Raw genomic sequence first — 144,179 nt, 5'->3', positions numbered from 1 at the left:
GCAATCTGGATTCACCACACCCAGGCAGCTGTATGACTTCAGGCAAGTTCCTTCATTTCTCTCTGCCTCTGGTTCCTATCTGGCTTCTTCTGGAAAGAAGCCCTTTCTTGCTGTACGACTGAGGTCACAAGCATTGCTCTGTCAGATTGTCTGCTACTGTGCTGAGTCCTGAAGAAGACCTGCGAATGCTGGAGCAGAGTAGAGTGCAGATGAGTTCCTGCTCCTAACGAGTGCGTGTCAGAAGGGGTTGTTCTGCCAGGAACTGGGCTTGGGCCTCACCTATGCACTGTGATTGATGGGCAGAGTATTCTCAGATGAGGACATGGAAGCCTGGAGATTCACAGGTTCACACACAGTGAAACCCAGGCTCTTACCAGTGACTCTCATCACTGCATGCCAGAGTAGGACTGGCACAGCCTGGGACCCCTAAGGTTCCTTGAAATGACTCATCCATTCCCACGGCTGGCCATAAAGGGTTGCTTTCCTTCAGGCTCTGCTTTTACTTTGGAGCTCTTAAGCTGTAGTCTCTGTAAATGGGATCTGGGTCAGCCTACACCAAACTGGGGCTCTGTTAGATGGGATAGCTGCGTGAAGAGCAAGTGTACCTGAGCTGCAGAGAATGGAGTTGCCTGGGTGGATGCCAGGTGCCCTGTATTTCCACACATCTAGGTGCAGAGAGCTGAGAGGGTGGAGAGGGCAGGAAGGGAGGGAGGGACTGGCCGTTCCAGGGCTCATGTTCTCTGAGATGTCTGTCTCCTGAGCTCCCAACATCCAACCGTGAGCCCAAAAGTGATAGCGTGGAGATGAAGGGGCCCGATTGAAGTAAATCCGAGGAGGTCAGTGTCACATTGGGCCCAATGTCGGTTAAAGAGGAAACTTGTAACAAATCCTTGGACTGAGATTAGGGAATTTGAGGATTCCCAAGAGGTAGGCGTGGAGAACGTGTGCTCTTCCCTCTTTCCCATGCTGTTGGCTTAGGTTAAAAGTTCTGAGGTGGACACGGGCCTCCCGCAGAGACCTTGAGGAGACATTCTTGCTGGATGGGTCTCATGCCATCACGCCCTGTTCCTTTCTGTACAGCTTGTGCACAAAGGTGCAAATCTACCCATCACTCACTACGTAGTATCGTAGATTCTGGGCAAGCTTGTTCGCTCCTTGTTTAATCTTTGTCATCCTCATTGTTTACTGCTGGTGAGTTTCCCCATTGGGGTGGCCCTGGCATCTGAGTTGCAGTTTCTTGACCCAGTTGCTCCATCCCACTGATGTGGGCCAATCTGATTTGCATATGCTGATGAGGAAGGTTCAGGTTGACTTGGTCATCATAATTAATATGGGCAAGTGCATCCTTCAGTAAACCTGACCTAACTCCTTCCTTCAAAGAAAGATAAGTGTTGGGCAAAAAATAAGTGTTGGGCTGAGGGGGGCATGGCTCAGGAGGTAGAGCACCTGCTTAACTAGCAGGAGCCCTTGAGTTCAAATTCCAGTACAAGCAGTGTATATGCATTTGTTTATCCATATGTTTATTCCATGAAGCCCTGAAAGGAAACGTATAAAAGGGTTCCTGTGCCCTCAGAACTTATAAACAGTGCAGGGAGCACTATGAATGCTTATAATCCTAGAGGCTTAGTTAGGATTATGGGAGAAAGAAGTATTAGAAGGTTGTATTTTCTAGAGTCTTCCTGCAAAGAGATCCATGGTTCGTTGGGATAGGTCATTGCAAGCCTTTTTGTGTCCTCCTGTTTAATATATATATGTGTGTGTGCACACACAGACAGACAGGCACACACACACACACACACACACACGTTTATTTTAGTGGATCCTGAGCTTGGGTTCTGTCCTTGAGCTCTTTAGCTCAAAGCTAGTATTCTACCACTCTGAGCCACAGCACCACTTCTAGTGACATGGTGGTTAATTGGAGATAAAGAATCTCATGGACTTTCCTGCCCAGGCTAGCTTTGAACCATGATCCTCAGATCTCAGTCTCGTGAGTAGCTGGGATGACAGGTGTGGACCACAGACTGGGCCTGTACTCCTGAGCCTACTGCCTCAGCCTTCAAGGGCTGCGATTTTAGATGTGCGCCACCATGCTTGGCTTAAAACTTGTTTATTTTGTCTTGCTTGTTCATTTTTCAGTCTTTGGAGCGTAAGGGGGGTACAGAAATGAAGGGACAAAGGGTGAACGAATGCGGAAGTGGTACTCACTAAATACTATGTTGAAAACGCAATCCATTCAACTTGTGGGTGAGGACAGGAGAGTGAGAGGGGTTGATATTGTCCCCAAAGAAAAGAACTCATTACCTGACTTAGGTGACTAACACCAATCTAGACACTCCCCACATAGCAAAAAAGGCAAGAAGAGCAGCTCAGGGTCACAAAGACAAACTTGAGCTTTGGGGACAGTGTGAAGATCTTCAACCTCTGAAACAGATGTTCTTAGCTCTCAAGAGCAGTATCTGGTTGTCTGAGCTGGGGGTGGGGAGTGTCCTGGGAGAGACAGTAAAAAGAGACTGTCCCCCCAACTATCTGGCCCCAGAGGTCAGTGTCAAGGTCAAGATCAGCTTGCGCCAAGTAAATATCATATCTCAAGTGTAAATCATCTACCAGCCAAACGACTTCACATTCCCCTCTCCCCAATTCCATGAGCAGAATCAGTATGGCTGGAAGGTGAGTCATGCTATTGTCACGGCCCAGGATTCTAGACAAGGCCCAGGCCACACTGACAGCTCTGTTTTCAGAACTGGCTCTCATTTGCCAGAAGTCTGCTTCTTCTCTTGAACTTCTTTTGCAGCCATGATCCTTCTTTTTTTCCTGCATAGAGATGGAGTGCAGCATCTGCTGAATGCAGATGTTACAATGGGCTATGGTAGTGGGGTGAGTGGAGGACAATGGAAAATGGGAGTCAGAACGATTTGCATCAGAGCTTACCTGTGAAGTCTGGGCTAAACTAGGGGCTTGACTCAACAGAGCAGGAGTTGCTGAAGTCCAGGCTTGGGGAGGGAGATAGCACAGGAGACCGTGGTGAGAGACTCCTAGGAAGCAGCAGAAAGTCCTGGTGGGATTTGCAGGCTGTCAGTTGCCATGATTGAAAGAATCTCAAACGTTGAACCTGTGCATTCGAGGAATATCTGGAGAGATCATTTAGGTCAGAGAGCAAGAAGTGGCAGCTGCTGTGATGGTTAAAGCTGAAAATTCCAGCAGGAGAAAGTCAGTCCTAATTTCTCCATTTACCCTTTTCGGATCTTGTTTACATTGCTCGGAGTATATGGGGACAGGGGCCAAAATGTCTTCTCTTTGCTATCTAGAGTTTTTTCCTGGGTTTCTTAGAATCTTTTAATGGCATGCAAATACCCTTTGGTCTGGATTGTACTTATTTTCAATTAGTTTTTGTTGTTTTTGTGGTTGGAACTCAGGTCCTTTTCCTTGCCAGGTAGATGCTTTACTGTTTGAGCTTTGCTTCCATCCCATAAGTATTCACTGGGCATTGTCTCTGAGCTCCAGGGCCTGAGGCACAGCAGTAAATAAGGCAAAGTCCCATTCTTGGTAGTCCTTGTAGGCAGGAAATAGACTAATGCAGGAAGAGGAAAAAAGACTGACCCAGATTCTGGGAAGTCCTCTCCAAACTGATCAGAACAATATTTCTGATCTTCTGAGAGTTAATATTCCTGGCTTCCCAATTCTTAGAAGAGAAATGAGGGGCAGGAAGCCAGGATGAATATATATAAGATATGGTGGCTGCTTGCCAACTGTTTTTAGATCTTCCAGAAATGTTATCTCATTACATCTTCTCCAGCATAGTGCATTATTATTTTTTTTGAAAAAGTCATTATTGGCATTGGATGGTTGGTTGTCACTTTTAATTTACATATGCTGGTTTTAACGCTTGAATTTTAGCTAGCCCAGTTCTGAGACTTTCTGTTCTTTGAATTGCTTTGTCTGAGCCTGTCAAAGGACAGGGACTGACTGCACAGAGTGAACTTCAAGTGTGTCAAGAGCCAGGCTCACTGAGAGAGGCATTGTAGAAGAGACCAGGAAGTCTAGAAGCTTACAGAAGACAATGTTCTGATAAAGGGTCATTAACCCAGGCAGTGTGGCACAATAATTGCTATTAATGGAAAGCAGGCTTCACGCCAGGCACTTCCGAAGGCCTTAATCGCATCATTAATCTCATAAACATTTTTCAAATGGAAAGTGACACTCTTTACTCAAGCATAGAAGGATCTAGCCTGCATGTGCACCTACTGGGTGACACTGCAGGGCTTTAAACCAGGCCCAACACACCAGTAGTCTCACCAAAGGTGACAGGTGATAATGTAAAGAAGTAGGATGAGCAAGCACAGATGACGTGTACAGGAAGTGACACACCACCGAGCCAGACCACATGCAAATCAGCAGTGACTTGTGTGTGATCTGAATAGGTTGGGGGGGGGTCTTAAGGACCTAACCTTACCATGAAATAATATGGATGATGGATAGATATGCATCCCTTGTCTGATTAATCAGCCGAGGTAAGACAGACAGAAGTAAGACAAACCCAGACAGACAGTGCTGCAATCTAGATTGGAGAGTAGAATGATCTCTATTTAGCAACAAACTTTGGGGCCCCCAGAGAGGACTCTAGGGGCAAAATACACTGCTCCAATGCCACACTCATCAGGATAAAGTCCAATCCTCTTTCCTCTACTCCCAGAGTAGAAGCTTTGAAACTGTCACTGCTCCTTTAAGTTCTGTCTTCCCATTCACAGACCATGGCTCCTTGGCCAGAGCTGGAAAATGCCCAGCCCAACCCCAATAAATACAACGAAGAGGGTTCAGGTGAGCAGCCAGCCTGCACAACCAAGGACAAGGACATCATCAAAAGTGAGTATGATGACACCCCCCCAACAGGGACCCGAGTCTGTCAGCTCTGAGGCCTGAGACCTAATTAGGTCTGGTTACTCATCTGCCTTGCTGCTTCCTTCTGACAGATGGTGCTGGGACTCCAGTACCCAAGATTGAACTTTTGCCTTCCTACTCCACGGCGACCCTGGTGGAGGAGACCCCTGAGGTGGACCCCTGGGATCTGCCTGAGCTTCAAGACACTGGGATCAAGTGGTCAGGTAAGCTGGAGGCCAGTGGGGCCACATCTCCCATCTCCTGTGTGCCACTCTTTCATTGCTGATTCCCTGCCAACCAGACCCTGGCTAAGGGTACCACTGTGGCCCTTTGCCCATTGTCTTGAGGACTGTTGAAACAAGTGACGGTGGTAGTGGTGGTTGGGGGGAGATCCGTGGCAAGGAAGAGGCAAGGATCACTTTGAAGGTGAACAGAGAAAAACAACAGCCAAGGATGCACGGGGCCCCAAAGTGAGGTTCCACTATGTCTGTGATTACTATAGCAATCTCCTTCTAGAAAGTGCAGTGTAGCCATTAGCTCTGACCCTGCTCTTAGAGGTGTAAGTGCTCTAAACTCACCCCTCAGTGACAGGGTAAACTGCCTTAAGCTGCAGCAGTGGTCACCACCACCACCCATCCAGGCTGTTTAGACCCACAAAGATACATGGCGCTGGCCAGTGGGGAAGGAGGGAGGGAGTCATGAGCTTATTGCAACTCTCATTAGAGTCCTGCACCCACTAAGCCCTTTGCCTGACTTTTTTTCTTTTCTTTTTTTTTGCAGAGAGGGACACCAGAGGGAAGATTCTCTGTGTCTTCACAGGAATTGGGAAACTCATTCTGCTCCTGGGCTTTCTGTACTTGTTTGTGTGCTCTCTGGATGTCCTAAGCAGTGCTTTCCAGTTGGTTGGAGGTAAGGACTCAGGGCTCTGGTTCTGGGGCCAAGGGGTTGTGGATGTTGTCAGCAGATTTTGTTCAGATGGTTACAACTTACAAGCTCTCTGAAGCCATGGTTTTTGAATATTTGTATAGGATTGAAGGATTAGAGTCCATCCCCAGATCATCTTGTAAGTCTGTATCCTCCATTTGTGTTGAAGAGAATGCAGGCCTATAAATACGGCTGCATCGGGCTCAGGTATCTAAGGCAGGCCATGAGCCAGGGCTGGAATCCATTCGAAGCTACCAGCCTTTGTTCATAAGACCAGGCAGGAAGCCAGTTTAGCCTCTACTATCTGAGGAGTCTCTCCTGTCTCAGCTTCTCTGCCTAGAGATTAGGAGGAAAGAAAGAATATTGTCATAGGCCAAAACAAAAATGAAAGATCAAAGCCAACCTGGAGCTAGGAGATACAGAAGAATAAGATTCGCTCAGGAGCCACAATCCATCTTTTGCTGCATTGGGAAAATTCCACAGGCAGAAAGCTTAGGACATCAGGTACCTTGTTGGGCCCTAAAATTGAGGGCAGGTCAGGGAAGGGCTTGTGGATTAGACCACAGGTAAGAAGAGAGCTGAAGGGTAAAGAGACAAAAGGAGCCAGGACCCCTCCCCGCTGCTTGTGCAGGGAAGATAAAAGCAGAACCCCACAGGGCTCAGCAGGGCTCATCGCTGGGTTCTTACCCTATCACCAGCTGACTTTGGAGTGTGATCTAGACCCGACACCCACCGCATCCTCTGTCTCACCACGTGCCTGATTTGTCTTTCAGGAAAGGTGGCTGGGCAGTTCTTCAGCAACAACTCCATCATGTCCAACCCGGTGGCAGGACTGGTAATTGGGGTGCTGGTGACAGTCATGGTGCAGAGCTCCAGCACCTCCTCGTCGATCATCGTCAGCATGGTGGCCTCCTCTTGTGAGTCTGGGTACCTGGGAATCAATCGCTAGGACCCCTGTCTGCCCTAATAGCCTGGAGCCTTCTTCAGACCTATTAGGCCAGAGCTCCGTTGTCTGCTCACCTTGTGCAACAGGGAAACGTCCATTTTGGTCCCATGTGGATGGCTGGGGCTGAAAATCATCCTGATGTTTTGTGACCCTGCTGAATTCTGTAGATCAATGGATCTGCCCAGCCCAGCAGCCACCAACCACGGAGTGGCTGCTTTCTGTAATTGACTAAAGCTAGTTCGTTCATTGCCCTAGCTGCCTCTCAAGGGCTCATGGGCCACGTGAACACCACCAATACTGATCGCTTCCATCGATTTAGTACGCATACCTGGAACTTGAATCAGTACTTTCAATGAAGCATGTCTAATCACACCACACACTGGTGCTGGGGTAACTGGACTGGGGGTAATGTTCAAACTCCCAGCTGCTTGGTAAGTGGGTGGTTAGGTTGAAAAAGCTTGTGAGGGGGGACCAGTTTAAACCGATCGCTTTTCAATACATACCACCATTTGAGCTAAAAGTAACTGTTTCTTAGACAAGACATTCTTTCTTGAGCCACAACTCCACTGCTTGCTTTTTGCTGGAAATTGGAAGATAAGACTGCTATGGACTTTTCTGCTTTGCTGGCTTGTACAACGACCCTCAGATCTGAGCCTCCTGAGTAGCTAGGGTACAGGCATGAGCCAAGCACACGACTCCTGTGTGTCAGAACTGCAGCCTTGCACAGATTTTGTTGGCCATGTCCTGCCAGGAATCGGTCTCATAAATGTGCACGTGTTTGATGTCTAGCATGTTACCATGAGCCTTGATGCTACATACATTTGACCTACATCCCCAAACACTGGTCTCCCGTGAGCTGGCCTTACATCCCTTACAGGGAGCAGGGAGGAATCCAAGGCACTGGGGTCAGTCTGTAGGAGGAGCTTTGGGAGACTTGTCCGGGCACCCCAAAACTAAGAGGTCATATTTAGCTTTCTGTATTGAGTCAATTTAACCTCCAAGAGGCTCAGAGCAGTTGCTTCTGAGGACCCTGATGTGAGTCCAGTCCGAGAGAGGCTACCTTCTTAAACTTACCACCTGCTCTTTCTTCTCTCCTCCTACCTACCCCCCCCCCCCCCAGTGCTGACCGTACGAGCTGCTATCCCCATTATCATGGGAGCCAACATTGGGACATCTATCACCAACACCATCGTGGCGCTCATGCAGGCAGGAGACCGGAGTGAGTTCAGAAGGTAGGATGTTCGGAACCAACTTCTCCTCGGCAACTGAGACCTGGGGAGCGTGGAGCAAGGCCCGGTAGCTCTCTTCATTTAGGGCTCCTAAGCGGGTCAGCTCATTGCCAGAGCTTCTGGGGGAGGTGCAAGGAGTCCAGCAGGGAGGGAACCATATTCTTCTAAGCTGACAGCTCTGATTCCTGGTGTGCAGAGGCAGGATAATAACAGTATCCATCACCATTGTGTTATCTTAAGGATTTAACAGTCAGGCAGGTGGGTATTTAGCAAGATGCCTGGCACCCGGTCTAGCCTCACTTAAGGCAAGTTCTAGCTAGATTCTACCCGCTGGGTGGTATGAGTTACTGTCTCACTGAATCATAATTAATTATAACTTCCTAAAATGTTTATTTTTGGCCAGATCAACAGTGCCACTTTTTCTTTGTTTTTCACTTGCCTGCCAATGAAAGAATAGAGTTTTGTGAGCATAGAAGATCTCAAACTAGAGCAGGTGGAATAGGTGAGGTGAATCCTTTCTGCTAAAACAAAGAAGAAAAGGGAAAAAAGTTAAGGTGGAAATGAAGTGTAACTCCTGGGTTTTCTTCTAATCCCTGGGGAGAGTTTCTCCATGCATCCCCCAGTGTGTGGATGTGATGTGTTCACAGTGTGGTTGCGGGAAGACAGACGTCAGCTGTCTGCTCATGAAGTTGTAGTTAGCAGCCAGCATGGAGCCATTCATTTGGTCCCAATGGCCACAACAATACCCATTAAACAGGGCGTTTTCCTAGTTTCAATTCTCATGAAGCCAAGCAGGCTTTCCTACACCCCAATTTACTCACCTTGAAACTCAAGGCGACAAGGTGACATCAGGGAGGGGGCACAGCTGGGGTTCCAGTGAGGTGTTTGCATTCCACATTTGGGGTTCTGGTCACTACTGGATGGATTACCTTTTTGCCTCACAAAAGCGCAGGGGACATCACGTAGGACATTTAGATCCCTGAGTGAAGGACTGCTGCTGGCACCAGGTGGATCTGTTTCCAATATCATTCTCTTAGTGCTTTGGGTTATTTCCTTCTGTTTCTAGAATAATGACTGCATCGAATGTTTACATGTTGTTTAGAAAACGGCTATACAAATAATTCTACTATGGCAACTGCACGAGGGTGCCTTAAAATCCCCCTCTTCAGGAAGAATAATAATATTTTAAAGAAACAACAGATAGTAGTGAACATTTGTACTCTCAATGTATTTCTTTTCTTAGTGAAGTTAAGTATTTCCCCACTTTTTTATTAGTTGCTTCAATCTCTCCCAAGTCCACAAACCATCTGGTTTTAGGGGTATGTTGATGTTCCTGCATATTGCAGGAAGAATCTAGAGCCGAGTTTTTTCACCTGGAGTTTTCTCACTAGGAATTGGGAAGCTTTAAATATTCTCAGATATGGTACTAAAACAGCAACTTTTTTTTCCAATTTTTTTTGGGGGGGTGCTGGGTCAAACCCTGTATTTTATGATTGCTAGGCAAATGTGCTGCTTACCAGTGAGAAAATCTGCAGGGATTTTTATCTATCTGCACCAGTTGTAGACTGCACCTCCCCCCTCGGGACTACACACCTGTGAACACACAAAACCTGCTGCTTATCTGGGTGCTGGCTGATCTGGCTGTTGGGGTTTCCCTCTCCCAGGGCTTTTGCGGGGGCCACTGTCCATGACTTCTTCAACTGGCTGTCCGTGTTGGTGCTTCTGCCCCTGGAGGCGATCACCCACTACCTGGAGATACTGACCAACCTTGTGGTGGAAACCTTCAACTTCAAGAATGGCGAGGACGCCCCAGCCCTTCTGAAAGTCATTACAGATCCCTTCACAAAGCTTATTATCCAGGTACCACTGTCCTCCTGCCCTGTCCCACCCCACTGAGCCTAAAGAGGGATGAGTGCTGGGGGTGGGGGTAGCAACCTCTGACAAAGGCCAAGGGAGGCAGAAGTTAGGGACACTTGATAGTATTCTCTGCCTTGGCTTCAATATGTGGCTTTTTTTTTAGCTTGTGGTGAGGCGTGGTGAGTCCATTCTCCAGGAGAACTTGAGACCACTTTTCTGGCCTCACTAGTTGTCTTATCTGATACCAAGCAAAGGGGAGTGATTACTGCCCTTTCCATGAGAGCCATCTTCCAGCCAGATCAAAATGAAAGCCATTAAAGATGGTGCCCTGGGGAGAAAGAGACAGAAGGAGACCTAAGCTTCCAGTGTTACCCTCTGGTTTTCTGTCATTCTGCCTGTGAGGTCCATACCAGGGCCCTTGTCATAAAACCTTTCATTTCCTGAGCATCTCTGCTAATGTCTGGGGTCTGCACTAAAGGGAGGGAGGGAAGAATGGGCATAAGTATGAGGTCCTTGTCTGTCATGGCTGCCTCCTTCCACTTCTGCCCTAAACCAGTTCTCAGGCCCTACTGACTGTTTCTACCCATTTTCTTCCCCAGCTGGATAAAAATGTTATCCACCAAATTGCAATGAATGATCCTACAGCCCAGAACAAGAGTCTGATCAAGATTTGGTGCAAAACTCTCACCAGTCTGGTAAGCTTCAGAAATGGTATTGAACGGGTAAATCTTGGTAGCTAAGTTCTTACAGAAATAGGGCAGATGGCTTGAGCAGTGGTGCCAGCAGCCATCTTTGCCTTATCCTGGGCCCCAGAAACAACTGGCTTGTCATTCTGTTCCTGATGTGTGGACAAGGTTTATTTCTCCTTGTCTATCTTTCTGCTGTGCTTTTTTTGGAAGGGTATGTCCCACTGTGCTAGATGCTGGAAACAGGAAGAATCTCTTACTTTCCAGACTCTTGCACAGTATTCTTTCCTCTCCTTGCATGCACTAGGGTTGTGAGGGTGCACACGTGTTCATGTTTCTTTTCATTGTGTGCCCAAAACTAGAGACTGAAATACAAGGGAAAAAAACCCAGCTAGTTGTCCAAGAGCTTTCCTGCAGTCTCCAGATGTGAAAGCAACACAAGGAGACAGCTCCTGCTGCAATACTCCTCATGTGCTCAGCATTTACCTTCTCCCTTACTGCTGCCCTTTCTCTACCAAAAGTGGATGCCATAGCCGTTTCTCATGTTTATCGTTTAGATTGAGCAGAATGTCACTGTCCCCTCACCGGTCAACTGCACTTCCTCTTCCCTCTGTTGGACGGATGGCACCCAAACCTGGACCCTCAAAAATGTGACCCACAAGGAGAACATTGCCAAATGTGAGTGGCACTCAGACAGTTGGTCTCCAGGATTAGAGGGAGGCTGCTATGACGGGCATTGCTTATGTGTGCAGGGTGGTAAGAGGCACTGAGTGAGCTCTGAACCCACTCCAAGCATGAAAGAATCTGTTCTCAAAGAAGGGGTTGCTAAGGATTAAGGAGGTGACTGATACAGTGCCCCAAAGAAAGGGCAACCCTTTGTCAGTGTCTCTGGGGTCATGAAAGTTGAGGAGGGCTGGGAATGTGGCTTAGTCAGAGTACTTGCCTAGCATGCCTGAAGTCCTGGGTTTGATTCCTTAGCATCACATAGAAAAGGCTGGAGGTGGTGCTGTAGCCCCAGTGGCAGAGTGCTAACCTGGAAAAAAAGAAGTGCAGGGACAGAACTCAGGTCCAAGCCCTGAGTTTAAGCCCCAGGACTGGCAAAAAAAAAAAAAAAAAAAAAAAAGGTTGAAGTGGGCCCATAAGACACACATTCACCATGGGTCCTTTACATAGCAGGCCCCGTGCAAGGCACTGACAAGGCAAGGAGTCTGTGACGTCCTCCACTGCAAAGGAATCTGGGAAGGGTCATGTTCTGAGCTGCCATAGGTCTAGATGCTCAGAAGATTCTACTTTAGGCCGGGAAGCCTCTTGTGCTGGGGCAGCTCTCTGCCTCCTAGTTAGACTTGCTCTGTGTGTGCAGGCCAGCACCTCTTTGTGAACTTCGACCTCCCCGATCTCGCCGTGGGCGCGATTCTGCTTGCCGTCTCTCTGCTGGTCCTCTGCGGGTGCCTCATCCTGATCGTCAAACTCCTGGGCTCTGTGCTCAAAGGGCAGGTGGCTTCGGTCATCAAGAAGACCCTCAACACTGGTAAGTGCACTTTCTGCCCGCCCTGCCCACTGCGGAGGGGCTCCTTTGGGTCCCCTTCAGAATGGCATCTGAAGGGTTAGGAAGAGCCATCAGCTGCCCTGGTGGATAGCAAGGCCCTGAGAAAAGTCAGATCAACTCCAGAGCCAGGACATGGGTTTTGTCCCTGGCAGGTTTTCTAGATGACTGGGCTTCTTGTGTCGGGAGTTGTTCAGATTCACTGTTTTGTGTAATGTGCCATGTCTTCTTCCTTCTCCTCCTCTACCGTGTAGATTTCCCCTTTCCCTTCGCCTGGGTGACCGGCTACCTGGCCATCCTCGTGGGAGCCGGCATGACCTTTATCGTGCAGAGCAGCTCCGTGTTCACGTCCGCCCTGACTCCCCTGATCGGTGAGCTCCCCCTCTTCTCTATCTCCCTCATGCGCATGTCACCTTTGCTATGTCCTACACTCTGGCACAGAGGTGCATGCTCACGTGCCTGTGTGTTTTCTCCCCAGGCATTGGGGTGATAACCATCGAGCGGGCGTATCCACTCACTCTGGGCTCCAACATCGGCACCACCACCACTGCCATCCTGGCTGCCTTAGCCAGCCCAGGAAACACACTGAAGAGCTCACTCCAGGTCAGGACCTGCTCCACAGGGCTGGGCTCAGTGGGGAGAGACCTTGTGGGGTACCCAGATGCCACCTCCTTCCTCCTCAGCTCTCTCTTGGGGAATCTCTATCCGTTGAGGCACAGAGCCATATTTAGCTTCTTTGTATTGGGCTTGAACTCTGGGCCCGGGGGTTGTCCCTGAGCTCTTCAGCTCAAGGCTACCGCCTTACCCCCTGAAGACACAGCACCACTTCTGATTTTCTGGTGGTTAATTGGAGACAAGAGTCTCACAGGCTCTAGTGCCCGGGGCTGGCTTTGAACTGTGATCCTCAGATTTCAGCCTTCTGAGTAGCTAGAATTATAGGTGTGAGCCACCATGCCCAGCTCACATCTAGCATTTTGATGACTAATTGGAGACAAGAATATCAGACTTTCTTGTCTAGGGGCTGGCTTTAACCACCATCAAATTCTAGTCTCCTGAGTGGTTAGGATTACCGGTACAAGCCACTGGTCAGGCATTTTTATGAAGAAAAGGAACAAAGCCACAAGGTTCATTTTAATGATGAATTTGATGCAATCTATTATTACTTGGGCATGCAATTAATACGGAAGTTGGTAATCAATGTTGTAGTCAGCAATCTTGTAACTAGAAGCTAATGTAGTTGACAAAGGTGGCTCAAACCTGGTCATTGGTGACACCCATGGAAAAGTAGACAAGGACCAGAGGACCTGGGTTGAGTCCTACCTCACTCTTCTGACCCTGGGGATGTGGGCCTAGATTTCTCATGTGTCCCATAAGAGTGGCCACCATGCCATCTCTCCTAAAGCACTTACTACAGTGGCTCTGACAGTGCAAATGTGATACGTGAGGCTGCGCCTGTGTTTAGTAATAGTCGGAAGCCGTTGCTTCTCCCTGTGATGCCCAACTCAGCCTCCTGAGTTGCTAGGATTACAGGTGTGATCCACAGGAGCCTGGAAAGAAGTGAGCAAACTAAACCATGGTCAATCGTGGTAAAACCAACCTCCTGTGTTTCAGATCGCCCTGTGCCACTTTTTCTTCAACATCTCCGGCATCTTGCTGTGGTACCCAATCCCGTTCACCCGCCTGCCCATCCGCCTGGCTAAGGGCCTGGGTAACATCTCTGCCAAGTACCGCTGGTTCGCCGTCTTCTACCTGATCTTCTTCTTCTTCCTCACCCCACTGGCGGTGTTCGGTCTGTCTCTGGCTGGCTGGCCGGTGCTGGTGGGTGTGGGGGTGCCCATCATCCTGCTGATACTTCTGGTGGTCTGCCTGCGGATGCTGCAATCCCGCTGTCCCCGCATCCTGCCACTCCGCCTCCGGGACTGGAACTTCCTGCCCACGTGGATGCACTCGCTGAAGCCCTGGGACCGCTACATCTCCTTGGCCACCACCTGCTTCCAGAGGCGCTGCTGCTGCTGCTGCCGCGTGTGCTGCCGAGTGTGCTGCATGGTGTGCGGCTGTAACAAGTGCTGCCGCTGCAGCAAGTGCTGCGAGGACCTGGAGGAGGGGACGGAGGACCAGGCCGTCCCTGTCAAGGCGCCCGAAGCCTTTGACAACTTAGCCTTGAGCATAGAAACCCTGGATGGGGAAAAGGCCCCAGTGGAGACCCTGGACATGAAAGCCATTACCATAAGCACTTCCTTCTAGGCTGGCCGGGAGGTGGGAGGGCCCGAGCCCCACCCGAGGAAGCTGGGGTGACATCTGCCTTCATTGTCCTTCCCTGGACCCCGGATGATAGGTCAGCCCCATCCCAACTTCTTTCCTTCCCAGAAGGCTTAGTGAGAATTCTTGCACAAACCGGGCAACCAGGTCCACTCCCCAGGACACACCAGATCTGTTGTTAAACTTCCAGCATCTTCCTTAGAAAGGCAAGGCCCAAGCCAAGGGATTGAGGAAGGTTCTCCACGGGCCTCCGTAAGGGTCCATGTATATATGTGTATAAAGCTCTCCTTTATTGTGATAAAGCCCAGATATCTCCCCCCCCCCCCGTCTCTGCTGGTCCTGGGCCTTGAACTCAGGTCCTGGTCACTGTGCTGGGGCTTTCTCAAGACTAGAGCTCTACCACTTGAGCCTCAGCACCAGTCCTGTTTTTTTGCTATGTATGTGGTACCGAGACTGGGTCTTCGTGCATGCTAGGCAAGCACTCTACCACTAGGCAAACTCCTGGCCCCCAGGCATCTCTTTATTCCAGTGGCCTTACCCCATGAGCAGCTGAGCAGGGAAAGTGATGGCTGCTGGGAGACTGGACGAGGTGTGGGGCATCTGTTGCTCCCCCAGTCCCATGCAGGGATTTCTCATCCTGCAGATGTGGCTGGCTTACTGCATCTCTGGGTTTCTAAGATGGGAGCCACACCCGGGCTGTGCTTGGAGCCCAATACCTGGGGAGGTAATGGGGAGATACTTCTCAAGGCATTCTCCCACAAAGCTCCCAACTCCCCAGGAACAGGAGGCCAGAGCTTGGCTGAATGCCCACTGAGCCATGATTGTGAGTCACGGGGAGCTGTCGTGAAGGACGGCACTCCTCACCCCAGGTACTTTCTAGAACCCACTGGTTTTTGTGCATTTTTTGTTTGGGGGTTTTGTTGTTGTTCCAGTCCTGGAGGCTGAAGTCAGGATCTGGGTGCTATCTCTGAGCTTTTGTGCTCTACAAGCTCTACTTCAATTTCTCTGGTGATTCATTGGAGATAAAAGTCATGGACTTTCCTGCCCAGGCTGGCTTTGAACCTAGATCCTCAGATCTCAGCTTCTTGAGTAGGTGGATGACAGGTGTGAGCCACTGGTATCTGGCTTCAGAATCCTATCCACCTTTCTCACCCTCAGCCATCACTGTTCTCACCAAGCCTGCGCACCTCAGCCTTACCCAGGGAAGGGGGGACAGTACAGCGAGGCCCCAAAGATCTCATGTGTACCCCATTCAACATCTCCACCATTTGAATAGGTTGGGGTGCTCAACTGAGCCTTCTGACTCCACCCCCATGTAGATACCAATTCCCAAACAGGTCCGTTTCTGCCCCATATTTATGGTCATGCATCTGTACAGCAGTTTTCATAAATTATATAGTAAATAGTGTGATTTGTTTCCTGGTGTCTCATTTGGAAATGAAGCAGAGCTCCCGTGTGACAGCACATCTCTGTATATTTTGTAATGCTGCCTTTTACACATGATTCCTTAGCCATGTCGCCTCCCTCTCCTCTGTAAATATGTTAAGTTAAAGCCTGGGCAGTGGCGGTGGCTTTCATTACACTCTGAATTTTAAAATGAGATTCTTGTGTCTGTTTTGTATTTTTTTTTTTACTGGTTGTGGGAAGGGAGAAATAAAAGACCATCAAACCCAAGACAAGTGAATTGTTTTTCTTTAGAGGGAAGTGGGTGCCTTCTTGAATCTACTCACAACTTGCCACCAAGGACTACTGAGGGGCCTTTTTAAAAACTCAAAGGGAGAAGTGCCTGTTTAGGTTCTAAAAGTATTTATGACCTGCTTTAGTGGTCATATATTGTGTGATGCTAATTTTGAATGCAAATATAAGAGCTTTCTGGTCACATGTGAATCGTGGAGATTATGTAGCTCATGTTTTGAGGGCTCCAGTTCCTCCACTGAAATTTGTGGCAGGCATACTTGCTACAATTTTCAAAACAAAGAAGAGTCACTGTATCTTGAGGATCACAGTTCAGAGCTAGCTTGGGCATTTCAAATGAAGAGCCTCTGCCTCTGCTAGCCTCATTTCACAATCTAAAGATGCACCCATGTAAATTTAGAAATCTCAACTAGCTGTAGATCAAATCAGACCCCAAATGGCTCCAAATACTAGTCTTTGGGTTTCTTTTGTCTTTGTAGGGTGATTTCTTGAATTCTTGCCAAGCAATACAATCTGACACGAACAACTTAGACTCAGTTGTACTCAAAACTACGTTTTCTGTTTGTTCGTTTGTGTCTTTGACAATCCTGGAGCTTGAACTCAGGGCCTGGCACTGTCCTTGAGCTTTCACAAAGCTGGCACTGTACCACCTAAGCCACAGCACCACTTCTGGCTTTTTCTGTGTATGTGGTATCAAGGAATCAAACCCAGGGCTTTGTGCATGCTAGGCAAGCACTCTACCATTAGGCCCTCAGAACGAGTTCTTATAACCGTAACTGTGTAACAGGGAATACCTTATGCTCTTATTGATAAAATAAGTAGTGTCCATGATAATAAATTAGAAATGATTGTGTGACATTTGAAGGGTCTTTAATGCAAATCATTCCACCAGAGATATCCCCTCCTCCACTGGCTGATTTCAATTGGTTCACATTTGTCTCCTTGGATTCTTTGCTCTGAGGAGTCTTGACCCATTATTCTCCTTGAAGTCATGGTGGTTACTTTCCCACAGTGAGTTGCCTATCTGCGAAGGAATCAACACTTTCCAGTGTTACTGGAACTTGGTGGCCATTAGGATTAAAAGTTAACAATCTTAGCCAGGTGCCGGTGGCTCACGCCTGTAATCCTAGCTACTTGGGAGGCTGACATCTGTGGATCGTAGTTCAAAGCCAGCCTGGGCTCTAAATTCTGTGAGACTCTATCATCTCAATTAACCACCAGAAAACTGAAAGTGGCACCATGACTCATGTGGTAGAGCACTAGCCTTGAGCTGAACAGCTCAGGGACAGTGCCCAGGCCCAGAGTTCAAGCCTCATGACTGACCCCCCCCCCAAAAAAAGTCAACAATCTTATTCCTCGGGTAACTATATCACTAGTGGTTCTGGATACGAGTGTACTGTCTTGCAGATGATAATCTCCCCCAAGAACTGTTGATAATGCCTCCTGACTTCATTCCAGCGGTGCCTGCAGAATTAGTGCTGTATCATTTGAATCCTCAGTTTTGCTGAGAGGATGGCCAGAACTTATGACACCATGAAAATGGAGACAAAGCTGGGGGGTGGTTCTCAGGTCTGTGACATCAATGGGGTATATACACAACTTGAACAATTTTGTTTATATATTTAGTTAGTTGCTAGGGACTGAACCCAGGGCATGCCACCCCCCCCCCTTTTTTTGGTGGGTCATAAGGCTTGAATTCAGCCTGAGCACTGTCCCTGAGAAGCTCAAGGCTACCGCCCTACCCTTGAGCCAAGCTCTAGTTCCCATTTTCTGGAGGTTAATTGGAGATACGAGTTTCAGTTCATTTTGTGCCCGGGCTGGCTTTGAACTTCTATCCTCAGATCTCAGTCTCCTGAGTAGCTAGGATTACAGGCAAGAGCCACAGTGCCCAGCCCCAACCCTTATAGATGTCTACACTGAAGAAAATCAGTGTAGCCAACCACCTTATTTTATTTTATTTAGTCAGACTTGGGGCATGAACTCAGGGCCTGAGCACTCTCCCTGGGCTTTTTCCTCAAGGCTAGCACTCTACCACTCAAGCCACATCACCACTTCCAACTTTTTTCTGTGTATGTGGTACTGAGGAATTGAACCTGGGTGTTCAGGCATGCTAGGCAAGCACTGTACCACTAGGCCAAACTCCTGGCTCTAGCCAACCAACTTATGTCACTAGGGCTTTCTTGAGGAGGCAGACTAAATTAGGCAATTGTATAACAGTAGCCAAGCAAACATTTCTTTTGCTTTGTATCCATAGAGGTTCTACAAAGTCCTCTTGGGCTCCTTCTGTGGAGCCCCTGAATCACTTCCAGGTTGGGAGTGGCTTAATTCATGAAATGCTATCTCCTCAAATAAACTTTTACTGTGCCTCAGTTTACCTTTCTGCCAGTCCAGTGTTGGAGATGACTCACATGGGAGTTCAAATTCCTCTGTGAGTCAAGTGGAAACCTGGTGATAATTTAGGACTATAAAGATGCCAGGGAGATGAACATTTTCTGACTGGTTAAAGTCCTCAAACCCAGGTAACTTGGGTTGCCAGAGCTTGAGGCCCATGCATCACGCCCCATCCCTACATTATTTTTTTTTTTACCAGTCCTGGGCTTGAGCTCAAGGCCTGAGCACTGTCTTTGGGCTTTCTCAAGGCTAAATCTCTACCACTTGAGCCTCAGCACCACTTCTGGCTGTTTTCTGTGTGTGGTACCGAGGAATCGAACCCCGGTCTTCATGCATGCTAGGTAAGCACTCAGCCATGAGGCCAAACTCCCGGCCCCCATCCTTACATTTTTAAAAGTCAGTCAGGTGCCCCTAGAAATATTTCCCCTGCTCTCAAGGGAATGAGTGCAGGACTGAGCTCTGGAATGCAATCAGCACAGCGCTGGGATCTAGAAAAGAATTGGTCAGCCACTTTTGTTGACTCTATAAAAGTGATATGGATACTAGAGACTGAGGAAGGACAAGGGGGTGCTGAAAGCAACCCCACGGGGGACCACAACATAGCAGTGGATCTGAGTTGTCATCAAGCAAGTAGAAGGCACTGGGCATGGGAGGAGAATGCAAAGGCTGGGAAGAGAGGACAACAAGACCTTAGGACACTCAATGAATTGCCTTCAGGGCAAGACTGGGGAGGAGTATGCAAGAGTGAAGCTGAGATTGAGATCAGGATGAGCCCAGTGGTTTGTTTCCGGTTGGTCCTGGGGCTTGAACTCGGGGCCTGGGCATTGTTCCCGAGCTGTTTAGTTCCAGACTACTACCCTACCTCTGAAGACACAGTGCCACTTCCAGTTTTCTGGTGGTTAATTGGAGATAAGAGTCTCATGGACTTTAGTTCCCCGGGCTGGCTTTGAACCAAGACCCTCAGATCTCAGCCTCCTGAGTAGCATCAGCCACTGTGCCTGGCTCAGGTTTATTTTTCAAGTCGATGGGTTAATATAGAGAGACAAGATGACATCAAGCTGGCCCTGATGAATGCACTGTGAAAAGGACAAAAGTCAGTGGAATCAGGAACACTTATCAGTCAGTAGGTTTTTCAGTCAGCAGGGTTTGTATGGGGTATGGGGAGGGGGGATTTTTATTTGCCCAACTTGGCCTCCTTCCTTATTTCAGAGAGAAAACATGCAGGACTTGGGAGATTCAGAAACAAGATGTCCGTTTATATTCTGAAGCTGCCTTGGACTATCTGTTAAATTTGGGTCAGTTTATTTAACCTCTTTGAGCCTCAGTTTCCCCAGCTGTCAGAACTGTGTCCCTTGCGGGAGGTAGAAGTCGAGTGGCGTAGTGTTTGCAAGCTGTCTGGAAGACAGTCTGCACCTGGGCTCGTCACTCACGGATCAGTTTACTCACAGGTTGGTTTAATGTATCTTTTTCTTTCAAATAAAGGATTGTTGATTTTTACATTCTTTACAAGAATGGAGGAAGTGATTAAGTAGAATTATTGAGGAAGTTTTATAGTTACTTTGTTGGGCAAAAATTAATCATTGGTGTAGTCCTGATTTACGTATTTCACATGGACTAACTCAGGTCACGTACGCTTCCATCAGCTCTGGGAAGCAAACTTAGCATAACATCTCGATTTTCCAGATGAGGAAAACCAAGGTCACTTAGAGAGCAGGCTCACCCCCTAACCCTGAAGGAATGCTGGTTGGTTAAACAGAAGCTGTGTCCCTGTCCTGGTTTGCAAAATAATAATTTACTGAAATGAAATTCCTATAACTCAAATTAATTTTAAGTGAAAACAAGCACAGCACTTAGTATACACAAGACCCTTGAGATCTGAGGGACAGGGTTCCAGGGGGCCAGCCATCAAGGAAGAACTGCACAGGATACAGAGTTCAGGGCTGTACCGTGCAGGCTAGGGAAATGCAAGCAAAACCCACCTTCCCTCCATTAGAATTGTGTGGTAAAGAAAGCCAGGCACCTGCGGTTCATGCCTGTAATCCAGCTTACTCAGAAAGCTGAGTTCTGAGGACCTACGTTCAAAGCCAGCCTAGGCATTAAAGTCCATGAGACTCTTTCTTACCTCCAATAAACAACCAAAAGGCCAGAAGTGGAGCTGTGGCTCAAGTGGTAGAGCTGTAAACGTGAGCAAAGAAGCTCAGGAACAGCACCATGCCTGAGGCCTCCTCCTTCGTGATCTTTATGGCCTGGCTTTGGGCCTGGTGCCCTTATGACAGCAGCGCAGGGTGGACAGCACCCACTCCTTTCAGGTCCTGATGCCCCCTATACAAGATGTGGGTGCTGCTCTGTCGGAGTCATAGAACAGTCACGTATGGAAGCCACGTATGACCCCCCACCCCCACCCCCACCCCCACCCAGCGTGAATTTCTCCAACATGTCTGCACAGCAGATATCTTCCCAAGGATGTGTTTATCTTCTGGAGCTGAGACACAAAGTATCCCAATCCAGACTTGGCAACTGCAAGTGGCTGGATGCGAAGATTCACATATTGTATAGCAAGGTGATACTTACTACATCAGGGCAGGCAGGCAGGCCCCAGCTTTTTGTACTCTTTATGTGTGCCTAGGTCTTCACAGTCCCCTTTCCCAGGATCTGCCACCACCCTGAGAGGGGTCCCATGTATTTGGTCTATTCTGGAACTTGTATGAAGCCAGTTGTAGCCAGATGCTGGGGACTCACTCCTGCAATTCTGAAGCTGCCCAGGCAGGAGAGTTTGTGGGTCTTGTCTGCAGTTAACCATAAAAAAGCTGGAAGTGGAGCTGTGGCACAAGAGGCAGAGTGCCAGCCTTGAACTGCAATTACAAGATGATGTTCAGGGACAGAACCCAGGCCCTGAGTTCAAGCCCCAGGAGGGTACAAGAAAGAAAGAGAGACAGAGAGAGGATGAGATAGGAGAGAGAAGAAAGGGAAAAAAAAAAAGAAGAGGAGAGGCAGAGACGAGGAGAGGAAAAGAGAAGAGAGAAAGAAGAGGAAAGAGAAGAGGAGAAAAAAGAGAGAAGAAAGAAGAAGAGAAGAGAGAAGAAAAGAGAGAGCAGAGAGGAGAGGAGAGAGGTTCAGGAACAAGGGAAGATTTAGGACAGGTTGCTCAGCACACTAAAGGAAGGCAGAGAAGAAATGGTCTAGAAGTCTGCAGCCTTGTGGGAATGAAGGAAATTTGCTCTCTTTGTGACTTTTATCAACCAGCAGTTGAGTGGCCCGTTTTTGTTGTTGTTGTCGGTCTTTGGACTTGAACTCTGGGCCTGGGCTTTGTCCCTGAGCTCTTCAGCTCAAGGCTACTGCTCTACCCCTTGAGCCACAGCACCACTTCTGGTTTTCTAGTGGTTAGTTGGAGATAAAGAGTCTCACGGACTTTGGTGCAGGGGCTGTCTTAGAACCATGATCCTCAGATCTCAGCCTCCTGAGTAGCTAGGATTACAGGCATGAGGCATCGCGCGCCGCATGAGTGACCCTTCTGAAGTGATTTGATTTGTTAACTGAAATGGGAATCATCAGCACTGCAAACCACCATGGTAACAGGTTGGAGAGCCTCATGTGAGACACAACAGACACAGAGCTAATCTGTGTATAGGAGGGTGTCACCCCTCTACAGATATAGCATCAGTTGAGCAATTTACTTCCTCTAATTTGCTTTCCTAATACTCCCAAATGTAAAAACATTGACTAAGCTGGTAATTATAGAATAGTAAGCTGCAGTTTCCAAAGCCTTCACCTTCTTCCACAGTGAATGCTTGCTTACCTCAAAATCAGACCCCACCAATTCAAGAGAGCCAGTGACCTTGAAACAATACATAATACATTGAAACAATAAATAATACACTGAGGAACTCCATGTATACAATGTGTAAATCATGCCAGGTCAACTCTAAGTGTTGCAGAACCTTTGTTCCCTTGTTTCATTGTTTTCTTTCTTTTATGTGGTGTTGGTACTGGGGCTTGAACTCAGGGCCTGGGTACTATCCCTTACATTTTTTTTAAAGGAATGTAAAACTATTTGCTACTACTGTTCATCATTATTTACAATAAAGTAAACAATATACAGTAGGGTAACATTCTGATTACACAAAGTTGTTTTTCTGGCTTTTGTGGAATCAGTAACCCAACACTGGAAAAAAATTGAGCCTACATGTTAGGGTAAAGAAAAAGCATGCGGGTCAACCATTATAAAATTTTGTCCACTCATTTAGGCCAGCAGGTCCTAAAGAGTCGAAATCTCTAACCAGTTGATTTTACATTTCCATAAGCAGAGTCTTGGATAGCTCATGATCTATGAGCTTTTAGTATACAATTTCTAATATTCTGTAAAGGAATGCTCATTACAGAAACTTTTAATGAAAGGAAATCAAAATGTATTTTAGTTGTCTCAGCTGGATGAGAGAAGTTGTTGATAGAGATACTTTACCTTTCAAGACATTTTGCAAACATATTGCATTTGCTATCTATGGCAGAGGCAGGGGGACCTAAAGTTGAGGCTAGCCTGGCTACCTAGTAAGTTCAAGACCAGTCTGAGCTGTCTAGTGACCCTGTCTTAAACAACAACAAAATAAAACGAGGGCCAGGGATGTAACACAGTGATACATCATTTGCCTACATACACAAGGCTCTGGGTCTGATGCCTAGCATCTCTAAATAAGCAAAATCTCCGAAACAAAAAACTACCCATGTAAGTATTTTGTTTACACACACAAACATACAAAAAAATTCAGGATGGTCCTTCAACATAGCAGTTAAAGACAAGTTGTTCTGATTAAGTAATGGCCAAAAAAAGTTGCCTTATAAACAAAAAAACAATCTCTTCCTGAATACAGAGGAAATATACTATGGTATTAAATATTCTTTTCTGATAAAGGAAGCAACTACAGAAAACCTTAATTATATTTGTTCAAAGTAACCATTGCTATTGAGGGGAAAAAAACTCAACAACTCCCAATACAACTTTCAAAACCAACATATCAAACTTGATTTTCATTAGAATGTAGTTGTTTCACACCATTAATTCAAAAGCCACGACTCAGATTTTATATATAGATATATCTATATCTATATCTATCTATCTCTATATATATAACAATGCAAACAATTATTGAGCTTCATCTTCTGGACAAGAATGCCAAGTTAGTCTCTCTTCATAAAAAGCAATTACAATCTGAGGACAGTTCATATTTGCCCTTTTGCCAGCACCAAGTCAGCTTCCTCTGACTCTTTCCGTTTCATGAGAAACATCAATTCTCCACTGCTGTCTGTGGCACCAATTATTCGTTCAGGATCTAGACCTCTAGCAAAGCCCCTTGATTTGTCAGCAGTATCTCTTTTTTTCTTTGATTTACTGTCATCAGATTCACTGTCTGATAAAGATTTTCTTTTTGTACCATCCTTTTCTTTACCAGCTTTTTGGAAATTAAGAAATGGTTCAACTAATTCTAAACAATCTAAATTTTCTTCAGGTTCCAGGTATCATGAGCATCTGTAAATCCCTTCCACTTCAGGGGATATTCCACCTTCCCGTTCACCACATGTCGGTCCAGTACTTTTTCCAAAACAAATTCTTCAGGCTCTGCTCCTTCAACTTTTTTACTCTTTCCATTCTGTTTCTTTCCCAGTTTTTGCAATGTGGTTTTGTTAGGGGCAATTTTAATTGTAGACTATGGGGATTGTGTGTGTGATTTGCATCTTATGCTCTTACCAAAATATCAGCATACAATACAATATAGTTAACACTTGGACTTCCATATTTAATTGATTTACAGAGGCAAATTCTTTCTCTTTCCTGGCTGAGAGTTTGCTTCAAATGGTAGTGTACTTACTCTTCTAGCATGCACAAGGAAGTCTTGGGTTCAGTTCCTGGAGCTAACTACAAGATGATGATGATGATGATGATGATGATGATGATGATGATGATGATGATGATATAGAAAATGAACACATATTTAAAAATACCATAAAAGACATTGAAAAGAAATGTACTGAAGGAAATGTTTTTGACATGCCTAACTGGAAAAAGATGCATATTTAGGATTTCAAATCAATAAGAAAAGAAGTCCATGTGAGAATGGACAGAAAATTTAATAAAAGCATTCACAAAAGAATGGGCATGAGTGACCATGGGACATAAGAGAAGTCATGAGATCATAAATGAAAATGAGCTGCCATTAGGTTGGAAAATATTTAGAATTTTGTATGTCTGTATGTGTCTGCCACTACTCAGGTTTGAACTCTGGACCTCAAGCTCTGTTTTCTTACTCACGGGTGGTGCTCTACCACCTGAGTCATGCCTGAGTCCAGACTTTTGTTAGATACTTAGAGGAAGAGTCTTGAAGATGTTTCTTCCCTGGCTGGTTTCAAACATTAAGTCTCCAAGTTTCAGCTTTCTGAGTGGCTAGGATTAGAGACGTGAGTCCTCAGTGGCTAGTTTAGAACATGTGTGCAAAAAGACATGTACAGAAAATACTCATTGACTGATTGATAGTCACAAGAAAACTCAATCAATAATGGTACTTAAATTGTCCTAATGCAGAAACAATAAATTCAAGGAATTATAGAGTGGGGGGGCAAAAGGATTGGGGAGGGGGAAGAAGGATTACAAGGATATTTTCTGCTTGCAATTGTTTTTTCTTTGTCATCGTGGGGCTTGAACTCTGTCTGGGGGCTGTCCCTGAGCTCCTCAGCTCAAGGCTACCACTTTGCTCTTGAACCACAGTGCCACTTCCAGTTTTCTAGTGGTTAATTGGAGATGAGTCTCTGGGACTTTAGTGCCAGGCTGTCTTTGAACTGCAGTCCTCTGATCTTAGCCTCCTGAGTAGCTAGGATTACAGGTGTGAGCCACTGCATCCAGCTTCATTTTTAAAAACAATCATTGAAAGAAAAAAAAAAGGCAAAGGTTACATTTTGCTGGTGGGTAGTCTAATATTGTTCTCTATGTTTCTTGATGTTTAGAATCGTTCATTAAAGTTTAAGGGATCAGATTCAGCATGGAAAACTAAAGAGCTGGATGGTTATTCCAGGATTTACTCCCCTGTGTAAGGCTTGTGACCTCTAGCAAATCACATAATCTCTTTAAGCTTCATTTTCCAAAGAGGCAAAAGGAGGATAATTATAAAGTAGTTACTAGAGTAAGAAAGATAAAGATTAAACAATGCCATGAATGCACAATCCTTGTGTGTAGGAAGTGATCTATCTGTAAGTGTGAACCAGTGTTATCATCATCTTGTCTCCACTACGCTAGGGGAAGGATATTTTTGAATCATTGTACTCTCAGCTCTTGGCTCTGTGTGGAAGAGAATTCAGGCTCAAGTCTGGATGAGAAGCAACAGAAAATAAGGATATAAGCTTAGGTGCTCCCTCCCTCCCTCCTTCCTTCCCTCTTTCCCTCCTTCCCTCCTTCCCTCCCTCCCTCCCTCCCTCTGTCCCTCCCTTCCTTTTTCTTTGTTTCCTTCTTTTTCTTCCTCTTTTTCTCTCTTCTTCTCTTTCTGGTATCTCTCCTATTTTCCTTCTCTCTCCCTTATTTCCCCCCCCTCCCAATACTACTCTAAAAAGCTGAGTTCCTTTTATTCTTTTTTCTTTTTGCTTGAACTCAGGGCCTGAGCACTGCTCTTGAGCTTTCTCAAGGTTAAAACTCTACCTCTTGAGCCATAGCACCATTTCCAGCTTTTTCTATATATGTGCTACCAAGGAATTGAACCCAAGTCTCGTGAATGCTAGGCCAAACTCCCGGCCCCAGAAGCTGAGTTCTGACATAAAGCTGCTAATGAAGTCTTCAAGGACACAGTGCTGATTATTTTGTGAGATATCTGGGAGAAGATACTGGAAAATAATGAAAAGCTGTCTAATTCTTTGAGTGCTGAGGAGCCCCAGAGAAAGCCCAGCTCTTTGGGGGCTTGTTTTTCTGTAATCTGTCAGGATAGCCATAGTGGCACTTATTGCAGACTTCTTGGTGGAAAGGTAGGAGGAAAACTACACCTAACTGGTGTATTCCACAGTTCTAGGCTGGGTAGCTTAGTGGTAAAGTGTGTTCTTTGCATCTCAAAACAAAATATTGTTGACATGATGATGAGTGCGTTTTCTCTGCTGCATTGTTCAGTGCTGGGGTGACCAGCCATGCCCTTCCCTTAATAACTCACCAATTCCACTGGAGAGACAAAGCAAACTCTAAAGAACTAAGGTCTACATAATGACAGGGTATGTGATTAAGTGCTTCATTGAGTGATAAAGACAATGAGCCAGGGGAATTCTCAGAGGGGGCTTCAAGGGAAACAGCTTAAAGCTTTCCTGTTAGACAAATGAGAATACCCCTCCCATTTTTATGGGAAACATATACTTGCTTTGTTTCTTGGCTTCCACTTACTCATCTGATTTGCTTTGGCCAAGGAAACAATAGGCTGAGGTCTAAGGATCACAGTTCGAAGCCAGTCAGGGCAGGAAAGTCCATAAGACTCTGATTCTAATTAACTACCAGAAAGTAGTGCTGTGGCTCAAGTGGTAGAGTGTTATCCTTGACCCAGAGGTACATAGGGACAAGGCCCAGGCCCAGAGTTCAAGTCTCAGGACTGACAGAAATGTTAAAAAAGGCTTCAAAGTCTACTTGCTCTTTTATGCTTTTGAGTCTTTCTGTCTTGAGATTTCTGAGGAGGAAAAACAAGTTATTCTTGGGGGCTTGAGAACTTAATTAACAAAAGAGATGGAAGTGGCTCTGTGGCTCAAGTGGTAGACCACTCTCCTTGAGCTGAAGAGCTCAGGGACAACACCAAGGCCCAGAGTTCAAGCCCCACAACCCACAAAAACAAAAACAGAGAGAGAGAAGTGGGGGAGCAAGAGAAAAGGCATAGTATTGTTTGTGTGTGTGTGTGTGTGTGTGTGTGTGTGTGTGTGTTAAGAGAGAGAGAGAGAGAGAGAGAGAGAGAGAGAGAGAGAGAGAGAGAGAGAGAGAGTGTGTGTGTGTGTGTGTGTGTGACATGCCCAGAATAGGTAAGCACTCTACCACTAGTCTTATTCCCATCTTATCTCTACCATCTTAACAATGGAAAAAGGAGCTTAGACTTCAAGAAAGGGTAAGCAAACCATAGGAAACCAGTGGAAGGAGAGACTTTATTTGGTGATGTTGGTCTTATACAGCTAGGCGCTGGCTCTAAGTCGAGTGGTAAGATTTTCTTTCCTTTTCCTGGTATAGGAAAGAGGAATACTTTCTCAAGGGAATTTTATGCCCTGATTTAGGCAGGAAGATGGAAGGCAGAGAATTTGACTACATCCACAGATCCCCAATAATCCGTATACCAAAGTAGCACATTTTCTCATGCATACCCTGATCTCACGTAAGATGGATGTGGTCCAGTTGTCTTCTGATCCCCAGAAGAATAAAAGACACACAGAGCATACCTGGATATCCTCCTTACCACCCAACATCCTGGAAGCTACATGACATCTGATGAGTCTTCACTAAATCAGCCCAACTACGTAACCAACCCACCCATTCCTGGATGAGAAAGTAAATGCGCCCAGCTATGAGAACATTTTGTGTTTGTCTATCACTTAGTATTATTATAACAAGTTTATTCATCTGCAAAATGGGGAAATGGGATTGTAGTGGGATTGCAAAGATTAGTGAAATATAAACCAAAGGCTTCAGATTTCAACACTCTGAGAATACTAGTGTGGTCACATGATATGGCTACCTGGTTTGGAATGACTCCTCTACTCTTGGGTAAGTCCCCTCCTAGGAGATGGTCTGTAGATAGCTGCTCTGCTCAGTGTTATGGTGCCTCCCCTCCCCCCCAGCAGCTGGAGCTCCACTCTGCCAGGGCACCACTCCATATTTAGGTTCAGGTTGATCCTCTGTGCAAGAACAGTGGAGACTCCCCAGCAAAAAGCACAGGACTTGCATTCATGATGCAAGACAGTCCAACTCATTTATTGACTTAATAGCTATCTATCATGTACTTAATACATGCCAAGTGGTGCATAGAGGCATGGCAAGCCACATGTAGGAATGCCAGTAATTGCATTTGATCAGGGAAATGAAAAGAGAAAATATTCTTCCTCTTTACTTGTCCTCAGCAGTGAACTGCAGGGTCTGGTGAAGACCCCAGAGAGTCAGAATTTAGTAACTCTTCAAGTTTGTTTGTTTGAAATGCTTCTACAATGACAAGTTTAGAAAAAGATCCTCTATCTGCAGCAACAGGAACTCAAGCCTGTTCTACCCGGAGCCCTCAGGGCCTCTGACTGGCCTGGATGACAGCACAGCACCTTAGCGCTTCTCACCTTCAGCTCTTCCCAGCTTTCAGTGTATCACATGCCTCTGCTTCCCTTTGGTTCTGCTCAGGTCGCTCTGAGGAAATCTCCACTGCCCTCTCATTGTTCTTGCCAGTGTCACTGTGGCCACCTTTTCAACTGCTGGCACTTCTTCTACCCTCTCTTTGAGGTACCAATGATAAAGATCAAAAGTAGGCAAGAAAAGACCACCCAGGAGAAGCCTTTCCTTGTGTCTATTGTTGCAACACTAAGGGACAGCACAGGAAGATGTCTCCTGTACACTTCCCAGAGTGAGCCAAATGGTCTGTTCACATAGCTAGAAATGGGGTGTGGCGAGAGTATCTGTACCAATCAGAGTCATCCATGCAAAAGAAGGGCTGTGTTTTCACCAATCATGGCACAGTCCCTCGTGTAACACTTTGGGGTCTACTTCTTGGCTTTCTGGACTTGTCCTAGCTGACCAGATCTCTGGATCTACCCCATGGTTCTGATGTCTTTTCAAACTAAGTCTTCACTTCTGGGTTGGAGAGAGAGAACGGGGGAAGAGGGGTGTCTTGGGTGTATCCTGGCTGGCTGACGCTGGACGTGATGAGACTAAGAGATCTCTGCACAGGGCGCCAGGCAGCTTGGGTTTCATGGCCCTTGTTTCTGTACGCTGTGCTGCCAAGGTTAGAGAGGTAGGATGACCACTGGTGTCTGTCGAGCCCCTAAGCAACACAGTACTCTCCCCATTTCTCTCAGTGGTTCGAGGAAGCTGTTTGCAGCTCTGCTTGACCCAAAGAGAAAGCAACTAACCTTTGAGAGGCCACCACTCAGGCTTTCTTTCCAATCTCTTGAAGATAAGTCCAGGCCTGAGAAGAGCCTGCCTTTCTTGAGCTCATGCATGGCGGACTTCCTGGGTCATTTTAACCTGTCTTGGGGCCTGACTCTCTCTCCTTGTCTGCAGGAGCCCTCAGCTCCTGGTCTCCTTCTCCATTCCTGGTAGCATTGTGTGTGCTGCCTCATTGCCACGCCCTGGCTAAGGCAGCTGTTCCTACTCTCTAAGTTCCCTCCCCCTGTTGTTTCTCCTAATTATGCTGCAGGCAGAGAGAAGTGGGGTTCCACCTGTTTCCCCAAGTCACTACTGCCAGGACTGTCCAGAACACTCCGGAAAAAACTTGAGATCTGATTAGCTTTTTATACCATCTTGATCCTTCCTAAATAGACATCAAGTCTCATTTTATCATCCATGAGGTTTTAGAAACTATTCTGAGTAAACTCACACAAGAACATAAAAAACAGAATGACTTACTGCCTTCCTTGAGGGATATTTGAGCTATAACACACTGCACATATTTACCTGGATATTGTAGTACATGCTTGTAACCTCAGCTGACGAATAAGTAGAAGCAGGAAAGTTATGGAACTTGAGGCCAGCCTAGCAAAATTAGCAAAATAAAATTACTATGATTATTTTTTTAATTTTAAAAAATTTTATTGGGGCTGGGAGTTTGGCCTACTTGTAGAGTGCTTGCCCTGCATGCATGAAGGCCCAGGTTCAATTCCTCGGTACCACATACACAGAAAAAAGCTGGAAGTGGTGCTGTGGCTCAAGTGGTAGAGCTCTAGCCTACCACTCGCTGGGCCTGAGTTCAAGCCCCTCAAATGGCAAAAAAAAAATTATTAACATTGATTTTTTTACATCATATTTCAAATGTCAAACAAGTATTCAAGAGGGGAATGTACTATTACTATTGTGCTGGGGCTCAAGCTCAAGGCTTTAGGAATGCTACACAAGCATTCTGTAGCTGGGCCACGCCCTCAGTCCTCTGGATTTGGATCTCTCTTTGAGACAGATTCCAGTAGCTTAAGACGACCTAGACTCCTTTCTTTCTCTCCTGAGAAATGGGATTATAGATTACTACCTAAGCTTGCTAAGGTTTGGATCTTAAATGTCCCTCAAAGGGGAAAAATCTTTGTGGCAGAAGGAGGAAGGAGGAGGAGGAGGAGGAGGAGGAGGAGGAGGAGGAGGAGGAGGACGAGGAGGAGGAGGAGACAAATTCTGGTGTTGGAGTAGCCCAATATGTTGTGGCAGCCTCATCAAGACGATGTATTTGGGTTTCTTGGAGCTGACATAGGAGCCCAGTGTGAAGGTCCAGGAGTAGCGTCACGAGATGGGCAAAGTGAGAAGCTGGATTGCAACGATACAGAGTTGTGGAGCAAGGATATCCTCTGTGCTTACCCAGTGGGAGGCCAGGGACTTGGCTTTCCTGTGTCTATCCTTCTCAGATTCCAGGAAGAGTGGCGTAGATGGGAACTTTATTCCCAAGGGAATATTTGGCAGTGTCTGTCACAGCTGGGCAGATGGGCAGGGCTGACAAGAGAGATAGCTAGTGGCATATTATGGAGGCCAGGTGTGCTGCTTAGCATCCTACTTTCACAACAATCCCCTAAAACAAGAAGCCATCAGCTCCAATGTCCACAGATTTGTGACTGAGAAGCTCTGCCCACAGTGAGCCCATGGCTGTGTGCTGCACTTTCAAAGGCATGAACCAGGAGCCCATGTGTCTTCCAAGAAGGGATGTCACTGTGAGTTCTCAGTAGTCCAAGTTCTCGTTGGCTGGGGTGAGTGTTCATACTTCCAAGAGTTCTGGATAGTGCTAAGTATCTACTCTCTAGCCCCAGTTCCATTCCTCCTCCTCCTACAATGACCTGGACACATCCAGGACACAGTCCTGGGGACTTCACACACGTGATCTCATGCAAGCCTCACGAGAGGCACAGGAAATAGGTTTTCTTCCCCCCCGCCCCCAATTTTGTAGCACACCACCACAAAGTTGCTGAGCTAGTTTAAGTCACACACATGGAATCTGAACCCATGACTGCTGGATATGTAGAATCTGCTCTTTTGCCAACAGGCAGGAGCAACCTTTCCTGAAACAAGAACAGTAGAGACAGGAGGAAGAGGGCCAACCGTGGATTTATTCTAGATTTAAAGGCAAGCCCCAAAACAATGTGTGCTGCAGTGCAAACATCACATGCCGACCTGAGCTCAGGGTTCCTGGAGAGGGGCTGCCCACCACCTCCATCACTCAAGTTAATGGTTACCAGAAACAGCTCCTTGTCCCCCCGCCCCCAGGGAAATGTGGGGAACTTAGCACTTTGTATCTTGCCCACAGAAACTGATAAAGAAAAGAAAACCAATTTCCAGTAGTCAAGTGTATAAAAATAATTTTATTTACTACTGTAAATAAAGTAGTGCAAAGAGTAGTTTGGACCCACAATATTGCATTACTGATTTATTTACTACCTTAGCAGCATACCATAGTCAGACATTCTGCCCTTGCTTGGCCGCAGACACGAGCTTGCGCACACACATATATGCGCTGACACACACGCACGCATGCGCACACATGTCCTTGTACAGGCTCAGGCAGGCATCAAGGGGCTGGAATGGGTCTATGAGCTAAAGGCTTGTTTTCCGCATGTTGCATTACCACCAGTCTATCCTCATAGGCAATTGATGGAGAAGGACTATACTTAAATACTAAGACTTAGGGGTTGAAATGGAAACATAAAACAATGCCATCTGATGATTTGAAAGCACTGGAACCCTAGACAAATTCAAGGGGAAAAAATGTAAACCAATGTACAAAACCATTGCCTTCCTTGTATTTCTAGCCACGCGTGGTTTATTCCTAGGTGCCTTCTAGTTACTGTGTTTTGGAAGTGAAGGAGCAATCTGTCAAGTGGGCTTTGAGAGACAGGCCGTGGCAAATACTGGTACAGAAACATTATCTGCCTTACAGAGAAGACAGGATTTTCTGTTCTCTGATAAAAGGGAATATACAAAGGATGAAGACACCTCTCTGTGCGTAAGCATCCTGCTGTAACACAGAACAAACGGTGACTGCCGAGCAATCACCAAGAACAAAAGTGTATGCTGATCTGGTTACACACACCTTTCTCTGATCAAGACGTTCTTTGGATTTGTTTGATAACTTCTGGTATAACCACTGTTTGTTCTGAGCACATCTTTGTAATCTGATTAAAAATGAAAGAAAAGAAAAAGACACCAAGCGCAAAAAATCTGTATCCAGCTGACAAAACTTTCATGTTATTGGTCAGTATAATGCCCCAGTCCCCAGCCTTTCTGTACCAACCAACATAAAGGTTTTCTCAGCAGGGGAGATCTGGATTACACAGTTCACCCATGTGGCTCTGGGATGTTTGTGACTGAGGGCTGGTCCTGGTTAGAGACATTTGCAGCTGGAGACACCGCTGGACTTGCTGTGGGCACGGTGGGGTCTGGCGAGGCCCAGGCTGGCGCTGGAGGAGATCCACTGGCTGCAGAGACAGGTACAAACAGAGATTGAATATTTAAATGAGGATGTAGAAGACAACCAGCTCCCCCTGACTCCAGAGAGATGGGAAACCGGGGCCCCTGCCACTCAGGGAACAAGACAGGCAATCTTGGACTCATTATCTAGATTCTCTGGACTTTGTTACCTTCTTCTATAAAATGGTAGGTTGGAATAGACCTCAGCTAACCTGAATCGGAAATTAATGCATGTCTGCCAGCGCTTCTAAACCTGATCTGGGTTGTGGCCATATTTTTTTTCTATGATGATAATGCAAATTAAGCCATAAATCACTCCACTGGGCCATGAGCCAAATTGTCTTGAAATTATTTTATTTAAATAACTGTATTTAAAAGTTCCAAAACAGCCTAGCACAAGTGGCTCACACCTATAATGCTAGTTATTCAGGAGACTGAGATCTGTGGATTGTGGTTTGAAGTCAGCCCAGGCAGAAAAGCCCATGAGATTCTTATCTCCAGAAAGATTTGGAAGTGGCATTGTGGCTCAAGTGGCAGAATGCTAGCCTTGAACAAAAAGAAGTTTAGGGACAACACCCAGGCCCTGAGTTCTAGCCCTAGGACTGGCACCACACACACACACACACACACACACACACACACACACACACACACACACACACACACACACACACAGAGTTTGGAAACATAATTGCTAATTTAATTATTTATTCATCTATCTGTAGAAAGGAGATTGGACCCATCTCCCTCCTTTAGGGGTAAAGTGGCTTTTGAGGTTATCTGTCAGTGTCTAGAGACATGGTTGGTTGCCATAACCCCAAAGAAGGAAGGGGTAGTCCAGTGGGCAAAGCCCAGGGATTCCTCTAGGCCTCCGGGCATGCACAGGTTGGCCCCAAGACAAAGACCAATAGTTGTAAATGTCAGTTCCTGGAGCTGATAAATCCTCCTGTATGTACTGAGATACAAAAATGTCCCAGTTAAGATTGGGTTCTGGAGCCTGTCTGCTCTAGCCTGTCACAGCTGTATGATCTTGGACAAGTTAGTCACCCTCCTACCTTTAAGAAAAACAAAGAAATCAAAGCATCTCTACCTCACTGAGCTGTTGTAAGGGTTGAACAAGTTAATATTTACAGAGTGCTTCCAACAATCAATATCTGACATGAATGAGTACACCAAGCAAATGTTAGCTATGACCTAGGTTACTGGGGAAATGTGTTAAGATTTGTTCATTCCAGGCACGTGGCTTTACAGGACTGATAACAGGACTGGTGAATTTGATTGTGTGATGTCTATAGTTCTCTTTGGGGCCACAAGAGCCTAAGAAAACAGCATAAACTTCAAAGCCAGAAAGACCAGGAAACAAACAGTTCTGATGTTTATCAGCTAGGTAAGCTTGATCCAGTTCTTAAACTTCTCTGAGCCTTCGGATCTTTATCGGTAAATTAGGGGAAGCAATTTACAGAGCTGGATGGTTAACTCAGCAAGCAAATTCTGTGCAAATAGTTGTCTCTTTGCCTTCAGCAGAAATCTTGATTATCCTAGCTATGTCTTAGTGTTCTGTTCTTAGTTAGTAGGTCCATTTTTTCCTCTTAGACACACAGTCTTATTATGTATCTCAGGATGGCCTCCCTTAGCCTGCGGAATGCTGGGGTTACAGGGTTATGCCAATATGCCTGGCAAGTGGGGCCATTTTGAAAGGTTCTCAAACCTTCCTCAAGGTTCCCCAATTTTTCTAGATTTTTTTTTTTTGTGTGGGTCATGGGGCTTGAACTCTGCGCCTGGGTGTTGTCCCTGAGCTCTTCAGCTCAAGACTACCACCCTACCCCTGAGCCAAGCCCCACTTCCCATTTTCTAGAGGTTAACTGGAGATAAGAGTCTCCGGTCCTTTTGTGCCCAGCTGGCTTTGAACCTTGATCCTCTGATCTCAGCCTTGTAGCTAGGATTATAGCTGTGAGCCACCCTGCCCCGCTTAACTCTTTCTGGATTCTAAGAAGATCAGCCACAAGTTGACAATGACTTGTGGATAAAAATCCTTCAGAATTCCAACATGGCTGTAAAGAGCCAATGGTCATCACAAAGGAAGCCCTCGTGTAGGCCTCACAAGCTCCTGGCTCTTCTGGGCCTCAGACAGAACTTCCATCAAGCCCCAACTAGCACCTACAGAAGAGGCACCCATGGCTTATGCCTGTATGCCTAGCTTCTCAGGAGGCTGAGATCTGAGGATTATGATTCAAAGCCAGCCTGGGTCAAAAAGTCCATGAGACTCTTATCTTTAATAAAATTCTCAGGAAAAGCCAGAAGTAGTACTGTGAGCAAGTGGAAGAGCACTAGTCTTGAGCATGAAGAGAATCAGGGATAGCGCCCAGAAACTGAGTTCAAGCCCCATGACCGGGGTGGGGAGGGGGGAAGAAAAGAAAAAAGAAAAATGAATAGAGCAGTTAGAGCAGTGGGGTAGTGGAGGAAGAACACAGGACATTACAGAATACTGTGACATTGCTAGGAGAATGAAAGCTGTCACTGGCTGTTAACTTAGTATCTGGAGAGTCTGTAATGAGCTGGGCACTGGTGGCTCATGCCTGTAATCCTAGCTACTCAGGAGGCTGAGATTTGAAGATCCTAATTACAAACAAGCCTGGGCAGGAAAGTCTTTGAAAAAAAATTTTTTTTTTGCCAGTCCCGGGGCCTGAACTCAGGGCCTGAGCACTGTCCTAGGGCTTTCTCAATGCTAGAGTTCTACCACTTGTGCCATAGCACCATTTCCAGCTTTTTTTATGTACGTGATACTGAGGAATCAAACCTGGGTCTTCATGCGTGCTAGGCAAGCACTCTACCACTAGGCCAAACTCCCAACGCCCAAAAACTTTTTTTTTGTGGATCATGGGGCTTGAACTTGCCCTGGATGCTATCCCTGAGCTCTTCAGCTCAAGACAACCACTCTACCCCTGGGCTTGAGCATTGCCCTGAGCTCTTCAGCTCAGGCTACCTCCCTTCCAGAGCCAAGCTTCACTTCCCAGTTTTTCTAGAGGTTAATTGGAGATAAGAGTCTCAGGTCCTATTGTGCCCAAATGGAGATAAGAGTCTCAGGTCCTTTTGTGCCCAGGCTGGCTTTGAACCTTGATTCTCAGATCTCAGCCTCCTGAGTAGCTAGGATTACAGGCGTGAGCCACCTAGTCGGCAGAAACTCTTTTCTACTAGTAACCACTCAAAAGCAAGAAGTAGTGTGGCCCAGAGTTCAAGCCTCAGTATCCACAACAAAAACAAACAAAAATAAGCAGACAAACAAATAAACAAAAAGGTAATATGGTACAAAGACCATTTGACAGGAGACCTAGTCTCATAAATTGCAATTACCTTTCACTAACTCACTTTGGATAGATACAGAATGACTGATGCTTCAGTTCTAAAGTGTCTGAATCGCACAGGACTCTGTTTCCTCACCTGTGAATGGAGGAACTTCAGTGCTGTCCAGATCCACTTTGTCCCTAAGCTTTATCTTTCTGCTGATCTCTGTGGATGTTAATGCCACACTAGTGCCTGGAATTTTTCAAGCTGAGGGGGAAAAATGTTTCAATCACCATGGTAACAAGATAAATCAGCAATCACTTTTCTGATTAAAACAAAAAGTGCCAGTGTGTAAATGTAAGAGGAATGCCTAATTAGCACTGCTACCATTTCAACCTTCTGATAAGAATACAATAAAAACCTGCTAGAAGATTCTGTGGGGACTTTATTATCCAGTGAGAGCTGGATTGCAGGCTTTGCAATCACCACACAACCTCCCCACCGTCTGTCCTAATTTTAAAGTGGTCCCTTTGTCTCTGCTCACCTGGAACCCACGCTAATTTTATTATTGGACTGGAAGCAAGGTAACCAGGAAAACCAGCATGCTGTTAAAAATAAATTACAAAGTAGAGTCCAGAGCCAAACAGAAGGGATTTCTGGATTCCTTGCCATTCTCTGTACATCAGTGAATATAACCAGGTGCTGGCTCAAATTCTAGCCCACGGGCTAAAGGTAGTCCCTGTTTTGTATGATTCATGAGCTAAGACTGGCTTTTACACCTTTAATGGGTAAACACAAACTAAACTAAACTAAACTAAAATAAGCTGCCACCCGGGGCTCAAACCTGTATTCCTAGCTACTTAGGAGGTTGAGATCTAAGGATTCAGGTTCAAAGCCATCCCCAGGCAGAAAAGTCCATGAGAGTCTTATCGCCAATTAACCAGCAAAAAGTCAGAAATAGAATAGTGATTCAAGTAGTAGAGTGCTAGCTTAAGCAAAACCAAACCAAACCAAAAAAACAACAACAAAACAAACAAACTTAGGAACGGCAAGGAGGCCCTGAGTTCAGATTCTAGGACTGGCACAAAATAAAAAAGTTGAATCAGGGCTGTAGAATGGCAGCCTTGAGCAAAAAGAGGTAAGGGAGGGCACTCTGGCCCTACTATCAGCACACACTAAAAAGAAAAGTTAAGACTTCATGATATATTAAATAGTCTTGAAATGTAAATATGTCTGACATGCAGTGGGTATCTGAGTTCCAAGGGTAGAGGTGATTTGTGACAGAAATAGCCAGAAACCTCAAATAATTGCTTATCAATGTCTTTGCAGAAAAGTTTGCCAACCCCTGTTGGACACAATTGTTTCTATCTTCTGGTCAGCTGGAAAGAACTTGGGGAGTGCACGGGGTTAATGGTGGAATGGCAGAGGGCTTGCAAGAATGAGGTGCAAGGGGGACACCCTGGAAATCTCATACAAGGAATGGGACTTCAGAGTGGCAGCACTTCCAGCTGGCATAGGACTCCTGTCAACTCTTTAAGGTGCCCAATGAGCCAGGGTGGCACTGGACCACCTTGGATTGCGGGATCTCTGACTCAAAGGCCCCACTTTGCTTCCAGAGTTCCACTCTGACATTTTGCTGGGTTCGGAGCACAGACCTCATTAACTGTAAAGGTGCAGTGACAGAAAAAGAGCAGGAAAGGCTTAATTAATCTTGCACGGGTCATCTTCTTCTTTCCAAGAGCATATAGGGCTGACCATTCATCCAGAAAGGTTAAGATGGTTTCATTGACTTAAATGGTGGACTTGGTGATTTTGATGGCCTAAGATGGGCTCACCTAGTGTTATCTAGAGCGGAAGCGCGGAAGCTCTGTGGGCCTTGCTTGCCCTAGGGTGGTGCTTTCTACATAGACATAAAGTTAACACCAGGCTGAGTTTTCCTTACCCAAACTACTAGAGATCAGAAGTAGTTCAGATTCCAGATGTTGCTGAATTGGGATCATTTGCATACACATAATGAGAGATCTTGAAGATGAGGACTCAAATCTACAGGCAAAATTCACCGTTCTCCCATATGGGCCCCTTACACAGACAGCATGGAAGGCAATTTTATACAATGACGATATGAAGTTCATTTGCCATCTGACTGTAACATGAGACCAGGTATGGAATTTCCCACTGATGGAGTCGTGTTGGTGCTCAAAATCCTCTCAGAGTTTGGAGCACTTAAGATTTTGCACTTTCAAATGAGCAATGTTCAATCCATGGGAAGGTAGGATTCGTTCTTTGGAGTGGTGTTTCTGTCTAAATCACCTTCTCCCTTCCTTTACCTTCTTCTGGCAGCCACTCAGGCTCCAGGCTGTTTTTGGCTGCCGTTTCCTGGGGAGGTGGTGGGCAGAGTGGACCAAACTCTAAGTGTATTTTATTCTGGGATTTTTTGTTTTGTTTTGTTTTGTTTCTCAAAAGCCTGCTCCATTAAGGTAATTATGCTTGGCATCCTCTATGGGGTGGGAGAGTGCTTTTGAGTTGCAGTGAGGCAGGGAAAGAGCTTTCTGGAATCTGGAAAGGGGCTGAGCCTGTTTGCAAGTTGTCCTTACAGCTTTCTGAGACAGGAAAACTTGATGAGGAGATGAAGGCAAATGGTGTTTATCTTCTGCAAAGATGAGAAAGCTGCCGGGTAATCCTGAAGTTACATGCCCAGGGGACCCGGAGGGACAGTCTAGGCTGAGGAAGATGTGTGCTTGCTGTCATAATAGTGACAATGAAGTGACTCCAGTACTACAAGAGACCCAGGGACCTTTCTGCTACCCTGGGAACCATTAGCTTCATGAAATCTGAAACTGCCTGTGGACTACAAGCTCACAGTGAAAAATAAGGCCCATAAACCACGGTAGTGCCCTATCTTGGTACTTTTGATGAATTAGTCACCAAAGTTTAGATTCTCTAAAGAAGAACCTTACATTGTAGAGTCTCACAGCATAGGAAAAAGCATGAGATAGGCTCTGGTAATTGTCAGAGCTAAATGAAGCAATTTAAGGGCAGGCGCCCCTGGTGGCAGCATCCTCTAATTGCGGATAAAATGCTTCATAAAACCTAATTCCTTGAGAATAACAAAAGGTGAAGATCTCAGGCCTGTGCATGGTGTCATTTCATGAGAAGTCGATATGCTACTATGTCTGCTGTTAAGAAGAGGAAACTGAGGAACAGGTAGGATCCCCTGATTTTTAAAGTCACACAGTTCATTGCAGAGCCTACCACTGATTTCTAAGCGAGTTAGGCAAAGGCTACGGCAAGCGTGGTGCTGGTGGAACCTAGCAACTATAATCCAAGCTACTCAAGAAGCTGAGATCTGAGGAGCACTGTTCAAAGATAGCCAGAAAAGCCCTTGAGAGTCTTACCTATAAGAAACAACTACAAAGATGGAAGTGGAACTGTTGCTCAAGTGGTGAAGCTCCAGCCATAAGCAAAAAAGCTAAAGGACAGCCCCAGGCCCAGAGTTCAAGAGCAATTCCAGCATGCACACGCACACACATACACGCACATAATTTTCTAGATATAACATTCTCTGAATTGGTTCAGGTGGGGTATGCTAGGCAAAGTCTGAATGGAGGAGGAGAATGTGCTACAGAATGAACCCAGGAACCATAGAAAGGGAAGGATAGCTCAACAGACAAGAAGGACAGGAAGATGAGAATGCAGACAGACTGATAATAAAGCTGAGAAGACAGATAAAAAGCCGACTTCTGAAAAAAGCTCTTCCAGCGCCCATGAATTTTCATGGCTACCAGCTGGTATAAAATCATCAAGACCCATTTTCAGCTCCTCTAATGGAACTGCATTTGTAATAATCATAGCAATATTTCTATAGAGTGAGAAAAATGACAAAGATAATTTGAAATGGAAAACACTGACAAGATGCAAAATAAATGTGCCCTACCTGGCAACAAATTTAAGGATGGGGCAAAATTTGCATGAGGGAGGTTTATTAACTGACAGGAAAAGATCCCCAGGCTGGAAGGGCTTTGAAGGAGCTAAATCTTGGGAAAGGACTCTCAGTCACCTTCAAGCAATAATTCCTTCCTCAGGAAAAGGTGGGGCAGATGCATTCCTTTCCTTTTGTCTACTACACAAATACTGGCCTCAGGAATACTCAGATATCACCCTGCTCCAGATTTATCTTTTTGTAAGTCTCTGTTCCTCTTAGCCAGTTAATATGGCCTTTCATCACAATCCAAGATGGTGGGAGAGACATTTGTAGATAGGGTTGACATTTTTAGTATGAGTTCTCTTGAATGCCAGGCTTAAACCTTGTCAGAGGGAAGACAAGCAGTAATGGCTAAGATTTATTTAGAGCGTATTATATGCCAGAGAAATGTATAGCTACCATTTAACCCTAGTTATCATTTAAATAAGCACCTTGAAAAAATTTGGCCCAAGATTGGGACTTGAACTCGGTCCCTCATACTTTTGCTCACTGGCTAGTAATCTACCATTTGAGCCATACCTCCAATCCTTAGATAAGTATCTTCGATGCGGTTTTTTTCATCTTATATCCTTTGGAAAGAGCTAGTCTTAGAACTTCATTTGATCCATGAGAAACTGGGAGATCAAGCAGGATGAGTAATGTATCCTACGTCACCCAGCTAATCAGAAGTCAAGTCTGAGCTCAGCTTGAATAGAAGTGATGGAGGTAGCGTGTCCTTAACTATATCTTACTATAACTCAGAAGTACAGTAGTGATTAGTGAAAACACAAAAGGGAGAGACTGCGCCTTGGACCCTCCCGCTCCGTCCCTGTGGCCAGGCATGTTCATTCAGTCTGAGTGATGGCCCATCCTTTCTTTTTTCTTTCCTTTTTCTTTCTTTCTTTCTTTTTTTGTGGGTCATGGGGCTTGAACTCTGGGCATGGGTGTTGTCCTGGAGGTCTTCAGCTCAAGGCTACTGCCCTATCCCTTGAGCTGCAGCCCCACTTCCCCTTTTCTAGTGATTCCAGGCTGGCTTTGAACTGCGATCCTCAGATTGCGACCTCCTGAGTAGTGAGGATTACAGGTATGAGCCCCTATGGAGGCCCACCCTTTCTTACCTTTGATGCTTGATTGAAATAAATGAAAGCTTTCTGCAGGATCTGGCTTTAGAAGTGGACTCTCAAGCACAGAGGGAGTATTTGATGTATGATATCTTTTCAATGGGAGAAACTATTCTAGATGAATTTCTTTTTACCAGTCCTGGGGCTAGAACTCAGGGTCTGAGTACTTCCTCTTAGATTTCACTCAAGACTAGTGCTCTACCACTTGAGCCACACTTTACTTCTTAGATTAATTTCTTAAGCTCTTTTAGATACACACACACACACACACACACACACACACACACACACACACACACACACACACACACACATTACTCTGACAAAGTTGTTTAGTAGCTTCCTGACAGGGATTATATAATGTCTCATCCCAAATGTGACTACCCTAAAGAAAGGAAATAGCAGAGTCAAGGGTGTGGAGAGAGCCAGGGAAGCCCCTACCTTTCTACCTTCCCAGCCCGCCTTGGCGTTTGGTAAGGCTTTACCTGAGGCAGACTGGAAATGGTGCACAGTCCAGGCGATCAACACTGATAACAGGAAGCTTCCCAAAAAGTAGATCTGCAAACATCCAGGGCACGAGTCAGATGATTGACAGGCCAGGGACCAGGAGGGCAGGGCTGGGGGAGACACCTACCATGGCAGAGTGCAGGATGGCACTCCAGATAAGCCTCAAATGCAGGTAAAGCCAGGCCAGGGTGCAGGGGCTGAGGGACTCCTCATTGCTGTGACTCCAGCACCTACGGATGAGGCCCCGATGTGTCAGTCAGCTGTCATGACACCATTCACACCCAGCCTTTCAGGCTCTCCCACCCGCACTTAGGATGTACACACATACACGCAGACATGCATACACATCCTTCACTAGGATATAATAGGACACGCACAACTAGAGACACAGAGAATAAAGCCAGGTCTAAGCAGTCTGGGCTTGATCTGAAATTCTGAGATCCTAGCAGGAAATTTCCCTCCAAAAGGTCATGGAGATCCTTTTTTATTAAGGAGGACTCTGAGCCCAGAACTTGTCAGAATGCTATATCTGAGTGTCTGTCCAAAGTCCAGGTATAGGCCTGCTTGCTATCTTTCAGCCAATCAGGTGTGTGAATTTTCCCACTCTGCATGGAAACTCTTGGTCAGCACTTGAACTTCAGATTAAGCACATTCTTTATCTTAACCCTCAGATGCTACAAAAGGGAAATGAGGGGCTGGGAGTTTGGCCTAGTGGTTAAAGTGCTTGCCTAGCATGCATGAAGACCCGGGTTCGATTCCTTGGTACCACATACATAGAAAAAAGCCGGAAGTGGTGCTGAGGCTCAAGTGGTAGAGCTCTAGCCTTGAGAAAGTCCAAGGACAGTGCTCAGGCCCTGAGCTCAAGCCCAGGACTGGCAAAAAAAAAAAATAATAACAAAAGGGAAATGAATGTTTGTGGGTGTGGCTGAGTGCTTTCCAATAAAAGCAAATCCTGAGTTCTTTTTATTTTCCCCCAACATGTGATATCGAAAAATAAGGAAGATCTAACCTGAATCATGGAGCAAGTCTGGGGTCTGCTAGAGTTCCTGGTATCAGAGGCTCAACACTGACCTTTCGTACAGCTCTCGGAGAATGGAGACATTATTCGAATGGATGGTTGGGTCAATTTCCAAGAAATCCAAAATGTGGTGTGGGATTATAGCACCTTCCTCAATGAGCAGGGCCAGGTTAAAAAATCCCTGAAAACAAGTCACAAACCAAACTCATCAAATCTTCCAAATACATAAAATAACCCAGACACGTATACACATCCTTCCCTAGAATATAAACTTTTACAACTCCCTAAAAATATTTTTTGCAGTCCCTAGAGCCAGATGGCTTTGTCATTTCATTGATGAATTGTTTCCCTAAATATATGCATCTGAGAAATTTATTTGCAGGAGAACTAGGAGGTTTACAAAGGACGCTATGTCCCATCTGCTCAACAGCCAGTCAGCTGGGAGATCAGTCCTTTTCCATCTAAGTTATGGAAACAAAACTCCCTGGAAAACATGCCAGTGGACCAGCCATTGAACAAGGCTCTTGGTCACTCATCATCAACCTGTCAGAAATCGGACAAGATGTTTTGGGGGCTGGGGTGCCACTCATGGCAGATGATCTTATGTCAGGTATCTCCTTTGCAGACATAAAAATGTATGGGCTGGGCACTGGTGGGTATTTAGAAGGCTGAGATCTGAGGATCACAATTAGAAGCCAGCCTGGGCAAGAAAGTCCTTGAGACTCTTTATCTCCACTTCACCAATAAAAAGCCAGAAGTGGAGCTATGGCTCAAGTGATAGAGCACTAGTCTTGAGGATAAAAGCTCAAGGATAACACCCAGTCCCTGAGTTCAAGCCCTAGGACCCACATCAAAAAGTTAAAAAAAATACAATCTATTTGTTTAATGGAATCTGGGGCAGCCAGCCAATGAGTAATAAGGACACTGAGTAAAGGTGATATGAAGACAGGAGGCACTGCAGACACATCATCCCTATTTTTCTTTTAACATTACCTTTTTGGTCTATGAAATATTTCTTTCTAAAAAAATTAAACTAGAACCCAAATTATCCAGACCTTTTTGAAGTAACAGTGCAGATACCATCTGAGGGAACCAGTACAGCAAATCCCCTTTGCAGTGACTCCTGTTACATTCCAGGGGATGATGATGATGATGATGATGATGATGATGATAATAATAATAATAATAATAATAGAATAGATGGTGTTTATTGAATATGCATGGAATGGGGCCCAGACCCTGGCACCAAACACTTCATTTAACTTTTACACCCGATGAGGTAGGCATTGCTATTACTCCAGTGAACAGATGACAAAATAGAGACTTAGAGACTCACTATGTACAAGTAGCTATAAGAGAAGGAAGAAATGCAGGAAGGGATGGAGGGAGGGAATAAAGAAAGAAAGTTAATACTCCCATAAAAAGAAAGGCAGAAAAAGAGAAATCGAAAGGAGGAAGAGGAAGAGGAGGAAGAGGAGGAGGAGGAGGAGGAGGGAAGAAAGGAGGAGGAAGGAAGAAAGGAGGAGGAGAAAGAGACCCAGGAAATACAGAGAAACAAAGTTCCAATTTCTGCTCTGTGATTAATATAGAAGGCACAATGCCAGAACTTGCACAAACAGGCCATGTCTATTCCAGCTTTTTTGTGTCAATGACCCCGAGATCCTCACAGGAGAATTCCAATTAGCAATTGGACAGGGAATGAGGAAAACAGGAAAATTATCATTACAATATCAGGCTAATAAATTATTGCTGGGATAAAATACACTAAAAGCTCAGGGACAAATTTCTGAGGCCAAGCAGGATATTTGCATATCTCCTTAAGATATGTATATTTCCTTAACATATTTACAAATTAGCAAGGTAAAAACATAAACTTTGCAGAGGAGATATGTAACAGAAATCTCTTAACCAGGTGCTGAAAGGAGACCTTGCTGGTCTCATACACCCCTAATATAACCCAGCCCTAACACATTATCCCTGTAGTATTCTTGCCCCAAATCCATAATTTCAACAGAAGGCAGACCAAAATCAAGAGATCTTCTATAAAACACTCAACCAAGTATCAAGGCCATTACTATAAAGAGAGACTAAAGAACTGCCACAGGCCAAAGAAGATTAATGAAAGATGGCGACAGGTACTGGTGGCTCACACATAAAATCCTAGCTACTCAGGAACCTGAGGTTTGAGGATAATAGTTGAAAGCTAATCCCAGGCAGAAAAGTTCATGAGACATTTTTTTTTTTTTTGCGGGGGAGGAGTTGAGGCTTGAGCCTGGGCATAGGCGCTATCCCTGAGCGCTTTAGCTCAAGGCTAATGCTCTACCACTTGAGCTACAGGGTCATTTCTGGTTTTCTGGTGGTTGACTGGAGTCACATGGACTTTTGTGTCTGGGCTGGTGGTAAACCGCAATCCTCAGATCTGAGCCACCAGTGCCCAGCTTCCAGGAGCCTTTTATCTCCAATTACCAGAAAAAAGCCAGAAGTGGAACTGTGGCTCATGTGACAGAATGCCAACTTTGAGCAAAAAAGCCAACCAAGAATGCTCCCCGCCCCCAACTAGATGTCATGGGATCCTGCATTGATTATAGGATAGAATATTTGAAAAACAAAATAAAACAAAACCAAACAACAAAAGCCATATGAAATCCCAAATCTGAAATATAAATATTACTCTCTCCTTGTGAATGGCTTCATGGACATGGCTTTATTTATATTAAAGGAAGGAAGTAGCAGGGTGCTGGTGGCTCTTGCCTGTAATCCTAGCTATTCAGAAAGCTGAGAACTGAGGATTGCAGTTCAAACCCAAGTTTAATCCCCAAGACTGACAAAATTAAATAAATAAAATGTTTCAAAAACCCCCCAAAAACCAAGAAAGTTCAAACAAACCAAGGGTGTTACTGAGAAAATGCATGGGCTAACGAAACATAAACCACCCCCACTGTGGCCACGCCCTTAGAGCCTCTATTTCTACCAAGTGTTTTAGTTCCATGGACCTACTCTCAGGCTTGGAGACATACCCACACAACCACACACGTACTAGGCTCTGGCTTCTTTGTGGCCTCTGGGTTAAGCAATTCATAACAGCCTCTCAGATTAGAAAGGAGGGGGTAGAGATGCCTCAGAGATTGTAGAGTGAGAAGGCCATAGAGTAGGGACTCACCAAGACCACCATGCTGGTTGGCATTCTCCAGGGGCTACTGCACTGGGCATGTGAGATGTCAATAAGCTTGCTTTGCAGCCCAAGTACTCAGACAGAAGCTCCGCCCTCGCCTTCAGAGCTGGAGCTGTGACTGCTTACCTGGGAGTCTCCATCCAGGGCTGCTTGGGCATACATCTGCACAGACAGCTCCAGGTCTTGAGTCTGGTTTGGGTGGCCATAGTAGTAGAGGTCTCCCATTTTCAAATATGCTGCAGAACACAAGACAACACACCCATTGGTCTAGTTCTAGTCTAGACCTAATGGAGTGTACTTGCTACATACTATGAATTCAGAACATCTGTATGTTTCCCTGCTGTCTTGCATTTGCCCTGATCATCCCTTATTTGTAGATATAACTTGTCTCCCAAATGGCTCATAGTCCATGTTAGCTTTAGTTCACATCAAAAATATTGCTACCTGTGCTGGCTATCTTGGTTCTTCTTTAGTGTGTGCGTGCGTGCGTGCGTGCGTGCGTGCGTGTGTGTGTGTGTGTGTGTGTGTGTGTGTGGTGTATATCAGGACATGAACTCAGGAGGACATTGGGCTCTATCTTGCCTTTTTTTTTTGCTCAAGGCTAGTCTTCTATCACTTAACTCACACCTCTACTTCTGGCTTTTTATTGGTTAATTGGACAAAAGAGTGTGTCAGATTTCTCTTCCTGGGCTTGCTTCAAACCACCAACCCTTACACCTCAGTGTCTTGAGCAGCTAGGATTACAGGCATGAGCCACTGGTGCCTGGCTCTTTGGTTTTGCCATGCATTTCCTTATTTTAAAAATATTTATTTTATCTTATTCTTATTATAAAGTTGATATATACAGGGGTTATAGTTACATAAGCTTCTTTTAACTAAGGGAAAACATTTGGCTAAGAGGGTAGTATCAATATTTAACTGGAAAAACAAAATCCATCATGGGTAGAAGTGGTTGCTAGGCTTTGGGGACGAGCTGTAAAGCTAAGCCTGGTGGAAGCTAGGTTTGAGGGTGGCTGTGGCACAACCAGAGCCTCCTGGTCCTATGGGAGCAGCGTTGGCTAGAGGGGGTGGGTGGAACCACAGCAGGGCAGCCAGTGGCAGAAACTGGGCACAATTGCAGACAGACAGGGAGAAATGCCTCCTGCTATTCTGCTGCCACCCAGGGCCTCCCATGGGCTGAAATTCATCAAAAGCCCTTGGGCAACATCTAGGTACTAGTTCCTAAAGGCCAGTGTCCATCACAGGAAAGAGAGCAGAGGGACCAGGGAGCCTCTCTGAAGGCGTAGAAGCAAAATGGCCAGCCCAGGAAGCTGCACCCTCATAGCATTCTCTTTAGACTTGTCTCAATTTGGAACTGGTCATGGATTCTCAGTACACCTTAAGACTGGGGGGTGGTGAGTGGGGAGGAGGCAGCGGCAAGGAAGAGGGCCTGGGCCAGGAAGCCAAGAACAGTTTAGCATTAACCTTACTAGCAGAGGTCTTTCACTTCTTTTCCTAATTGCTTAGCAATATCACTCGCTGCACAAAGCTGTCAGCTGTTCCCCATTACAGAAGATGAAAAGTTTCCAAGGCTTCTGTTTAGCACCTGTTTTTCTATACATACCAAATGAAGGCACATCGATCTGAAACACAGAGAAGTTATAGTATCTCCAAACACAGTTCACACCCAAGTATCTTCCAGCCAGGTCCTATGAGGTAAATGAGGAAGAAAATGGTAATTCATCAATATGTTGGACACCTAACTAATTCTGTCCACTCTCCCCCTCCTCCCCCCAACTCAATTCATGATCTTTGATCCCAGAGATTCTTCTTGGAAAAGAATTCATGTACTTACCGGCCTCTCCTCACAGATGTGGGCTAAATTTGTCTGTGATATTTCAATTCCTGTTTCTGCTGCTAACACATAGTACAGCAAAGCTTCGTGCCTAAAAATAGATGATTAATAATAAATTTCATAAATGCATTCTTCCTAATATTTGCAGAGCTTTATATTCCAGCATAAGACTTCAGAAAATAGGCAGTTTTTTTTTTATAAAACCACAAAGTCATGAGTTTGTTCTCTCTTTTAAATAAATACTGTTAAAAATACTGACTGCACTGATTTATGTTCTATCTTTAAGGCTGAAGTTGCAGATTAAACTGGGAGCTAGTCAATGCAACAGCAACCTCTACTGGCCAAATAGTAGGCCTGGCGCAGGCTCGGGATATGTTTCTCAATCCTGAGCTCTTGAATTCTTCCTTCTTGGCTTAGAGGAGATAAGAGGTATTAAGCAAAAGCTCGGAGCTTTACAGTCCTGTTTTGTGAAAAAGCTTTTTTGGGCTTAGGATTCTGAACAAGCTTAATTAAAGCAGAGCTTTTGTCGTGCATTACAAGTTTGGCAAAGGACAGGCACTTGATAGCAGTGGCCAAAGCACATGATTGAATGAATGTTGGATGTGGTGGGTAATTACAGGACAATGAGGGGCTACTTTTCAACCCATTCAAAGACCAACCTAGGATTTTCATGTGCAGTAATGACAGGAGCTAGGGGAAGTGAACAACCTCTCCACCCAAGCCCTAGGTTGGAAATTCTTGCAACAGCGTTGATTTGGCAAGTCTTAGGAATTCACACAAGCAGAACAATCAGAGATAGGTGCACAAGTTCTGTTGCCAAGGAGTCCAGAGTGGAGCTGTCCATGCTAACAATAATAACAAAACGAACTAGAAAGAACTTGAATAGCTGAAAATCAGTGACTGGTTTAATGAACCCAGGATGAGCCCACTTTTACTGTGGCCATTAAAAACACACATAAGAACCTGGATGCTGCTGGCTCATTCCCATAATCCTAGCTACCCAGTAGACAGATCTGAGGATGGTGGTTTGAAGCCAGACCAGAAAGGAAAGTTCATGAGATGCTTACCTCCAATTAACAACCCTCCAGTCTCCTGAGTAGCTAGGATTAGAGGCATGAGCCATGGGCGCCTAGTAGTACATTTTCTTTTTGCAACAACAACAAAAAAAATAGGTCGGGCACTGGAGGTTCATGCCTATATTCCTATCTATTCAGGAGGCTGAGATCTGAAGATTGCGGTTCGAATCCAGCCCAGGCAGAAAAGTCCAAACAAACAATAACAGCAGCAGCAACAACAAAATCCAGAGCTGGATATCAGAATTGTGAGAATAGTCTCAACCCCAGACAAAAGAAAGGCCAGGAAGGCCCATTCTTTTATAACAAGGTCTTGTTGGGAAGGCTGTGTCATATTGTTTGAAGATACATGGTGAGTACCAATGCCTGTGTTTCTAGCAGGGATGCATGAAGGAAGGAGAAGGTCAAGATCACATATTAGACCAATGCCCTCTGCTGCCATGACTGGCCGTGACTCACATTATTAAAGTGTAATGCTGGGAGTCTCAGTTGGACAGCAGAAACCCATTGCACTGGCTGTTGGAACTGAGGGGTGGGGGATGGGCAGGGGGTAAGAGCACTCACTATTAAAAACTTTATGAAGACAATATCTCACCTCTCTGAAGTTACCTGGGCAACAGGGGAGGGCAGAAAGGAACAAGCTTTATAGGAAACCTTCTTGCGCCCTCCGATTACATAAACCAAGAGAACATTTTTTAGGGTGTGTAAGCATTTCCATCAAGGAAGAATCAAAATCTGTCAAAATTTGATGTCTGAAAACACTGATGTCAACAGAAGTACTGAGCAGAAATCCGCCTGTCTTCCATCTGGCAAAATCAATCACGACACCGTGTCTGTGTGCGTCAATGCTGCCATCATCCAATTCACACGGGATATTGAAGCGTGAGCTCTGTGAGGGGCGTGTTGGGGGAAGGGTTGTGGGTCGATATCCCTCACCAGCCCTTCCAGCTTATTAAAATTTGACATAGATGCCACCCCCACCCCAAGCAGCCTTCCTGCATTCACTTAACCTTGCTTCAACAGAAGCCCTGCAACAGAAGCACGACAGTAATCCTCAATATTCAGGAAGCTGAGATCTGATGATCAAGGTTTAAGGCCAGCTCAGGAAGGAAAGTCCATGAGACTCTTATCTCCAATTAACCAGCAAACAGCCAGAAGTGAAGCTGTGACTCAAGTGGTAGAGCACCAGCCTTCAGCAAAAAAGCTAAGACAGCAGGTCTTGAGTTCAAGCTCAAGTACTGGCTTACATACACATACACATACACATACACATACACATACACAAAAAGTCATCGTAATTATTGTTGACAGCGATTTCTACACTTGTATTTCTGATCAAGCACTTGCTTAGTATTTGCTAGTGGCTGGAAATCCAAAGACTAACTTCAAAACTCTCCTGTCCTGTGGGGCACAGTGGCTGTAATCCTAGCTACTCAGGAGGCTGAGATCTGAGGATCAAGGTTCAAAGTCAGCCCTGGCACAAAAAGACCTGAGACTCTTATCTCCAATTAACCTCTAGAAAATGGGAAGTGGGGTTTGGCTCAAGGGTAGGGTGGTAGCCTCGAGCTGAAGAGCTCAGGGACAAGACCCAGGCCCAGTGCAAGTCCAATGACCCACAAAAAAAAAAAAACCCAAACAAAACAAAACAAAAACCTCTCCTGTCCTATCATGATTTCATTCAAGGTGGGGAAACCACTCAGGCCTCGTTTCACTTCCAATACCCAGAACTGAGCCTCTTGTACCCCAGCAGTCATGTGACTGAGATTAAGAGTGGGTATAGACAAGAAAGACATGCACAGAAAAAGAAGTTGAGGGCTCATCTAAGTCAGACATGACTTAGAAATTTTAGAATAAAACATTTTATTTATTTATTTATGATTACTATTAAAAGATTTTTTTCAGTCATGGGGCTTGAACTTAGGCTTGGGTACTGTCCTTGAGCTTTTTACCACTTTGAAACACAGCACCACTTCCAGTTTTCTGGTGGTTAATTGGAAATAAGAGTCTTACAGCCCTTCCTGCTCAGGCTGGCTTTGAACTATGATCCTCAGATTTCTACCTCCTGAATAGCTAGGACTATAGACATAAGCCACCAGCTCCTGGCTAAAATAATACATTTTAATAATCCATTCTTCGGATACTTGCTATGAATTATGTGTTTGAGACCTTCTGAGCAGTGCTGCAAACAACTATATTATTTCTTCTGTGTTCTTTTCTGCCAATGCCTGCTGTGACTCAGATAGGAAGGATGGAGGAAAAAAGATCCCGGGGTCTCTGTGGAGATCACTGCTGTACTGAAAAAGGCGAATCTCTTTCAGCAGGAACTTATATCTCATTGTCTTGCCTCAAGCTTCCCCTGTACTGGCTAACCTCCAGGGTTAACTTTTTGGGGTTTGTTTAAGACAGAGGACAATAAAATATGCATCTCCCAGATAAAACATACATGGGTAAGGCAGAGAGAAATGAAACATGACAGCTGGACTTTCCTCGCTAACTCCTTCTGGTGTCCATGGACTGCCCGGGGCCTGACAGCTTTGATTCTCCCCATTATGCCAAGACAGCAAAAACCCTTCTTTTCAATCACATTCTTTTTCAAAACGATCCCACATAAATCTTGGAACAATACAGCTAAGCCCAAGCGCAGCAAACTGACATGTGTAATTTGGAAATAGCACCCAGAGTAAATTCACTCACACGAAAATGAAAAAGAAGGAGGAACCAGGGACACTGATGGATGCTTTTGTCCTGTCAGAGCAAAACAGATGACATGAAGAAGTCACATGGCAGGTGGGAGAGCCAGTACTCGTCTATTTCCTATTTACCTCTGGGCAGGGCTCGAAAGGTGACCGTGAGGAAGCCAAGAAACAACTTGCCTTGACTCCATTCTGACAAAGGTGGTCTCATTAGGGTAGGTGCTACATTTTTCTTCCGGTGGAGACTAATAAGAGTTCTCCAAGCCAAACAGACTCTTCTCCTAGTCGTACTGAGCAAGGGGCTCGGGACTACTGGAATCTCAGATTCTTAGGAGGCTGAGATCTGAGGATGGAGGTTTGAAGCCAACCCAGGTAGACCAATCTGACAGACTCTTATCTCCAATTAACTAGCAAAAAGGCAGAAGTGGAGATGTGGCTCAAGGATTATAGTGCTAGCCTTGAGAAGAAAAAGCCAAGCAAAAGCCAGAGGCCCTGAGTTTAAGCCTTAGTACTCAAACAGAAGGAAAAAAAAAAGACCAGGAGGCATATAGAGAAACAGATACTTGTAAGGAGAGTAAATTAGTTAAAAAGAAAAGAAAACCATCTTTGAAAACAACTGGTGTTGTGGCTTAAAGGTTTAGCAGGTGTCTATCCTGGGGCCCAGTTCTCTAAGTTTATATTTTCTATAGCAAGTCTTCCTCGTGTGCCAGGAGATACACAGAAAAACATTCGTGGCCATGTCCTTAGGAGCAGCCATCACAATGAAAGGGAAAACAGTGCAGATATGTGTTTGTATGAGAATTCATAACTAAACTCATATAGCAATTGTAATATATTAAAGCAAGTTGCAGACATCAAAGTGTAGGAATTTTAGAAACATTAAGTTTAAAAAGAAGTGGAAGAATAACATATGATTTTTAATAACATAAAGGTCAGACATGAGCCCAAGTTAATCCATTGCATAGGAATATATGGATAGCTAGCAGAATGTACAAAGAAAATGAGAGAAGGACCAGAAAGTTCAGAATGATGGTTATTTCTGGGCAGGGGAATGGAATGTGGAATGGGTGAGGGAGGAGTGGCTGGTACTGGCAGTCTTTTCTCAAGTAGGATGGGTGGTTTACCAGCATTCATTTTATTCCTATACTTTGGAACTTACAAATGTGTCACATATGATTTCATGTGTATCATTATTCTACACACGAAAACTACTTAACTGGCTCATGCCACATCTTCAGATCAAATGCTTTACCGAGATGCCAAACCGGGCTTCTCCCTGCTCGTCACCACTTAACCAAGAATAAGATAAAAAGTGTATAAGCTGCTATTCAAATTTCCATGTGAGAACATTTGTTTGTTTTTAATATACAGTTATCATTCTACACTTAATTCTCATAGCAAATTAAATGGCCTTAAAATTTCTAGACATATGGGCCGGGAGTTTGGCCTACTGGTTAAAGTGCTTGCCTAGCATGCACGAAGATCCGGGTTCAATTCCTCGGTACCACATACATAGAAAAAAAAGTCAGAAGTGGTGCTGAGGCTCAAGTGGTAGAGCTCTAGCCTTGAGAAAGTCCAAGGACAGTGCTCAGGCCCTGAGCTCAAGCCCAGGACTGGCAATAAATAAATAAATAAATAAATAAATAAATAAATAAATTTCTAGACACAGAGCTGGGTACCAGGGCTTACACGTGTAATGTTAGCTAGGCTGTGATCTGAAGATGGAAGTCTGAAACCAGGAAACTCCATGAGACTCTTATCTCCAATCAACCACCCAAAAGTCAAAAATGGAGCTGTGATTAGAATGGTAGAGATCTTGCTTTGTGCAAAAAAAGCTAAGGGACAGTGTCTGGTCTCTGAGTTCAAGCCCTTCTAACACACACACACACACACACACACACACACACACACACTTCCAGGCTTACTCAAAACTTATCGCTGCTTTTGTTCTTCCACTTCCCTTTATAGTAAATTCTCCTCTGCATGGCAAAGGAGAAATCCCTCCACCCTCCAAGGCCATACTACTTACACCCCCATCAAGAAGGCTTACAGGGTTCACAGACAGAAAGCATCATTTCATCCTCCAGTCCCACAAGTTCTTTTCACACTTATCATGACCCCAGAGTTATGGTTGCTTTCCTTTTTAGCATAGTTCATCTGTTGGATGGTTTCTGAGCACTTCCCAGGCTCTCCCTGTGCTAACTACCAGTATACAAGTTATACCATGAAGTCAGAGGGAGTAAGGAATAAGGTGGGATTCCTGGGTAAAGGAAACAGCAAGTGCAAGGGCCCTGAGGTCAGCCAGATGTGGGTCATGTGAGGAAATGCATGTGGAAGGGACTGGACACAAACATCTCAAGCCCAACCTGTGACCTCCCCTTGGTGTATGGCAGGATGCCTGCATTTGGATCTGCTGACAGGAATAAACACACACCATACAAAGTACATTTCCCCTTCTCCTTGCCTGCTACCCCACACAGGGAGCAGAATCCCATGTTATGTCTCAGAGTTCTGAGCAAGGAAACAGGATATCTTAATTCATCTAACTTTTCATGGCACAGATTTACACACATTAGCTCAAACGCACTGTGAGATTAAATCGAAGAGTAGGCAAGAGAGCTTAGCTATGAGCAAAAACTATGTCCTTTCAGGGTGTGTGCGTGTGGGGGGTGTAGACATGCATGCCCAGAAATGCCTTGAAATTAGAATATTTATTTCACCCCAAGAAGCTTGTGGGGGAAACAGAAGGGGGGAGAAGAGAGGGGGGGGCTCAGGTTGGATTTGAGAGGTGGTATTATTTAGTTCTCTTTGATTTGAAAGGACACAGTCAAGCACTGGTGGCTCACACTTGTAATCCTGGCTACTCAGGAGGCTGAGATCTGAGGATCGAGATTTAAAGGCCAGGTAGGAAAGTCTGTGTGGCTTTTACCTTAATTAACCAGCAAAAAGCCTGAAGTAGAGCTTGTGACTTGAATAAAAACGGGCTTTAAGGGCTCTGCATAATATCTTAACAATAACAATAAAATTATACTTGAAAAAATAAGAGGCAGTATCCAGGCCTTGAGCTAAGTCCCAGTACTGGCATACCCCCCCCCCACACACACTCAGAAACAGAGCTCACTGTGAGGCCTAGGCTGGCTTTGAACTTGAATCCTCCTACTTCAGCCTTCCAGATTTTAGGATTACAGTCATGCATCACCATGGACGACTCCAGGCTGGAGTTTTATGAACCAAGATTCACTCAGGAAATGAGATGAAACCCCACGAAAATGAAAAGGTAGATTTATAGTCAGAAAACAGTAGTTTCATTTAAGGCAATTTCTTTCTGATTGTACAAAGTAAGGCCACAGACAATAAACTTTCAGCAACAAACATCTGTATTTGGTGCTTTTTTTGCTGGGCTCATTTCTCCTGCATGTTCTAACGTACAATTCTTGCTCCCTGAGATGTTATCTGTGGATTTGTGTGCCAGTGATGAGCCAAAAGGGACAATAACACTCTTTGGGATCCGTATTTTTATTTTTAATTAAAGTTCAGATCAAGGTGTGATTCACACCAGGTCTGGTCTAATGTCCTGGAGGCAGTGGACTGAAGGCATACTTGCTGATTTGCATATCCATTTTAGTGAGAATGGAAATACCCAGATCATTTGGGCAATAAAACAGCCAAGCAAATATGGCCCAAGGGGAAGCCAAGGTGGAGTGCCAGGCCTGACCAAAGAAGACAAGGCTGGAAACAGAAGCCAGGTACCTGTTGAAGAAGTGACTGCAAATGTACAAACCACTCAGCAACAATATGGACTGTGGAAGTCGTGTGTGTGTGTGTGTGTGTGTGTGTGTGTGTGTGTGTGTGTGTGTGTGTGTGAACTTGATGGCTGTGGACATTGGCCTTAGAGAACTAATTTTTGTGTATAATTAAACATGGAAATGCCATGTTTTCCAATCAACAGCCAATCAGTCTGTGATGCTCTGAATATCATTGCAAAGAGGCTCTGATTTTCCCTGCAAATCACTTTTTCAGTTGCATTTTTAACACATTCCATCTCCGAAGACTCTACTGACAGACCAAAAGGTAAGGACTGCAAAAGCTGGCTCTCACATGGAACCCAGTCTTACCAGGACCCCTCCAGGTAGGCGTTGAGGCCTTTGCGAATGACATGGCCCAAGTAGCCGTTTTTCTCTGCTACATGCTTTGCCCATCTGAAAAGGTAAGGGAACAGAAAAAATAAGCAAATTGTAGCAATTAAATAATCATATTTTCTTCATGTGATCTCAATAAATCCCATTTGGGGAATATTTTGCTTCTTGGAATTTTTACAAAACAACGAAGCAGAACGGAATATGAAGAAGTTAACGCAAATGCACTCTGAAGGCTCGGTGCTCAATGGACTCACTTATGAATGCTTACCGTGTGTTCCATGGAAGCAAAGATATGTGACACACGTAATGAAAAGTCTCTACTGCCGTGGAAAAAACAAGCTCCACCAAGAGTTCTATGTGTATTGGAACTAGTGGTGTAGCTCAGGGGAAGAGTACTTGACAATCAGGGATAAGACCCTGGTGCCACAAAATATAAATAAAAATAAGTAAAACATATTTATTCATTTATCATAGGCTTTCTCTGTTTCTTTCCTGTCTCCTAATGTGGGGCTTATGAATAATGAAATGGTATGTTATAATTTTTAGACTGTGAAAGAGAAAAAGACCAGTGTAAGAGCACATAACAAGAAGTAAAAGGGAGAAATAAAAGTCTTCAAAAAACAAAAACTTAACTAAAGCTAAGTACTGGTGGCTCACACCAGCTTTGAGTTTTAAAAAAGGCAAGGGAGAGCAATAGCTCTCTCTCTGTCTGGGTTCAACCCCAGTACTGGCAAACCAAACAAAAATGTCCACAAGTTGGGACCAGGAGTTTGGTCTAGTGGTAGAGTGCTTTCCTAGCATGCATGAAGACCTGGGTTCAATTCTTTGGTACCACATACATAGAAAAAAGCTGGAAATGGTGCTGTGGTTCAAGTGGTAGAGCTCTAGCCTTGAGAAAGCCCAAGGATAGCGCTCAGGCCCTGAGTTCAAGCCCCAGGATTGGCAAAAAAGTTTTTAAAAACCCACAAGTTGGAGGGAAGAGGGAAGGGGACAAAAACATGAGAAGGGTATCAATGTTCGAGAAGTAATGCACCCACTACCTGATGAATGTAACTGTAACCCCTCTACACATTACCCCAACAATAAAATACAATTTAAAAAACCTCACAAGGATCTCTGTACCCACAAAAATAATAAAAAAAACTTGATGAATACAAATGAAGGACAAGACAAGGTATACACAAACCAGATGAAACACTATATTGATGACTAGATTAAATGTAGAAGAGTAAATATAACTGTTACAAACGAAAATTACCAAATTGAATAAGGGATGTGCAAAATCTTAGTTATATGTGGCATATAAGAGACATGCATAAAAATTAAGGATCAAAAATATTGAAAGTAAAAGGATGGGGAAAAAGATATATAGACTCTAACAATAAAATATGGTATTATTGAATGAGTATCAGAACACAGAGGCTAAGGTAAGAAGCATCTATAGAGATAAACTCTTAAGTTGATAAAAGGATCAACTAAAAACCAAAAAAAAATTCAGTCTGCATGACTCAGTGACATAAATTCAAGGCACACAATGCAAAAGTGACAGAATCAAAAAGAGAGACCAGTAAATCTATGAACACAGTGGGAGATTTTAACACATTTCCTTTCATAACTAATATAGGAAATAGGAAAAAAAAGACAAGTCAGAAAGGATTCAGGCCTGAGCAATATAATTAATGAACTTGAGATAACTGATGAATACTCTGACAGTGAATTCATCAAGTTCAGAAAATATTTATCAAAAGTGTCCATATTCTGGTCCTGGAGTAGTTTTCCATAAATTTTAAAGGTTTGCAATCATTCAGAATATGTTCTCTGGGCATACTAGAACTAAGCCAGCAATCAACTGCAAAAGACAGACAGGAAAATCTCTGAAACAAGAAGATTCACACCAACTCTGTCACATAACTGATAAAAGCCTTCAAGTCAGTGTAAGTTAGATCACCATGTTCAAATCAGAATGGGTTGACACTAAATGTCTCATGCAAAAAAGATAGTTTGGAGAGCCAAGGTATAGGCAGGAGGGGGCCTGCAAGATAGCTTGGTAATGGTGTTTTTCTGTTAAGGGCAAGATGGTAAATATTTTTACCTATGTGGCCACAAGTAGTCTTGTTATTGTTTTTATTCCTCCTACTCCTCTTTCTCTTCCTCTTTAAAATTGTAAGCAAAAACAACAATAACAGAAAAATGCTTTGCTCTTGGAGCCACATACAACATGCCTGATTCACATTTCGTCTGTGGGCCAGAGCCTGCCAACCCAATAAAACACTTTCAGACAGGCAAGACATCAAAAAATATGCTTCCTGATGGCCATTCTGTAAGAAATTACAGTAGATAGGCATTGCAAAAACATAGATGTGAACCAGGAAAGAGGAAGAAAGGAGTCCCGTAAAAAAGGACCAAAAAAAGCCTCTCAAAAACAGGTAAGTGAAGGAAAAGTAACCCTCACGGTGAGACCAAGTCAGGAGTGTCAGGTCATGGCATTGTCCTCTGTCCTGAGAGATATTACCAAGAAGGTTCAAGAGTACCACATGGGTCTGGCCATACAAAAAGGAGATTTAGATGGAGGAGAATTTGGACATCAAGGGTAGAGGAAAAAAAAGATTACTATATATATATATATATATATATACACACATATATATGTATGTATGAGAGAGAAAGAGAGAGAGAGAGAGAAAGAAAGAGAGAGAGAAAGAGGGGGGCTAAGAAGAAAACAGACAACAATAAAAAAGATTTTCCCTTAGAATAAATTGCATAACAGGAAAGCCATCCATCATATGCAACATGGCTCAGCTGCATATGGGATTCCCGTGGCCTTGACAATGTCAGCTCTGTCGCCAGTTCATTTTATTGGGAAGATGGAAGTGGGCACAGCGTGTCAATGTGTCAATGTGAGGTGGCAGAGGAAAGAACCTCATCTGGGCCTTCCCAAGGGTATCAGCAGGCCAGGCCTATGACAAGAACACCAAAGCCAGTGGCATGAGCATGAGACAGGCAGACAAAAAAACAATGAGAAGACTGGAAGTGATTTACTCCAGAAGCAGAAAATGGGGTGGGGGGGAGAGGGAGGGAAGGAAAGAAAAAAGGAGGGAGGAAAGAAGCTAGAGGGAAGAAAGGAGGGAAGGAGGGACAGAGGGAGGGAGGAAGAGACAGCCTAAGAGGACATGGCTTTCCCATCCCAGGTGACATTTGTCATTCTTACAGGACAGCTTTCTCCGGGTCTCTAGGGAAGGTGTCCAGGTTGCCAGTGATGAAGTAGAGGGAACACCACAGGGTCCCCTCCATGTGTCCCCCCTGGGCAGCTTTGTGGAAATATTCCCCGGCTAAAGTCTGTGAAGAGAAGACCAGACATGGCTCTCAATGGCAGAATACTGGCAGAGCCACTTTCACCACCAGAGCCAGCGGGGTGAGGTTCTTTAAGCCTGATATTACCAGGGCTTGTGACTTCTGATGCTGGTCAGAAAACCATGCCAAGCAATAGTTCCAGGAGGATAGCTTGTCACCAAAGCCAGCCTCAGGGACATATGACCTGGCTAAAAGCTGTTGTGTTGATTAAGTTGACTCCAGATGTAAGACAACCTGAAATTATGGAGCATGGCTACACATCTCGTTTGATCCCCCACTCCCCATTCCTCACCCCTGCGTGCTAGATCGGAAACATCAGAGGTCAAGCTGGGTGAAAACTCAGTCACTGGCTTTTCTAACCTTGCTTAATACCTCTCTTCAACCTCATGCACAAAAACTGCATTTCCAGTAGGAAGGTGAGAATTAGAATATGACAATAAAATAAATCCACGCTCACAAATGTGTGGGAGTGTTACCAGACATTCTCAATGCCTAAAAATATCAGTCTTGTGTGTAATCAGAGAGGTGGAGGAAAATAAAGAAAACTTAACACTCAGGCTGGCAATGAAAATAATGGATTGCCATTATTTTCAGAGCAGCGAACTATTGTATATGTGTATGAGTATTTGTGAGCGTGTGTGTGCACGTACAAGCTTTGTGTGTGTTGGTACTAGGGTTCAAATTCAGGGTTTTCCTTTAGCTTTTTCACTCAAGGCTGATGTTCTTCCATTTGAGCTGCAGTTCTATTTCAAGCCCCTTGGTGGTTAACTGGCATTAAGAGTTCCCTGGACTTTCCTGCCTACGTCGACTTTGAAATGGGATCCTAACCCATAAGAAGCAATGAGATCAAAATGGATTTACAGCTGAATTCTACAAAACCTTTCCAGAAAAACTAACAACAACACTCTTCAAACTTCTGCATGAACTCTAAGGATCACTACCAAACACATTTTATGAAGCCCATATCATACCTATCCCCAAACCAAGAAGAGACCCAATGAAGAAAGAAAACTATTGAGGGCTGGCAATGTGGCTTAGTGGTAGAGTGCTTGGCTAGTATGCATGAATCCCTAGGTTCAATTCCTCAGTATCACATAAACAGAAAAGGCTGGAAGTGGTGCTGTAGCTCAAGTGGTAGAATGCTAGCCTTGAGCAAAAAGAAGCTCAGGAACAGTACCCAGGCCTTGAGTTCAAGCCCAGGACTGGCAAGAAAAGAAAAGAAAAAGAAGGAAGGAAGGAAGGAAACCTTTGACACACCTCTCTCTCTCTCTCTCTCTCTCTCTCTCTCTCTCTCTCTCTCTCTCTCTCTCTCTCTCTCTCTCTCTCTCTCTCTCTCTCTAGCCTGGGGCTTGAACTCAGGGCCTGAGCACTGTCCTTGGACTTTCTCAAGGCTAGAGCTCTACCACTTGAGTCACAGCACCACTTCCAGCTTTTTCTATATATGTGGTACCGAGGAATCAAACCTGCTAGGCAAGCATTCTGCCACTAGGCCAAACTCCTGGCACCAACTCATCTCTTTGATGAACATAGATGCAAAAGTTGTTTTGTTGTTGTTTTTTGTTTTGGGGGGTTTTTGTTTTTTTTTGTTTTCGCCAGTCCTGAGGCTTCAACTCAGGGCCTGGGCATTGTCCCTGAGCTTCCTTAGCTCAAGGCTAGCACTCTACCACTTGAGCCACAGAGCCACTTCTGGCTCTTTCTGTTTGTATGGTACTGAATAATTGAACCCAGGCTTCATGCATGCGAGGCAAACCCTCTACCACTTAGCCTCATTCCCAGCTGCGAAAGTCCTTAATTCAATACTAGCCAGCAGATTTCAACAACGAATCCAAGTAATGCCTTGGATTTCGCCTCTTGAGTAGCTAGGATTAGAGATGTGAATTACTGGTACGAAGTGTGAACTTGTTACTTTGGAGAGCATTGGGCTTTGCAAGCAGGTAGGTTTGAGTTTCCAGCTCTATGGATAAGTCGTGCGGTCTCTGGCATGTGACTGACTGTCTCCAGACTTCACTCCACTACACCCAGAAAGCCTGATGCAGGAGTCTGCGCCATTCCCAGAAAAGCCAGACATCCAGGTGAGCTGGCGAGGGATTTCCTTGGCCTCATCTCCCATCATTCTCAGTATGCTCCTGCTTCCTCTAGTGCACTGAGCCTGCTTCCTCTCCCAGGGCCTTTGCCTATTTGTCATCTCATACTGGAATGTTCTTCCAGGTGGCAATGAAACTCCTTCAGGAGCCTGCACAATGTCACATCCCTTCATCAGAGGCAACTTCCCTGCCTCCCTTGTGAAACAGCTCTTTACCTCTCCCACCCTGCATGCTGCCTTAACCCCCCCCAACTCCGCCCCCCCACCGTTAGCTATCTGTGATTGTCTTTGTCCCCCAAAGGGGTCACCTATCTTCTCACACACAGACTCGGTCATTTTCTCGATTATGAGTGCTGTCATGGTAATCTCTTGGGGACAGGATGTAACAACAAAAACCTCTGTGGTACTAGGAAATTCATCAGGCAACCCCAGCTGCACTTGCTCTCTCACTGCCAGTGACACCAGTGTGTCACTTCAAGTGTGGCCATTTCCCACTCTCTCCTACTTGTATCACCTGCCTGCCCTCTCCTAGCTCAAGCCTCACCGCTTCCATGCAGCCTCCTGGTTGTGCTGGCCTTTCTTGATGTTCCTCTCTAGAACTGTTTGTGTTGTGCTACTTATGTCCCTGGGCCCCTGGCTAAATGAATCCTTTGTTCTTTACCCCTTGCCCCCACATTGGCTCCTCAGCTCCCTAAGAACAGGTCATGTCTACAAGTTCCAACCCCTCTGGTGTCTAATTCAAGCTGGCAGATGATGCGCTTTCTGCAAACACTCATGATCCCATAGCTGGTCACCTACGGGTCCGTCCCAAATTGACTTACCAGATTCCTTCCAGGAACTCCTGGGAAAATGCCATCTAGATATAGAACCCCCAGATTGTAGGATGCATCAGGGTTCCCCATTTCTTCTGCTTTTAACCAGTACTTTGCTGCTCTGGCATAGTTTTTCTTGAATTTGTGGTAATACCACCCCAGGCCATTGACTGCCTGATGCAATCCCTGAATTTTAAAACAAGAAAGAAATTATGATTATTTTGTCTGTTTTAAACAAAATCTAAAGAGATCTAGAAAACACTGCCGTGGAAGCATTCCGTTTCAGTCTGAGCAGAATCTTGAATCTTGCCTCCCTCCTTTTTTTTTCTTTTTTTTTGGCACGGGGTAAGGGCGATGGACAGATGGCACTAAAGACCATCTCAGTGCTAAGAGGCACGAGCCCGCTAAAGAGAATGCCCTGGTGGGTTTTGCCCCGGTGCTTGCTGGGATTTCTGCCTCCAAGCTCAGCAGTGACGTGGGCCTCCAAACTGTCCTGCAGAGCTACAAACTCCTCTTCACTCTAAGGATTAACAGTGCCCTTAAAATTCAGGCACCCTGGGCTGTGCAAGTGGCCTGAACCTGCCCTTGCTGGGAAAGTTTCAAGGTGAACCGCTGCCCATCCTTTAGTCTGCCTGAAGGCCATCAAGCCCTGCTTCCCTGTGAAGCAGCTCTGACAACCCACTTGCAGAGTCCTGGTGCTCAGTGACAGCTTGTCAACAGTTCCTAAGGGGTTCAGAGTCTGGAAGGGGCTGAAGCAGAAGGGGAGGGTGGAGGAGGAAACAGGGATTCTGAAGGAACCTGGAGCTGATCCAAGTAAGTGTTCCATCTTGTTGCCTTCTTTTTGTAGTTTGGCTTTTATTTTTGTTTTAGTTTTTGTTGGTGATAAAGTTTGAACTTGGGGCTAGGCACTGTCCCTAACGTCTTTTTGCTCAAGTCTAGTGCTCTATCACTTGGAGCCACAGCTTGACTTCTAGTTCTCTGATGGTTAATTGGAGATTGGGGTCTCATGGACTTTCCTGTCCTGCTTGGTTTCAAAATGCAATCCTCAGATCTCAGCTTCCTAAGTGGAGGCATTCTTTTTGAGCCTAGGGCAAGGTAAGCACTCAGCAAGAACTAGCTTTTTAGTGGATGAACAGAGTAGGTCATACTCTAAAGTGTCCAGACCCTGCTTTGGGCACGCCTACAGAGGAGCCTTACCAAATGGCTTTTGTGGAGAAGTGAAGCATCCTGATGAAGATATATCTGCATTAGGCTGAAATCTCTGCAGAACTGCTCCTCCTGCCATCGACTCAGTTTCAGAGCCCATAAGAAATCTTGCCTTATTGCTTGGTACTCAGATTTCACTCTGAACAATTTACCCAGATGCACCAATAGATCTGCCTGGGTGAGACCTTTCACCACAGTGCCTCACAAAGATTGGGCCTTCACAGAGTGGGTAAATAAGAACCATACTTCAAAGACATTAACATCCCAAGGCTCAAGACTGCATGTTTCCAATGCTTGTGTAAGCTCTGGTGAGGTGTGTGGGGTGGGGGAAGGAGGAGCTCAGAGTAAAGCACCTAGACATGTGCTAAAGAGATGCACATTTCACCTGCTGGGAAATTCTCTGGAGGCTCTACTTCAGGATGCTTTGGGCCCTGTGCTCTCAAAGACCACCATAAGTCTTTTAAAAAAAATTCTTGTCTTATCACTGGGATTGGGTAAGGAGCAGATATACACATTTGCAAGACCCTTCTTTCTGGACCATGCTCCCTCTTTGCAGCCCCTGGCTGGAGGAATGCCTCTTGAGTTTTCCCTCCCTGGTCCCACTTCCTGTTCAATAGAAGAGGGCATCCTGTCTCAAGAACAACAGGGAAGAAAAGTCAGCACAGCTACTTTAGGAGCTGTAATAACTAAAGCTAGTCTCAACAGTCCTGGAACAGAGGCACTGCCACGACTCAAAAGGGTTATGACGTTGCATTGTTGAAGTATAGAATCCATGGTTTCTACAAATCGGTTTGCAAATGTATATACAGATACATGTCTGGGAGCATATGCGTGCACATGCATTGGGTTTGTGTTTGCTTGCATGAGGTGTGTGTATATGTGTGTTCTCTGTGTGTGTACCCCCCCACACCCCTCTCAAGCACTATAATAGCCTCTGTTCTGAATCATTATACAGATACTTGCTGATCTGAAGACACTATGGAAGTGTCAATTTGTGACAAAGGCAAAATAATTCCTAAAGCTAACAATGACCTTATGAAACAGCCCAGCACCCAAGTTCAAGAAGCAACTGGGAATTGTGCAGGAGAGGGTTAACTTTTCAAAAACTTAGGCTTTGGATTTCCCTAATTCAATGGCATTTATGCCATTCAATTTCAAGGAGCCCCGCTGCTTGTTATCAGGGTGGCTCGTGATGATAATTTCAGCCTTCAAACAAAATCAGCCTGAATTATAGTGATGGGAAGGTGAATTTAGCTTTTGAATGTTGCTGATCCCAACGTGGCAAGCTTCTGTGTGTTGTAACTCAAAAATGACTTATCAGTGAGTCGTGAACCTCTCCCCACTCCATAGCCACCTAGGCTTTGTGGAAATGACCAGCTCTTTCATCACCCCAGACTTGTGAGTGTATGGGGGTGCGGGGACCCATTTCTGCTGACCTTGTGCATGTGTTACCTTGGAGGCAGCTTTCTTCATCAGCTCTAAGGCAAGCCGTCTGTTCTTTTGTACTCCTTGACCCTAAACATAGGCAAACAGCCATGGTTAGGGTGGGAAATAAAAGTAGAGCGTCGCCAGAACCACCACAGACATATTGGTATGCAACACAGAGCACAAATCCAACCAGAATCTTTTTTTTTTTTGGTAGTAGGGTTTGAACTCTGGGCCTGGGCGCTGTCCTGGAGCTCTTCAGCTCAAGGCTACCACCCTACCCCTGGGCCAGGGCATTGTCCCTGAGCTCTTAAGCTCAGGGCTACCTCCCTATCCCTGGAGCCACAAGGCAACCCACTTCTGGTTTTCTGCTGGTTAATTGGAGATAAAAGAATCTCACAGTCTTTAGTGCCCGGGCTGGCTTTGAACTAGGATCCTCATATCTCAGCCTCCTCAGTAGCTAGGATTATAGGCATGAGTCACCGTGCGGGCCCCAACCAGAATCCTTTTAGTTTCAAATTTTATCTTACACATATCTATGCCTAGCACATGCCATCATGTCTCTCTGATCATCTGAATTTTGCTCCAGTTCATGGTACCCAGGACATAAACCTCTACTTCCAGCTCAGCAGTGATGCAAGGTTCCCTCCTAATCACTCCTCAGGTTGTATGGGGAGAAGCCAGGGATTGGGTGAATGGGTTTGGTCATCCTGAATGCTTTGTCTGATTGGCCAGCCAGATAAAGAACTTATCTGTGTTGGACAGTCAGGAATTATTAGGTCATCACCTGCAGCCTCCCTGGATCAGGGAAGCCCTAGAATGTCACATTTGTGGCTTCAAAACCAGCTCTAGAATCTGCTATGAAGATGATAGGACCCCCATGAATTAGGTTGAGTCACTGGCAGCTATAAGATTCTTCCAGAAAAGTCAGGATTTTCTACAAGCACTTGTTTGTCCTTCACAGAATAGTCTTTGGTATGTTTATTGCAAGAAAGAAATTCTGTGGACCAGGCTCTGGTGTCGAAGGGGGCATGTGAAGGAAATAAAAGGCCTGAGAGGGGCAGAAGGGGACCCCCAAGGCCTTCTTGATACAAATGTGATGGTAAAGGTGCTAAGCAAGGGGAGCCAGCTAGAAGCAGCTGCGGATCCGAACTCAGCTAGAACTTTTCTTTTTCCCCATCTAGATTTCTGTGTTAATTAATTAATTTGGACACACCTTCTCTGAAAAGAAATGTAACACTTTGCCTGACTTATGTAACTGCAGCCCCTCTATACATCAACTTTGTAAGAACAATTTTTTAATGTATAGGTCATTCGTGATCCCATCATGTCTAACCAGGACAGCACACTCCAGGGGTGGATTTCAACTTCCATCGCTCACTGTGATAATGGAAGGCAGATTTGAACCCGGACAGGTGGGCTAAGGCAGGCGTATAAAGCACATTTTCCCACTGCTGAGAAAGCAGAGTGCCTCATACCTCCTGTGGGATAAAGGAGAAATACAGCTTGCCTGACTCTTGTATTTATGATTTGAACTAAAGGTTAACCTACATGCACTGAGTTTCTACAACATTTTTGTAACTTTTCTCTTAAATCAAACTGATCAATTGAAGCAAAGGGGATGATGAAGGCATTTAGTGCATCAGGGCTTCTAATTAGAGAAGGAGAGGGAACAGAAAGAGATAGGGGATACTTGGAAAAACTGGACAAGAAGTGAAATGGTTTTTGGATGGCTAGAAATGCATCAGAAGGACTGGAGTCATAGAATGTTAGAACCGGGTTGAACTCATTGTTTGTCTTCTCCAGTTCTTTGTGTCAAAGGAATAAAATAGGTCCAGAGAAGATGGTTTATGTAAAGCCTCACAGTGAGGCTGTAACTATATATTCCCATTTCTAGGGTAGGGTGGCTTCTGATGTGCTTGCTAGGTAGTCAGTACACTTAGCTAGCGTAACAAGAGAACTTTTTACACAATGACAATGCACTCTAGCTAGCTCTGAGGAGAATCAGAAGCTGCCAAGTTCTGATGCTCACAGGAAAGCTAGTTACCACAAACAGAATCAAAGCTTAAATGTCACGTGGGTAAAGAATGGAATATGTGTGACTGCCTTGGACAATCTAGAGCGACCAGCCCACTGCCATCTTTGCATGCAGGAAGTTGGGCATCCCCTTAGCCAAATGCATGCCCTCATTCTACATATTTGGAAGGCCTATTTTGTTCCATTTGGGGATTCTTTCCCATATAATGCACTGAGAAAGACCACCTGGCCAGAGGTGAAAATATTCCCTCAGAGGCCAATAAATTACCTCCCTCACCTTACCCAGAGATAACTGGGTACTCCAGAAAAACAGGAAGCACTGAGGTATGGAAAATGAGACCCTGAAGAAAACAACGTCACCTGCAGAGTCATTGACTTATTCCCTCTCCCTCTGGTCTTGGAGCTCTTGGTAGGCAGATCTAAGGCTTGATTTTATTATCTTTATTCATTTTTTTGTCAGTTGTGGGACTTGAACTCTGGGCCTGGGCATTGTCCCTAAGCTCTTCAGCTCAAGGCTACCACCCTACCCCTTGAGTCACATGACCACTTCCAGTTTTCTGGTGATTAAATGGAGATGACAGTCTCATGGACTTTAGTGCCTGGGCTGGCTTTGAACAGTGATCCTCAGATCTCAGCCTCCCGAATAGCTTGGATTACAGGTGTGAGCCACCGTGCCAGCTTTATTATATTTATTTGTCTATTTTTTTGCCAGTCCCAGGGCTTGAACTCAGGGTCTTAACACTATTCTTGGGCTTTCTCAAGGCTAGAGCTCTACCACTTGAGCCACAGCACCATTTCCGGCTTTTTCTTTGTATGTGGTACTGAGGAATCAAACCTGGGTCTTCATGCATGCTAGGCAAGCACTCTACCACTAGGCCAAACTCTATTTTTCCTGTCTATTTTTTCTTTTTTGTCAGTCACGAGGCCTAAACTGTGGGCCTGAGCACTGTCCTTGAGCTCTTCAGCTCAAGGCTACGGCTCTACCACATTGAGCCACTTCCTCACCTATTTGTTTTTGTGCCAGTACTGGGGCTTGAACGGAACTGTCCCTTAGCTTTTTCACTCTAGGCTGGAACTCTACCACTTGAGCCATGATCCACTTCTGCCTTTTTGGTAGTTCAATGAAGATAAGACTCTCGCTGACTTTCCTGCCTGGCCTGGCTTTGAACTGAACGTTTTAGATCCTAGCTTTCTGAGTAGTTTGGATTATAGGCATGAGCCACCGCACCAGTCCAAGGTTGGTTTCTGCCTTTATCTTTACACTTTGCACAGTGAATGAGGTCTTGTTCGATGCCATCTCTGTCTGCTGTTTTCTCCTCCAGCATATGATTCCCCCAAGGCCAGCGACATGACTCATCCGTGCGTGTGTTCCTCCATCTAGCACATGGTCAGGCATTTTGTCAGCCCGGAATGGATGTTTACTGAATAAATACACGAATGCATTGGCATATGGCAAAAGAAAAAAAAACCCAGAGTCTCTATGCTGATTTGATGCTTTGGAAGACAAGGTCTAGGCTGTCAATTTGGGAACCATAACAACCAATAGGTTGTCAGGCTTTGATGGGGTATGCAGGGTATACATGACATGAGTCGTGCTTGTGGGCTAGTGAGTGGCTATAGCTGTGGTTCTCAAGACAGGCCTGCCTGCCTGAATACATAGCCTTGCTGTTCAGCGACATACACTTCTGGGGCAGCTGTACTCTTGGGCATGGATATAAGGCTAAAGGGTTTCTCCCTCAAAGCTAAAGCTTTTCATTTTACAAGATTGGTGAAGATACTGGGTATGGCAGCTCACACCTATAATCCTAACCACTCAAGAGGCTGAGATCTGAGGAGTTCAAACCCAGCCCCAGTCTGTAAGACTCTTTCTTTTCTTTTGATGCCAATCCTGGGGCTTGAACTCAGGGCCTGTGTGCTGTTCCTGAGCCTCTGTGTGCTCAAGGTTAGAACTCTATCACTTGAACCATGGTGCCATTTCTGCTTTTTTTTTCTGTGTATGTGGTACTGAAGAATTAAACCCAGGGCTTCGTGCATGCTAAGCAAGCACTCTACCATGAAGCTACATTTCCAGCCCAAATCTCTTAATTAACCACCAGGAAACTGGAAGTGGCACTGTGGCTCAGGGTGATACAGTGTTAGCTTTGAGCAAAAGACTCAGCAGCAGTGCCCAGGCCCTGAGTTCAAGCTCCATGACTGACCAAAAACAAAACAAAACAAAGCAGAAAAACAAAGATTGGTGAAGACAAAGAATACAGATGGTATATCCTTGCCTGGGTCCCTGTCCCAAGAGATGAGTTAGGCAACTTAGAGTAAGTGACAAGACTTTCTGTGCCTCTGTTTCTTCTTCCTCCTCCTCCTCCTCTTCCTCCTTCTCCTTCGCCAGTCCTGGGGCTTGAACTTAGGGCCTATCCACTGCCCTTGGGCTTTCTCAAGGCTAGAACTCTACCACTTGAAGCATAGCACCGCTTCTGGCTTTTTTTTTTTTTTTTTTTTTTTTGCCAGTCCTGGGCTTGGGCTCAGGGCCTGAACACTGTCCTTAGACTTTCTCAAGGCTAGAGCTCTACCATTTGAGCCTCAGCACCACTTCCAGCTTTTTGCTATGTATGTGGGGTACCGAGGAATTGAACCCGGGTCTTTGTGCATGCTAGGCAAGCACTCTACCACTAGGCCAAACTCCCGGCCCTTTCTGGCTTTTTTCTATGTATGTAGTACCAAGGAATTGAACCCAGGTCTTTGTGCATGCTAATCAAGCACTCTACCACTAGACCAAACTCCTGGGCCCTCTGTTTCTATCTATAAGATGATCTGATTGGGCTTTTGAGGTTCAAGGCATTCATCCACACAAAGCAAGGAGCAAGGGCTTCTCAGCTGCTATGACGACTATCCTTTTGTGTAAGGCAAACACATTTTACAATCCTCACTAGACACAGGTTGTATTCTCCCATCCAATGCAGTATTATGAGTGTCATCCCCTGAGATCACTGTCTCCGAGAGCATCCATGGTTCCGTACAGAGATGTTTTCATCCCTGTCCCCTGTCCTGGGCTCGTGACAGCTCCTCCTTCTTACTGTCCCCCTGGCTCAAAACCAAGATGGTTTCCACTCACAGATTGTTGGGATCTGGCCTAAATATCCCCTGTCCTGCAGTGAGCATTCGGTGACAAGCCGCTGGCCACTGAAGCCCAGTATGAGTAGCAGCTGTGTGTGACTCCATGAAACATGGGTGTTGGTTTCCAAATGCCACAGTGCTTGGAAAAATACAAAGAATCTAGTTGTCACACAGAAGATTAATGGGAAAAAGTGCAAATGGGGACTTGGTGCAAGTGGCAGAGTGCCTTCTCAGCATGTGTGAGGTCCTGAGTTCAAGCCCTTACTACCTCAAGAATGAAAAAAAAATGTAACCAAAAAAAAAATGCTTGTTTTGTTCAAACTTGAGCTTTTGTGCATGCTAGGTTTTCTACCACTTGAGGCAGCCCTTGCTCTGGTTAATTTTGAGATGGAGGGAGAGGAGGAAGGTAAAGGGCAGAGCTAGCCCAGTCTGTAATTTCCTATTTATGCTTCCTGCCTATCTGGATGACACATGCACCACAATGCCTAGTCTTTTCTGTTGAGACGGAGGCATCAACAACCTTGTTTCCTGCTCGTAGCTGGGATATGAGCCATTGGACTAGCCAGAGTAGTGCTTCAGGCTGTCTTCCTCTAGCATCCTTCCCTATCATAACTGACAAAGGCATATGCTAAATGTCTCCCGTGACAGACTCCCTGCTCACCCGCACACCCACAGAAACAACTCCAGAAGTCTATTATCCAAATGACACAATTTCAGCCCAAATTAAATCATTCTTACCTTGAATAATACAATGGCATAGTCGTATATTAGTGCGGGATCCTCCGTCTCCAGAGCCCCCTTGGCGTACCACTCGATGGCCGCTTCTGGGTTCTTGGCCACACCTTGCTGTCCCCAGAATAGCATCTGGGCTAATCGTTGCTTAAAGACAATAGCAATTTAGAGCAGTGACTCTTCCCGTATAATTGTATTCAACAGAAGACTTTAAAAAGTGGGAGGACAAACCTGGTGTATCGTTTTACACTGAGAAGCAAGAATGAGACGTTTTTGTCTTCCAAAGCCTGAAGGTAGATTTGTGTGAATATAATCCTCTGCCCTTTCTTGAATCTCTCATCAGTCCATCCAAGCACAAGATATGTCCTAGCTACCAAACCAATCCTTTTGTCCTGACACACCACAAGTGATTTTCCTAAGTCGTTCCCTAGCTGTGTAATTTTGTCTCCGTGCCAATATATTTCCTCCTCTTCTCAGATGCTTTTTGTTTGCTTTCTGAGGCATACACTCAAATTTCTATCAGGCCAGGCACTGGTGGCTCATGCCTGTAATCCTAGCTACTCAGGAAGCTGAGATTGGAGGATCACAGTTCAAAGTCAGCCTGGATAGGAAAGGCAATGAGACTTTTTTTTTTGTCAGTCATGGGGTTTCAAATCTGGGCCTGGGCACTGTTGCTGAGCTTTTCAGCTCAAGGCTAGTATTCTACCATTTGAGCCACAGCACCACTTCCAGTTTTCTGGGAGTTAATTGGAGTTAAAGAGTCTCACAGACATTAGTGCCTGGGCTGGCTTTGAATGGCAATCCTCATCCTCCTGAGTAGCTAAGATTACAGGTAGGAGCCACTGGCACCTGGCTAAGGCTATAAGACTCTTATCTCTAATAAACTACCAAAGAAGTTAAAAGCAGAGCTGTGGCTCAAGTTGTAGAGAACTAGCCTTAAACACAAAAGCTCAGGGACAAAGCCCAGGCCCCAAGTTCAAACCCTAGGACCAGCATATACATACAAAGAAAGAGAGAGAGAGAGAGAGAGAGAGAGAGAGAGAGAGAGAGAGAGAGAGAGAGAGAGAGAGAGAGAGAGAGAGAGAGGAGGGGGGGAGGGAGGGAGGGAGGGAGGGAGGGAGGGAGGGAGGGAGGAAGGAGAGAAAGAAAGAAAGAAAGAAAGATCTAGCAGGAGTCTTGGGGCAGCTCACTAACCTTATTGTGCCGCCCTCTGGGTGGGCGTGAGGCTAGGCTCTGACCACATGGAAGTCAATGATGGTCCTGTCACTTGCTTTGGCCAGTGAAATGCTGGTTCAATAGTGACTCACATCACTGAGCCAGCCTGAGATGTGCAGGGGTCATGGCTCTGTCATGACTTTGGAAGAGGGTGTTAGAGAAGCCTTGTCAGCCTGGGTTTTGGGGGGCTGTGGGAGCAGAGCTCCTGTCCCCCCCACTGCTTTCATAGGATGAAGGAAGAAATTCATAGGAATAGTTGGAAGGCATTGACATTTGGGAGGTTTTGTCACTTAGCTTGGTCTGCCATAGCTGACAGAGACTACAGCATAGTGGGCTTCTGGTACCTGAGCTGCTGCATTGCCCCGGATGGCTTCATGCTTCAACCACATAAAGACGTCGCCATCTTCTCTGGTTTGTACCTTGAGTACTTCATCGTCTTTTAATCTGATGGTTTCAACATAGGCCTACAAGAGAAGGAAGGAAAAATAAGGGAAGAAGAGGTAGAAGAAAGGGAGAGTGAGAGAGAAAAAAGGAGGGAGAAATAAAGGAGGGAAGGAAGAAGGGAGGAAAGAAGGAAAGGAAGAAGAAAGAAAAAGGAAGGAAGGAAAAAGGAAGAGAGGAGAAATAAATACGGATGGAGAGAGGGAGAAAAAAGAATGAGGGAGGAGGAAAGAAGAAAGAATGAAAGAAGGAGGTAGGTAGTAAGAGAGAGGAAGGAAAGAAGAAAAGGAGGAAAGAATTCAAATGCTTGTGGGAATGCAAAGAACATGACTTGTTTTCAAACCAGTAATTGTAAAGCAAAAGCCACATGAATAATTGAAATATGAAGCATTCCTACAATGCCACAAGATCAAATTCTTTTAAAACGAATGTCTCACATCTCATATGTGCATTTGTTCTTATCAAAGTGCTTGCTTTGGAAGGAAGCATTTCCTCCCCCCATTTCTGCTTCTATTATTGAAGCTTATTCGGAAGTTCACCTTCTGCTACTCACCTCAGTGCAACTCCACCTACCCTTTACTCTCTCTCGCTCATACATCAAAAAGATAAATCAATATTTTCTGAGTATGCCTTTAATTTTTCATCTCCAAATACTCCTATCCATTTTATTTTGCAAGCCCAGCTTCAGACACCGTGTGTGTGTGTGTGTGTGTGTGTGTGTGTGTGTGTGTGTGTGTGTCTGTGTCTGTGTCTGTGTGTGTGTTACATTATCTTTCAGTAGTTGTACTAAAAGCTTACTATCGAACAAATCAGTTTATAAATACAATGCATTTCAATCAACTTATGGTCATTTCTAGCAAATTTTAAATCCATCTTGCAAAAAAGAGAGCATATTAGCTCTGAGAATTTAAAATTAAAAAAAAATTCTAGAGATGACTCCAAAGGGAACGTTCACAAAGCGACTTGAATTTGTGCCCATTTTGATGTATCCACTGTGGCTGTTTATTAGAAACAAGGTCCCTTTGTTTCACGGTCTCTCCTTAGGCGTGGTGAAATCTATGGAACCTTCCACAAGGGGACTCTGGTAGGTGTTTTTTTTTGTCCCCGCACAGGCCACAGGCAAGTGTGAAAAAACTGCATGGGGTAGTGTGCAAAAGCAGCTTCAGAACAAGGAGCCAGGCTGGAGTTCCCTTTGGCCACCAAGGAGTGAGAGTCTCAACTGTAGCCTGGACCTGCCCTTCAGACCGTCTCTCAGCTGCCTCTGCTTTGGGTCCCTTTGAGGGACACGAGAGGCCAGCTGGGATGATGTCTCACTTCAGGAAGCCACCCAGGTAAGAGCAGCAACAATTAGCACTGTCTTATTGAGACCTACTACGTACTGGGCATGTAACAAGAGCTTCTTGATTTAGTCCTTGCAGAAAGCTGTGACCTAGGTATTACTTCCCCAGTGTCTAGGTGAAAACAACAAACAAACAAACAAAATGGGGCAGGGGTCTGAGAAAATGCAGGAAGGCATTTGGCTGGACTCCAGTGACAGAGCTCTGGGGTATGTGTGTGGGGGGAAGAGGGGAGGGTTGGAGTGCGCCTGCATGATGGCGCCCCCTAGCGAGGCAGGAGCCATATTGCTTATTCTTTGCCGAGTGGATGGCCTATGTCTGGTGTGTGCTGTGGGTTTGGTCTCTCGCTTCAGGAGACACTTTGTCTCCTGTGAGGAGCCTGGGGATGAGGAATTCTCAGTGGGAGGTTTTATGTTTGGGTATCAGGCTTTCTGGTTTCTCTTTTCTGTTTGTTTTCCACCTTCTTGTATGGGTCTTGAATGAGCTACAGGGCCTGTGAGGATGGTCAGAATGGTGTCTTGGCAGAGTTCATGTGTTCTGGGTAATCTGTGCATAACTGAAGATGAACCACAATTGGTTGTGTGTACCTTTGGCCCCTTTCCACTTTCCTGAGTGGTGCATTGAGTTCTCCCAACAATATCTATAACAATAAAAACAACAATATCTATAACAACAATATCTATAAAATGCCAGGCTCTGGCTCACATCTGTAATCCTGGCTATCTATATGCTCAGCCTGAAACATGAATCTGAGGGACTCATCTCCAATTAATCACAAAAAAAGTTGAAAGTAGAGCTGTGGCTCAAGTAGTACAGCACCATCCTTGAGCAAAAAAGCAAAGAGACAGTGCCTAGGCCCTGAGTTCAGGTCCCAGTATTGACTTACATACATGTGTAGGTACACACACACACACACACACACACACACACACACACACACACACACACACCAAAAACAGAAAGGAGAGGCGATGTGAGGCTGACAATTTGGGGAGACGGTGGAGAGGCAAGACATAAGGAAAGCCCATGCTATGTGCTGGACTCAGATGAGCACATGGCATTGGGACCAGCTGTCAGTGCTATGACAACCCTGTGACCCCATGTTGCCTACTTCATAAGGAAGAGATGGGGGCAGGGGATGGGGAAGCCAATGTAATAAGGCTAGGAAGGAACCATGCCAAGTTAGTCTGGCATCCCTTACTGCCTGCCTCTTCCCACAGGGGCTACCTCAACATACTTCTAGGCTAACAAAGGCACATGGCAGAGCCACATGCCTGGGCCCACAGAGAAAGAGGGTGACTGTCAGCTGCAAGGCCATCTGGAGACAGAATGACTTGAAAGGAAGAACAGCCAGTTGTTCTTTCATCCAAATAGCAATGTGGTGGCCAGGAAAGAAGCTGGACAGAAGGAGGGAAAAAAAGAGAGGGGGGTAGGGCAGGGCATGCAGAGCTGGGGAGCCAGCAGGCACCCAGAGTCCCAAAAGGCCAGGTTTGGGATCGTCCATGTTTTCTAGAGTCAAAGTCTGCAGAATGAGTAGCTGTGATTTTCCAGTCTTGCAGCGTGGGGTTAAGATGTGCTGCTGGCTCCCTGGGGGCCTAGTGACTGGAAAGCAAGCAAATGGTCCTCAGACCCCCCCCACACACACACCAAGCGCCAAGGAGGCACCACACTGGCCAGGAGATGCTGATGCGGTGGCCCTGCTTGATTGCCTCTGTCCAGGCTGAAGGCGCCAAAGACAGGGTTCCTGTCAGCCCAGGTGGCTGCTCTGCTGTCTCACTGATTTCAGGAAAGGCTGGGGGGAGGGAAAGAAGAAAAGTGGAAAGAGAGGGGGGTGAGAAAGGGCACAGAGAAGGGAAAAGGCAGGGAGGGAGAAAAACCAGAAAGGGAGTGAAAGAAGAGGAGGACGAGGAGGGGGAGGAGGAGAAAGGGTGGGGAAGAGAAAGGAAAAATGAAGGAAGAACAAAAGGAATGAGGAAAGAAAGAAAGGAGGGAAGGAGAGGGAGAGAGAAAAAAGGAGGAAGGAAGGAAAGAAGGAAGGAAGGAAAGGAGACGAAGGGAGGGACCAGGAGAAGGAAGAAAAGGTGGGGGAAAGGAAGGGAAATGAAGGAAGAAAGAACAATGGGATGAGGGAGACAGAGAGGGAAGCAGGGAGGGAGACAGACAGACAGAGAAGAGAGTAGAGGGAGAGAGGACAGAAAGACCAAGACCAAAGAGATCAATCAGGTAAATTCCCCTGGACCTTGGGTCAAAGAGCTCTCAGCAGCTCCCTCTTTCCAGAAACTTCTGCAGCTCTGCAGTTTTGTGCATTATAGTGGCTCAGCCAGTATCCTGGAAACCCAGGAACTGCAGGCAAGAAGAATGGGCAATTTCCTAGCCTCAATTTGTACCATCCACCTGCACAAATGTCCTTCAGAGTGCCCCTGCCAACTGCCAGGAAGAGCTGCCTCTCGCAGTGCTCAGGGCTCTTCATCAGGAGGGGACACGTGCTTTGCTGACAGTTGACATGCCAGGAATTTTAAAGGATAGGTGTCCGTCCTAAGAGGCACCCTCAAAGACACGGGTTAAAGCTGGGTGCTGTGGAGAGGGAGGAGGGCTAGCCTCAATGGTGACACAGGACACCAGTCACCTCGTGCTCATCACCAAATCAACGCTGCACCCACAGCCCACCCATGCCCATCCTGGCAACCAGCAAGCACCATCCATGTCCCGTGCTAGGAGCTCAGCCTCAGCCATGGGCATACCCCAGCACAGGGAGAGAGTAGAAATGGAGTCCAGTGAGGCTCTGGGGAGCTGTTACAATAGCCCAGACGAGAGACGAACAAAAGAAGCTTAAGGACAGTACCCAGGCCCCGAGTTCAAGCCCCAGGACTGGCAGAAAACAACAACAACAACAACACACACACACACACACGGATAGTAGTGGTGGGAGTGAACAGCAGTGACATGTAGAGCAGTAGGGTTCATGGAGGGATAGTATGATGGGGAGATCAAGGATGACGCCCCACTTTTAGTGCCAACAATGGTAGAGGTGTGATGATGACACACAAGGAACTACGAGAAAGATCTCAGTCAGACATCAAGGTGGACTGCCATCAATGTGCAGAGAGTGTCTGAAACTCCCAGGAGATGCCAAGCGCAGAAATCTGGGGCTGGGCCTTGAAGGAGAAGAACTTGGAGGAGTGAACGAGATAAATGGTTTGCCATTTAAATCACACAAAGAAACAGAAACATTAGCCACCCCCCCACTTTCTGATTCATGTGTAAGCCCAGCCTTATAAGAGGGATGCAGCAAGAGCTCTGATGCAGAAGAAAGGAGGGCAAGGGTAGGCTCCACAGAAGAGAAGACGCAACATGACTCAAGAAAGGAGCTATTGACAGATCCTTGGTATGTTAATTAGAGGTCTGGCTTTCGAGAGCTCCTCTTGGTGGCATTATGTTCGTGAATTAATAGATATCTCAACAAAAGGACATTTAAATCAATGCATGACACCTGCTTAAATTCTCAAAAGCTATTAATTACACATTCTTAAGAAAATGAGCTATGACACAGCCCATCTAAGTGTATAATTCCTATCTGTGATTCTTCATCCTAGGACTTCTCAGCTGCAAGACGGATGTGTCCTGTTCATCTCCCCACCCCCTTCTGACCAATTAAACATTTCCTTTCATAATCATAACATTTCATATGCCAAATCTTCAAAAGAAAAGGAGCTTGTTAGCAACATATCATTTCCTGCTGTTAATTCATGCTGAATTAGAAATCTTAAAAGTACAATCTATATATATAGGACATTATTAACACATTCAGGGTTAGTGGAAAGACAAAGGCAATATTACTTTGTGGCTTCATTTTGTAAAATTGTTTTTATAGGAGATACATACACACACATACACATACACACACATATCAATACTGGGGCTGGACTTGCTAGGCTAGTTCTCTTCCAATTAATCTATGTCCCCAGTATACAAAATAATTCTGATTTTTTGTTTTCTTTTAATTATTGATTAAAATCCAGGCTCTGGTGGCTGAGACCTGTAATCCTAGCTATTCAGGAGGCTGAGAGCTGAAGATCACAGTAGGAAGCCAGCCACAGCAGGAAAGTGCATGAGATTTCTAACTCTACGCCAAAAACCAGAGGTGTTGCTGTAGCTCAAGTAGTAGACTAGCCAGAGCAAAAAAGCTCAGGGAGGCGGGGAGTTTTGCCTTGTGGTAGAGTGCTTGCCTAGCACACACGAAGACCCAGATTTAATTCCTTGGTGCTGCATACATAGAAAACGCCAGAAGTGCTACTGTGGCTTAAGTGGTTCTAGCCTTGAGAAAGCCTAAGGAGAGTGTTCATGCCCTGAGTTCAAACCCCGGGACTGCCCAAAAAAAAGAAAATAGCTCAGGGACAGTACTCAGGCATATCCATAAAAATATTAAGAAATTAATTCCAGGGCTGGAAGCATGGCCTAGTGGTACAATGCTTGCCTAGCATATATGAAGATCTGGGTTTGATTTCTTGGTACCACATACATAGAGAAAGCTGGAAATGGTGCTGTGACTCAAGTGGTGGAGCTCTAGCCTTGAGAAAGTCCAAGGACAGTGCTCATACCCTGAATTCAAGCCCCAGGACTAGCAAAAAAAAAAAAAAAAAAGAAAAGGAAAGAAAAGAAATTAATTCCTAGTAAGTTAAGGTCACATCATTCAATGTATTTTTAATTAATTAATTAATTGTTGGTCATGGTGCTTGAACTGTGGGCCTTCGCATTGTCCCTGAACTCTTCAGCTCAAGACTACTGCTCTACCACTTGAGTCACAGCCCCACTTCCGGTTTCCTGGTTAATTGGAGATAAGAATCTCACAGACTTTACTGCCCAGGATGGCATTAAACTGGGATCCTCAGATCTCATCCTCCTGAATAGCTAAGATTACAGGCATGAGCCACGGGTGCCAGGCTTCAGTGTATTTTTTTTTTTTTTTGCGTGTGTATATCCACAGTGGGGATTGGACTCAGGAACTAGCTTTTTCCCCTTAGCTTTTTCACTTAACATTAACCCTTGAGCTACACACTTATGCTTCTGGCTTGCTGTGTGTGTGTGTGTGTGTGTGTGTGTGTGTGTGTGTGTGTGTGTGTGTGTGTGTGTGTGTGTGTGTGTGTATCTACTGGAGATAAGTCTCTCACTGGCTTTCCTGTAGAGCTGGCTTTGAATTGTGATCCTGAGTTCAGTCTCCTGAATAGCTAGGATTACAAGCATGAACCACTGGCACCTGAATAATTGTGTGTGTGTGTGTGTGTGTGTGTGTGTGTGTGTGTGTGTGTGTATGAATCTAGAGTCTCCTTTTTCTGAGTGTGTGTTCTATCACTTGACCAACATCACTAGCCTAAACTGAGGTCCAATTTTGTCTATCATTCTATACACTGAAAGAACACTCATTCTAGATAATATACTAGAGAAATTATAGAATCCTAGTATAGGGACTATCTATCTCCAGATAGCAAAGCATTCATTTTCTGCACTGTAGGTTTCTGGCATCATCCAACAGCACAGCTAGAGACCAGTGATCTGGCTCCCAGCTAGTCACTAAGCCTGAGATTCAATAACCCGGGCCTAGCCAGGCCTCCCTCTGGGCCTACGCAGTAAGCAGGCCAAAGTCCAGCTTGCAGCCCAGATCACAGCCAAATCCTGACACAGAGTTGCACACCACCCATGCCTGCACAAACCCAGACCTCTTGAATCTTTCTATATACCTATGGCAGAGCTGTACAGCTACCACTGTTGAAGAGGGCAAAAAAAGCTTTTCTCCACACAGACAAAGCTTAAAATAGTTATGAGCTGGTCCTTTATAGAAAAAATAAAGCCAGTTCCTAGAATAGACCATTGCCATTTCTCAACTTGACCACACATGTGTACTAGCTACGAAGTCAATGACCTCACTGCTTGGACACCATCAAGAAGCAGAATACATTCTCTTCCTACTCATACATCTTTTTTTCTTCTCTTTCCTTTCCTTTTTTTTTAACCACTTCTGGGGCTTGAACTCAGGGCCTAGACACTGACCTTGTGCATTCTCAATTCTAGAGCTCTCCCATTAGAGCCACAGCTCCATGTCTGGCACCAAGGAATGGACTCCAGGGTTTCATGCATGCTAGGCGGGTACTCTACCACGACACCATACTCCATATTTCCTTAAGAGTCTTTTAATCTCTGTCCTCCCAGGAAGTCTAGAAACAAGTCACCAATGAGTCTAATCTAACACATTATGGGCTTTTTGTTTTTGAAGATCTAAGCCATTAATTTCTTTGCCAATAAGATTTCTTTGTCAATAAGATCCAAGAGCCTATAAAATGAGGAGTTAGAGTTAGTGCTCAGATCCAGTTCTTGGTTCTTGCAAAGGTTAAAAAGCATTAAGCATTACATGTGAGGGAACAGGGCCAGAAGGATCATGGGAAGGCGGCAGACATTTCTCAAATGCTAGTTCCTGGCACCTTGGGTGGGTATGGTGCTGGCTATGTGCATCATAAAGCCTACTTGCTCGGCACATGGTAATGGGAGCCCCGGGAGATTATTTCCTCCACACAATTCAGCTCCAATCCTTCTTAGCATCTCCAGATGTGCCATCTCCCACAGTGCCTTGGGACAAAGGCCAGATGCTTAGATGTTTCTGGTCCCTACTTTTTGCAAAAATCAAAATGTGTCCAGAGCCAAATCACCCCTTCATGTGCCAGGAAATAGGACTTGGAGAGAGGAAGGAAGCTGGTCTCTCTATTCAATTATGCATTTTCTCTGAAAGCCAATGAATAAGCCAGCCACCACTGCAGACCCAATAAAACTGCACTGGTAAACAGACCCATAACCATCTCTGACCCTCTCTGTCCTACCTGGTCTCCCTGTAGTGTGTGTTGGTCAAGCGGGGTCTTCGTGGCGATGTTGCTGTAGTAGGCATATGAGAGTTCCCAATCTAGAGGGTAATTGTCAACCCCCTGGTAGTGTTTATAGCCAAGATTCATTGAAGAGAGTCTCTCACTACCCTGGCCGCCAACCAAACTATACAACATTCCCTGTAAGGAAGAAATGAACATGTTTCACAAGATTGTTGATTCCAGAGAGTCATAAAACACTAACACTGAAAGTCCATGCCATCCTAGATTAGCTTCCCTTCACAAATAAATCATCTTTTTAAAAAAACGTTTTTGGCCAGACGCAATGGCTCATGCCTGTAATCCTAGCTACTCAGGAGCCTGAGATCTGAAGATCAAGGTTCAAAGCCAGCCCGGGAACAAAAAGACCTGAGACTCTTATCTCCAATTAACCTCCAGAAAATGGGAAGTGGGGCTTGGCTCAAGAGTAGGGTGGTAGCCTTGAGCTGAAGAGCTAAGGGACAGTGCCCAGGCTGAGTTCAAGCCCCATGACCCCCCCCCACACACAAAAAACCCCCACTTTTTTGTGATCATAAAGGAGTTAGTTATATAAGGAAAAAAGTACATTTCTTTTTGGACAGTTTCATCCCTGCTCTCCTGCCTCGCTCTTCCAGTTTTCCTCTCCCATCTCCACCCACAAGTTGTATAGTTTATTTTCCACCAAGTGTCTAGTGAATACCAGAGTTATGTTTCTTCACTCTTCGTTCTTTCCATTTCTGTGCCTCCCCTTATACTTCCAAAGACATATAAACGAACAAACAAGACAAAAACAAAAACAAAACCCACTTATTTCCACTTTCTGCAGTTCATTTAAATCTCTCTCTCTCTCTCTCTCTCTCTCTCTCTCTCTCTCTCTCTCTCTCTCTCTCTTTCTCTCTCCCTCTCTCTCTCTCTCTCTCTCTCTCTCTCTCTCTCTCTCTCTCTCTCTCTCTCTGTGTGTGTGTGTGTGTGTGTGTCAGTTGTGGGGCTTGAACTCAGGACCTTGCAAGGCTAGTGCTCTAGATCATTTTGAGCCATAGCTCCACTTCCACTTTTTTGGCAGTTAACTAGAGCTAAGAGTCTCATGGACTTTCCTGCCGGGGTTGGCTTTGAACCCTGATCCTCAGATGTCAGTCTCCTAAGTAGTCAGGATTACAAGTATAAGCCACCAATGCCAAGCAAATAAATTAATTTTGAATAAAGTTGACCTAGCTCTTTAATGGATCCCTAATTCCCAGATAGTTGGCTTTTCTAGTGCTTAGTGCTTAGAATCCTCTTTTGGTCATTTTTTTTGGGGGGGGGGGTGAAAACACAGTTCTTCCCTGACTTCTCACAACACTGTTGTATGTACATTCTATCTGTGCTTAGCTATCCTGGCTACAAACTCTGATCCAAACGACACGTGCTCCAACCTCACATTATCAGAATACTAGTGGTAGACAGGTCCCAACAGACCCATTGTTCCCACAATCGCATTTCGTCATTGAGGAAACAGAGGCCTGAACATGCAAAGTCATTTGCTCATGGTCAATTGACAGGGCTAAATTTTCTACCCCATTCCATTTATGGGGCTGCCTCAGGGTCTCAGAAAAACATCCCATCAATCAGGAGCATCTATAAATCAGAAAAACAACAATGGACCAGCCCTGGGGAAGTTTAAACAATATGAGTTTCACCTGAACAGAGGCAAAACCTGCATGTGTGCAGATCTGAAAACAAGGTGAACTTTCAAAAGAAGGTCAACTGAAGGTCGTTATGTCATCTTGGCTAAGCCATTGGGCACCTAGCTTGGGCTTCTATTTCTTCATTTATCAGAGAGAGTATTTCCAGATAAGATTAGCATTGGAAGGGTTGAAAGTAGTGGTGCATACTTGTAAAACCCAGCTATTCAGAAAGCGAAAATTAGGGGGCCAGTCTATGGGAAAAAGTTAGGGACAACCAATCTCAGTTATAAACCAGAGTTGGAAGTTCAAATCTGACATGTGTATGACGGAGGCATACACAGGGGGATTGAGGTCTAGGCTAACCTGAGGTAAAAATGTTAGACCCCTATTTGAAAATTATCTAAAGCACTAACTGGGAGTATGGCTCAAGCAGCAGAGGACCTGCCTGGAGAGCATGTGGCCTTGAATTCAAGCTCTAGTACTTAAAAAAAAAATAGAATTTGATCCGAGCAGAACACTTGGTAGTGTGGTCTGAGCACAACCAATTGCCTGAGATCCTGAATAGATTCAAAGGCCTGGGAAGGAGGACTTTGTCCCTTTTTGTGTTCTGTCTACCGGTTTGCCCTATGTGATACTGGACTTTTCCTGCTGTGGACCAGAACTCCACACCATCTTCTCTCCTGGTTCTTGGGCTTAGGCTAGAAACATGCCAGCGGACTTCCCAGCTTCCTCTGAGGGATGGTAGGTCATGGGACTTCTCAACTCCACGAGTATGCGAACTGATTCTTCCTCATCCATCTCTTCCTATCTACATAATCTACTTCATTCTATTCCTCCGAGAGCCCTGACTAATGCACTTATGAAGATGGGTTTCTAAATGTTAGACAAGTTGCATCATCAATTTCCATTTCAAAGGCTCCCCTTCCATGTCCCCTCTACCTCCCAACCCCCCACCCCTGACCAAAAAAAATGAAATGGAGCAGAATGCCATTTACTCTGATGCTAGATGGCTGGGTGTCACCATACTCTAGAGATTCAAATGGCCTCTCTTAGCTAAAAGCAATATGGGATGGATAATAAGTTCATGGTCAGTTGAGCTGCACGCATCAGAAACCCCTTATTTTGAAGGACTAGGATTCTGGCCAGCCCGGCTCAAATGGTCCCTTAGATGGTACAGCCACCATACCCTCAAGGCCCAGAGTGAAAATGGATGATGTGCCCTTTCTGCTTATTGGAAACTAGCTATCCCATATATTTCCACAGCCCAAGGACATTGTGGGGGGTGTAAAGACTTTTAAAGGACCCCAAGGAGCTGCCACATGAGGAAATCTAGCAGGGGCATTTCCTGGCAAGCATAACCCAGTGACAGATGCTCCTGGAACCCATGAAATACTCTACCTGCAGCGGGTCTCGAGGTACATTTAATCCTGTTTCATAGAAGACGGCGAGATAGTAGGATGCTTTATGGTAGCCACAGCAGCTGGAATCCATCAGGAAGGGGATGACCGAGCTAATTTGGTGAAGCCCATCCAGTCTGGAGAGTCTCTTTACAGCCTGCTCAAATATCTTCCCACCGATTTCTAATACCGATTCATTTTGGCTCTTCAGCACTGTAAATAACACAATTCGCAGTGCACAAAATTAATTACCACAGGACTGACATGGCTTGAGAAAGAAGAGGGGAAAGCCAATTAAATCACCTGAGTTATTGATACAGTTGGTTCTGTTATACCTTGAAATATACCACCTTCTGGGGACATAAATTAAACCCTTTGGGGATACCGTGGTGTCATTCTGTTTAACAGCTTTTTCTTTGGCACTAAATGACAGCCTAGTACCCTGGGAAAAAGGATGTGCCTTACATAGCTGAGAAAATGCCTCAAGAGAGGAATTCACTCAGTGTAATTCACCACCCAATCAAGACCACTGAAACTTCCAAGAGACTTTTTTCTCCCTTTGAAGAGTCTCTGAAAAAGAATGTGCTTTATCCAAGAAATAGTTCCCAGAGGCTGCTCAAAAATTGAGGGCCAAAAAAAAAATCTAATTTCAAGAAGCTCCTTCAGCATCTTTTGCTTTCAGGGTTTTTTGTTGTTGTTTGTTTGTTTGTTTGGTGGGTCTCTGCATTCAATAAAAAGATGGGTGAACTTTCCTGGAGGCCTTACCACAAGATGTCTAATATCTGGGGAAGTATCCTTCCCAAATTCTGTCATTTGATCTGTAAGATCTGATGAGGTTGGTGCTATTTTTAGCCCCTTGTTTTTCACGAGAAGGAGACTAAGATCTGAAGAAGCAACTTCGTAACTTGGATAAAGTTACAAAGGCTGGCAAAGGATAGGGAGGCCAACCCTTGAATCCAGCTTTGTCCCTATCACCCATATAAGAGTTTACATGCAATCTGTAGCAGCAGCCCTGGTGACAGCCAGACACTGCTCTCCACCTGCACCTACATGATTCCTTTTGCATAATCCTGCCAAGGGTCTATAAACTAACCCATATCTAAGCAAACAAGAAGTTTAATAGCCCTGTGATGTCACTGGGGGAGTCAGCTAAAATCTATCTTCGTTACTCATCTAGTTTATTAGTTCAGTTCCATCAATTATTATTGTTATTATCATTATTATGTTTCATTTTTGTGCTAGAAGTAGGCTTGAACTCAGGGCCTGGAGCTGTCCCTTAGCTTTTTTTTTTTTTTTTGCCAGTCCTGGGCTTGAGCTCAGGGCCTGAGCACTGTCCTTGGACTTTCTCAAGGCTAGAGCTCTACCACTTGAGCCTCAGCGCCACTTCCAGCTTTTTTTTCTATGTATGTGGTACCAAGGAATGAACCCAGGTCTTCATGCATGCTAGGCAAGCACTCCACCAACTAGGCCAAACTCCCAACCCCTGACCCTTAGCTTTTTGTTCAACGCTGATGCTCTTCCACTTGAGCCATGCTTCCACTTCTTGCTTTTTGGTGGTTAACTGGAGACAAGAGTCTCTCAGATTTGTCTGCCCAGGTTGGTTTTGAATCTTGAGCCTCATATCTCAGCAGGTGTGAGCCACGAGAATTTTTTTTTTGCAGGTGGCATGCTACAAAAGGCCAGATAGGATCCAACATATGTTATTTATATGTAACTTACATCCTAAGCTACATGTAAATACTGTCGGCTTGAATGTGAAATATCAACACACACTAAAATTTCACCTGCCTAAAATCTGTTGTGTATGACATTTTTTACTTTTCTATCTGCTATAAAAGTGTTATTAAAAAAAATTTAGGAGGCAACAAGAGACTCACTCTTTGGGCAAGAAAAGAGGAGAGGATTTGCCCACTATGGGCAAGTTTGGGGTTCCTTCAGTTAAGGTCAATACCCTTGTAGCGGTCCATGCTGACATCAGAGGTCAAGATCAGAAAGCTCCAGGGATGAAAGAACGAAAGCTGGCACCATGTTCACGAGCAGGTGCACGCTCCTGTAGGCACAGAGGTGGACTGGGCTGTCCCTGGGAGGGGGGCACTGTGCCTGCACCATCAAGACCCCAGACTATGGGGCCAAACCCAAATTCATTTTACTGAACAGTGGTCCCCTCTTCTGTATTTCTTTCATAGCTGTTTGTTGCCAGAAATGTAAACAAAGAAATAATCACTGGCACCCAGTGGTTACATAACCATAACCCTGGATACTCAGGAGGCTGAGATATAAGGATTATGGTTTGAAGGCAGTCCAGACAGACAAATCTGAGATTCTTATCTCCAAATAACCAGCAAAATGCCAGATGTAGAACATAGTTCAAGCAGTAAAGTCTTGAGTAAAAAAGCTAAACAAGAGCATAGGCCTTGAGTTCAAGCCCCAGTACCAACACACACACACACACACACACACACACACACACACACACACACACACACGCACACACACACACACGCACGCACTAGAAATTGATATGAAGCAACAATAAACACAAAACCCAGGTTTTTTTCCTTTGCATATACAACAATTCACATACAAATCTATTTACACATGACATATTCATTTTCTTTCAGAAAGGCTGGCTTTAAACCACAATCCTTAGATCTCAGCTTCCTGAATAGCTAGACTTACAGAATACACCACCAGCATCTGGCTCTCAATTTTATTTTCTAAATTAATGTTATAGTATGAGTAACTGTCAGAAGAAGCTCATTCTTTTCCTTTTGTTTGCAGTGCTGGGAACTGAACCTAGGACTTTGCATGTGCAAGGCTCGCACTCTTCCATGGAGCCTCAGCCTCAGCCCCTGGAAGTTCATTCTCTTCAATGTTTCAATAAATACCATCATTCCTTGGTGCCTGGGATTTGGAAGTGGTTTTGAGATCATCTATAGTAGGTACAGCAAACTCCTCCTGTGCCCAAGTCCCATAGAAAAACCACATAATACTTGCATATAATGCTCACATTCCTGTGTGCTTTAAGTCATCTCTAGATCACTTATATCTAATACAATGGAAATGCTATGGAAATTGGTGCCATGATGTACCATTTAAGAATGATAGTAGAAAAAAATGTCTAGACATGTTCATTATAGATGTAATTTTCCTGTGGTTTTTCTTTTCTCTCTCTCTCCCAGTACTGGGGATTGAACCAAAGGGCTCACGCATACTAGGCAAAGCGATCCACCGAGGAACTATATCCCGGCTCGCTTTTCCAAATATTTCTGCTCTGATTGATGAAAGCTAGAGATGTGGAGCCCATGGGTATAGAGGATTGACCATGATGCCCTTTAGAATGCCTCATGCCCCTAACTCAGTTTTGATCTAGACTCTTGAGTTGCTTCCAGCAATGTTTCTATAACCATCAACATGGAAGTGGACCACCTAGAATGATTTTCCCGAACTCACTCACCCCTTGGGACAGAGCTAAATAATCACATCCTTTCCCATCTGAGACTGAGATTTCCCTTTGCAGAGTTGAGACATGAGAATGTCATCCTACTCAACCAATTGCCACAATCAGAACACCTCCACTAAAGGGTTGCGACGTAAACCCTTTCTCTGCTAATTTGTGTATTTAGTTTAAATCGTGCTCATTCCAGATTCTTCTCTGTGAATATCCCCAGCAAAGCGACATTGACGTTTTCTTAACGATTCCTCCTTACCTTACCTGCTCTGCTAATGTCTAACTAAGAGGCCCAGGTTTGTCTGAACATGCCTGGGCCTGAATTTTGTGGGCTCAGAGGAGGAGAGACTTCAAAACAAATAAAGTTCTAAAGGAAGCAATTGCCCTGCTAACCCCTCATACAGAACCCCAGAAGCCATTAACAGGAATGTCCAGGGAGCTGAGATTGCTGGGAAAATCCTTCACAAACCTGAACTTCTTAGCACAAAAATTACTTTACAAAGGGAAAGGGCTTCATTAGTTCTTTCATATATTAAAATCCTTTACCCCCACCAATATTGCCAATCAGTATTTTCTCTGCACAAGAATCTAAACAATTTTCTGCACTAATGAATTTAATTTTTTTTAAAAAATAGTAATTCTAAAGTAAAATTGTTCATTCAGCACATTTGTTAAAAGTTTGCATTTCCAATTGTTGCCTAATATTAAAACCGTGATATCTTTTGGTTGATGCTGCAGTGATTTAAAAGTTGGCTTAATGAAACTGTTAATTTCACCCATCTGGTTTAGCATATGTATTTTTTTTCCTAGCTGATCATTAACTAAAAACAGGCCTTGTTTATGGAGATTAATGGAGACATGAAATAATAAACAAACAAGATAGCCGAAGCCTTTCTTTCTTTCTCTGCACCAGAGGCTGAGGAAGAAAAGTTCCAGTCCCAATCTATTAACCACTAGGACTTTCCAAGTAGCACAGCGTTACTTATTTTGCCATTTTCCTGTTTTACAGTAATGTCATCAGGTTACCACTTCTGGACTCACTCTTAAAAGAGGCCAAGAAGTAGATTATGAGAAGGTAGCCAGCCACTTGTGGAAGCCCTCAGACAAGCCAGAGCTGCAGCTGATTGAGAATTCAGGAGAAAGACTCCCTCACCACTTGTGAGAGGAGCAGAGACATCAATAGAAAGTCATTTTTAGTTTCAGTCTTCCGAAAGGCTTAATGCATTCAAAGTAGAAGTTTCCAAGAGGAAAAAAAAACCATACTAAAAGGAGAAAATGTCACTTAACCATTAAAAGGTGTGTTTGTCATTGAGTTTATTGGTTTAAAAGTGCACATGCACTTGCACACTCCCACCCATATTCAGATCAGAGCCAGTGGCTCCAGCCTATAATCCTAACTGGGGAGGCTGAGAGCTGAGGATCGTGGTTCAAGGCCAACCTGGGAAGAAAAGTCCATAAGACTCCAATAAACCAGCAAAAAAAAAAAAAAAATCTGGACCAGATCAAGGTTCCCGTGGCTCACAGCTGTAATCCTACCTACTTAGGAGTCTGAGATCTGAGGACCATGGTTTGAAGCCACTCTAGGCAGGAAAGTCTCTTATTTATTTTTTATTTTTTTTATTTTTTTATTATTTTGAACTCAGGGCCTAAGCACTGTCCTTGCACTTTTTTCTCAAGGATAGCGCTCTTCCAACTTGAGCCACAGCACCACTTTGGCTTTTCTATGTATGTGGTACGGAGGAATCGAACCTGGTTTTTTGTGCATGCTAGACAAGCACTCTAACACTAGGCCAAACTCTTGGCCTGTCCAAGGCTCTTACAATCACCAAGAAACGTGTCAGAAGTGGAGCTGTGGCTCAAGTGGCAGAGTGCTAACCTTGAGCACAAAACCTCAGTGATAGCATCTGGGCCATGAGTCCATGCCCCAGGACCACATACAAAAAAAGCTAGAATGGACTGGAGATATAGCTCAAGTGGTAGAGGGCCATCCAGTCAAACCTCGGTACCAGGGCATGCAACACACACACACACACACACACACACACACACACACACACACACACACACACACACACTCCAGCCCACACAGTCCATTTTTTATTTGGATGCTAATCTGGGAAGTTCTAGGACTTCTATAACTTAAGGAAATGGCTCAAATCTCTGCAAGATAAAGTATTTGAATCTTTTGGTACTGTGCAAATTTTCTAGTCTGATGCATGTGATATCCTACCCTCTGTCTTTCAGATGCATCTCTCTCTTTCTCTCCCATGGTCCTTTCTTGTTTTTCTTTTTTATGTCTGTGTATTTTTTTAACTACAAACGTATGCTTTAAAAAATACTCAATATGGCATTTCTTCAACCAATGACCATGAAAAGTGCTCATAAAGAAAAATAGTATCCTGGTGCTATTCAGTAACATAACTGTATTTCTCCCATGTCTGTGCTCTGCGTTTTAGGGCCTCCAAATAAACACTGCAACTGTTGGCACAAACAAAATTGCACTTTTCTGGTGCAGCCGGCAACCCCTCTGCATATTGCAAGGGCAGTGTCTCCCTGCCAGAGCTCTCCAAATCTTCCCTCCACAGCTTTGCAAAGCCTGGGACAAGAAGCAGGCAGGAGCCCTGCAGGAGTAGGGCAGATGGTGGCAGGCCTGGGAGATAGCCCAGGCCTGGATCTGGCCTCATCCCAGAGAACCAGTGATTGGCAAGTACTGAACTTTCTGTAGCCACAGGCACCAGTGCTTGTGGGCTCAGCGGTGCCCTGTTCAGGGTGAAGGGACAGAGGAGAATAAACATGCGAGCCAGCTCACCTCAACTTTATGTCCTGTCTCTCTCAGGCCCATGTCACCTGCTTGGAATCCTTGGATCCCACCTGCCTGGGCAGGAGCCTTTTGTGTCCCTGCTGTTTCCAACCCTCTTATAGGGAGCTAGGCTTACGCTGGCATGCCTCAGGTCTCTCTGCAGCATAGTGAGACATCTTAACTTCCCTTCATACCAGAGATCCCTGTTCAAAGAGCTGTTGATTTCCAACCATTCAGTTTTGACAAGGAATGTATGACAGAAGAATTGAAGAAAGAAATAGCCATCTTCTAATAATGAAATATAGGCCTACTAAACACCCACTCTTCCAGCATTTGTAAAAATCCCAAATGCTAATAATAGGGCAATTTCTATGCCTAGTAGGACCATTTTTTCCTGGAGAATCTAAAGTGTTCCCAGGAAATCTCCTAGAGGTTGGCTTCTCCAAATGCCTCCTTCACGTCCTGATGAGGCTGTTAAATACCACACTGGTGCCACCCCCAGAGCCTTGTGAAACTGGCACAGAACACCAGAGAATTCCCAGGCCAAGCAAGGTGATCAGGATGCAGAGAGGGTTCTGGAAAGCCAGGGGGCAGGAAAGCCAGGAAAGGCCTGGATCCATCTATATGCATTTCAGTGGGGCACCCTCCCAGGGAGTGCTGCCATCTTTAATTCAAAGGCCTGTGAGATTCTGGGAGGTGAGGGAGAAATCCTATTACATATCTTACACAGTTACACATCTTACACATCCGAGTGGGAGATGCTGGTGGGACCGGCGTATCAGCTGTCAACGTTTAACAAGCCTCCCCTCCTGGCCCCCAGGCACTCAGCAGAGAGCTGTGTGGGGGCTGGTCCTGCTGTTCACTGCAGTTGCCTGCTGCAGGGCCTAGCACAGTACCAGTAGGTACCTAATACACAGCCCCATGCCGGGTCTACAATGTACCTTGGGGCTGTTATACATCCGGGCACCTGTACAGCCATCCAAGTACAGATAATAGGAAGCTAAGAACAAACAGGGCTACGTTTGTGGAATTCTTCTTTGTGGGCTGCTTTTGTGTGTATCATTGAAGAAGGCTGACAGGGCCCTGCTTGTGGCAGGGGGGTGGTGGGGGGGGGAACTGTAGCTCTCAGGCGGGAACAGCCTCAGGAAGTGTGGAAGAAAGAGAAACACACAGAAAGAAGGACACGATGTCCAGTTAACTCTTTTTTTTATTTTGTGCCAGGCCTGGGGCTTGAACTCAGGGTCAGAGGGTCAGCGTGCTCTTCCTGAGTGTTACTGCTCAAGGCTAGTGTTCTACCACCTGAGCCACAGCTCCATTTCCATTCCTCATTCTCTCAGTGAACCATTCACCCCACAGACATATTCTGAGCACAGCAGGTACAGAGATCCATTACGCATTTGAAGGTCACTCAGCTCCTCAGCCAGCACGTACTGAGGAGAGGGCCCTCAGCCCTGTGTTTGAGGGGCCTGCCTAACATCTAGTGTCTCAGTTACCTAACAGGATATGTGTAAGAAGGGAGGGGCTGTGTGTCTGGAGAGAGAAGAGAACCCTTAGGCACTGCTGGTGGAAAAGGAACATGATGAGACTGCTGTGGAAACAGTATGGAGGGTCCTCACAAGAATTACCACAGATCCATGTCCAGCCAAAGGAAGGAAGACACTTCATCTAATAGCGATTTATGCTTCTAAATCAGAGTAGCATTATTCATGATAGGGACGGGGTAGAAGAAACCCAGTGTCCACCAGAGGATGAAGGAAGAAATAAAATGGCCCGAATGCATACAGTAGAATATTTTTCAATAGAAGGAAGGAAGAGAAAGAAAGAAAGAAAGTAAGAAGGAAAGAAAGGAAGGGAAAAAGTCTCAGAGAAACAAAGGACATGTTTTCTCTCATATGTGAAAGTCAGATCTAACTGATAAATAGATTTGTAAAGATATTCAGGGTCACGTGCATATGTACACAAACGTATAGACTAAAGTAAGGGATGCAGCACGCTGGGGAGGAAAGACTATTCCATGATGGAACTCCTTTGAACGACTAACTTATCGTCTTAACAAAATGAACAGCAGGAAGCTGGGTCTTGAGGTGCTGTTGGGGGAGGGGATGAGACCAAGGGGAGGGGCGTGGACAAAGGAAAGGGGTGACCAAAAGCAGTCCTGATATTGTAACCATGGAACCCAGTAGCTTGAGGGCAATGTTTGGAGTGAGTGACACACATTGTGCTCCCAACCAAGCCCCATTATACAACAACTTAAAGATAATTTTTAAAAAGAGAGAGGGAAGGAGAGAAAGAAAGAACACGGAAACAAAAGAAGGAAGGGAGAGGGAAGGAGGGAAGGAGGAAAGGAAGAAGAAATTTCTGTTTTTCCAGATGGAGAGGAAGGAAGGAAGGAAGGGAGGAAGGGAGGGAGGGAGGGAGGGAGGGAGGGAGGGAGGGAGGGAGCGAAACTTCTGATTTTCGACATGCAAAGTGTAGGACATCTGTCATCCAGCAACACAGGACACTTAACAGGAGTGACTTGTATTCTTGGAGATGGTCAGATGGCAAATTTTGCACCATGTGCACTTCAGCACATTAAAAATTAAACATTACAATATTCCAGGTGTCAGTGTTGGATGATTCTCTTGTCTGTGAGGCAGAAAGTGGTGGCCACTGCTGACCAGCCAGGCAGGGGTGCTGAGACTCCTGGCTCTTCAGGTACCTCCTACTTGACATGAAGCAAGTCCAGCACGCCTCACCCCTGCAAGGCTGCCATCTCCCCTGTGCAGTGTGGGCTTGGCTTACATGGCGAGCAGATGAGCCATCTAAAATCAGCGTGGGGAGAGATGACTCCCGTGTGAAATGTGCAGAAGGAGCAGCCTGGAGCCGAGTGCTGGCTGTGCCTACCAGGAGACACTTCCCAGAACAAAGAGGACTCCCTCAGAGAATACCACACATGCCAGGCCACGGGCTCTGTCCACCTTATCTATTAAATGCAGGAAAAACAATCCCACATATTAATCCCTTTGGGGGGAACTAAGGGAGCTGGTGTTTTTCCTTACAGTGCATTCCCAGTTACTATTGCTTTGTTCATTCTTTGCTCTCTCCTGGCTCAGCATAACCCCGCAGTGTGAACTGAACGAGCAGTTGAGAATGACTTAAGAATGTATGCTTCACTTTAATGCCTTGCCGTCATTTTGCACCTATTCTGTTCTTTTGACAAGAATTCTAAGCATGAAAAGCCTGACACCCAAGTTTGTTTTCCTAGCTGATCTCAGGTATGGAAAATGCAGTGTGATGGGTGTATTAACCTGTTTTGTGTTATTGTAATGACATGCCCAAGGCATGTCATTTAAAAAAAGCTTTTGTTTTAGCTCATAATTCTGGGGGTTCAGGGGATGATGCCTGGCTTTTTTTTTTTTTTTTAAGTTTTGGCCAGTCCTGGGCGTGAGTTCAGGGCTTGAGCACTGTCCTTGGGCTTTCTCAACACTGGAGGTCTACCACTAGAGCCACTGCACCACTTCCCTTCCAGCTTTTCTATGTATGTGGTACTGAGGAACTGAACCCGGATCTTCGTGCATGCTACGAAAGCACTCTACCACTAGGCCAAACTCCCGGCCTGGCTTTTTTAATTGTATTTTTATTTTTTGTCTTTTCTTTCCTTTCTTCCCCCGCCCCCCTCAGTAATGGGGACGAAAGCCAGGCTGTTGTACTTGCTAGGCAAGCACTTTGCCACTAAGTGACATCCCAGTGCTGACACCTGGCTTTTGAGAAGCTCTTAAGTTCGCTTAGTGCACATGTGAAAGAAATCATATCACCAACAGACAGTGAGTCAGAGGTTACGCTTCTTCTTCTCTTTTTTGCCCCCTGGGGATTGAACTCAGGGCCTGGGCACTGTCCTTGAGCTTTCTCAAGGCTAGTGCTCTACCACTGGAGCCACAGTATCATTTCCAGCTTTTTCTGTGTATGTGATACCAAGAATAGAACCCAGGGCTTCATACATGCTAGGCAAGCAAGCACTCTACCACTAGGCCACACTCCCAGCCCCTCGGACTTACTCTTATAAAATGAACAACTTCTCTCAAAGGCTCAGGGGTCACAGGAGAATGACCTTACTCCCTTCTTGAGGCATCTTCCCCCCGTGACCTAAGCATTTTCTATCAAGTTCCAACTCTTCAAGCTCAGCTCTCTTCCTCATCACCACGTTGGTGACCACTCTTGCAACATACTGACTCAGAGAACACGCCACATCTAAAGTATGGCAAGAGGACAATTTAATAAAGTCTGTTCTTCAACAGGTCGGGATAGCAGCAGAAACCCAAACCAAGACACAATTCCCAACAATAAAGCATGTTGTCCTCTCAGCATGCCAGGGCCATACAATCTCACTAGCATTCCCTTCATAAGAGACCAAAAAGAGGCTCTCACTAATACTTATTAGTATTAATTTTTTTAGTCTCAATTGATAAAACTGAATTTTCTGCCTTTTTTCTTAACCTTGTTAGGAAGCTTGGGTACATGGCACATGACACCGGCATCTCTCTGGAGAGAGCTACAAGATGCTATTACAGCTCTAGAGGAGGGCACTGTGCCAGGTAGAGTGATGAGCTGGGGCGGTGGGGAGGAGTAGTCCTTTCTAACCTAGAAAATCAGACACTGAAGGCAGAAAGGAGCCTTAGGGTTGGTTCTACAGAGTGACTTCCCTGTCTGTTCTCCCTCCCCTCTCTTCTTGGTGCAGGAGGCAGGTGGGTGGGTGTGATGGGGGGTGGAGAGTGAGTGTGTGTGTGTGTGTGTACAGTCCCTGTGGTATACTCCAGGACACTATTATAATTTGTCCCCAGGAATATTTGACTGGCTGGCTTAGCACCAACAGTGGCATATCTGGGCTTTTCCCCTCCCCCTGGCAATCTATGAGGGCTCTGGGTCAGTGAAACTTGCTGGAATCTGTTTGTTTGTTTGTTTGTTTGTTTGTTTGTTTTGCCAGTCCTGGGCCTTGAACTCAGGGTCTGGGCACTCTCCTTGGGCTTTCTCAAGGCTAGCGCTTTACCACTTGAGCCACAGCACCACTTCCAGCTTTTTTCTATATATGTGATACCAAGGAATTGATCTGGGTATTCGTGCATACTGGGCAAGCACTCGACCACCAGGCTAAATTCCCAGCCCAATCTCATTATTCTTTAACGATAATATCCTAGGAGTTTATATGGTTACAGAGCTTATGATTTGAGTTTTTAATTAGATTCCCATTTCCAGGCCTCTGTGGAGAATAAAATAGTCCTGTACTTTTATAAACAAAACTTTGAGTTATAATATATATATAACATAAAAATATACTTCCTGGGGATATTTTTCTTTAAAAAGAATGTATTGTGAAAATGATTCACTCCTCTTCTCACCAATGACACTATATTTAAACAATGATTAGAAATCACATAAAAATAATTTTAGATAGCTGTGATCCTGGCTTCAACATTCCACAAAATCTCCCTCTTCTCCTTATTGGGACCATCTGGGGGGCTGAGGGAAGGGAAATCCAGAATTACTTCTATCTAGTAATCCTGGCAGCAACCCTAAAAGTAGTGATTCTCAATCGAGTGAGACTTGGCCTCTTGCCTGTAGTGGCTTCTGGAGAAGAAGGGGTTGAGAGACTATTAGTATCAATGTAGAGGCTTCCTGCCTCCCTACACACAGACACAGAGACACAGACACAGACACACACACACACACACACACACACACACACACACACTCCTGCCTGAAATGTCATTGCCCAAGGTTGTGAACCCCTGCGCCCGGGTAGCCGCAGAGCTCCATATACTTGTCAGTTCTCTACCCACCAACAGAAGAGAAGTACAAACATCACGCTCAGCCTACAGAGGAGGAAGCTGAGACAGACAGAAATCCCTTGTCCAAGAGCATATAGTTGAGGACTGCTAGCTAAGACTAGAGCCACATTACTCTGCTCCACACTGCTGAAGGAATGATGTGATTTGCCAATGTCTTGCCCTTCTTGCCCACACGCAGCAGTCACGGGTCCTCTGCGACCACTTTTTCCTGTCTTTTCGGTCTGCCTCCATCTCCCCGCATGTCTCCTTCTTGGGGCCATGTCATTTCACCCCTTGCCTCCAGCTCCACTCCTAACCCTAACCCATAACCCCTCACACCCAGCCCCTAACCCTAACCCCAACCCTGACCCTAACCCTAATTCGAAACATTAAACCTAAATCTTAACCCTAACCCCACTGCTGCCCAAGTCATCCCAGGAAAACTAAACAAACAAAAACCGTATTATCAGGCGTCGCTCTCTGCCTGACACCTCAAACAGGTTCCAGTCATCCAGTGAGCCCCAGATTCTCAGGGTGGTATCTGAGTTGCAGCTAGATTCCCTTCCTCTCCAAGGGTTTCAACTCCTCATGCTGTAAAGCCTCGAGAATCCCCCAACATGCTGTGCCATCCAGTCCTTCCAACCTCCACTCTGCCTCCAGCACCCACTTCACTTATCTGGCAAACACTTCCAAGAATCTGCCCCAGTGTTTCCACTTCCAGGAAGGCTTCTTGGCACTCCAGGTGGAACTGACCACTCTGCTACTTTGATTAAAATGCCTTACAATTTGTCTTTGCTTTCAAATCCATCCCTGGGGTCCTTGTGTCCTTAGGCTTATCTCCCAGCCGAGGGATTGAATAGTCACTCAAAAAACTATTGGGAGAATAAAAGATGGAATATTCCATTACAGCATCAATTCTTACAGGCAGAGAGTTCTTTTCTACAAAGAAAGCCCTTTCCAGTGAATATTGTTTGCTTTTCCATGCTGGTACTGGGATTTGAATTCAGATCCTCATGCTATCACTTAGCTTTTCTACTCCGGGCTCACATTCTACCACTTGAGCCACACATGCACTTCTAGTTTTTTGCTGGTTAGTTCTGACTATTTTGCCTGGTCTGACTTTGACCTGCAGTTCTCAGATCTCAGCTTCCTGAGTATCTAGAACTACAGGTGGGAGCCAGCAGTGTCTTTCTTAGTCAACTTTCTGCCACTTTGACCTAGAGTGCTGTTTCCATGCCCAGTGGGGCAGCTTTTACAATCCCATCTTCCTCTTCCTAGCAGGCACAATGTCACTGTCCCTCACAGCCTTCCAGTGCACGCTTGGTTACTAAGCAAACCCAAACCACAAATGGGCTTAACCTGAAGCTGACCCTGCAGGGAAGGACATGCAAATTCCTGGCCCAATACTCTTCAATGCAGCCAAATCAGCAGTCCAGAGGGACAGATCCTTGAAGGTAAAAGCAGGAGGTGAGAGTCAGGGAAGAAGGGCCAAGGACACACACGGCATTCCCGGGCCCTGGCCTCACCTCCAGCTTTGCTGCCTGGAGGAACACAGATCTTTGGATTTTTTAAGTATAGCTAGAAAGTTACTTTTTCTTTTTTAAAAAAAGTGTTTAGAACAGATGCTTATGTTTGTTTAAAATACACCGCAAGGTATCTTGCAAATCAGCTGCACTTGAAAAATCAGCTCAGCCTGTGAACTGGTCCATTTGTGGCCTTAGCTTTAGATAAAGCATTGCCTGGGTGATTCCTAAATTTAAGTCTTTATGTTAAGCACTGGATATGTGCTTAGATATATTGAGAGTTGTGGGCACACAAGGGCAGAATTTAAATTAAAATTACTCTAGAACACTAAGGTTAAAAATAACACAGAGGCCTGAATCGCCAAAAGAAGGTAAGTAAAACAGAAAAGGAGAAAACCATTCTAACCAGCATCTAAAGGAACCCAAGGCTCAATTACCGTCCGTCTCCAGCAGCGCCTGGAACAAGCCGGGGTGTTTGCCTCGCAACTCCTTTTCTCTGGGGAAGGCAGCACACACCGAGGGTCTCCCATACCTGCGCCGGAGGTCCAGGTAGGAGTTGCGGAGGTCACCTACATAGGAGCACAAGTATTACACGCTAGGAGACACACAGCTGTCTTCCCTAGCAAGGCGCCTTTCCTGCCGGCCGCCAGAGGCTCACGCCTGTCACCCTAGCTACTCAGGAGGCTGAGAGCTGAGGATTGTGGTTCGGTCTCCAATTAAACCCCTCCCTCCAAATAAATAAATAAATAACAAAACAAAACAGAAATAGAGCTTTGGCAGTAGAACACTAGTCTTGAGTACTAAAGCTCAGGGACAGCTTCCAGGCCCTGAGTTCAAGCCCCAGGACTGACATTAAAAAAAAAGTACCTTCCCTAAGAGGAGGAGGTCAGCCATCTCATTCCTGGCCATTGGCTCTGGTCCTAGAGGGATTTGAAATGGACTATGACATGGCTGCCCTGAGCTCAGCATTCCAAGCCAAGGCCACAAAAACATGCCAACTTTGTTGATTACTTCTTCAGAATGAGCAGCTGGCCTTGGACTAGTCCTTGGGAAGCCACTGTCTAGGCAGCCATTGTGTTGGCATATGGGTTGAAAAGCCGAGTCCAAGGATTCCTGGGAAGGCAGGTCAGGGACATTCGGAAACTCTCCCTAATGCCATCCAACAGGTCAGCACTCGAGGCTGGGCTTGACTGAGAGCTCTCCAATGCTGTATAAGTCACTTGCCAAGTCAGGACCGTGTCATCTTTTCTGGGGGCCTCAGTGGTGAGCACAGAAGCTGAGGGCCAAGGACTACCCATTCTGGCTTGTTTGGTTTGTGGTAGTTGCATAGTTTAAACCCAAAGCTTCCCTTGTGCTAAGCAGTTGCTCTACTGCCTAAGCCCCACTCATCTGTTTTTACTTCAGTGGTTATTTATTTACTTGGGGGTGGGGAGAGAAAGGGTCTCTTACTTTTTCACAGCACTAGTTTTGGACCTCAATCTTTCTATCTCTGTTTTTATTTTCCTTAGATAACAGGCTTGCACTGCCATGCCCAACTTGGAAGTTAAGGTGGGATATGGCTAAATTTCTACTTGGGCCTTGAGCCTCCATCCTCTAATCTCCACCTCCCTGTAGCTGGGATTTCAGGACAGTCTATTCTAAAATTAACTGCAGGGATGCTGCCTTTCTAGCTACTCTTCAACCACAATCAGGACATGGCCTGGAATGGAAGTTCCACTTCAGATATGACTACATATGCCAGCATGATACCCATTTGCTTTTGTGTGCTAGTTCCAGGGCTTGAACTCAAGACCTAGGCAATATCCCTTAGCTTTTTTGCTCACTTGAGCCACAGTTTCACTTCTAGCTTTTTTTTTGCTGGTTCACTGGAGGTAAGAATTTCTCCAACTTTCCAGCCTGGGCTAGCTTTGAACCTCAAGTCTCAGGTCTCAGCCTCCGGATTGGCTAGTATTACAGTCATCAACCACCATGCTTGACTTCTCTGGTGGCAAAGACCCCACAGGAATTTCCCATCTGAACGGGCTGCATGCGGAGAACTCTAGTGCCACCATATCAAATAAGATCGATAGCCCAGAGAAATTTGTAAGTGCTCAATTGAAGCTGGGACCATGGGAGACAAGAGAGATGAAGTTTTGTAACTGATTAACACTCCTGAATGAAAGAGGTTGGTGAAAAGAGTCTAATCTGTATGAGATTCATTCCTTCCACTGAAATTTACTGATGTCTTCCAAGAGTCAGATTTAAAAGAAATAAATCAGAGCTCCACACAACAAAGCCATTGTTCACTATTTCTGAAAGCTCATCTTTAGATACTAATGACCCAAGACAAAGGCGAACTGATGGGGAAATGCTTCTAGTGATTAATTTATTTTCCAATTCATTTTTTGGTCTTTGTTTTCTGAAAGTAGCCTTCTGGATAGAAATAATGTCATGCAAAGCTCAAAATAACCCTTTGCATTTGTATTCTCAAGCAAGATCAGGTTTGGCAGAAGCGATGGAGACAAATCTTGGTTATTCTTGGCTGTTAGTGGTAGGCTTTTATCGTGTGTGTGTGTGTGTGTGTGTGTGTGTGTGTGTGTGTGTGTGTGTGTGTGTGTGTTGGATCCAGGTGGAATATTCATTTTTGTTTGCATCCATCTGTAGGGGGCTCGAGGTCACACTTGTCTCTATTTGTACCTTAGCCAAGCCATATGTGTTCTAGTGTAGTCTGTTAGGAGAAAGCCCATCATGTTACTACAGATGCAGTGTTTAAATATGGCTCTCCTAGAACTTGGTACTTACATGCTTCCTGCCTTTCTCGTTTCACCTGTGCTGTTGAAGCATACACAGATATTATTTCTTGCACCTCAGCACATTGTCCATAATACAAGTTGACTTGTTCAGCTAGTTGCTTCTGGAGGAAGGGATTGTGGATCTACAAGAGGAAGATGGGATGAAGAGAATTCATCAGATCCCACTGATGGATCTAGAAGGATATAGTGGGTCTACTTCCTGCTCCATGACACCACCAGATAGCTTGTCTAAACGCCTATCATCTACCCTAGGTGTACAAATCAAGGTTATGAGTAAGAGTTCAAGGACATGCCACCTCTGGCTTGGTGTGACATCTGCCTCCTCTGTCAGGTTTCCCAGACACCAGACCTCTACCCTCTTTTTTTCTCCTACAATGGGTAGTCTCTAGAAAATAGAATCTATCTTGGTCTCCCCTTTCACTGAGTGATGCCAATTCTGACCCAACTGTGCTGACTTCCTCTTCTTTCTGCTTCTATTCAATTTGCAAAAGCACAGTACAAGCACAAGTAGGAGTCACTAGATAAGTCCAGAGTTAGGAAGCGACTTCTGGGCACATTTGCCTACAGTATCCCCTTCTCATGTGTGGGTGCACACATGCACTTTGGCATTCTCAAACACATGCTCATGTGGGAATTAAAATCTGTCATGTGGTCTTTTGTGACTTATCCATCACAGGCCCAGAGAGGGAGTACCACAGGAAAAGGGGATTTGTCTTAACTCTTTGTTTCCAAATGCATCTTTGGGCCAAATAGAAACTCATGAAATGAGCAATGAAACCAGGCTTCAAGATTGATGCCATTTGATTGCAGAGAGTTGGTAGTTCAAGCCTGTAATCCCAGCTACTTAGGAAGCTGAGGCCTGAGGAGTGAGATTCAAACCCAATGTGGGTAGGAAAATCTGTGAGACTCTTATCTCCAATTAATCACCAAAAAAGCCAGAAGTGGAGAGGAGTTTTGAGTGATAGAGTCCTAGCCTTGAGCGAAAAAGCTCAGGGATAGCACCCAGGACCTAAGTTCCGGCCCTAGGATAAATGGGCACACACTCCACCCTCACAAAATTGCTACCATTTGGACCACACCATCCCAATTTTTTCCTTCTTTTGCCAGTCCTGGAGCTTGAACTCAGGGCCCAAGCACTGTCCCTGAGCTTCTTTTGCTCAAGGCTAGTACTCTACCACTTGAGCCATAGAGCCACTTCTGGCTTTTTCTGTTAATATGGAACTGAGGAATGGAACCCAGGGCTTCATGCACTCTACCACTAAGCCATATTCCCACCCCCACTGTTTTTCTTTCCTTTGTTGTTTTGTAAGTACTAGAGTTGGAAATCAGGGCCTTCTCCTGTTTGCTTCACTGGCTTGTATTCTACCACTTGACCCACACCTCCAGCCTGGTATTTTGCGAATTATTTTGGAGATAGTCTAGCAAGCAGACATTTCTGACCAGGCTGGCATTTAACTGTGATCTTCCAGATCTCAGCTTCCTGAATAGCTATCAATGTGTTTTCTTTGAGTGGAGAATACACAATACCACAGCACATTGTATGTACATAGCATGAGTATGTCTTCCTAGTAAAAATTTTTGTGCTCGTTTTATATGAATATATGTGTGCAAATGTATATTCATGATATTAAATAGACTGCCTTCCAAAAATCCAGCTCACTATCTAGCCCACAGTCTGATGTGCAGGAGGTATTTGGCATTTACTGCACAAATAAACAAGTGAATTTCCTTTTCCCACCTCCTAAAATTTCTAAGATGTCTGTATGGCAGAAGGACTTCCCATTTGTTCTAATTATGACTTTGCCTAGTACTTTCTGCAGAATTTGCCTAGTACTTTATTCTCCAGAATAAACTACAGGTCAGTAACATGAGAGAATGAAACTTCCAGATAGCATGTGTGGTTTCTGATCTCTGTTGTTTAGCTGAAAAACAGACTCCCCTGAAGCTCCGTGCTGGAAGAGCTTGGCTAGAGCTGCCTGCAGCTGCCAGGTCCCTTCCTGGGTGAGTTTGGATGGAAGCGTCTCCCAGCAGCAGAAGAGGGGCAGCACTTAACCCTCTACTATTCAGGGCTCCAGCAGCCAGCCTACCCCAGCACGAGCCCAAATGCCAGCTTCTGCAGAGAGCAGGAGACACCATCAAGATTTTAATTCACTGAAATATCTATCTCCTCTTGTGATACTTTAAATAATAGCATATAAAAGAAGCTTTACCAAATAACTAAGATTCTCTCCTTTCATTAGCTTAATCACTAGATAGGCAACGGCCTGATAAAAATCTACTCTATAATTAAGCTAGTAGTTATTAAAACAGAGGAAGTAAATGGGTTCCATTTTATGAGTACTAAATGAAGCAAATGTGCATAGAAATCTATTATTGTATTGGCTGGGGGAAAGACCTTAGTATTAATTACGTTTGATGACTGAGCCCACAGCTCCGGGCCTGATCCGCTTGGGTAAATCTTTTGTTTACAGTGGGTTCCTTATCCATGAATGGCCCACCCATCACAAATGCATTCCATAATTTTCTTCTTGATGCCAGCCCCCCATCTCACCTGGGCAGGCTGGAGACTTCGCAGGCGATAGTACTTCAGGGGTCCAAAAAATCCCTGGATACCAGCCACATACCTGCTCCCTCCAATAATGAAGTATCCAGCTGTGTCATTGTAATGGAAATCTTCTCTGAAACTAGAAAAACACATATACACACACACCATACACACACACACACACACATACACACACACACACACACACACGGGTCACTAAACTGCAATCAGATTATTATTATTATTATTATTATTATTATTGTCAGTGGTGGGACTTGGGTGCTGTGCCTGAGCTCTTCAGCTCAAGGCTTCAGCCCTACCCTTGGGCTACAGCTACAGTGCCACTTCCAGTTTTCTGGTGGTTAATTAGAAATAAGAGTCTCATGGACTTGGACTTTCATTCCCTGGCTGGCTTTGAACTGTGATCCTCAGATCTCAGCCTCCTGAGTAGCTAGGATTACAGAGGTGAGCCATTGGCATCAACCAGATTAGGTCTATCATGCTAGCTGGTCAGGAGGCTGAGATCTGAAGATTACAGTGCAAAGTCAGGGAAGAAAGTCTGTAAGATTTCTTTTTTTTTTGGCAGTCTGGGGCTTGAGCTAGTGCTCTACTATTTGGGCCACAGCACAATTTTCGGCATTTTTCCATGTATGTGGTACCGAGGAATCAAACCCAGGTCTTCATGCATGCTAGGCTAGCACTCTACCACTAGGCCAAACTGCAGGCCCCCTGTGAGACTCTTAACTCAGATTAAACACCAAAAAGTTGGAAGTAGAGCTGTGGCTTATATGGTAGAGCACCAGATTTAAGTGAAAAAGCTAGTAAGGACAGTACCCAGGCTCTAGTACAAGCTAAACGAATAAATAAAGAGACTTTTTACTGCCCTCCATGAAGGAACTCAAATTGCTACAAGCATTTCACTTGGGGTTAAAGCAGAAAAACCCACTGTGAGGTGAGATGCTCTGGGATTAGAACCCTAGCTCTGCTAGTTTCCAGCTGTGTCATTTTAGAATCATTTTACTTCTCTGAAAAACTGTTTTCTTTTGCAAATTAACATAGTCATGTATCGAATTGTTAAGATTTGTGTACACGTAAAGCATCCAATGGAATGCCTAGCCAATAATAAATATTCAGTGTGTGCTACTAAAAACTTATTAGCAGCTGGGCGCCTGTAATCCTAGCTACTTAGGAGGCTGAGATCTGAGGACTGAAGTTCAAAGCCAGCCCAGACAGGAAAGTCTATGAGATTCTTATCCCCAATTAAACAAAAAAGCCAGAAATGGAGCTGTAGCTCCCTTGAGCAAAAAAGCTCAGGGACAGTGGCCAGGCTCTGAGCTCAGGCCCTGGAATCAGTACCAAAATAATAATTAATAATAATAAGCATACATTCATCTTCTGAGAAGAAGGACTTCATGGTGACATTTTCACGTGAGTATCATGTATCCCAACCAACCTCACATGCTGAATATTGATACTGAAAATGAATTAATGAAACGGATGGAATCATTGGTAATTATTGGACTTAACTGAAATTATTTTACTCCACAAGAAACAAAAACTTATTGAACAAATAAGGCAAATGCAGCAGAAGGCTTAGAATGTAAACTATTGATAAGGACTGCTGAGAAAAGGCCACAGCAAGGTCAGTGACGAATGGGGGGGTCAGAGTTGAAAGGAAAACATTTAATTATTTTTCCATGATTATTATCACTTACTTTTTCCTTTTTGGAGCCATGTGCACTTATTAGCTGTTTCAAAAATTAAAATAGGAAGCTGGGTGCAATGGCTCATGCCTGTATTCCTAGCTACTCAAGAAGCTGAGATCTAAGGATTGTGGTTCAAAGCCAGCCTGGGTACTACAAAGCCATGAGACTTCAATCTCTAGAAAACAGGGAGTGAGGCTGTGGCTCTAGGGTAGGGCAGTAGCCTTGAGCTGAAGAACTCAGGGACAGTGCCCCGGGCCAGAGTTCAAGCCCCAAGACTAAATAAATAAATAAATGGGAATGGGAGGCCTTGGTATGACCAAAGCATATGTGAGCAGCAGGGATGGATGAAGATCAGGACAGGTGCCAGGTGAGAAACCAGGCAAAGGAGAAAGAGCCAAAAAGCTCTGAGGGCAGATGGGAGCACTCGGCAAGAGAAGAAATGCTAGGCAGGCCACCAGGAGCCTGGGGAGTGGATGAGGCCAAGGGCTGGGGGGACGTGGATGGGCTACAGCAAGACAAACACACAGTTGGATCCGGGAAGTCAGACAAGGCAGGGTCATTCCAGGACAGGGGAGGAGCGGCTGCCCCTGAGCAAAGACCACAATCCCGGCTTCTCGAAAGTACACCAGGAGGGAGAGAAGGCAGGAAAGGGGAAGTGAGAACTCCATATCTCCTAATAGATTAGGGTGCACTAACACTACCCCAAGGAAAAGAAGAACTTCACCTGGAGGATCATGGCTCAAAGGTAGCCTAGGCAAGGTCTGTGAGAGCTCTTTTTTTTTTTTTTAATGCCAGTTGGGCTTGAACTCAGGGCCTGGGCACTGTTCTTGGATACTTTTTGCTCAAGGTTAGCACTCTGCCACTTGAGCCACAGACCCACTTCCAGCTTTTTCTGTGTATGTGGTACCGAGAATCAAATCCAGGGCTTTGTGCATATGAGGTGAGCACTCTACCACTAGGCTATGCTTCCAGCCCTGAGACTCTTTTGTGTATGTGGGGGGGGGGGGGATCATGGGGCTTGAATTCAGCCTGAATGCAGTCCCTGAGCTCTTCAGCTCAATGTTACTATCCTACTCTTGAGCCAAAGCCCCACTTCCCATTTTCTAGAGGTTAACTGAAGATAAGAGGCTCAGGTCCATTTGTGCCCAGGCTGGCTTTGAACCTTGATCCTCAGAATCTCAGTCTCCTGAGTAGCCAGAATTATAGGCGTGAGCCACAGTGCCCAACCTGAGATTCTTATTTTTAATTGAGACTCTTATTTTTAATTAACTGTCAAAAAGAGCCAGAGATGGAGGTATGGCTCAAGAGGTAGAGTGCTAACCTTGAGCAAAGGAAATTCAAGGACAGAACCCAGATCCTGAATTCAGGTTCTAGGTCTCCTCCCCACCATCCCCTCCTCTCTCCCTCTCCTTCTCCCTCTCCCTCTCCCTCTCCCTCTCCCTCTCCCTCTCCCTCTCTCTCTCTCTCTCTCTCTCTCTCTCTCTCTCTCTCTCTCTCTCTCTCTCTCTCTCTCTCTCTCTCTCACGTGCACGCACACACACACACACTCAGGCTCAGAGACAGTGCCTAAGCCCTAAATTCAAGCTCCAGGAAATAACATCTACCTGTTTGGTTATTGAAGTTAAATGAATGAAATGTTTGGGATCAAAAGTTTTCTAGATTGCAGTGATTTTTTTTTTTTTTGCCAGTCCTGGGCTTGAGCTCAGGGCCTGAGCACTGTCCTTGGACCACTTCCGGCTTTTTTCTATGTATGTGGTACCGAGGAATCGAACCCGGGTATTCATGCATGCTAGGCAAGCACTTTAACCACTAGGCCAAACTCCTGGTCCCTGATTTTTTTTTCAGATTTGAGAATTGTTGAACAGATTCTAATGGCTGAGTATCCCTATTCAGAAAATCTAAATCCTAAGTTCTCTGAAATTAGAAACGTTTATTAGTCTCTGAAATAATACAAAATCTAATATGCAGAATGCTTAAAACTTGTCACACTACAGAGCATTTTGGATTTGAGATGTTCAGATTACAGATTTTCAATACTGAATCTTTATTTTTTCTTTTCTTTTTTTTTTGTTTTTGGTCAATTGTGGGATTTGAACTCTGAGTCTGGGCGCTGTCCTAAGCTCTTCAGCTAAAGGCTAGTGGTCTACCACCGTGAGTTACAGTGTCACTTCTGGTTTTCTGGTAGTTAATTGGAGATGAGTCTCACAGACTTTTGTGCTTGGGCTGGCTTTGAACCACAATCTTAGATCTCAGCCTCCTGAGTATCTAGGATTGTTGGCATGAACCACTGGTACATGGTATTTTTTTTCTTTTTCTTTTTTTTTCTGCCAGTCTTGAGGCTTGAAATCTGGGCCTAGGCAATGTCCCTGAGCTCTTGTGCTCCAGACTATTGCTTGATCACTTGGGCCACAGCTCCACTTCCATCTATTTTTTTTTTTTGCCAGTCCTGGGCTTGGGCTCAGGGCCTGAGCACTGTCCTTGGACTTTCTCAAGGCTAGAGCTCTACCACTTAAGCCTCAGCACCACTTCCGGCTTTTTTTCTATGTATGTGGTACCGAGGAATCGAACCCAGGTCTTCATGCATGCTAGGCAAGCACCTTAACCACTAGGCCAAACTCCCGGCCTCCATCTATTTTTGTAGTTTATTGAAGATAAGAGTCTCATGGATTTTCCTGCCCAGGCTGTCTTTGAACCACAGTCCTCAGATCTCAGCCTCCCGAGTAACTAGGATTACAGGCATGAGCCTCTGGGGTCTAGCTGGAATATCTTTTTAATGGGTCTTTGCTTTAACTGATACTTTTCAACCAACAAGAAAGTACTTGGTCCCTATGGCACTGGACTATAATTTCTAAGTTGTCATTATTATCCACCATCAGGAGATCTGTCTGATGGCCTCCTTCCTCTCTACATCAATGTTCCTACTTTCTCTTCGGCAATTCCTCTGTGTCTGTACAAAGATTACAAGAGGATTCCTTGTACTGTGCATTGTTAGATGGTCATCAATTTTGTTGACATTAAAGCTGAGCAACATTCTTTCAAAGCCCAAACTGGTCTCTTTTGAAAACTGTAGACACACCAGCAAACGATCTTTCCTCCTATCTGGACACAGAGTGCCCTGCTTTATTACTGCCAAGCACCAGGGGTCCAAAAGATTCACAGACCTTGTCAGGAAGTGCCCACTCAGAATCAAGGAACAGATCTGTGTGGGTGAGGGTGGGAAGGACAAACTGGGAGAGTGCAAGAGGAGGGGGTGATATTGTCCAAAAAGAAATGTAGTCTTTATTTGACTTATATAACTGCTACCCTTCTGTATATTACCTCTATAATAACAATAAAATATTTAAAAAGAGGGCTGGGAGCAGAGCATGGCCTAGTGGTAGAGTACTTACCTAGAATGCACAAAGCTTTGGATCTAATTCCCTGGAACCACATATACAGTAAAAACTGGAAGTGGCGTTGTGGCTCAAGTGGCAGAGTGCTAGCCTTGAGCAAAAGTGTTCAAGGACAGTGCCCAGGCCCTGAGTTCAAGCCCTAGTACTGGTAAAATAAATAAATAAATAGATAGATAGATAGATAGATAGATAGAAAAAATGGATCTGGTGGAAAACATAGAGCCTCAAAATAAAGCCTTCATCACTGATGTAACTGTTGCTTGCAAGATCACTTCCTCAGGATCTGGTTAAAACTTTGACCCACTAGAGATCCTCTCCAGCTACTCTATTTGTTTTTTTTCTCAGCAATTTTTCCAACTTAGAATTTTAATTAATTGGTGAATTTTGTATTATCTTTTTCCCCCTATTAGATTTCTCAGCTCCCTTAAGGCAGGGATTGTATTTTTTTTGTTTATTTATTATGTTATTCTCAGAATCAAGCACTGTGTCTAATACATGATATATACTTAACAAATATGTATTGAATGGATGGATGGATGGATGGATGGATGATGGATGGATGGTAGATAATGGACTGATGGATGATGGATGATAAATAATGGATGGATGGAGAATGGAAGGATGGAGGATGGATGGATGGTGGAAGGATGATAAATGGATGGAGGGATGGGTGGATGGATGTTGGTTCTGTCATCAAGTGTTACTGACAAGCTCTCACTTGTGTTTAATAATACACTCCTGAGCACTTTCTTTCATAACACCACCTTTGTAGGGCAGAGCCAACACCATACTTACATTGTAAGAGCATGGAGCACATAAAGCTTTCCTTAGAACATCTCTGACCAGAAAGCCTGAAATATTTGATGTTCACTCCACTGGCTTGGCTTACTATGAAAGTAGGGCTAGGAGCCCCAGAAGAGATCTTTACTCTGATGGGACTGGTTCTAGCTCTTCTGCTGTTGGGGGGCGGTTCAAAAGTGGAGCAGGGCCTCTGAGTGGTGATGAAGTAAATTTGGGCCTACTACTGCCTGCATCCATTTTGAGGATTGAACTGAGATGTTGCATTATTATCACTCCTTCCCAACCTCAATCAGTTCTAGTCTGGGGGATCTTTTTTGTCAGTCCTGGGGCTTAAACTTGGGGCCTGGGTGCTGTCCGTGAGCGTTCTCAAGGCTTGAGCCATAGTACTACTACTTCTGCCTTTTTCTGTGTATGTGGTACTGAGGAATTGAACCCAGGCTTTCGTGCATGCTAGACAAGCACTCTACCACTAGGTCATGCTCCCGGCCCTGGTCTGTGGGATCTTAAATGGTCATATTAATCCCATCTTTACTTAAAAATTTGATATTTTATTCAGCAGAGTCTTTTTTGGGGGGGGGGGGGAGTTCTGAGGTTTGAACTCTGGGCCTGAGCACTGTCCTTGAGCTTTCTCAGGGTTAGAGCTCTATCATTTGAGTCATAGTACCACTTCCAGCTTTTTCTATGTATATGGTACCAAGGAATCGAACCTAGGTCTTTGTGCATGTTAGGCAAGCACTCTACCACTAGGCCAAACTCCTAGCCCCCACCATAGTCTTTACACCCATTTTCTTTGTAAAATTGTATTCCAATGTTGTGCTATCATGATTCCTATTGAGTGGAATTGCCCTCCACTCACCCTGCCCCAGCCTTCCATATGCTTAAGTCTGAAGCCCTGTGTCTTAGACTGTGAGTTTAGTTGCTAGTAGGGTCATTGCAAATGCTATAAGTTAAGGTAAAGACATGTTGGAGTCAGATAATCTTGATAATGACAAATATATATACATATATATATATATATTTTTTTTTTTTTTGCCAGTCCTGGGTGTGAGCTCAGGGCCTGAACACTGTTCTTGGACTTTCTCAAGGCTAGATCTCTACCACTTGAGCCTCAGTACCACTTCCGGCTTTTTTCTATGTCTGTGGTACTAAGGAATCCAACCTGAGTCTTTGTGCATGCTAGGCAAGTACTCTACCACTAGGCAAAACTCCTGGAAGGAAAATATTTTTATCAAAAGGGACACCAGGACATAGGCACAGGAATAGCCCAGATGGCAGATGGGGTTACACGGTTACAAGCAAAAAGCTAGTGAGAACCAGAAGAAAGGCCAGGAGCCAATCCTCTCCTAGCACCTTTACAGGGAGAATGGGCCTGCAGAAACGATTTTGAACCTGTGGCCTCTAGAAACAGGAAGATAAGGTTCAGTTCCCCAAAACACTCAGCTTCAACACTTGCCTGCAGATGCCTCTGTCCCCCAAAATGTTATGTTGAAGGCATGTCTGTCAGTCACATAGCCCAGAACCCAGCAGACCACCATCCTCACTCAACTCCAGCCTTCTGGAATTTCAAAGGCAAAAAAGCCCTTACATGAGAAACAGAAAGGAGCCAGTGATATTTGATCAGTTGTCAAAAACATCTTTGGGTTGGAGTGGGTGGCAGAGGAAGAGGAGAAGTTACTATTTTAGACTCCACATCCTAAAATAAAACCCCTCAGTTCCTAGAGTTTCACAGAACTATGAGGGATTTCCAAAGGAGCCACAGATCCTGTTTTGCTAATGAGGAGTCTCTAACCTCTCTAGGATAGAGACTTCAGTTTGTCACTGAAGACTCAGAACCAGTTATACAACTAAAAGTGGCGGCTTTCCACTGAATGCCTTTGCTGACCTTGAGAAGCTTTAGAAGGCTTTTGCTCAGTCCTGGCCCCTCTTCTGTGCTTCATTGGAGTGATCAAGTCACTCTCTGACCTTCTCCTTGCAGGTGAACGGACAATACTTCCCTAGCCTGTCTATAAACCTCTAAATCCTCTAATCCAGTCAGGAAAAAAAGAATTGTTCTAAGTGCCCAGAGTCCAAAAGAAATCAGTTTGACTTAAATGTAAACAGGAATGGCTTAAAGGGGGAGGAAGCAGGGAGGGAGGGAGGCTCCTTTATTCCCACCTCTGCCATATTTCTTTAAAGAACCTGATTCTGATAGCAGTTGGGTTAGGTGAGACTTCATACCTTGAGCCTGCAGGCAAAGCATTTTTGAATGAAAGCAAACCACAAACCATCTCCTTACTCCATATAAAGTTAAAAGCTGGCCAGACATTTTTTTGAAGTCATATATTTAAAATCTAGTAATGTTTATTTCCAATCTCTACACATATACACATTCAGTTATACACATATTGTTTATTTATAGTGGGACATTGCAAATTTCTATTTTTTCTTTTTCATTATTATTATTATTATTTCTTTTTGTGTTGATACTGAAGCTTGAACTCCAGCTCTGGGTACAATCCATTAGCTTTTTTGTTGCTGTTTTTTTCTTTATCCTGGTCCTAGAGTTTGAACTCAGGGCCTGGGAGTTGTCCCTGAGCTTCTTTTGCTCAAGGCTAGTGTTCTACCACTGAAGCCAGAGTTCTACTGCTGACTTCTTTGGAGTAGTTTGTTAGAGGTTAAGAGTCTCATGGACATTCCTATTTAGGCTAGCTTTGAACCATGATTCTCAGAGCTCAGATTTCTGAGGAACTAGGATTACAGATATGAACCACTGGTGTCACCCTGGGCATTGCAAATTCCTAATGAAAGTGGTCTTATGGTTCTGTAAAAACCCCCATGACAAACAGATAGAGGAGCAAATTAAAAAATTATGAAGCAAAGGCAAGGAATCCAGTTCTCTGTTGCAGTAATCTTGGAAAGAATGGTTCTGCAAGGATGAAAAGTTACTCTAATATCAATAGTTGCACACATTTCAAATCTAGATTATGATCATAAATATGAAGACTGTCTGCTTTTATGTTTTACACCAAGCCAAAGTTACCAACCATTCTCAATAAGCAACATTAATACTTTGATTTATATTTTGCAGAATCCTTTGTAGAAGATAATTTTCAAAGAAAATGAATTATGAAGTGCCTTGAAAGGAAGAATTTACAATGAGAGCTGTAGAGAGAACTAGTTTCTATTGCTTAGAAATAAAAAAGGTTGTGAGAAAAGTAGGGGGAATTTGTGCCTGTAAAAGGAAAAAAAAAAAAAGGAACAAAGTCTAGCTACAGGGCAAAGAATAGTCTATGCTTGGAAAAGCTGAATTAGATGTGTAGAATAATATTAGGATTGAAGGCTAACAAGTGTGAAGAGTCTTTAACCCTTGACTAGGCCAAGATAAAAAAATAAAATTCATACTCATTAGCTAAGTACCAGTGACTCATGCTATAATTCTAATGATTTAGGAGGCTGAGATCAGAAGGGTAATAGTTGGAGAGTAGTCCGAGAATATAAGAGACCTCTTCTCAACCAACATCTAGGTACAGTGGGGTATCCCTGTCATCCTGGTTACATGGTAGGCTGAGATTGGGAAGACTGTGCTTCCAGATTAGCCCAAGCAGGAAAGTCCATGAGACTCTCTCGCTGGAAGAAGTTAATCGTGGTGATATGCTCCTCTCACCCCAGCTATAACCAAAAGCAGAGAACAGGAGGATCCTAGGTCAGATATATGTCTGGGCATGAAACAAGATAAGTTCTAAAAAAAAATAGAGTAACCAGTTAACAAAAGGGCTGAAGTATATAGCTCAGCAGCACAGTGCCTACCAAACAAGGGCAAGGCCCTGAGTTCAAATCCCAGTACTACCCAAACTACTACCACACTTACCTAATGGTCTGATTATGGTGGCTTTTCAAGTCCAGGCCAAGGTTGGTGGTGACCATTATCTACATTGGAAGAGAGATACAGGTATCATTTATATACCCCATAACAAACACAGGCCTTGATATAAATTATTCAGAAAATATGCTAGTCTTTCACCTGATCAGTTTTTGCAAAAATAAATTCAACAGTTTACTAGCCCTGTACATATTTTAAGACTTAACAAATGTAACTTCCCTAAATGGCTTGGCTAAAAATATCTCCAGCGTAGTTTCTGCCAATGGCTTTCAGATGCTTTCAAACTCCAAGCCAAAGGTTCATTTGATGTGTCTGGGCTTACAAGCTTGTTTCACGAAAAGACAAGAAAATGTGTGTGATATTACAAGGAGGTTTTGAACTTTACTCTGATTCCCTACGAGCCTTGGGGACAGAAATAAGATTCACACTGTGTTCTTCCTGCACAAAGGATCATTACTCTTGTTCAACAGGGACAGTTTTTCTCAGAATGCTGTTTGTGATCTCATGTGGTTCTTTCTTGTGCTGTGAATTATAAGGTAAATCCCTGGACTTACGAGCTACTTTTATTTCCCCCATCACTTCCATAAAAAAAAACATTGAGGGGCTGGGAGTTTGGCCTAGAAGTAGAGTGCTTGCCTAGCATGCATGCAGACCCAGGTTCCATTCCTCGGTACCACATACATAGAAAAAGGCAGAAGTGGTGCTGTGGCTCAAGTGGTAGAGCTCTGTCTTTGAGAAAACTCAAGGACAGTGCTTGGGCCCTGAGTTCAATCCCCAGGAGTGGCAAAAAAAGAAAAAATTCATTGAGCAGCCAGGCACTAGTGGCTCGTGCCTATATTTCTAAGTACTCAGGAGGCTAAGAACTGAGAATCACAGTTCAAAGCCAGCTTATGAGACTCTTATCTCCAATTAACCAACAAAAGACTGGGAGTGGCACTGTGGCTCAAATGCCAGAGCTACATTCTTGAATGATAAACTTACAAGACAACCCTGGGGCCCTGAATTCAAGCCCTGTAAGGACACACACACACACAAAATCATTGAGAAGATTTCCTAGGTGATCACAGATGTGGAGTCCCTACTGTATCTTCAGAAAACAAAAAGTAGAAACCAGCCCAAATCACCCACCAATGGAGTGTGCGTTAGGGAGGGCAGATAGAAGAGAAAAGAAGACCAAGGGGCAAAAATCTTCCTAACACAGAAAAACTCTTTGTTTTCTATTCACCTCTCTGGCCACTCAGCTTCTCTTCCATTTTACCCCACTGTACTATGCTATCAAATTCATATCGCCAAGAATGATTTTTGTTCTATTCTGCTCAAAACCTCTCCAAGATGCCCCACTGCCTTACAAACTAAAGAATTAATTCCCCGATACTCAAGATTCTTCAGATTCTTGCCTCAAAGATATACTTTTACTTTTTTTTTTTTTTTTTTTTTTTGCCAGTCCTGGGCTTGAGCTCAGGGCCTGAGCACTGTCTTTGGACTTTCTCAAGGCTAGAGCTCTACCACTTGAGCCTCAGCACCACTTCCGGCTTTTTTCTATGTATGTGGTACCGAGGAATCGAACCTGGGTCTTCATGCATGCTAGGCAAGCACTTTAACCACTAGGCCAAACTCCCAGCCCCCTACTTTTACTTTTTCTATTAGGTTTCACTGTTTGTTTGCTTTGCCAGTCCTAGGGCTTGAACTCAAGGCCTGGGCACTGTCCTTAAAGCTCACTACCACTTGAGCCACAGCACCACTTCTGTTTTCTCTGTTTATGTGGTACTGAGAAGTAGAACCCAGGACTTCATGCATGCTAGGCAAGCATTCTACCACTAAGCCACATTCCTAGCCCAAGTTTTTTTGTTTTGTTTTTAAATTTTTTGTGTATGCCAGTCCTGGGGCTTGAACTTAGGGTTCAAACATTGTTTCTGACTGTTTTATGCTTAGGGCTAGCATTCTACCACTTAAACCATAACCCCACTTCTGGCTTTTGGGTGGTTAATTGGAGATAAAGGTCTCAGATTTTCTTGTGTAAACTGGCTATAAACCTCAATCCTCAGATCTCTCCTTCATTAGTCGCTAGGATTACAAATACTTAGACTATTTTTTCTTTTGCCAATCCTTGGGCTTGAACTCAGGGCCTGAGCACTGTACTTGGGCTTTTTCCTCAAGGCTAGCACTCTGCCACATGAGCCACAGCACCATTTCTGGCTTTTTCTATGTATGTGATACCAAGGAATTGAACCCGGGTCTTCGTGCATGCTAGGTAAGCACTCTACCACTAGACCAAACTCCCAGCCCAGCCTATTATGTTCTTTTTTTTATTTTTTAAATAATATGCAGTGTTCTAATCCAGCAGCTATAGTTTGTACATGATCCCCAAATAAATTGACTTCTTGAAAGCTTATTCCCTAAATTCATGTTAGGAGTATTTGAAGATGGGGCTTTGAAGAAGAGCTAATGATAGATGAAGTCATGAGGATGGGGCGCCCATTATGTTGTTAGTGGCTTTGTACAAAGAAATGCACCAGAATGGGCACTCCACCCTATGCTCTTTCTTTCTGGCCATGCTGGGATACAGGAAGAAGGCCCACACCAGATGCTAAAACTGAATGTTGAACTTGCCATTTCCTATTTCTGTGAGAAGAGAACTCCTTTGATACAGAATATCCTGTCTCTGATACGCTGTGGTAGCCAGGGCCAGTGGCTCACTTTTACACTCCTAACTGTTCAGGAGGTTGAGATGTGGAGGATCAGGGGTTTGAGGCCAGCATGGGCGGAAAAGTTTGCTAGGTATCCAGAAAAGCTTCTTCCTCTTTTTTCCATCTAAACCGAGACTGCTCCCCAAACCTCCCCCACAAGCATCCCAACACGAAAAAAACTGTCTCTTCTCAAAATCAATATGAATCATTTGGTAATTAAACTAGTCTTGTGACTTCTCTTCACGTGCTTAATGTTGCTTCCATAAATAGTCTATAAGCAACTGGAGCCTAATGCATTACATGCAGCAGGTGCAAAATAAGATGTGTGAATGTGCTCTGAAGACCGGATGTCTGCCTCAATGACACACAGCACTCCATAGAAAACAGTGGCCAGGCACCGTCACCATTGTGAGCCTCCAGACACCAAAGGGAAACCAAGGACTACAGTTAAGTCACATCACGGTTTTAAGGAAATATTTGCCCGAAAACAGCTACAAAGCCTGTGAAAACCTTCTTGGGAAGGCAGCAAGAACTGGCTTTATTTAGTTTTCTCTTTAGAAAAAAAGGAAATGTGATCAACCGCAAGCATCGAGGGAAAGCTGTGTAGTACCTAATATGCAGGAACAAACAAAATGCCTCTTCCAGTTTTGTTACAGAGAAATCACAAATCAATAAAGAAAGCTGATGAGAAAAATAACGCAACCAGAAAAGAAGAAGATGGAAAAAAGCAGTATGCTGGCCTTGGGTACAGGAACAAATGGATTTGTCTTCAATTATAGCAATAGATTTGCCATCATCCATAAAATCTGTGTTAAGGGAGTTTGGAACAGTTTTCACATATAAGGCAGATAAAGATTCTTCCAACTTACCAGGGTTAGCATTTTTGTTTGAGGGTTTATTACAAGTGCATTTAATGCCAAACACAAGTAATTGTTTCAATTGAAAAAAAAAAAGCAGTCCAACCATTTCTCAGCTGAATGAAACCAATAAATTCCCTTTTTGAAGGAAGTCCTGGTTCTGATAACACAATGGCCAATGCAGTCTTCCCATCAATCCCTCCTACCATATCTGCCTGGGGGGCGTGGGGGCTGGGGGAATGGGACTGAATTTGCTCAGATAATTGTGTCTTTAGAGCAACTAGATTATTTACTCATTCACACCATAGTTGAAAGAAGCACTTTAGAAGTTAATTAAATGGGATGAGATTCTTATGATTGAAACTTCCTTCTATAAAAGTTTGATTTAGCAAGTGCAGTGCTGTAAAGAGGCGTCATTTACTACAAAATTGCTGGCAGATTTGGTTATTTTCTGGCTCTGTTGCTGTTGCTTAAGCAGAAAGGAAAATGCCACCATGATTCAAGATGGAACAAGCCTATAGGTACCTGGCCTCCATGGAAAGAGATGTCCAGGCGAAACCACTCCTTCAGAGGTATGGTGAATTTGGTTTTGACAGCCAGGTCTTCTCCTTTGACAAGATGCATCTGAATATGCAAATGACCTAAAAATGAAAATTAGAAGTCATAAAAGTGAAAAACAAAACCATACACCTCTCAGAAGTAAATGAAACAGCTATGGCTTTATAATAATTGTCCTAAGAAGCTATAATACTAAGTCACGTTTTGTTTTCCCTTTCAACAAATAAACAAAAGCAAAAGCTAGGTTTAGTGATGCCCAGCTGTAATCCCAGGTTTGGCTGGGAGTGTGGCTTAGTGGTGGTGTGCTTGCCTAGCATGTGATGCCCTTCACGCACTTTATATGTGAAAACTGACTGTTCCAATCTCCTTTAACACAGATTATATGGATGATGGCAAATCTATTGTTATAAATGAAGACAAATCCTGAGTACTACATGAACAACAACAACCAAAAGAGAAGTTGAGGCAGAAGTACTATAAGTTCTTTTTTTGTTAAGTTTTCTTTAAAATATATTCTTATTGTTATTATAAAGGTGACATACTGAGAGGTAACAGTTTCATAAGTTAGGTAATGAGTACATTCCTTTTTGAATAATGAGGATTGCAAATTCTGAATCAGCCTGGATACCTAGCAAGACTCTGTCCCTTAAACAAAACCTACAAGCAAGGACACAAGAGTAAAAATGCACTTATGAACAAGACGTTTTAGACTTCTAGAAAAAAAAAATGAGGATTTCATTTGAAGCTCACATTTGGTTCCCTGTGGTCTTTATTTTGCATAAAAAATATCCAATCTCTGTTTTTTTTCCCCAAATCAAAAAGAAAACAAAGAGACTTGGCAAACAACCCAAGCCCAAGAGCCATCTAGATTTTCTCAGTTTATATTCTTAATCTTTAGTTGTCTTAATTCTGTAGCCATTTTTTTGTAACCTCTTTTGCCTGAGTCTACCCAAAGCAATCAACTTGTTTTTGTTTTCTTTTGTTTTGTTTTTATGTGCCAGCCTAGGGCTTAAACTCTAAGTCCTGTCCTCTCTTATTTAGCTTTTACACTCAAGGCTGATATTCTAGCACTTGAGTCACACCACCACTTCCAGCTTTTTGCTGGTTAATTGAAGACTTGCCTGTCCAGGCTGGCTCCAAACTGAAGTCTCAGATCTCAGTTTCTTGAGTTTCTAGGATTACAGCTAGGAGCCACCAACAACATCTGGCTAAATTTGGTTTTTATAAAAAGACTACATTTTTCCTGCCCAGTCCAATTTTATTGGATTACCCATTTAAGTTACTGGCATGATTAAGATACAGTCAAGAGCTGGTGGCTCAGGCCTATAATCCTAGTGACTCAGGGGGCTGAGATCTGCATGCCTTGGCAAAAAAAAAAAAAAAAGTGAGACTTTTATCTCTGATTAAGCTCCAAAAAAAGCTGCAATTGAAGCTCTGACTCATGTGGTAGAGAACTTGAGCACAAATGCTTAGGGACAATGCCCAGGCCCTGAGTTCAAGCCCTTGGACGAGTACATATACACAGAACCCCCCCCCTCACACACACACACACAGAGCAATATAATTTATGCATTTACTATCATTGAGCCTCTTACATTGACAAAATTCTTCTTGTTCTAGACAGATACATCTGCTAACAGACAGCATGTAAGAAAATGACGGTATCCCTTTAAAGGTTGTGTTTACACTCACCCTCTTCGGTAAGGAATATGGAAGGAGTACCATACATCTCATCAGCATCCACAAAGTACAGAATCCCACAGAGATTGGTCTTGCAATAATGGAGTAAATAAAGCCACAGCGAAACAGTAAACCTGAAGGAGTGAGGGGAAAAAAATAATCTGTAGATTTATATCACCCAAGAATGGGTAATTACAGTTAACAATGACCGAGTAAATTGCTTTCTTTGCCTTAGTGTTCATCGTGGGAGATCAGCTTGCAGAGCCTGATATTTTGAGACAAAAGTAGCAGTCCTCATAACTGCAAAGACAGGACTTACGCTTCATCATACGAGACCAGTAGACATTCTAACTCTTCCTTGTCTTCTGGAGTAGCTCACGTGCTTGCCATTTGAATTCTTGATTAAGGCTAATAAAGCCCAGACATCAAATAAAAATATGGATTTTAATAAGAGGTGGTTTGATAAGAAGCTCTTCTAATATGTATGATTAAGAGAAAAAACACAATTAGAGATTCTTAGGCAATTTTGTTTCTTTCAAAGATAAAAGCCCTGAGGTAGAACAATGTAATAATCTGAAAATGGCCTCCCTATAGGATAACTGGACACACAGATACATCTTAGTACTTGCTTCAGGTTTTTCTGTCTTAGGTGTCTAGCTGACCAAGACGGGGCTATTTCAATCGCAAACACACTGTGATTTGTGGAGCGAAGATAAAATAACACCTACTTAACTAGTACATGCTTGGCCAAGTTACATGGGATTCATCAAGTCACTTGCTGAACACTTGTTTGAAGCATACATTGTGACATGGGCAGTAATTCAAAGATAAGGAGCTGGGAATGGGTTCTTTTTCCACAGGGAACACAAGTCAAGGTCAAAGGCAAGCAGAGTCAAGGTCAAAGATAAATCAATTTATCTTCATTTGCCCCTGGAGCCAAATTCAGTTTGGAATAAAGTATCAGGGGTTCTGGGGTTTGGGGGGGCATATATCCAAACAAGTAAGTCCTTTGGAATATTCTTGGCTTTTATAATCCAGCCTCAAAATCAGGGACATGATATGCAAACAGATGGTGTCCCAAAGCTCCCTCCTGACCCTCCCAGCTGAGCAAGCTCATGACGACAAGTTATTACAAGGAAGCTTAGCAAGAACATACGCTCAGTAAAGTGAGTCAAGATCTTCCTGCAGCCGGCAGCATGGAAGAATTAAATCACTCTGCTAAATCCATCTGATCTGAGGTGAATCAGGAACCATATTCGGCATTTTCAATTCAGCAGAAGGCAAAAATAGATATATGTGGATTTTGCCCAAATCAATGGAGATCGGAAGCTGTGAGATTTCTAGCAGTTCATCCAAATCTTCTAGAACAGAACAGGCAAAACCAGGGCCACAGTCTGTGCTGGCTTGGGCTGGCTGCCCTGGAAACCTTGTGAGGTCAGATGAACTCCTTGCAACCCGCTCACTTTGTTCCAGGGACCAAACTATCTATAAAGGCAAATGGAGGGCTTCCCAGCTCCGCATTCCAGGTCCACATGTCTGGCTGCATATTTGAGCTGAATATTAGATCTGAACATTTGTACAAAGCACCTGCCCAAGCTGTGTCCTTTTAAGCACTTCTTCCTCAAGCCAGCTTTGGCTCAGATTAAAGAGCCCTACCACGTGGCACGGGTAGCTCACACCTGTAATCTTAGCTACTCGGGAGGCTGAGATCTAAGGATCTCAGTTCCAAATGAGCCTGAACAAGAAAGCCCATGAGATTCTTAGGCCCAAATAAGCACCAACAAGCTGGAAGAAGAGGAGACCAAATGGTAGATAGAGTACCAGCCTTGAGCAAAAAGAGCTGTGAGATAGTGTCCAGGTTCTCAGCTCAAGCTCCTCCCCGTCCCACAATCCCCATCAAACCAGCCCCCAGAGTCGCCCACCCTCACTTACACGGGGTAGTCTGTCCGCTGGCATCGGGTGGCCTCCAGCTCTCGGTTCTGAAACCTCAGGAGCTTCTTCACGATGCCTGTGTTTTCTCCACTGGAGGCATAGGGAAAGGCAAGGAGGGTAGCCTCATCTGCAAACAGCAAAGCAGTCACCATCCATTAGCTCTAGGAAAGCACGTCTCTCTAAATCACGCCCCCCTGGACCCCTCTTGCCCAGCTGCAATCAAGCACATAATGCCATTGCCCAGAAATTTGAGCAAACATTCATGGCACACTGAATACCAGCCAGGAACAGTGCTATGCACTTTAGCAAGCCTATTCTCACTAGTTTTTCTAACAACCCTATGAGTCTGGATTCTATTATTAGCTCCGGGATGTTCACAAAGTTGAGTAGTGGCAGAACCAAACTTCAAATCTCAAACTTAGGTTTCTAAGGTTTCTATGTATTTGGGGATTAAGAAATAACAATAAAAAATTAGCCAGGTGCTGGTGGCTCATATCTGTAATCCTAGGTATTCAGGAAGCTGAGATCTGAGGATCCCAGTTCAAAGTCAGTCAGGGCAGGAATTTTAATCACCAAAAGTGGGAAATGGAACTGAGGCTCAAGTGGTAAAGCATTAGCTTTGTGTAAAAAAAATGCTTTAAAAAAGCTAAGAACAAGGCTGAGGCAAGCTATTATTGACATGTGCATGGGCACACACACAAAAAAATGAATGGTTTGAATGCTAGGCAAGTGCTCTACCACTTAGAGCTACATCTAAGCACTGTTTAAGTTTGTCTTGGGCATAAACAAGATACACTGTATAAAAGTGACCAACCACATCCCTTACAGCTGGTTCAAAGCCTGGGAGATTTCTGTGGTTCTAGCAAACACAGGATGTCCAACTTTTATCACACAAGGCAAATTGACATCTTTCTGTTCTCTATTCAATACTTGCTGCCATGAATAAGGCTAAGCATACATTTCCCCCACACACATCCTCCACCAAAGAAAAAGAGTACTGATGGGTTATACCTGTAACCCTAGCTACCCAGGAGAGTTAGATTTGAGGATCATGGTTCAAAGCCAGCCTGGACAGAAAAGACCATGGGACTCTTATCTCCAATTAATGACTCAAAAAAGCTATACTAATTTTAAAAAGTAGCAACTAACAATTTCTGGGTTTAAGCACCTATAATTAATTGGCAGAAGCATCCATTTTCCTGAACTTCACAGACGGAGACTCTCCTGTGAGAGTCACCAAACACCAATACTGGCGCAAATTGTGGGGTCTTTCTGCCTGGGGCACTAGGCATTCTAGCTCTCATTTCCCAAGAGGAAACAAAAAATTTTACTAAGTAGAGCAGTACTTTTGGTTTAATATAATTTGGAAATCATAAGAGCAGTTTGGAGAATCTTAGGCCCTTGTGTATATATTTAATAAGATTAAATAAGCCAGCGTTCCCACAGTGCCTATAAATGTTCTTAAAGATGTATATGAAGACCCAAAAGGGTAGAATTATCAGTTCCAACAGAAACACTTAGAATTTTTTTTTTAATTTGAGCTCAGTTGGGCACACTGGACTTGCTGGTGTGTTTTGAGGGTGGAGAGGGGATTAAATAGAAATTCTGAAATGGTGTCACTGGAATCTGAGGAATAGATTTCCCAGAGAAGGTGACAATCAGTTGACCCTTGGTTTGCCTTCCACCATGTTGAATGAAGTAGAAGAGATCAGATGGTCACATTAGACCCCAGGAAACCTTCTGTGGGTAATTATTATCTAAAATAATTTTTACAAAACATTTCTTTCCTACCCAACAAAGCTAAAGTAAGAATCATTTTCTTGTAAAATCTGTAGTTTCACTAATCTAAAATTTAGGCTTCTGTGGTATTCCCCTGTTGGCTATAATACTATCTTTCTGTTATAATCAGAAGTACATTTTGAGCAGTATTTTGGAACAGGACTTTAGCATTCATCTAGCCCGGAATATAACATTTAGCCTTGTGGTCTAGTAGATGGTTACAAATGCTAAGAAGGCTACAGAGATATTCCTTAATCATGGGGCTACAACTCAATAAATATGAGTGGCAAAACTTAAGTATCAAATACGAACCCACCAAACATTATAACTTAACCTGTTCTATCTTCGACTTTAAATATGCTCCGAGCTGGTATGATAGTTCAGACCTGTGATTTCAGCTACTTGCGAAGCAGAGATTAGGAGATCATGGACAGCTTGGGCATAGGTTTATAAGACTCTATCTCTAACAGTAGGTTGGTGGAGTGGCTCAAATGGTAGAGGGTCAAGCACAAGGCTCTTAGTTCAAATTATAGTACTACTGGAGCCGAGAGCATGGTCTATTGGCAGAGTGCTTGCCTAGCATGTACAAAGGTCTGGATTTGAGTCCTTGGTACCACATACACAGAAAAAGCCAGCAGTAGCACTGTGGCTCAAATGGTAGGAGTGCTAGCCTTGAGGAATGCACAAGGACAGTGCTCAGACCCTAAGTCCAAGCCCCAGGACTGGAAAAACGCAAAACAAAACAAACTATAAACAAACAAACAAAAAAGAAGTCTCTCAGAACATCGATATTTTCTTACAGTTGTAAAAAGCCTATTTTATGATAAAGTATTGAATATCATATAATTTACTGAGCACTGTACTCAAATCAAACTGCCAAGGCCCCATTACCCATCCTACCCACTTTCAGAACTATAGGGCTTCCTGCTTTGGCACTAGGTCTAGCATCGCTATTAGGCTAACTAGGGCTCCCAACCCTTCCTGTTTCTTGACTACAGTGTGTGTGTGTGTGTGTGTGTGTGTGTGTGTGTGTGTGTGTGTGTGTGTGTGTGCGCGCGTGTGCACGCGCGCTAAGCCTAGGGATTGAATTTAGAACCTAGATGCTATCTCTGAGCTTCTGTGTTCAGGGCTAATGCTCTATCACTGGAGCCACAGCTCCACTTCCAGCGTTTCGGTGGTTAATTGGAGTTAAGAGTCTCATAGACTTTTTTGTCCAGGGCTGTCATTGAACTGTGATCCTGGGATCTGAGCCTCCTGTGTAGCTAAAATTATAGCTGTGAGCTACTAGCACCCAGCTTGCTAACCACTTTGAATCTTATTTCTGGTAGGGGAAACCACAAGGCCTATTTTCTAGTTTATCCAGGGGATTCAAAACCTTGCCATGGACTCCTTGTCTGCCAAAGGTCCTGTCACCCTGTGACACAGACTTAGACAGACTGAACTTCAAACTCAGCTCAGAATGAAGCTAAGCCTGACCTTCACTTGCTTGTGGAGAAGTTAGCCAGGCTCCCTGCAGGCAATCACTGTATCTAAAAGTCTGTGATTGCAACCTGGAGGCAGAGAAAGTACAATCTTTCAACTTGAGAAGCATAGCCTGAAAGCCTAGGTAACTCAATAATGCTTTCCAAACACAGAACATTAAAAAGGCAGTAGTGATTGGATGTTTTATGTCCTTTAAAGCCAATGATTGAGAATAAAGATGCTACATTCTAGAAGAAGTGATTTAACTTACAACTTTCCCCACGAAGAATATAAGGTGGGGACATGTAAGTCTATGGAATGTTGAGAATAAGAAGTCTATGGAATTGGGAGAGTCATTTATCCTCCAGATATACTTTCATGTCTGCACAAAGAAACATGTGAAAGGATGTTCGGTGAAATCTGGTTGAAAGAAAAAAAAAGACTAGAAATGACCTGCATAAACTGTCCATAGAAGATAGGTTAAATAAATTATAGACTGTCAGACAATGGAATGCCAAAGATCGGTTGAAAAAGAATGAGGTCATGCATTGGTACTGATAAAGAAAGATCTCTACTCTACTGCTAATGAGCGCAGGCAGGAATTGCTAGAATTCTCTCATTTGCTCATGCAGACAAGCTAAACTTAATGTTTCTATGTGTGGAGAATATTTCTGGAAGGAGTCACAAGAAACTCTTGCACCAAGTTTGCTTCTGGGAATAGGACCAGAAGACTTGGGTGGGCAGAACATATTCTTTCTTCTAAACCTTTTACACTATTTGAATTTTTTTAATAGTGGCAACATGCATTACGTTGGCAGCCAAGGAAGAAGAGAATAAAAGCCTCAAACATCTTTGCACAGGTAGAGAGAAGAAATCAGCCATGATCCACAATCTCCCACTCGAGATTTAGAACCTCCTCAGCATGGCTCAATTAGCTTCAAAGAGGCAAAGTCCAGTGGGTGAAGGAGACAGGATGATTCACATAGATAAAAATTCAACTTTAAAAAAAGTATTCCTTCTCATTTAAAACCCGAGTTAGGATTGTATTAGCATATTGCAAAGAGGCGGCCTAACAGAGTCGCAAGAAGGAAGAACTAGTTAAATAAATTCCCCAAGTCTTGCTTTTCCCCCTCGTTAAGGAAGGGATGAAAATAATACTGTCTTTCCCCTGGGAATATCAGGAGGATTAAATGAGACAATGTGCATGGAAAAAGTGTTTTGAAAATTAGAAAGGGCAATGCAGATGCTAGACACTAATTAGTGTTATTACTGAAAAATCCAGACTACCATGATTAACAGGGGGAAAAAGGAACTAGATCTGAATGGTTGGTTTTTTTTTTAAGTACCAAATATATAGCTTATAATTAGAAGGAGGATCATCGCCTTGTAGGCTCAAACAGGCTGCTGCATGAACTTTTATTTTTACAGAGACGAGTCCAAGTCAAGCCTGACTGTAATATTTGACTTAACTGTGAATTATTTTATTGTAGGTGGAATTGTGTTACAAGAGATCATACTTCTGATCCATTGAGCAGAAGATCATAATGACTTTTCAGGGGAGAAGGAAACTGTCAGGTTTCTAAGGAGTTTCTTAGCCAAAGAAGGAAGACAGGAGAAATGTTCATAAAAGCTGGCACTAGGAGAGATTGTTTAATAGCCCTCGGCATGGCACTTAAGAATTTTACAGTGTGGTCCTAACTAGAAATGTCTATCTTACACCCAAGATTCTGCTTTCAAATTCAAATATGTCCGCATTCCATCCCACAGCAGATGTTTATAACTAATTGACATGGTTCTTACAAGACCAATAGAGACTCAGCCCCAGGACCTGTCAATCCACACACAGGATGCTCTGAGTGGCCCTTCCCATCAGCCCTAGGAAGTACACCCAGTGAAGTCTGTCTGCCATCTGCATATCGAGGGAGGCAGGTGAGTCATTATTCCCCAATCAGCCTGCAGTGGCTCATGCTTTCCCTTCTGCCTGGATGTCCTTCACTCCATTCTTCTGATAGGGAAAGCTATAAGTCATAGTTCAGATCTCTGTCCAAATGTCACCTCTGTAAAGAAGCCTAGAAAAGCATCTAATGTATAAGGATATCTCAGAAAACGTCAAAGGTGAATGTTTCTAAGCAAACATAGAAAAAACAGCTTCAAGATCTCATTCCTCAGGGTGGCTTCCCAGTTAAGGCTGTGTGGACCTTGAACACATCATTCTGCTTCCCTCTTCTGCCCTGCAAGAGTCCCGTTCTTACGAGAAGTGCTTCACACAGTCCTGGCACACAGGGTGGCCTTACCATGCCAAGCCTTCAAGAAAGGCACTAGGCCTTCATCCTTGAGCTCCAAATCTAGTCTAGAAATTGGAACCTAGTAGAAGGGCTCAGCCAGCCTTTGTTTCATGGAATTGAAGTTGATACTTACCATACAAGTTACCCACAGAGGGCTCTGAGAGGCCAGGGAGTTCATTTCTGATTGTGGAAATAAAATTTAGTAAGACTGGAAATGTAGCTTGGTTGTAGAGTGCTTGCCTAGCACGCATAAAGCCTCGGGTTGCATTCCTCAGTGCCACATAAACTGAAAAAGCCAGAAGTGGCACTGTGGCTCAAGTGGTAGAGTGTTGGCCTTAAGCCAAGTGACCAGGCCCTGAGTTCAAGCCCAGGACTGGCAATAATAATAATAATAATAATAAAGTATATATGCATAAACATGTTCACATATATAAACACATGCATGTCTATATTCAGAGTGGGGGTAGAAATTAAACTGGCTATTGAGGGACTAACATGATTATGCCAGGGAGTCAGGGAAGGTAAAAGTGGGCTGAGGTTGGTCCAGGGCATTGGGACAAAGGAGCTGAGTTGGCAAAGGCAGAGCAATGGGAGGGGCTATGAGAGCCACAGACTCCTCCCCTCTAAGGTGGGTCATGGGGATTTCAAGAGGAGACTGGATCTCTAGGATTCTGCAAGTGCTCCTTGCGGGTGAACCCCTGGGAAGCTATGGGAAGGTACATTGCTGCTCCTCACTCCCCATGCTCCCCAATGTCACAATACAGCCACTGAGGACATTGGCCTGTTGTCCCACAGTATGCTGTACCCAGAACACAAAGCAAGGCACCCAGCCAGATTTTAATATGAGAGACATCCCACAGGCAAACTGGCAAGAATGCTCACTTAATAGTAACGCCCAGTGGTGATGAGGCTGTAGAGAAAAGTACAGGTGGATAGCAATGAGGTAGGGCTGTTGCGAGGAGGGAGGGGCAGGGTGAGAGCAGGGTACTAGGGCAGAGTTGCTGGAGGGGGATGTATTTGGAGGGTGTGGCGTGCAGGGCCCTGCCTTGGACCAGGTGGTCAGGGAAGCCAGCATTTGAGCAGCAGTATGAAGGAGACAGGAAGGGAGCCACATGGAGAGAGGCATTTGGGGAGGAGGAAACACTCACCTGGATGTCCAAGGTGGGAATGAATGAAAGTGGTGTGCTCAGGGAGAGCAAGCAGGCCTGTGTGGCTGGGGATAAGCATGAGAAGTAGGTGACAGTCTGCAAGGGACAGAGACAGATCCCACAGGCAGACTGAGTGGGGGACAAGGGTAAAGCTGGGGGCTACTTGCAGGCAGTGGTTGGAGTCTAACAGGTGACATAAAGCAGAATGAGGCAAGGAAGGATTGAACACGTGATGCATTTGGGCTGAAGCTGTCCCCCACAGCACCCTCTGAGTCTCAGCACAGGGTGTGGCTAGAAGTCCTAGGACCCCAGAGTAGGGAGACTAGGGGTGTGGGGGCTGTTGATTTCTTTTCTTCCACTGGGAGTTTATGCGTGAGTCAGGCACATGTAACTTCTGTGGGATAACAGATTCTGCCTGTTCCCTCCCTCAAGGAAGCAGACAACAATGGAGCCACAGCCCTAACTACCTGTGGCTCCACACCCTGCCCACAGTAGGGAAAGGGGCATGGGAGGGGCCATGGCTGAGCCTGACACACACGTGTCTAAAAGGCTGCTGACTTCTGAGTTGGGCTAAGTTTGCTCTCAGGGCCTGAGAAAAGTCTGGTCAGTGGCCTGGCTGGGTAGTGGTGAAGGAGCTATGCAATTCCTATGCAGCCTCCCCTAGGAGAGCTGAAAGTGGGCTGGTGGCTGAGACTGAGGCAGGATACCCATGCTGCAGCACCAGAGATGCTGCATTTCACAGGCGGGCCATAGCAGAACCTCAGGCAAATGACACACAAACAGTCCCAAGCCCACAGAGGTGGGGGCTGCAGATGGTGATGAGGAGCAGATGTGGCAAGTGGCCCTGAGGCTCAGCCTGTGCCTTATCATGCTGTCTCCTTCTCTGGCTTGACTGTTTTGTAAGAGGGGTAAAGGGCTGGGAGTGTGGCCTGGTGGTAGAGTGCTCTCCTAACATGCAGGAAGCCCTGGGTTCGATTCCTTGGTACCACATATACAAAAAAAGCTGTAAGTCATGCTGTGGCTTAAGTGCTAGAGTGCTAGCCTTAAGGAAGTTCAAAGACAATGCCCAGGCCCTAAGTTCAAGCTCCAGGACTGGCAAAACAAAACAAGAGTGGGGTAAAGAAGGCAGAGGGCAGTTCCATAGAAGGCAAAGGTCAAGGACACCTGCCACAGAGCTGCTGCTCTATCTCTGTGATTTGTCTTTATGTAGGGGTGGGGATGAGGAGATAGTACTAGGGCTTGAATTCAGAACCTGGGTACTTTCCCTTAGCTTTCAGAATCAAGACTGTCATGCCACCATTTGAACCACAACTCCATTTCTGGATATTTGTTGGTTAATTGTTAATAAAAGTCTTACAGACTTCTTGCTTGGGCTGGCTTTGAACACTGAACCTCGGCCTCCTGAGAAGCTAAGATTACAGGTGTGAAATCACTAGTGTCCCGGCTTTCAAGGAGAAATGGAGGAAATATTCCCTTATTCTGATCCACAAAACATGGTAGGAACAGAGCTGGTTTTGAGAGGGCTTGGATCTCCCCCACATCATTTTCAGCGATTTTAACTCTTAGCAAAGGTTTTCCTCTACATTCTGATTTTATTAGGTTAGTTCTCACACCAAGACTAATGCTCCAAGAAAGGTGGAGAGAAAAAAAAAATCCCACTGTGTTATTCCTGCGTCTTGTATGCCCTAGAAAGGAACCACAAAAGAATGAAAAGGACATTTCACGTTTTCAGGGCATGTTCAGGTGCCTTAAGAACTGAGCAGGTTCATAAATGATTTCATTTGGAAACTTCCAGCTTGCAATCTAGCCATTCTTCAATGAGAAATATATGATTTGCCAAACATGAAATGGAATCATTAAGGCCTGACAAAGTCGAAGGCGAAATAAAAACTGTGGTGCGTGTGCCCCACGTCCCTCTGCTCAACAAATTAAGAATCCCCGTGGAAGGCATTCCAGACAGACGTGCACATGGGGCTCTGCCTGGAGGAGGGCTGCACGTCAGTCATGAAAGTGCACGCAGCTCGACTTATTTCAGACATCTAATTACCCTCCCTACCTGCGACACACACACACACACACACACGAGAGAGACTGACTCCTCCTGTGGAGTTCTGTATCCAAGTACCACCCGGATACAGGATGAAGTTGGATAGAATGCACACACATATGCCATGCACACACAGAAACAAATGTGAAACACGGAGGAGCCTGAGTTCTGCCTGTAGTCTAGTTAACAGTACTTCCTCAGGGCTAGTTCTCTGGCTTTGCTATTGTACTAGAGTTACAACTGTCTAGAAGGTGGCTTACTAGAGGGGGTAAAGATGGGCCTGATGAAGATCAAAAGGGCATCATACATATTTATATATATATAACATATAAAAAGCCACCAAATGCTGTTTGACAAAGGAGGGACGAGGAAAGGAAGCAAAGGGAACATGTGAAGGCTGTGAATTTGTGTAAAGGACATTCTGTGCCCTACAAATGTATGTTAATTCAAAAAAATAACTTAATTAAAAAAACCTGGTTAGATACTGGTGCCATATGCCTATATCCCTGGCTATTCAGTATCTGAGCTGAGACCTGAGGATCACAGTTTGAGGCCAACCTGGACAGGCACATGTGTGAGACTCTTATCCTCAGTTCAACACCCAAAAGCTAGAATGTGACCCAAGTGGTAGAGCACTAGCCTTGAAGGAAAGCTAAGAGATAGCACCCAGGCCCTGAGTCCAAGCCCTAATAGTGGCATGTACACACGCATGTGTGTACATACACATGCATGTGCAAGCATGTGCGCACATGCACGCACATGCACATACGCACACACACACACACACACACACACACACACACACACATATACACAGCTCTGGGGAACTTTCTCAGGCAGCATAAGAAGAAGCATACCAGATCTTGGCTGAGGGTTTGAGTGTCAGCCTGGCTTCACTCCTTGGTACAGGTCGAGGGCAGAAGTGGCAGGAGCTTAGCAGCCCCACAGCCAGGGAACTCCAGGGACCCGCAGGATTTCACACCCAATTCTAAGTGGCACCAGAGATCTTTAAGCCCCGCAGAGAAGGGTCCTAGGTCTTCTGTGCAGGCACTGTGGGGGCTCTGACAGGGGACTTTTAGGATAGCATGCAGGATTTAGACTGTCACCACCATAACTACATCTGAATGAGTGCTGACATTAATCTCCTCGATGTTCTCTGAGGGGATTGTTTTCCCATTTCCCAGATAGGGAAACTGAATCACAGAAAGAGCTCCATGGCTACATAGAAGCAGATCCTGGCAGGAGTCAGCATTCCAAACCCCAACCTCCTTCTCTGACAGCAGGATTCCTTCAGAGCTTTAATCTCCTCTGGGATAAAACAGTCTTCAAAAAGAAACAGCTGAAACGTGGGGCAGGGGAGAAGAGGCCAGGGACAGAAGGAAGAGTTCCCAGCCCTTGTTCCTGGGGGCATGAATGTTCCTAGCGCCAATGATATATATCTAAGCTTCTCAAAGCCTCCCTTGTCTTGTCTCCTCTCCTCAACTTTCCCTTCCCCTTTTTACCTTTCTCCTCTTGTCCCAAAGTCCACATGTGCCCCCCACATTTGCATTCACATCCCCACTGGTAACTGGAGAGCCTTCTCCTGCCATTTATAAACACACAGGGATAGGATGCCTCGCAAAGCCAATGACCTACCGTTCTCCATAGGGCACTGGGGGATCCTGTTCACCCAAAGCTTCCAGAGATAGCCCATGTTCCACTCCAGGCACACCTGGTGGTCTTTGAAGGGGCGCTGGAAAGGGGGGAGCGTGTGCAGCAGCGTGTAATTCTTGGCCACTGCATGGAGCAAGTGCTCCTCCCATTTAACGTTCAAGTCTCCACCATGACGCTTGTGCGTGATCCAGCCTCGTAGTACCACCGCCGAGACAGAAATTGAGTTCCGGATGAAATAGTCATCTCTGTACACCATAATACTGGGGAATTTCACATGCACTATCTGCGTCCTGCTGGTGTGAAGATGCTTCTCGTTCTTCCACCTTTTCTTGTACACGGGGATACTACTTCTGAACTCAGAGGAAACGACGGCTTCCACGTGAACAATACAAGGCTGCGAGCATAAATATTCCACCGAGACCTCAGACACATTGCGCACGCTTCCTTCAAAGGCAGTAAAAGAAATAAAGTCTTTGTAAGTCGTGCTCTGCTCGGCTTTGGGCATCACCCAGGTAGTCAGGGAAGTCTGCCTACCCAAAGATGGAACAACATTCTGTAAAGGTGAAGGAAAAACAAAAAAAAGCAAGATACAGAAAGTTAAAGAAAATATCATCATGTTAGGAAGTGTGGTACAAGTGGTAGAACGCCAGCCTCTCTCCCTTCCTCCCTCTCCCCCATCTCTCTCTCTCTCTCCCCCATCTCTCTCTCTCTCTCTCTCTCTCTCTCTCTCTCTCTCTCTCTCTCTCTCTCTCTCTCTCTCTCTCTCTCTCTCTCTCCTTCCCCAGGCTTGACAACATCTGCTGATCAAATGTGACTCTCAAAGCTACTCTCAGTAAGTCCAGAGCCAGTTTCCAATCCAACACCAGAGAAATCTGCTTTACAGGGAACAGAAGATACCCAGCTTTAGACATTTGCAGACTATTGTCCTGACTTCCAATGGTGGCCAGGAACCTATGGAGGATGCCAACCTGGCTCTCTTATGCCCTGGAAATACAGAGCCAAGACAAGCCTGCAAGATGGATGGGCCGGGGGCGGGGGGTGGTCTCCACTTTTCCAGGTCACCCACTGACACTGCTGGATCAGGAGCTGGGCTGTCTGATCTTTTCACCATGAACACTGCTACCTGTGCCCAGAAACATTTGTAGCTATGTGCTCATTTTGTGGCTTTTTTAAATGACAAAGGCTCTCACTGTAGGCATTTCTTCCTGAAGAAAGCCAGGAAGCTTGGCTATGAAATTAAGGTTCATTTACAGTATGAGGTTCTGACATGTGTGTGGCTAAGAGTTGCTGTGAACGTGACCATGGTTCCAGTATACAAACCACAACAGTGAAAAGGTCACTTTGGACTGCTTCATGTTTGGTAGTACAGCTTCTATGAAAAAAAAGAAAAGAAAAACAGGAAATAAGCACTGATGGGGCTGTGGGGAAGTTAGAACCCCCATGCACCACTGGTGTGAAGTTAAAATGAAAATCAGTATATAAAATCCTTGAAAATAAGTAAGTAGCTAGGTGCTTGTCGTTCATGCTGTAATCCTTGCTGCTTAGGAGGCCGAGATCTGAGGGTTGAGGTTCAAAGCCAGCCAATGCAGACATGAAAGTCTAATCTCTAATTAGCAAGAAAAAAAAATGGAAGTAGAGCTATGGCTCAAGTGGTAAGGGTGCCAACCTTGAATGAAAAAGCTAAGGAACAGGGCCTGGACCTGAGTTCAAGCCCCAGTACTGGCATAAAACATGTGTACAAATATTTATATACTTGGTTCATAGCAGTATTATTTCTTTTTAAATTTAATTAATTTATTTATTTTTATTGTATTTTATTGTCAGGGTAATGTAGAGAGGCATTACAGTTACAGTTACAGGTAGTGGGTACATTATTTCTCAAACATGGATACCCCTTCTCATGTTTTTGTCCCCCTCATAGCAGTATTATTTCTAATAGCTAAAAAGTAACTCGGGTATCTATCAATGGAGTAATTAAAAGGAGGAAGGAAGGAGTGAGGGAAGGAAGAAAGGAAGGAAGGTAATGCATGCAGACTTTTCATGGCAGCATTATTTCTAATAGCAGGAGATGGGAAACTGAAATATCCATCAAAGGAGGTCTTCTTACATAAACTGCAGTGGATCTGTCCTTGAGTACTGTATTATGAAAAGAGGAGCAACTTCATGTGCAGGTATGGAATGATCTTTAAAGAATATGGGGGGTGGGGCTACTGTTGTTTTTAGCAGGTTTAGAATATTACATGGATTGTACACACACACACACACACACACACACACACACACACGGATTTTAAAATTACAATTGAAGGCTAGAGGTGTAGCTGAGCAATAGAGTGCCTCTGAAAGGCCCTAAGAGCAGTCCTTAGAACCATCCCAAAAGAAAACCCCACTCGATACACAAGGGCATGTATAGCTTCCAGGGAACACAGATAAGGATGAGGGGCTGATCAGGAGACAGGAAGAGGGAGAGAGCCATGCATTAGATGCTCTCATTTCTCTTTTCATTTCAAACCACATGAATATTCAAAAAGGGTGGAGGGCAATCATACTAAAAGGTGCAAATGGGAAATGCAGTTTCTAGAAAAGGCAGAAGAGAGAACAGAAGGGGTAGCTATTCCTCTCCATTCATCCTGGGAATCTTCTGGGAATAAATATGTAAATAGTACAATCGAAACCGTCCACCCCCACTTAATTGTTTCATGCTCTCATTTATACTGCCAAATTACAGGGAGAAAACAAATATAAAAATAATCTTATAATTAGAAGTAGAGAGCATGCATTAGAGTGGATGAGCCCTCGGTGCTGCCCTGCCCGCCCCTTCTCAGTGGATGAGGAAGTGACAACCCGCAAGAACCCACAAGTGTCTCCCACATGGCTCACGGCGGGGAGAGGGGAAGAGGCCAGCCTATACCAGGTGCCTTTCCATCACCTACCCACTCAGGAGGATATGACAGCAAGATGGAGTTTCATGGCCTCCTAAAGTCTGGGCTGCATTCCGCATGCATACAAATAAAAGAGCTATGTCCTGCATCCCAGCATGTGTTATGATACATTATTCATCTGATCAATGACCAGGTATGCCAAGTCACAACACCTAGTCAAGCCACTGGGATGTGACAAAGCACACACAAAGCTATGGGTCTCCAGAGCCAATAGAAGCCCTGACTACTACTCTACCCACGTTAAGCTGGGCAGGGATGGCAGGCTTTCCCATTAGCTCCTATACAAGAAGACACTTGTCCATCCAGCGGACAACAGAGAGAAAACGCCAAGGCCTCTCCCATGTATTAAACACCACCCTGCACTCCACCTCTTCCTTATTCTTTTTTTACGGTGCTGAAAAACCTCACTGGGGCCCAGTTCTTACTCCTGTTTTGATTGTCTCATTTCCAGCATATTTCTAATGCCAATACTACAAACTTCAGCAAAATACTCTTTTAAAACAGTATGTTGGAGAACTGCCATTTGATTTCATTAGATTTCGTGGTAAAGTGCATTTAGTAATAATCCTGTTCGTTATTTTACATCTGATTGCCAAAAATGTCCCCATCATACTTTTCTGCATTAATAAGCACAATGTACTGGGCAGTCAGTTTGGCCAGCAATGTCATCTGCCTAACATAGTGGGTAGAAGGGGGAATTTCACACCTGCTGTCCCTCTCTAGGGCCTTCCCTCAAAATTCTTGCTCAAAGAAAATCTCTATATATTCATCAGAAAGTTATTTTGTTTTCATCTGGCTCCACGCCTCAAGTACAAAAGAAAACCCAAAAGATGCAGATTCTAGACATATCTTACCTGACAAGGCCGATGTCTCACAGAGACAGGATGGCATGGGATAAGTAAACTGGATTACAAAGCCTTGCTCAAAGCATTGCTATGAACGATCTCGTTCATAATTTTTATCTTGAATGCATGTTGAAATGGCAATAGTTGTGTACATCAATTGAAATGTATTTAAACAAATCATACTTTTGTTTAGTTATCTATTTATTTATTTATTTAGTACCTGTTCTGGGGCTGGAACTCAGGGCCTGGGCTCTGTCCCTGAGCTTAGTTTTTCCCCCCAATGCTGGCACTCGACCACTTGAACAACACCTCTACTTCTGGCTTTTTTTTTGGGGGGTTCATAAGAGGTAAGAGTCTCATGGACTTTCCTACACAGTCTGACTTTGAACCACAATTCTCAATTCTTAGAATCCTAAGTAGCTAGGATTATATGTGTGAGCCACTGGTACCCAACTTTTGTTTACTTTTATTAATGTGGTAACTGCTGAAAATAACATTGAGTATGTTGCTTAGATCTCCTATGGATGGCTTTATTCTGGATTTGAGATTTCTATAAATAATTATAGCCAGATAAGGCGCTCTCTCTCTCTCTGTCTCTGTCTCTCTCCCTCGCTCGCTCTCGCTCTCGCTCTCTCACTTGCATACTCACTTATACCAGGTTTGAACTCAGCCTCATGCTTGCTTGTTCAGATGACATTCTACCATTTGAGCCACTTCTCCAGTTTGGCATTTTGCTGGTTAATTGGACATGGTGTCTCCTCTACTTTTCTGCTCAAGCTGGCTTCAAACCAAAGTAGTCCAGGTTTCCTGAATAGCTAGGATTACAAGCATTATCCACTGACACCTGCTCTCCTATATATTTTAATTCATATCTGGATTTCTTATCTATCTAAGACAAAAACAAATTCAATGCACGTATAGTGTTTAGAGAATAACATGAAAAATCTGTACATTTGGTACAGAAGTAATTACATTTCAAATATTTTTGATTTTTACTAGGTTGAATTTCAGGATTTAGAACCCACGAATATGGAGGGTTTATTCCGGGCGTTTCGGGTGAACTTGGCTCTGCTATGATGTGAAAGGAGCCAGGGGGGCATCACAGAAGCAAACAGAAAAGGGGCCCCACATTTCATTTAGAAACACAGGCAGCTGGCTACACTGGCCTGTGGGCATAGTTTGCCAGCCAGTGTTTTAGATTACCATGAGATTATCCTAGGTAGGGTTTGAAGTGCACAAAGTGACAGAAGATGTGCTTTGTAAGGAGTTATCACCTAGGAGAAATGGGATGAAAAACCCAATTAGGTGCAATTTCATATCTCGGCAGTCAATGAGGCTTGACACCATAGTTCTCTCAAGTTCCCAGGTGGTGGGTGTTGACGACTTGCTATTGTTTATTTTAGAGCCAAGTCAGATGAAAGCTTGAAGTTAGGCTTGTCAGAGAGATATAATTTCATAGGCTGAGATGGATTATTCAAGAAGTAAAAGCCCGTGTGTGAGAGACGAACGTGAGGGATGGGACAATGGGGATGTAACAGACGAGCCCCGTTGGACCTCATCCGGGTCTCACAATGATCCCATGTGGTGGGCGCTGAGCCTATAGCCTGAATCCCTCAAGCAGGCCTCATGATTTTTGAACTTTGGGGCTCCTCTGCCATGAGGGAAGCTGGCATGTGACAGGCTGGACCAGACCCAGTGGGCAGCTGCTACACTATGAATTGTGGCTACCTCTGTTATGCACAAAACCAACACCGATTAGCAACACATCACACTCTAAATATTGATTAAGCTGAGGCTGATTTCCTGGCTCAAGTCATGTGTGTGGTTATAAGCTGTTTCCTGCCAGGAAAATAAGGCAATTAACTTGAAGAGTTCCGGCTACAGGCATGACACGTGTCCAACCTCTATAGGTATTTTCACATGCCAAGTCGCATTAGCATGAGGTTAAAATTTATTCACATAGGCTTTTGTCTAGAAACTAGGAAGACAGAGTCTACGTCCTTGTGCAGGCGGTTTCGAGGACAGAACTTGACACACAGTAAAGAATTTAGTGTGGTCCTGGCTGGAATCAAGTCCTGAGCATGGGAATTCCTGCCTGGTTCTTTAGCAGTCCAGCTCTGGGGTCCCTGCCTAGAAACCAAAATATCACCCTGGGCACCCATTCACATTCCCCTTCAACCACAAGGCTTTGGGGAAAGGGGGCACCTCTCTACTTTCCACCCAGCTGTCTCAGTTCCCTCCAAAGAGCCCTGCCCACTGGTACCTCAGGCCCCTGGGGGCTGTTCGTTCCCAGAAGGTATCACTCTGGTCCCACTTAGGAGAACCTCCATGCTCCTTTTGTCCTTCCACATCTTTCAGACAGCAACCCTACATTCTAGAGCTTTTCCATTTCTCCACACGAGCAATATAAAATTAAAAGTTTAAATTCCCCATTCTTTTCCCCTCTACTGGACTCCCATTCCTGTGGCAAATGTGTCCACGTTAATGTGATAATGAATAAACACCGAAATAATGCCGAGCATCTGCATTCCTATGCCAGCCTGGAGAGATAATGCCCTAAAAAGTCCAGCTTGGATGCACTGTAGCTCCATGCGAGAGATCTGAGGTGGTGAGAGGGCACTTACGGGCTCTTCACATAATGCCATTTAGGCAGTGTATAGATGCTCTCACTCAAAACCACGGGTCTGCTCTAGACACTTGGAGCTGGGAGCTGAAAGCTGTCTGAGCTCTCAAGGATCTGTGGACAGCAGAATTGAACCCTAATGAACAGCCACAAAACAGTCCACAGCCTTGCCTTTGTACAATAGTGTATGCACAAAATAACGAAATGGGTTAGTTAGCTAATGTGTGTGAATGATAGAAGACTTGAATTTGGAGAGCTGGGTGCATACATTCAGGCTAAAAATCAAAAACACAAATGAATTCATGTATCTTCCAGCTGGAAAAAACAAAACCAACTGTCAGTGCAACTAAACTTCTTTTAGGATGACTGCATTTGGTTCCTTTAAACAAAATCAATAAGGACTGACTCTATTCAAATGACCCTCCTGCACAGAATCTGGAAAACTTGGCCTTTTCTCTCTATGGTCCACTTGGTATGGAAGGAAAGAATAAGACTGGAAAATCTTACATCGTTCACGTCTCACTACAGGAAGGTCACTTACATATGTACATGTGAATAGGGCGATATGCAAACAATAATGGAATGTCTGTTTCTCTCATTCCTGCTTATCTCTCTCCATCTGTCACCTAAGAAAACCTTGGTAGTTTGTTTCTCTTCTCTTCAAACTGTCTGGATCAAACTTTTCATAGGTCAACAAAGTAATTGTATTGGCTTAAAAGGCCTTCTCTCTCTTTCTCTCTCTGTCTTCCAATTCTGCTGAGTATATAAAAGCAAAAATTGTGTTTATGTCACCAAAGCATGCACTTAAGTAGAATGGACAAGATGATGTTAATATGGATTTCAAGATGTGCCTGGGGAAACAGTTCTTAGCCGAGAACTGCTCTGTCCCCAACTGAGCTAGCCAGAGCAAAACATCTTCCTGACAATAGTCAGCATTCCTACTGGAGTAAGCTATCCTCCTCTGCCCCGTACCTACTTCTTTCATTCTAACTCAAACTGCATATGGACCACTGGTTTTATTTTATGGAAGACCTACTACGTGTTAGTCATTGGCACAGGTACATAAAATCACTTTACACGCTCATGTCTAACCACCTCATCTCATATGTAACTTCATAATCCTAACCCTCTTTCAGAGGCCTGTGATGGGAACAACATTCTTGTGTCACAGCTCAGGGCATGGAATGGATTCAGGCGGGTTTGTAATTTGCCCAGGGTCAACCAGGTACTACAAAGTAGAACCAAAGATGGAATCCACATTGGCTGACTTGAAAGGCAGAGTACTTTTCCTCTTGCCTTCCAGAAATACCTGAAGTGATGTTCTCTACTCATTAGTTTTTGCCTGTTACCACTCTTTGGCTACAAAGTTAGGGCATGTGTAAACTCGGCCACTTCTATCTTGAGAGTGAGAGAGGGCTAAGTTCCCTACCCACCCGCGTGCTTCAAGTCTGGAAGAGAACAAGCTAGTACTTTCCCCACACCTAGGGGGTCAACTCACCATCACCCCCCCTTTTTTTGGTAGGCAAGAACTGCCAACACAGAGAAGGCTCTATGATTTCTTACTGCCCTTCTGCCCCTCAGCTCCACTCTCAGAGGGACAGTACTAGCCAATAAAGAGGATAACTGAATTCACTTTAGGCTGTTTATGGTGCACTCAAATCTATCCATCTTTTCAGTGAATTGCCTAGGTTCTTTTATCTCTTCTCCTCTACCTTTCCTCTTGCTCTTATGCTCTCATCAATAGGCAGCCAGGAGAAAAAGAAGGCAGAAAAGGCAGACACCCTGGTGAGGGAAGTATCGCAGCTACGGTTAGTATGAACATGCAATGTACTGGAGGACATGGAATTGGGGGATTGTGTCTGTATTTCAAACACACACAATCACATTTCTCCAAGCCGAGTAACTGAGTCTCTACCCTTCTTTTGCTCTTCCTATATCCTGCACTGCACATATAGTAAGGGGCTAATAGATATTCCTGGGTGGATAATGGATGCCATGTGGCCACTTGCTGGGACTGCTGTACAAGACTCCATCACCGCCACTGTCTGCAAATGATCCCTACATACATCTGAGCTGCTAATGCTCTCTGATTTCTTTGTCGTCTAGTTGTCTAATAAGCTTAAATGGTCACTCAGAATATTCCGGCACTATACTTGATGTCAATTGGCTATGGTGAGACTTATTTTCTCACTTCAGAAAAAAATTATGCATTCGAGACTAGAGTTGAGAATGGATAAAATGTCCTTCTAGAAGCTTTCTTGTCACAGGCAGGGTTGGGGCAGATTCAGGCTAGCTCTAGCTAGGAAAAGAGGAAATTGACTTCAATGGTGTAAGAAAATGGCAGGCAAGAGGATCTGTTGTGCAGGGAAAAAGAATCCTGGATGGAATGGGATTGTCAGAAGCCATGATCCCAGCAGAAGCAATTTCCTTACCCTTCACTTTGGGGGTGCCTGCCCTCTCTGAGGAGGCTTTCTTCCTGCTGACCTATGGTGACCTCAGAAATTGCTGGCAGTCCTTGGGGACCAGGGATCATCTTTTCAGAAATCTCCTTGGCATCATTCTGTGACTTCTCTTTCAGGCCTCATCACAATTATTCATGCTTTGGCAGTATCCTAGCTACAGTCACACTACTTGTCGTGGGCTCATCCTGAAGGTTACTCTGTCCCAGCTGATGGAGAAGAAAGGACCCCTCCCTCAGGACCCTGACTTCCCATCAGGGCAGGGGCTCAGAGCCATCTGCTCAGAAAACCACTTTCCATCCATGCCTCGTGAACAGGCTAACACAAACTGGCAATCCAGAATCGGTGCTCAAATCACAGACACTATGTCTCTGGAACAGTCTTGTGTAGTCTCACTATACACCTGGGACACCCATTCACACAAACCCAAAGGATCAAGCTGCCAGCTGCCTCCAACTACCTAATGGCCCAATCTTTTACCTCTCCTTTACCAAAGGCAAATATTTTCTTTTACTTTTTTTTTTGCCTTTAACATCCTGCTTCTATTCTGTGGACTCAGCTTCCTTCTTTGTATATTTTAGATTACTGTAGACATGACCTCACATCCTGACCAATGGCACAGTATCTGCTAATTGCTAGAGCTTTGCTAATGGATTGTACATTTATGCATGAGGGGAATGGGTTACAAGCAGCAAATCCCCACAGGCAATAAATATACCACCATGGGTTAAAGCTAGGACTCTGAAGGATAGACCTGGGTTTAATCTCAGACTATTTGTGAGGTTACTGGACCTTACTTGACCCCTCTGAGCCTTATCTGAATGGAGGAGACCCTAACAGCACTTACCTCATAGGGTTGCATTAAAATTAATATAAGGTAATGCTCATAAAGTAACTTAGCAAAACGGAAGCTATTACCGTGGATTCAAGTTTTTGGACAGACTTACGTGGTTGAGAACCTGCCTAGCTACCACGTTGCACCCACCCACCTCTCCCTTGGTCACAAGGAAGAGGTGTCACTGTCAATTAAAGATACATTCTTGATTGAGCAGGATGATAGATCTGCATCTATTTGTGAATCTTTCATGGTTTTCTTCTGAATGTTTACATTTTCCCCAACCTTTTCCACAATCAAGAAGCCTAACTTTTCAGACACCTCAGGGAGAATATAGCTAGACAGGGAAATAAATTCCACGACAGATGGCTAACCCTTCAGAATAAGGCATGGAGCCCACCCCCTTAGGTGACTTTAGCTGTCTTGAGTATGTAAACCTTCACACTTAGGTGCACAAGGCTCTCTTGCTTACCTGAGTCCTATCACCACCACCACCAGCACCCTCAGCTCCTGCTACAATCATCAGGGCAACAGAAGGAAGCCCACCTGGGCAGAGAGCATTAACAAGGCCCCTCCTGTGCTCCCGATCCATTTTTTCTCAGACTGCAAAGATATTCATCCACATATCAGTTATTTTCCTTGCTATAGTATTTTTTTCTTTTGTTCTGGGACTTGAAAAGAGCCCAGGAGCTGTTCCTGAGATTTTTTTTTCTCTCAAGACAAGCATTCTACTCCTTGAGCCACTGCTCCACTTCCAGATTGTTTGTGTGTGTGTGTTTAATTAGAGATAAGAAATCTGTGGACTATCCAGCTGCCTCCACTCTCAGCTCTCAGCCTCCTGAGTAGCTAGGATTATAGGCATGAGCCATGGATACTTGGCTTATTGTACTTTCTAGAGCCTCTCATTGTGGAGCATTACCCCATCACCCCCTTCTATGGCCGCAGTCTACCCTGTTGTCATGCTCCCTCTTAGAGATCTGTGTTCTCCAAACCCTTTTGGCCCATACAGAACTTCTGAACTTGCCTCATCCTCTGCATCTGTGCTCACCAATTGCCCATACAGCCTCCGGGTTTTGAACCTGAACTGTTGAGGTGCTCATGTGGAACTTTCCAGACCCCACTGGTGTGTGAATATTCCACACACTGTTCCACAACAGCATTTCTGCTTCTGTGGGGAACCAGCAGTGCCTTGTATACAAGGATCATCTGTTTTAACTGAAAACCCTGTCATTTGTTATGGCAGATTTATTTATGAGCCTGCATGCTATAACCCTGTGGCATAAATATTAAATAACAATATCCCTTAGGCCAAAAAGAAATCATTCATGCTAACTGACAACTTCTTATGAAAATATGAAGTAAACTCAGCCACAAAATTTGATATTGGCTAATTCTGTAATACAAGTAAAGCACAAGGATTGCTCAACAGGTAGATTTTTAAAAAACAGAATTACAATATGTGCATTTTTACATTTTCAACTAGAGAAACATCCAAAAAAAAGTAAAGAGTGTTTAAAACAACAACACTTAGGTTGAGTGGTGAACTTGTTCAGAAATTTAATTCAAATTCCTGCCAGTATCTCCTAAGCAGCTTTTGGCTTCTCTGAAGAAAAGATTGCAAATAATGCCAGTGACACATAAATGAAAAGAATTCTGGACAATGACATTGCTCATTTTTTTAAAGCATTCTGTGAATTTCCTATTACATCAGTTTCATGATTCAGCAATTTCCATTTCATTTATTTACAGTAATATATAGTGAGACAATCCTAGGTTTCCTCGGGGACCTGGAACAGAAGGTAGACTAAGCTATAAGAGTGTTGCCATGTGTAAATTTGCTATGGTGAGTTTAAGACGATTCAAAACCAAAAGAAACGCAAGCCATCAAAGGATCTGAGAAATACACCCCTAACTCCTCCCGAGGATCTCAATTGCTCTGGTATTTAAAATAAGTTGGTTCTAAAAAATAAGTTATTGCCATTTTATCTGATGAGTAAAACTGAAGCCAGGAGGAGTCTTTGAAACGACACTGTTGGAGACGCAGCTGAAGTCACCCACTCCGGCGGCGGCGGCGGCAAGCAGGGAACAGAAAACTAAGGTTTCTTTTGGCGTCTGCAACTTGGCTGGAGTGACCAAGGACTTCAACTCCTCCTTGGTCACTGCAACTCTTCAACTCGAGTTCTGGAAACGCAAGGTGCGTTGGCACAGAACCGTCCCGGCCAGGACGGTTTCCTTCTGGAAGGAAACTCGGGGGAGAGGCAAGTGGATGGCAGGTAGAGAGGCAGAGACCAAGTTGGGCACAAGAAGAAAAGGAGCTCTGAGCAGAAGAGACGGGAGGGAGGGGAGGAGGGTCCGCAGGGCCGCGGGGTAGGGAGCGATCGCGGCTTGGCAAAGCCCCGAGGAAGTGGGGGACGCCAAGGGGTGTCGGGGGGGACTCCGGCCGGGTCTACGGGGAGTCTGGGAGGAAGAGGAATGGACGCGAGGGAGTAGCACGCAAGTCTGGTCCACGCGCCCCACTTTGCGCCCCGGGTTCCCCCGTCCCGGTGCCCAGAGCGCCCGCAGCGAGGGAGGAGAACTAGCACCGCGGTCCCCGCCTCCGGTGGCCAGTTCCCGCCGCCCCTCACCCGCGTCCCCACCACCCGAGCTGGGTCCGGCGCTCACCAGGTAGCAGAGCAGGAGCAGTGCGCCGGCAGGGTGACCGCGGAGCCCCGGGGGGACCCGGGCGCCCCGGGGAACCATAGCTGCGGCCCGGGGACTGAACGCGGGCGGCGGGGGCTGGTGCTGCTGCTGCTGCTGCTGCTGCCGCCGCCACGGCCACCGGAGCCACCCGAGCCCCGCGCCGCGCCGCTGCATGGCCAGGCCTCCGGGATCCCGGCTGGAACGGGTCACCTGGTGCAGGGACCGGCCCCCGCCCGAGGCGCCACCTTCCCGCCCGCCCCCGGCCGGGCCGGCGCGCGCGCGCGCGAGCGCGAACGCGCGGGGCCACCTGCCACCACCGCCGCCGCCGCCGCCGCCACTACCACTACCACCACCACCACCACCACCACCACCACCGGACCCGACACCGCCGCTCCCGCCGCGCCGCCCCCGCGCCCCGCCGAGCGCCGGCTCCTCCCCGCTCCGTCCGGCCCCCTCCCTCCCTCCCTTTCCCCCCCTCTCCGCCCGCCCGCCTCCCAACCACGGAAGCGGGCAGCCGCACAGGTGGGGACCGACCAGGGTCCCGCCCCCCCGATCACCCCTCCCCACGCCCGCTCCACTCTTGACCCGCCCTCCCTTGCCCTCCCTTCCCTTCTCTGGCTCCCCTCCGCGCCCTTGCCCGCCCCGTCTCCCTCCTCTCCCCGGTGTCCCTCCTTCCCACTCTCCCTCTCTCTCTTTCTCTCCTGGCCCGTCCTGACCCCCACTTTCTCCCCAACTCCCCTCCCCGCCTCCCGCTCTTCCCTCACCCCAATCTTCCCTCCCACCCCTACTCCCACTCCCACCCCACTGGGCTCCGCGCAGCCCGGTTCCCGCCCGTGCAAAGGGTTTTGTTTGGTTGGTTTTGGCCGGGGCGCCATTCCCACAGGGCGAGTGTGCCCCCTGGAGTTGTGCCACGCGTCTCACACACACGCGCGCGCGCGCGCACACCCCAGTCCGGACAGATGGATTTTGACCCCTGACTACCTCCACCTGTCCACCTGCCGCCCTGCTGTCGCCGTGTCTGAGCCCCACCCTGCCGGCGGCGGCTTGGCGACGACTCGGTTCTGGAGGTTTCCTGACGGTTTTTGTGCGGTGCCACTACCACTGTCGCCGCACTCTTTGTTTTAATTGTCCAGAGTATTGGCGCCCAGAGCGGGGGATTTGTATTTGATTTGCATCCCAGGGCTGCAGCTTCCACTTCGGAGAGGAAAGGAAATGAATTAATTAGGCCAGAATCATCCTGCTCCAGCCCCAAAAGAAAGAGGGGCGAGGCCCTTGAAGTGCGCCAACAGCTTAAGAAATCAGGACACATCCTCCTCGGCCTGGGGAACGTGGGTTGGTACTGGCTGGCCGCCCATCTGGGTTCTGGGGACCACGGGACTTACAGGGCGACCAGCTTGCTCTGCGCCCTGGAGCTCCAGGTAGTGCTTGGCTGCTTGCTCAGACAACTGCTCTGGGGCCCAAGGCTGTTGCTCTGAAACAGTTAACCCACCTCCCAAAGTTCTCTGCAGCTTCCCCCTTGGCA

The 144,179-nt window shown here is 44.9% G+C and overlaps 2 protein-coding genes across 2 annotated transcripts in view; one reads left to right on the top strand and one right to left on the bottom strand.

Annotated features, from left to right (window-relative positions):
• Slc34a2 (solute carrier family 34 member 2) overlaps positions 1-15,727 on the top strand; it is a 19,484-nt gene extending 3,757 nt beyond the window's left edge. The window contains exons 2-13 of the mRNA XM_090343746.1: positions 4,746-4,860; positions 4,968-5,099; positions 5,656-5,784; positions 6,573-6,716; positions 7,866-7,977; positions 9,639-9,834; positions 10,431-10,526; positions 11,075-11,195; positions 11,878-12,045; positions 12,315-12,431; positions 12,539-12,663; positions 13,672-15,727. Coding sequence (XP_090199872.1) covers positions 4,749-4,860; positions 4,968-5,099; positions 5,656-5,784; positions 6,573-6,716; positions 7,866-7,977; positions 9,639-9,834; positions 10,431-10,526; positions 11,075-11,195; positions 11,878-12,045; positions 12,315-12,431; positions 12,539-12,663; positions 13,672-14,304 — 2,085 coding nt within the window. The 5' untranslated portion in view covers positions 4,746-4,748 and the 3' untranslated portion in view covers positions 14,305-15,727. The remainder of the gene's footprint in view (positions 1-4,745; positions 4,861-4,967; positions 5,100-5,655; positions 5,785-6,572; positions 6,717-7,865; positions 7,978-9,638; positions 9,835-10,430; positions 10,527-11,074; positions 11,196-11,877; positions 12,046-12,314; positions 12,432-12,538; positions 12,664-13,671) is intronic.
• Positions 15,728-31,897: 16,170 nt separating this feature from the next.
• Positions 31,898-142,839, bottom strand: Sel1l3 (SEL1L family member 3). Its single transcript, XM_090343745.1, has 24 exons — positions 142,640-142,839; positions 130,257-130,827; positions 119,902-120,028; positions 117,982-118,103; positions 116,257-116,372; positions 112,176-112,234; positions 102,436-102,568; positions 99,874-100,006; positions 97,530-97,661; positions 83,516-83,727; positions 80,436-80,615; positions 72,136-72,255; positions 70,583-70,723; positions 64,727-64,789; positions 62,078-62,254; positions 59,031-59,158; positions 55,799-55,882; positions 47,918-48,008; positions 47,687-47,771; positions 46,210-46,319; positions 42,965-43,092; positions 42,021-42,123; positions 41,872-41,944; positions 31,898-33,030 (listed from the first exon to the last, which is right to left on the bottom strand). Exons 1-24 carry the CDS (start codon positions 142,829-142,831, stop codon positions 32,891-32,893), a joined length of 3,420 nt encoding a protein of 1,139 aa, XP_090199871.1. The 5' UTR covers positions 142,832-142,839; the 3' UTR covers positions 31,898-32,890.
• Between the last annotated feature and the right edge of the window lie 1,340 nt (positions 142,840-144,179).

This window comes from Megascapheus bottae, chromosome 13 (genome assembly GCF_031878675.1).
Source record: "Megascapheus bottae isolate mThoBot1 chromosome 13, mThoBot2.hap1, whole genome shotgun sequence".
Taxonomy (NCBI): Eukaryota; Metazoa; Chordata; class Mammalia; order Rodentia; family Geomyidae; genus Megascapheus; species Megascapheus bottae.
This window is presented reverse-complemented; position numbering and strand designations above follow the sequence as displayed.

Coding starts and splice junctions, on each gene's coding strand:
- Sel1l3 (XM_090343745.1), bottom strand. CDS start 142,831: ATGCAGCGGCGCGGCGCGGGGCTCGGGTGGCTCCGGTGGCCGTGGCGG. Junction 80,616..83,515: donor TACCTCGAGACCCGCTGCAG/GTAGAGTATTTC, acceptor TCTTCCTTACAG/GGAATGTTGTATAGTTTGGT. Junction 72,256..80,435: donor ACACACTACAGGGAGACCAG/GTAGGACAGAGA, acceptor CTTCTCTTGTAG/GCCTATGTTGAAACCATCAG.